General features: G+C 42.3%; 4 protein-coding genes across 11 annotated transcripts; 3 read left to right on the top strand and 1 right to left on the bottom strand.

Annotated features, from left to right (window-relative positions):
• Positions 1-9,794: 9,794 nt before the first annotated feature.
• LOC104370702 (GDNF family receptor alpha-4) lies at positions 9,795-17,453 on the bottom strand. The gene is made up of 8 exons (XM_086621714.1): positions 17,411-17,453; positions 13,614-13,889; positions 12,836-12,928; positions 12,070-12,415; positions 11,882-11,991; positions 11,431-11,565; positions 10,237-10,367; positions 9,795-9,929 (listed from the first exon to the last, which is right to left on the bottom strand). Exons 1-8 carry the CDS (start codon positions 17,451-17,453, stop codon positions 9,795-9,797), a joined length of 1,269 nt encoding a protein of 422 aa, XP_086477840.1.
• Positions 17,454-30,757: 13,304 nt separating this feature from the next.
• Positions 30,758-41,736, top strand: LOC104384527 (C-terminal-binding protein 2). The gene is made up of 9 exons (XM_086621434.1): positions 30,758-30,850; positions 31,530-31,684; positions 31,777-31,921; positions 34,368-34,574; positions 35,186-35,400; positions 36,200-36,330; positions 36,499-36,626; positions 37,183-37,303; positions 38,363-41,736. Exons 1-9 carry the CDS (start codon positions 30,802-30,804, stop codon positions 38,532-38,534), a joined length of 1,323 nt encoding a protein of 440 aa, XP_086477560.1. The 5' UTR covers positions 30,758-30,801; the 3' UTR covers positions 38,535-41,736.
• Positions 41,737-44,118: 2,382 nt separating this feature from the next.
• On the top strand, positions 44,119-117,958 carry KDM3B (lysine demethylase 3B). 5 transcript variants are annotated; one of them, XR_015222616.1, is made up of 26 exons: positions 44,227-44,289; positions 64,387-64,554; positions 67,125-67,238; positions 67,684-67,789; positions 69,301-69,425; positions 70,828-70,896; positions 72,317-72,898; positions 75,346-76,591; positions 76,998-77,199; positions 80,386-80,600; positions 81,659-81,811; positions 84,344-84,451; positions 88,503-88,630; positions 89,276-89,555; positions 90,524-90,539; positions 90,636-90,780; positions 93,741-94,007; positions 101,581-101,752; positions 104,882-104,972; positions 105,060-105,190; positions 108,239-108,358; positions 108,881-109,020; positions 109,357-109,533; positions 110,078-110,212; positions 112,217-116,863; positions 117,911-117,958. XR_015222616.1 is itself a non-coding variant. In XM_086621757.1 (24 exons), the coding sequence occupies exons 1-24, from the start codon at positions 44,119-44,121 to the stop codon at positions 112,295-112,297; spliced, it is 5,238 nt and encodes a 1,745-aa protein (XP_086477883.1). In that variant the 3' UTR covers positions 112,298-116,880. The 5 variants fall into 5 exon arrangements, 1 of the variants encoding a protein (XP_086477883.1); XR_015222615.1 differs by having other exon boundaries at positions 44,119-44,289; positions 90,524-90,780; XR_015222618.1 differs by lacking the exon at positions 72,317-72,898 and having other exon boundaries at positions 44,119-44,289; positions 90,524-90,780.
• Positions 117,959-119,778: 1,820 nt separating this feature from the next.
• Positions 119,779-137,365, top strand: REEP2 (receptor accessory protein 2). Of its 4 annotated transcripts, XM_086621313.1 has the most exons (9): positions 119,899-119,931; positions 120,283-120,355; positions 125,408-125,484; positions 126,612-126,680; positions 126,880-127,000; positions 127,557-127,670; positions 128,019-128,166; positions 128,476-128,633; positions 130,610-137,365. In XM_086621313.1, the coding sequence occupies exons 1-9, from the start codon at positions 119,900-119,902 to the stop codon at positions 130,682-130,684; spliced, it is 867 nt and encodes a 288-aa protein (XP_086477439.1). In that variant the 5' UTR covers position 119,899; the 3' UTR covers positions 130,685-137,365. The 4 variants fall into 4 exon arrangements, with proteins under 4 accessions (XP_086477438.1, XP_086477439.1, XP_086477441.1 ...); XM_086621312.1 differs by lacking the exon at positions 120,283-120,355 and having other exon boundaries at positions 119,779-119,931; XM_086621315.1 differs by lacking the exon at positions 126,612-126,680 and having other exon boundaries at positions 128,494-128,643; positions 130,617-137,365.
• Positions 137,366-142,197: the final 4,832 nt, after the last annotated feature.

The raw sequence follows: 142,197 nt of genomic DNA, 5'->3' as shown, positions 1-142,197 counted from the left end.
TTTCTGGTTGTTATTCAGTGTGGAGGTGGAGAGGTCAACTAGGACAGCTTTTAAATTGTACTAATAACGAAATATGTGCCCAAGTATTGGTGAAAGAGGGCAGAAGTGAATTTTCTAGGCTGCAGGTTCTATTTCACTGGCAAAGAGAGTCAGGAAACTGTTTAACACCTGGCCTACACTTTTTAAGTCCTATTGATTCCTAGTTATGCTGTTAGACATATATTGAGTAATTAATTTTACTTGAAGCAATGCAACCAGTCCTGATTTAATTCTTGATCCATCACTTTTGATTTGCCAGAGACTTGTACTTAGTGTTGTCACCTTCTGTTAGTAGAAAGTCTGTACATATTGTAGTAGCAATGATGATGTATTCTGCTAGGTCATAGCATTGCTTTTGCATAATCTGGTTTCTTTCCAGCCAGTAGCTGTGAGCAGCAAACAGAGGAATGAGGAAATAGCACAATCCAGAAAATAGAGGAATAGTAAACAATTTTTTAGTGTGGCAAAAGGTTAATGTGACCAAGTCCCAAAAGGCAGGTTTATAAACAATTTTAAAAGAAAGATAATTGGCAAGGAGATGAGCAGTACCCAAAATTAGATAGGGTGCTTGAGATCCGTGGTCATCGAAGGGATCTAATGAAGCTGAAGGAGTAAGCAACATGATTCCGGATGGAATTTGGTCTTGGCAGATTTTAGAGAATACATACAAGAAGGAATGATTTGAATACTCTTGCTTATGGAGCTCTATGTTGCTTCTAACCACTTAAAAAGAGCCAGGAATCACTGTGGCCAAGACAATAAAGACTTCTGCTCAATGAGCAATAGTAGTGGTTAGAAGAGAAATATCCATCTTCAGATTTTTGGGTTAAAACATCCTGTCTCTGAGGCTGGGTCCCATCTCTGGGGTCCCATCTCTGAGGCTTCTAAACAGCTAGGCTCACTAAGTCTGCTTTGCCTTTCTCTTATTAACTGTTCTATTTGGGGGTGAAGAGAAAAAGCAAATGGGACATCAGTATTAAATCACAAATGGAACAAGCTAGAGAAAGTGCCTGAGTTGGGATTTCCATCTTTGTGGTCCTGGCTGACACGGGGCAGACCAGCGTACTGAATCCTGGAGCCAACTTGCAGCAGTTGGCACTGAGCAATTGGGAAGAAAAGAGTCTCACGGAGAATCCGTGCAGTCTCCTGTTAGACAGAAAGCCCAGCCTCTGCTGGGGATGAGGACAGTTGGGTAGAGATGTCACTGATGCCTAAAAGGAGCACGTCAGAGTAATTGATGCAAATCCAGTGTTCAGTTTGACTTTTCTCCAAAACTCATTACTCTGTATTTCACATGTAGAGGGAGGGATCTTTTCATTCCGCTCTCCTCCCTCAAGCATCTGGCTTTATTCAAGGGCCAGGAACAGAAGAAATACAAGAGAAGTGTTTTAGTGGAATGGAGTTTTGATCTATTCTTTCAGGAAGCTTTGTGGCTTTTGCTGAGGAAGTGGCCTGGCGTGCAAGAAAGTTTTGACACATTAAAGGCACTTCACTTGATGCTGCTTCTACCTAAGTGGAGCCTGTACTTGAGGAATACTGAAGATTAGCCATACCCTGTTGCAGAAGGTTTTAACCTTTGACAGAACGTGTTCCTTGCTTAGCTGATTTCTGTGATAGCAGATGTGGTATGGATTGAGCTTAGTTTGAAAAGTTAGGTTTGTATTTTTTTACAACATATCAGATTATATGAACTTTATTTATCTCAAAGGCAGAAGTGAATTATTAGATTAGCAAGTGTGCAGAGCATTTTTACTTGTGTCTGTGTGGCGTTACTGATTGAGGACACAATCAGAACTAAAAAGACATTTGAAGAAGAAAAATTGTTTCAGTCTTTAAACAGGGTGTTAGACTAAGTCTTTGAAATGTTATGCCTTAACATAGACAACTGGATTCTGAATTGAAAACTTCATGCTTGAAAAGATGAATTAAAATCACAGACTCAGGTGGATGCCTGAGTAATACTATGCTATCATGAATAATAGCAGGATTTCTGGTGAGATCTGCTAACTAAACTGAGATCGATCAAAAATTAATAATAATCTAGTAAATTGATCAACTCATCTTTTCCCTTTCTTTACCATTTTATTGTGCCTGATTCAGTAGATCAAAGATGTAACTCAGTGATGCTTGAGAACAGAGGCCAACCTTGAGCTTCTAGTGTTAGCATTTCAGCCCTGTAAAGGGAATGTATGTCCTCTATGTAGTATGAATAAAACAGCTGAGATTATACTTCCAACTTTTTAGTAAATTCCTTCATGACAAGTGTCTCTGGCTAAGGGTCTTTCTGTCTTGAAAATATATCTAAAACTTGTGTTTGCACTGTGATTTGCTGTTCCATATTAGTTCAATTTGAACTGTGATTTGTAATTGCATATTAAGAATGAAGCGTTCAGTGCACTATAGATGGGCTTCTGATGTGATACCACTGCAGCTCCAATCTGGATTTAGACTAGCAGTCAGTTGTGTAGTGTATTTGAGGACTTGGACTACTTGTGCATTAAAAATTTTGCACAAGGCTGGATTGAAATTGAGAAAAAAAAAAAAAAGATGGGAAATCTCTTAACTAATTTCTACTAGAACTGTCATAAAAGATGCATATGCTCTGGTTTGGAATGAGGAGAGTGAAATCCAAAGAGCTTGAGGCTGGAAGAATTAGCTGCTAATCTCACATTTCTACAAAAAGACTGAGCAATTCTTGTTTTATAGCCCTGAAAACATAATGGAGCCCTGGGGATCACTGACACAACAAGCTTCTGAGAGCCACTAGCACTTAGCAAAATTGACTTCAGTTAATCAAAAAACTCTTTAGGGAGTGGGGGGGGAAAAAAAGGCTGCTGGTTTGGAAAGCTGCAAAATACGTAACTGTGTGTAGATGGTTAAAGAAATTTCAGTTCCTTGCAGTGGGACTCAATGACCTGTATGTAATGCCAGTATCTAGTGGGCAAACTTAAATAGAAGGAAAAGTAATTTAAGTGCTAGATTGGTGGGGGAAAAAAGTGAAAGGGAGGACAGTAAGTGGCACTTTGCTCGCCCTTTATTAAAACATTTGTTGACTGAGTTGTGTATGAATCTGTAAGCACATAAGAGACTACAGCAGGCATAGATGCAAAGAAAACAGAATTACCCAGCGCACATGATCTGGAATGTTAACATGCACCATTATAAAGAAACATTTGTCATTATTCTGACTTGTGCCATTTTCCTGTAGTCCTAGGTAAAAGGAAGCACTGAATTATAACTGATACCCCACAGTTCTTGTAAGTTCTTCATGTTTTTTTGAAGAGTCTGTGGTGAAATCTCAGAGGCAAGATTCTAAACTAGCATGTAGGTTTGAAGTCAGCTTGGTTTTAATAGTGTCCTTTTCTTAGGAGAAAACACATTTTATTATGTTCTGCTTTTAACCGTTGAGTGCTAGATGTTTTAACAGAAATCTGGAAGGGAATCACCCTTTCTATAGGCCATTGGAATGCATGATGTCAGAACAAAGCCATAATAACTAAAATCGGACAAATATTGCAGAAAACAATTTCAAAAAGTTTCCATTTGCTTTGTTTAGGGACTTAAGACTGAAAGGAACCTCCTGTGTCATCAGGTCCAATCTCCTGTTATCGAAGTCACAAGTTCATACATATAATCTGTCACATGTAATACTTGTTCTTTCTGAAAACAAATGTGTTATGATTTCTATGTCTAACAATAACAGAATAAATGTTTCTGTTTCCTTGGAGTTTAAACTAGTCACTTGTGGATGCGAGGGGAATTTTTCTGCAACAGCAATTCCAGCGTTATAATACAGATTGCAGCTTTTTCTTGCTGAATATGTCACTGTAAAACAAAATTTTAATTTTGGCTCTCTGTTGCAACACAGATGTTCCCATGTAATGTTCCTCTCTCTGACCAAATGCCAAAAAGTTAGGAGTAGGAATGGACACAGTTTACAAGAAGCATCATTATGGGCAAACACTTCTGTTTTCCTTACCTGAGCAGTATACTGGAAGGAGGAAGATGGGAATATAAAGATCAAAAGCTTTAGTTTAGTTTTGGATGTCAGTGCGGAATCCTGGATGGTTTTGGCAGGAGAAAGAAAACTGAAGTCTCATGCAACTGTTTTATTCTCGCGCTGTCGTCAAGGGAATGATATATGCAACAGAGTCTGTGTGTGTGTTGTGTAACGAAAGTGGAATAAAAATTGCTAGATACATAGTTCTAGTCGCTCTAATTCTGTTTAGTGCTTTTCTATAATTTTGCTCTTTATTGTATCTCAGAGGTTGCTGAGATATAATTCAGTTGAAGACTACTTTACTAATTAATTTTAATTCAGTCAGATAATCAGTAGAACATTTCTCAGTCTTTTTATCTACACACAGAGATACCTGTAATCTTCTCCATGTTCTCAAGCTCACTGGCAATTCTTTTTGCTAAGTGCTTCTAGAGGCTGCAGTCTACATCTCTTAGCTCTTCAAGCATCTCATGGTGTGAACTCAGTGATTCTGGCCGCACAATAAAACAAAGGCGAAGATGATTTTCTCTCCATCAGGATAAGCTATTTGAATGTTGCTTAGTAAATTTTGTCATCTGCTGGGAGGAGGGGAAGAACAGCTGAATCTCATGCCTTACAGGAAAACAGGTGGGACCAATGAGAAGAAAGATGAGCCAAAAGTCACGCAATTATTTTGTGATAGCTTAATGGCTGCCTTGTTCTGCCCGAAGGTAAAGACATAGTTATCAGTGCCATTTATCAGGTACACCGTTTTAGTATAAACTTGTTTAAAACAGGGTAGAGGCCCTTTTTCATCTTAATTAGACATTAACCCATTGATTCCAAGTGGGCCTTCATTTTCTAATTATTTAGTACATAATATAATGTCATTAAACATCTTTGAGTGGACAGGATTGCTCTAAAAGCTTTAGCTCCAGAGCTCTAATATTAGGCTTTTGGCATTCATCCCTGTGTGTGAAAAGCAGTCAGTTTGTTTACCAGGAATTTAGATTCACATTACTGGGGGAATTAGCAGTGAGCTATTAGTCTGATTCGAGCACTTAACAATTGCTGATCATCTCCTCCTAGCCTGGGGATAATGGAGGTGATCAGCTGTAAATGGAAAGTATGTGGGGCTATTTTCATGAAGGCATTTGGAGAAAGTGCTGCATCCTCTGACCTCTGCTAACCCTGGGGTTTGCAAGAAACCCAAACAGCAAGTCCCTTCCTGGAGGAGAGCTAATCACCTATAAGAAGAGCTTCCATTAGAGACTCAACTAGGCTCAGCCTCAGCCCACCCTCCGTCAACTGAAAAAAGGTTCAGCCACAAAGTCCCTGAGGTAGAAGTGATGAGCTTCTGATCGTGTTTACCAGTGTCTCTTTCCAAGGGGGAAGCAGCTGTAGAATAGCAGCTGGGTTTGATTCCGTAGCAGTGCTGAATGATCCTGTTGTGCTCAGCGGTGCCGATTGGCTTCCTGCTTCTCCACCGTGTTCTGCAGAAGCTTTGTCTGGTTCCTGGACACCTCAAAGATTACTTTGAAAGTTTTCCATGTTCTTGTGTGAAGTCGCCTACCATTATAGCAAATGGAGCGACTGATGATTTTTAGGATGTATTGAAAAAGATACTTTCGTTCTTTATAGGTGCTAAACCTGCAGTGTTGTCTTGTCAACTGGAAGTTACCTTTTATTGTCAGCAGGTTTTAAGAGGTATGCAGGGATCTGCAGCCAGGAATCACTGTTTGAAGTAAAGCTTAGTTTTTCCTCATCTGCAATACATATTGTGCCTCCCTTTAAAAGGAAAACTGCAGTCACTTGATTCTTACTGAAACATACGTGTTTGTTGGAGGCAGTGGGAATGATTTCAATGAGCCAAGGAGACAATAATTTTGGACTTCTAAATTCAAGGCTTGTCTCTGGCATTACCTTGCTTATGACTTCGGGCAAGAAAGATGTGTTGCTTCTCTCACTTGTCACACAAGAAACATCTCACACACTGACTGAGCTCCCTGCTGGAGGACTCTATGAATGCCCTTTGTAAACGCTACATTAGACCATGTTAAGGGATCTAAAGCTATGTCACAGTTGTAGAAGCAGTGTCTGAAGTACCTGACAGTGAGTGACATCTAAAAGTTAAGATTGCTTTGTAAGAGATTCTGTCTAACTCTGTTCTTTAAGTTTCTTTACCATAATGCCTCCAGCAGTAGGAGACAAGGAGCATAGATTCTGTTACAGGAGAAGGAAGGCAGGAGATTTCTAGAGTTGCGAGATAAATTTTATTACTGAGATATGACGTTATTTTACACTTTAAAAAATAAACTACATTACAACAATTAGAATGTTCTATCCTTTTATATGCTTACTGAGAGCTCAATGTTAAGACTGTCAGGGTAGAGAATTTCTATTAGATTAATTTTGTGTTTAGACCAAAGGTACTCACAGGATATTGTATTCCAGTTTCTGGGGAACAGAAGCTGAGAGGTGTTGTGAATTGCCCTGTGTATAGTTAATAAGAACTGTTCTGAATGGATTTAGGTAACTGTGCCAGTCTTTCAACATCGGTGGTACCAACAGAACTGAACTGATACTGATATTGGCATGATATTTCTTAGTAGTAGTTATACTTGTGCATGTATTCTGTGTAATTGAGTAACTGTGATATTTGGAGATCAGGTGTTACAAAAGTCCAAGTGAAAATGGGTTTTTACTCTTAGCAATGTGAGTACTTGTGAATGCAGGTGTATTTAGAGGTGAATTTTGTTTGCAGTCATTGATGAACAAGCCTAAGAGGCAGCCACATATTTAAAGGTGCATATGTACATGCAAAAGGGACACAGGACACTTGGAGAAAAAACCAAACTGACATGTTTTGCTTTAATTTCAGCCTGAAGCAGGATTGGTCTAAGTGTCAAGCACTTTCCTTTGTAATTCAGGACACCACAGGAGGCTGCAATTGCAATCAATAACCTTCTTAATAGGGGTAAGAGGCTAAAGGTCCACAGTGCCATGAATATGAACAAGAAAATGCTAATACCTTTTTCCATATCAACCTGTCTTAGAGGCTAAAATGGGGAAAGAGGAAAGATCATAGTGCAGATGAGTAGAAGATGAATGCAGTATGCTGTGTATGTATGGTACAGGTGGCTTAGGGAAATCTACTCCATTGTTCTCACAAATACTCTCACTGATTTGTGGAATATTGGAAAGAACAACGTTTTCTTCTTCCCTATCACTCTCCACTAAATTCTGAAGATGACAGACACTGTTACACTACAGTCAAGAGTCTTGACATGTTTCTAGTCCCATCATATGGCGGATGGTCTAATGTAGATATTAAAATATTGGAACATGGACTCTGTTTTCGTTAAAGAATGGTAGAAAACAAGTGGAAACAGTGCTGTCTCTTGATCTAAATAGCCATATTTCAGTAGGTAATTGGAAATACCAGTAATTGTACTCCTTTTAACTAAGAGGACATATTTGTTTCTACTGCATGGAAGTAAGGTGTTGCTTCTCCGTGCGACAGAGGACCTGGTTCTGCTCCATGCAGTGATTTCCTTGCCCTACCTGCCCAGGAAGCAGAGAAGGCTGGAATTTGAAATGGAAGCATTACCAGTGCAGGAGGATAACTACTCTGATACATGTGACAATATAAGATTCAGTAATAAGGTGCCTGATAGTGACTGGGAACCACAGCATATTACCTAGCTGGTGTCTTCCTGGCAACAGATAAAACAGAATGTAAAAAGTACCCACCTGTTCTACATCTATTCAGGACTGTAATATTGTTTGGCTGTGTATAATATTCCGATCTGTTTCATCTCACAGGATGAGCAAGGAGCACTGTATGTGCGTGTGGAGAAGCTGCCTTGAGCTGAGCTTCTAGCTATCCTGAAAGCAGGGGCTGGCTGATGAGGCAACTCTTGCACACAATTGATTGTGGACTATTAACCCATGCTCAGAAATCAATATTCACTTAACACTACTTTTTAACAGGCAAATGCAGTACAAAATAACAGCAGTTACACAGTGCACACGTTTACGCTCAGAATAAACAGGTCATGACACACAGCTTGGCAGAGGAGGAGGAGATTTGGACAGGCAGTGTGGAAGGGGACAGTGACAATGTCAGTATGCGGAGACAAGGTAGTTGCAGCTCCAAGATTTTTGCAACTGAACGTTGCTTCGATAAGCTATATATGTTCTCTAAGCATTACTAAGGTTTGTCTTGAGGCCGGGCAAGGTCATCCTCTGCTAGATAAATTTCCTGGGTTTGAGCACAGAAATCCATCTTAACCCAAAAAAACCAAGTCTGTTGCTAGCTGTGATAATGGATGATATGTATATGTTGCAAGGGGCAAAACAGAAAGGAGCAAGAATATAAACTGTAGCATAGTGTCCTTGATCTGGGATGGTATTTTTCATATACTTAACAGATTTGAAAAAGGAACAGAATGTAATTCAGAACTGGTGTTTACCAGAGACTTCATGTGTATGTTTATCGAGCTTTACTTGCGGCCCACCTTGGCACACGGACTTCTAGTCTTTAGGATGGTATGCTGTACTCCACGCCTTGACAGGCTTGACGAGTGGACCTGTATGAACTTCATGAAGTTCAACAAGGCCAAATGCAATGTCCTGCAACTAGGTTGGGACAATCCCTATTATCAATACAGACCAGGGGATGAATGGATCGAGGGCAGCCTTGCAGAAAAGGACTGGGGGATACTGGTGGATGAAAACTTGGACGTGAGCTGATAACATGTGCTTGCAGTCCAGAAAGCCATATCATCTCTTGGACTGCATAAAAAGCAGCATGGCCAGCAGGTCAAGAGAAGTGATTCTCCCACTCTACTCTACTCTATCCCACCCTACTCCACTCCAGCTGGAGTCCTGTATCCAGCTTTGGGGTGCCCAGTACAAGATAGACATGGACCCGTTGAACCAGGTCCAGAGGTGGGCAATGAAAATGATGAGAGGGCTGGAACACCTCTCCTATGAAGAAAGGCTGAGACAGATGGCATGGTTCAGCCTAGAAAAGGCTCCAGTGAGACTTTATTGTGGCCTTTCAGTATATAAAGGGGGATCATAAGACAGATACTTTTTACCAAGGCCTGTAGTGACAGGACAAGGAGCAATGGTTTTAAACTGAAAGAAGGTAGGTTTAGATTGGACATAAGGAAGAAATTTTTTATGATGAAAGTGGCGAGACACTGGAACAGATTGCCCAGAGAAGTGGATGCCCTCTCCCTGGAAGTGTTCAAGGCCACGTTGGATGAGGATTTGAGCAACCTGATCTAGTGAAAGATGTCTCTGTCAATGGCAGGGAGGTTGCACTAGACGATCTTTAAAGGTCCCTTCCAATCTCTTCTATTCTATGATTGTATGCCTGAGAAAGGGCTCCAGAAGAGGGGTGGTAGGACACACTGTGTCAGATCGCTCCCTGCAGTCAGAAACCAAACCCTGTACAAGTTCTGACAGAACTCAGACCTTTGTTTTAAAATGTTGTGCTGGAATATTAGCCTGACTCTTACTCAAAATGCTAACATGGCAGAAGCAATGGTGGGTACCATATCTGCAGAGCTCAGTGCAAACTGATGGGAGGAAAGTGGGTTGCAAGTTGCGGGGAGGTTTTCAGTGACTGTTGTTCTGGGTTAAGGCTGCTACATTCCTCTTTTCTGGAAGCCTTCTGTTTCCCAAAGGTAAATCAGTAGTGGGAGGTGCCTGGATATGGAATAGCATTAATATTGCAGGAAGGAAAGATGCTATTCATGCCAAGTTAATGTGGGCTCAGCAACAGGGGCAGGAACAGAGCCAGAGATGGCCAGGAAGTAGCAGCTGCAGAATATACAGAGGAGGCCATGGGCATACTGCTGTGCTCAGACATGTCTCGCTGTGTCTTCCCTTCAGCCACCTAGGAAATGAAAAGCAGGAATGAATCCCAGTTAGACATATTTATGCCCAAACGTCTGGCTGCAGAGCCACCAGTCCTGAGCACTAATGTGAGACTATAGGAAACTCCTGTGGCCAGGCAGCACGGTCTCCTATTTCTGCTTGTCTGTGGAAGGAATAGCTTGAGGTAAAGTTGGTCCAAGGTTCTGCATGCATGTGGCATCCCTCACTTTGTCCAAAATCATGCATTTCCAGATCTAAGGTTTTTTGACTACTGTCTCTAGGCCACTTGGCTCGGTGATTTGTGAGGGCAACAAAGCAATGCATACCTGGGACATTTCTGAAGCAAGAGATGCACTGGCACTGTCTCCTTGGAAGCTTAGGGAAGATGAATAAATTAAGTCTTCCTGTCTTTCTAGAGCTGTCTGCTTCAGGTGCATTTGAGACCAAATGGTCTTTTCTGCAAACAGAAGTAAAGCAAGAGTCTTACTGTGCTTTTCTTGTGCACACCTTGAGTCCAGCGAACAGAAGTCTAAGGAAGCTATTTTAGGAAATGTACTCACAAGCTATATAGTTTTGATTTAGAAAATAACATATTCTCTGTGCAGTGAATGGCCTGTTAGTTTGTGGGTTTACTTGTAAGGTTGAGCAAACTGCAAAGCCAATTTGCACTGTACTTGAGGACTTTTGGGCCACTCTGGGACTTTCCCAGCTATTTTGTAAGGGGCAGGTATCTAGTATCTCAGATGGGATGTTTAGGTTGTAGGTGTATCTATAGCACTGAGTGTAAGGCTTTTTTGTGCAGCAGGAGGTAGGTTTAAATATTAGTCATTTATCTAATGATGCTGGTTTCCTTGGTATCCTTTGGAAGCTTTTAGAAACATAAAATATTTAAATCTTACTAAGGTCAGTTGCTAAATGCAAGGGAAAGAAAAGAGATTTAGGATCACATAGTTGCACGTAACGGGATTTTTGTAAAAGCTGTGCTGCTGAATCTAGTAACAGGGGTTGTGTCAGGAGCTACTTAGCTTTACCAAGTAAGTGAGGGCCAAGGGTGAGCATAGGAGAGGAGGGGGAGGAGGGGATCCCAAACCCCATAATCCTGGTGCACTGATGTGGTTATTTAGCAACCTACGGATACAGCATGTCTGGCCTCCCCTTGTGATTTCTTTTTTGCAACCCCTTCATTTGAATGTTGTTTGGAAATAGCTTCATGGTGTTTGAGATGAATAGAAGTGTTGCCAAAAGATAAAGAAACGCTTCTGAGAGCAGAGCCAGGCTGGTCCCATAGGTTGTGTAGAAGATCATGGACACACTGCAGAAGAAAACACAACTATACTATTTGGTGTCCCTGGCCATGGCAGGGAGGTTGGAACTAGATGATCTTGGAGGTCCCTTCCAACCCAAACCATTCCATGATTCTATATGCAAGAGCAATGCAATATAGGATCTTGAAATCAACAGGATTTGAATTTCTCTGTGCTGAGCTGTTTCTCTTACTCTCTGATATGATTGATGCTTACCAAGGCATTTGTTGCTCTCGAACATGCCAAGTATCTGGTCACACTTCTCCTTCTGGTTGCCGCTGCTCTCACATGTACACCACAGCGAGACCTCGATGCTGGAGTTACTGATGTAGTTGGGTGTCATGGGCGTGCCTGTCCCAAATCCCCAGAAACTGGAATCAGGATTTACTTCACCAAATGAAAGAAACGTCATGAGTCCTGTTATACTAAAGGGAATGCTGCCCTGGAGGCAGAAGCCTTCCATTGTGATAGGTAAGTATGTTACTCAGGGGAGGTCAGGAGCCCCTGCCAGGTGACTGAGGCATCAATTAGTCTAAGGCATATTCATTGGTATACTGAGCACTGTCTGCTGCACAAGAGCAGGATGGTCCTTCACAGCATCAGAGCGTGCCTGCAAGGTTGTGGCCTGAAAGCATCCACCTTGTATGTTCCTGTGGATTTAACTTACCAATCATCCCCATGTAAGCCTGCAGGCATGCAGCATGGTTGTGCTGAGAGCAACCATCTGGAGACATGTCTGCAGGTTGACAGTTTTGCTGGAAGTCAGCCAGTCGGGATCTGTAGGAAGGAAAATGAGACTATCAGTGTCTATGCTGTTCTCTTCTCCTGGCTAATGCCTGCTGCTGCCAGACCTACTTGCAGATATGGTCTTCTAAGCAGGAGTCCAGAAGCCAGAGGCAATTTGGTTTGGTGTTATACTGGAAGGAACAATCAGGAACAATAGTCTTCCGCCGTCGTTCTCCACAAAGTTCATCTTGACATGGACAGAATAGGATCCTTTTGGTGAAATCCTCGGGGACTTTCTCAAAGAAATTCCTTAGCCCTCTGTGGCATTTGCGACGATCACACATGTCCTCGCTTCCTGCTCCCTTGGTGCAGATAGAGGCATAGTCTGTGCGCAGGCGAACACACTTCTTGCTCAGATTACAGACATGAGTTGCTTTCAGGCATGGATTTGTTGCATCTCCTGCTAACTGCGAGCCTATAAAGTCCAAAGAAACCCACAAACAATGAAGCAAGTCTCCAGAAGAGATTCTGTGTGGAAGTAGGGGTAGCCCTTACTTGACTGTCAGATTGGGAACATCAAAATGAACAAAGCAAGTTAGTCCTGCTATGTGCCTGTAGTATGACAGTTACACTAGTTACAAAATCATATTTTTTAATTGTTTCATGTTAGGGTGTTTGTTTCAGACAATGCATCATTGTGGATTATTCTCCGTTCCATGGGCCTGGATCTGTGGTTTTATTTACACTTGGTAGGGGAGACAAATTCAGGCAAGTATCCAGAGCAGGCGTTCCTCTGATTAAAGGCCCCATTACCTCAAATTGTTCTTAATAATTTTCAGCCCCTGAAAAGATAAAGGAGGGCAGCATCATATCATGTAACCATTGCAATCCTTACCTGATAACAGAGCTGCCAGTTTATTATAATCTGTCTTCCAGTGTTCTTCATTTGCTGGATTCTCATAGGGAGAGGTCTCCAAATTGAAATAACCTAGGCAAGATACAAGATATTTTATGCAGTGGATAAATGCTTTTTTTAATTTATTTTTTTCTTATTTGTGCCTGGCTGTTTCCTCAGGCTGGACTTCAGAGATGCTCTGTCTTGCTCAAGCCAAATGCCAAGAATGGTTCTGTGGAGATGCAGAGGTATTACTGTGTAAAAACAGCATAACTTTTTGTCATCAGATTTCCTCTGGCTGGAATTTGGTCTGTGTTGTCATTTGGTTTTTTTCAGCCTCAGTACTAGTAAGGAGATGGGCAGCACAGGTGGTCTCTAGTGGGAGGCCAAGTGGAAGCATCCCACTAAAGCCAGAAAGAAGGAGCATGCTCAAGGAGGCCATTACAGTGTGTGTCATAATCACGTCTGCTTTCAGTGATGGACAGACGTGACTGTTTTGAGGTGATTTTCACATCAGTCTCCCCTCACAGCACTAAATCTAACTGTCTCAGAGTAGCTGCCTTTGTTTCTTAGGGTCCCTGGTGTATTTGAAGGGCCAGTCCCAGCCCACATCAGTTTTCTCTGCTTGTCAAACAGCAGTAATGACTCCTCTTCACTAAGAGATGTGGTTCCAAAGTGACACCTGCAGTGTTGGGAAGTGGCCTTTTGCAGTTGTTTTCAGATGGGGGCAGGGGTGAGCCTTACTAGTACCTTGTAAATTCATATTATTTCATCTTACCATCTGTCACACTGGAGTGAACAGTCCAGAAAATGCGTAAGCAGTGCTCCTGTCTCTTCATGCGCCGGTGACACTTGCAGTGCAGCAAAGAGCTGTTTCCGAGGTCTAGCTCTGCATTCAGGCATCTGACCCTGCTATCATGGTCCAGTGGAAGGAAACGAGTCTTAGCAAGGGCACAGTTTTCCAGGACCCTGTAGGTGGCATTGCAGGTAGAGTCCAAGAGGCACAGCTGTTCTGCTGCTATGCAGTCACTCCTTGGCAGAGCCAGGAGGTCTCCTGGTCAAGTAGGGAAAAGATTGTTAGGATTACAATCACGATGAATGCCACACAAGCACCTTGTCATTGTTCTGTAGGCATCCTGTATTCAGTAAGGGCTCCTCTCAAGAGGCAGAACTGGATGGGGTCTTTTGGCTGGACAGGGTGCTGGGCCATCTTGTCTAGACCGTACTTTTGCCAGGAAAGGTTGGACCAGATGATCCTTGAGGTCCCTTCCAACCTGGTGTTCTATGATTCTGTGATATGGAGTAGTAAGGAACAAGAACTGTCTCCATTTAGAAATAAAAGGATGAGCATTAACGTAGGCAAGAGGGAACAAAAGGTTAAAGAAAAGTCTCAAAAATAATTTTAATAAAACCTTTTTTATCACCCTTAACTCTTTCAACTTGTCCAGGATCAGGGATGGCTATGTATTTTATGGAGTAGCAAATCCCTGTGGAAACCTTGGCCTTGCTGAGGCCTCCTTTAAGAAGCTCTTATATCTGGGTGATGAAAACTGCAGTGCAATAAGCACATGGTAACACCATACTGTGCTGTGAGTCAGTGCTGCTGCCATTGCTGAAGTTCATACTGGACATTCAGAGATGTACTGAGAAAGCCATTTGTAAGGTGTAAAAGCAACTACTTTACTGAGCTTTGAAACTTATGGATGTGTATTTTTTGCATAATAGAAGAAATCCTTAACATAAGAGGCAAGTAATTTCATATAGAAGTGCTGATATGCAATCAATTTAAGTATATAGAACCCATTCCCTGAAATCTCTGCCAAAAATGCTGGGATGCAGGCTTGGCTTGTCAGCTTTCATCTGTTGGTTGATTGTGAACTCTGACTATCTCTGTGTGTGTATATTTGTGTTACACATGCATTGGTTATATATATACATACACGCACCACCTTATGTGGAAGTGTTAAATAATCTCAATTTAACAATATAGTCTTTAAAACCAGACTTTTTTTTTCCAGCTTCTTAGATTTTTGTATGGACTGTTGTCTCCTAAGGGTAACTCTGGGGTGATACCTAGCATTGTGTTGTCACAGGTAAGTGAATTCAGTCCGTAATCTTTCTTCATTTCTGTAGTGTAGGAATCTGTGTTTGCAGTACAAGTGCAATGAAGACCTGGAACAAAACTGTTTGCGAATAAAATTTATATATAGGGTAGTATGGTTCTTCCCTTCAGGACAATATTGTTTGGCTGGTTTTAGGAAATAACTGTGCCAAGCCTTACACTACCTTTAATGTTCTTTGGGTACCTGATATTACCTATCAGTCTCTTGTTCATCAGGTGCAGTAGTACTATTTCAGTCTGCCTTCACTACAGATGAGAGAAAAGTCTTGGTACAACTCCTATTACCTGGTGTACCGTCTTCTCCATCTAATTTGTTCTCTCACTTCCTTCACTTTTGCTGGCTTCATCAGTTTATTTGCTAGAAGCAGTAGGCTGCATAAATCTATGCCGCTCTGCTGCTCAAACTTTTGACTTTTCGTACTGCCCAGTGATACTATCTAGGTGTCTCTGTCTCACTTGTAAAAATTTCTTTGCTTTTCTAGCAACTTACTGTACTTTGTTGTTCATCTCGCTGTTAGGTAGAGACTGTATGACTCTGTAAGCTCCCTGAAAAACAAACCTCTCATCAGAAATACTTTGTACCTAGCACAGTGGGTTTTGGTTAGGCATTACACCTAGTGATTACCCCTAGAATTCACAACCTTAGTGAACATTCCAAGCATGATTACATCCTATAAGGTTGCAGTCAGTGCAGCCTTCCAATAGAAAATCAGTCCATTCTCTCCAGTAGCTTTTGGAATGCTAAACTGAGAGAACTGATCTACTCCACCATCTCCCCCAGTATCCCATCTCCAACAGTGGCTTGCAACAGCTGTTGTAGGAAGTTCGTAAAAGGACAAGATGTACTTTCCTAGCCTTAAGAATATTGCCTAGCATGCACCTGAGCTTCAAATGACATTTTAAAAACTTTAAAGTGATACGGTAATTGCCAGGGTAGAGCAGAGCTGGGCATAAGTGGATGGTCTGTGTTTCTACCACAGGCCTGTACCAGATGCTTCAGGTGAACCTGCTGTAAACCTAAAATTTAAAACAGTCCTCCTCTACAGACATCATTTAGTAGCTATGTGTTCTCTTAAGCCCTAATACTTGACATTCTTTCATTTTTTAAAACTTTGTCTTAGTATTCCAAATAATAACGTGAAAGAATGAGAAGGCTAATTCTTTCCTAGACTTATGGTCTTGGTTGCAGAACATGTTAAAGATACATGTGTAGAGAAGTCCCTTCTGTAGTTTAAAAAACCAAAAAAGTTAAAAGGTAATAATTCATTCACAGATTATGATTATTTATACCTTAGAAAAAAAGGGATAGGTAATACAATACCCATTTATTCTCCCTTTTCACTCCACACCTTGTCATATATATATATATTTTATTTTGCTGCCCCTGGTGCACGATGCTATCAATAGAGAATACGATTGCAGAAGGGAAACCTTTCTTTATTAAGCAGTTATCAAAGAAGCATTAGTATTTGGACAAGGAAAATTGTGGGAAATCTATTGTATTCATGTGGCTGCAAGTTCTGCTGAGGTCTCAGTGCAATAGCCCATTTTTATCACAGTCATTGTCATATTCAGCAGCTGCAGCTTTTTCGGAATGTAGAGCACTGCCATCCCATAGCCAGGGTCTAGGAATGCTTCAGAGCAGTTTTGAAATTTCTGTATTTCTAGTCACATCAGCCATGAAGGCTGCACAAGAGATGAACTGGAAAGAGGAATAGTTTCTCTCCTTCTTGTGACTTAGCAGTAGTAGAAGGCAGAGTAGAACAAACAGCTGCATCTCTGCAGGAGCTCCTTGGATTGGTCTTTGCAAACTAAGCCTCATCTCGGAAAACTATCAGCCTGAAGCATTTCAGAGGGGGAATGCATGGAAGGTGGGTATCAAAACAGGCTCTCAGCAAAGTCAGTGTCAGCGAGGTGCAGCAAGGATCTGTCAGACAGGTCCAGCCAGAGCAGATGCTCGCTTTGTGCCTCGCCTGCCGCGTCCAGGGATCAGCCCCCGGCACCTGCCCCTCCTCGCGCCTCGGGACGAGCCTTTCCCCTCCCCGGCGCGTCCCTCCGGTTCGGTCCCAGCCGTTTGCAATTCACGTTTCGGGTGGCAGCAGCCTTTCCTGGGCTGGAAAACGGGCTCCCCCTGCCGCGTGCGCCCCCCGCCGCTCGCGGCAGCCGGAGCCGGTGGCCGGAGAAGGGAGGGACGGGCAGCGGACCGGAGCCCCGAGCTCGGGACGTGCCGCGGGCCCGCGCAGCACCCGGGAGCGCCGGCCGCCCTAACGCCGCGACCCCGGCGCCGCCTCTGCCGCCTGCAGCCGCCCCGCCGCGGGCACAGGACGCGGACCCCGCTCGCCGGGAGAGGAACGAGGGACGCGCCCGGCCCGGCCCTGCCCCGCCGCACTCCCCGGCCCGCCCCGAGCCCGGCGCCCGCCCCGTCCGCCACCTCGCGCTCCGGGCGGTGTTACCGGCTCGCGAAAGGAGCAGCCCCAGGAGCAGGGCCAGCCCCATGCTGGCGCCCGGCGCCGGCGGTCGGTCGCTCCCTCCCAGCACTGGGGCCGCAGCGCACATGCTGCGCGCAGCCCGCCGGCGTGGGAGCGGCCGCCGCCCCGCCCCGCCTCGGCCCGGCCCGGCCCCGACCGGCCCGCCCCGCCGAGGTGCGGGCGGCGAGTGCCGCCCCCCCACCCGGCCCGCCCCCGGGACCCGGCTCGGGGGCGCGGTGCCCGCCGAGCGCTCGGCCTCGGCGCGTCCGCCCGCGGGGTCGCAGCTACGCCGAGAGCCGCGGCGGGCCGGTGGCGGGGCGGAGGTCGGGCAGCGGGGCAGCCCGCTGCGGCTGTGCCCGAGCGTCTGGGGGGGCTGCTGCGCCCCGCGGGGCCGGCAGTGCGGGGACGCGCTTCTCGGGCGGGGTTTGCAAGGACGTTTCAAAAGGGGCGGTTTTGAAAGGGGTTGTGGAAGACTTGTTTATTGATTCGTAGTACGTCCTGACACTGAGGGCAAAGCTGTGATTGCTCAGCGAGGAGCGACCACAGGGGTGAACTTTGGTAAAAGAAAGTCTTAAACACAGGGAGTGTTCTTGGAGGGGGCAGATACTGACTGGCCTTTGAATAAATTTAGAATAAAGCACTCTTGGTGCTTCTTTGGTCTGCAGGAGGGATGAGTGAGCTTCTGACTCCTTCCTATTGGCTTTGTTGTGAAGGGTCTTATTTCAGTATCTTACCTGGTGCTCTGCCTTGATTGACCTATTTGTTTGTATCCACACTAAGGATGGCGTTTCTGAGAGTCTACCTGGCATTTACACAGCTCTGCTTCTTTTTGAACAGATCCTCCTTTTTCGTTTGCATCTCAAGGTCAAATGAACCAATGAAAAACCAACAAAAAAGCAACAGTCCAACATGTGCATGTCAAACATTAGTATATGAAAATGAGGCAAACCTTTTGCAGGTCGATTTTTTGCACAAGTAGAGACCTACCCCATCTGCCCGAAAAGCCCAACTGAAAGGATAATAATTGTGCAAACACATTAAGTATTCACAATCCAGTGCAATGGTACCGTCCTCTCATTGGGTGTTGAAAAGATTAACCCTGCTTACTGCAGCGAGCTGCTGCGAGAGAATTCTTCTGAATGTGAACAAGTTGCCCACTGACACTGGACTCTTACTGCATGCTTAAGGAGGACAGAAAAATCATTCTTGATATGGCTTGAAGTCTAATCAAAGTCTAATAGTCGGAGGAGTTTAAGGAAAATGGTGGATGGGATGGAGCCCCTTTAACTTTGTAGAGAATTATTTAGAGTTGCTATTCAGGAGGAGGAAACAGCAGTTAGACTGAAGAAAAACTATGAGCAAAAAGGTTTACTTGTAATGATGACATATGAAAAAACAAGAAGTGTCTTGGTCCTGTGAACTTCTCTATGCTTTTGTGAGAAATAATAGTAATAAACAAGGGGATCTGAAAGTTTTTAATCAGGATCCAAATTAAAACTGTGGCACGGTAACTCATTACTATGACTGGAATATTAATACAGTGATGTGCAGCTTGTGAGGAATACCAGGCAGAAGAAGGAGAGATGTTGCCTTCTATGTCATAGATTTGTATACTTGCTTTGAGACTATAGAAGGATCTTTTCTAAGGAATTTGAGTGAGTGTTAAAAGGGAAGAAAACTGGGCACTACTGTTTATGTTCCAGGCTGCCTGGCAGTAAAACTAAGCAGAATCATCCAGTGCACAGCAGTGGGAGGTTATAGCTGCCCAGGCATCCCTCATTACAGGAGTACCGGTGGTACAGGAAGTTTGTGAAAAATGTTACTGACTTTCTTGGTACAGAAGATGATGACAACCACAGGAGGGGAAGCTCTGCTAGACCTGATTGTAGCTGACAGGTATAGATTTTTGAGAATACAAATGTAAAGGGCAATTTGGATGGTAGTGGTTGTCAGTCTGTGATCCTTAGTCTGTTGTTTCTATTTTGCTGCTTTTATGCTTCTCCAAAGCAAAGATAGATTTCAGTAAACTCACTGAATTGATAGCCAACATCTCACAGGAGAAAAGCCTGGAGAAAGGAACACTGTGTGTGTGCCTTGAGAAAGGAAAGAATATGAACAATTAATCTTAACTTCAAGCTCTAGGAAAATTCTGGAACGCGTTAACAATCTGTTAGCATGTGGAAAATAACAGACTTGCTCTTTGTCTCGCAGATAGATTTGACAACGACCAATACAATTTATTCTAAAACGGGGTAACAACTTTTGTGGGTAAAGAAGAAAAAGAAGAGATTATATGTACTGGAGATCTTTAAGAACAGATCTAGACAGTTCAGTATGACAGAATAGTTTAGAGGATCTTTCAAGTTCCTTTCCAGACTGTGGAACTTTTTCTGATTCTGTGATTATAAATCTTCACCTAAAGCCCACTGAAATGATTCACTAACTCAGCTTTGAATTATGCTCTGCAGCAGATAGAAAAGGAAAGGGAAAATTCTTTCTTCCATGTTAAAGCTGAACTCTGTAGCAGTGTTTTCAAGTTGCCTTGGTGTCGTGGGTTAGGCCACTCCAGCAACCAAGCCCTACACAGTCGCTCACTCCCCCACCCCCAGGGATGAGGGAGAGAATCAAAGAAGAAAAAGAAAAGAGACCTGAGGGTTGAGATAAGAACAATTTACTACTACCACTACCAATATATTTATGTACGGATATGTACAAGGATAAATATATACAAACGAGAGATGTACGGTGTAATTGCTCACCACCCCTTGACCAAGGCCCGTCTCGTCCCGAAGCTGCAATCCCAAAACAGATAAAACCCGAAACCGCAATCCCGGATGAATGGGAGGCCCCGAGACAGAGAGAAAGGACTCTGAGAGTCTGAAAGTGAGAGTCCCAAAAGGGCAAAAAGCCCTGCTTTCCGGCTGACCCTCAGTTTTATACTGGGCATGACGCTGCATGATATGGAATACTAATTGGCCAGTTTGGCCCTCAATCTTAAGTTCTAGTACAAATCATAAGGAGAGTTGTAGACTCCCTGTCCTGGCCATGCTCCCCCCCTATCCTGTTGTGCTCCTGCACACTGGCAAGAACCCGGCAAGCTGAAAAGTCCTTGAGACCTCAGTGCCAACTACAAACATCAGTGTGTTACCAACATTCTTCTCAGAGCGAGCCTCTGAGTAAAACCAAAACACGAAGCTCTTCTAGAAGAGCTGACTCTGTCCCAGCTAAAACCAGGACACTTGAAAAGTGGCCAAGTAGAGGAGCTTAATGTCTGGTGAAGAGTGGGCCAATTCACTACCCATCACAGAATCACACAGAATCACAGAATGTCAGGGATTGGAAGGGACCTCAAAGGATCATCTAGTCCAATCCCCGTGCCAGAGCAGGACCACCTAGATTAGATCACACAAGAACGTGTCCGGGTGGGTTTTGAACATCTCCATAGAAGGAGACTCCACAACCTCTCTGGGAAGCCCCAATAGTCAGCACAGCCTATGACCGCAGTGAAATGGTCCCTTTCTCGATTTTTGCATACTTGTATGTATCTTTGCCTGGGACCATGACGTGCAAGGTTATTTGGTTATTCTTCCCTCCCTGCACACATGCAGAGCAGCACTGTTACCACGTTACAGGTCTCAAGAGAGTTGGATAATTACAAATCTCTCACAACCAGAGCTTTCATCACTCTTTCCATTTGAAATTGTATAGGCTAACTCTGACCTATGGGAGTCATCTTACCAGTGTAATGTATAATATCCCAGGAATCAGTCTCTCTAATTTCATGAAAGGTCCAGGCCTTTGACCTTCTCAAAAAGCTGCAGAAGCAGTGATAAACTCTCATCTGATCTCCTCAGCTTTTAGTACCAGTTCCATAGTTTGTGTTATCTTTGTTGCTTTTTGCAGGTTCATGCAGGTCCTAGCTGATTTGGGGTTAGTGATGACATCAGGTCCTGTGATGAAATAGATATGTGACTAAGGCTCATAGTAAGTAAATTCTTGTCAAATCTTTGCCAGTATTTTGCTTTACTCAAAATTGAAGCGTTAACCTTGTGCATCAAGATTGCACGGGGATTAAACACATGCAAAAATTTGACACCTTGTTCCTTCTTTTCTTGTCCTGGCAGATTTGTCCATAGCATCTTGTCAATACCTACTGCAGTAAGCACCATTCTGTTCATAACTAAGCAGTACCTGGGCAGTGTATTGTCACTTAAGTACTTAAACACACTCACTTAAACACAAGCTCCTAAGACCTGTTACCATTTACACATGGGAACTCGAAGCAGAGTTGCCCAAACTCATCAAGGAAGTCAATTTGCATGCTAATTCTTTGAGTCCAGAGCTATGCAGTCACATTCATGTGGTCACACTCTTTTCCTAGAGTCCGAAGAGAGTTTGCTCCTCAGCATCTGGTTGGAGGGTGTCATCCCTGCACATCTACAGGTGATGGGCTTTCGCTTCAAAAGAGCTAAAGGAAACATTCAGTAAAGCAGTGTGTTGTGGTCAAGTAGGCAGAACCAGAGTCAATGTTATTACAGACCTGCAGTTCCTTTCTACTGAAGCCCACGAAGATAGAACTTGTGCTCTGACTCTGGAGTGATCTTCCTCTGCTTTTATTCCCTGAAGTAAACCCTGCTTTGCCTGATGCGCATCGAGATTGAAGAGGACAGCTGTGTGCAAGGTAATCGGGCATCAGGTTTGCATTGCCTATTTCATCATTCTTTCATCCTCATGAAGGTTGTCTTGTTTTGAGTGTTACACTGAGAACCATCAGCCAAAGAGAGCAACTGCTTTTACAGCAGTCGTAGGAACACTCTCTCCATCTTGGTGTACTACAGGCAGCATGACCAGGATACCTTTGTACGTTTCCTCCCCTCACTACCCCTCCTTCTCCCCAGAATGCTGAGTTACTTTGCTTTTCATTTTTGTTTTGTCATTCATGAGTCTGGATCCTCTGGTCCTTGCAGTGCAGATTACAATCCAACTGCTTCTAATGAAAAATATTAGCATAAAACCTCACATTCTTGAAATTCATTGGAGCCATTGCAGTTCATCTTCCTTCATAGGCTGAAAGCAGTACAAAGACTTGATACAGTGTATGAAAGCTTTTCCTCCAACACATTAAGAACTCATTCAGCAGGTTTGGACACATGGCAGGCCACCTCTGTGTTACGTCTTACCGCATGACTGTGTATGAGGTGCACACAGGACCCTCTGTGAAACAAAGAATCCGTTCACCATTCTGGTGCTGTTTCCTCATTAGGTGTTGCTCTCTTTGGTGGCATGAGGATCCCTACAGTATCTCCAGGAGGATAGTTGCAGTTTCCTCTTCTGTTCAAATCAACAGCAATGGACAGTCCTTCCCGTTACTGGGAAACCCTTTTGAACAAATCAACAGCACAAATCATTAGTTTCCCTCTGAAATGACTGCATCTCAATGTATTAAAGCAAGTAGCAGTTCCAGTGTGTTGCAGGTCTGAACTGCAGGTCTGTAATAACATTCCAGTTGCCAATGTGCTAGGCATTTCTTTGTATCTGTGACTGCCACAGCCAGTGAAGAGTGGGTTTGATCAAGCATTTTCGTGCAGTATGTGCTGAGTCACTTAGTCGTGCCTTATTTTGTGTGGTACTAATCTCATGAAGTTTATAGTTCTGCTGCTTTTTTTCAGGATTTGATCACAACCCTTCTTGAGTCAAAACCAGAGCATGGTTTTGCATGCAAGAAGATGCTGAGGCTCTGACCGCTGAGCCTGGGTCGTTTGTAAGAAGTACTGTCAGAGTACTACTGCTGGAGGCAGCACAGAGGAGGGCTGTGCAAACACTTCTCTGCCTGGGCTAATATTTACAGCACCACAGTCTGCTCTTTACAGGGCTAGAGACAGACACCAGACACTCACAGCTCATATTAACACCTGTACACTACAGAAATATTAACCTAATGCAAACAGCCCAGCAGAAGTTAATGTCTATATTCATAGAAAACCAAATAAAAACCTCTTTCATTTCCTAGCATGAGTGCTAGTGCACTAAACAGCTCTGGCTGCTCATTGCCAAAGAAGGTTCAGGGGTTTGACATCCATAGCAGCTATCCACAGTTTTCTGCTTCAGTACCTGTGGTATTTGGCCACTTCTGCCTCAGATAGTTTTATTATTTTGTTCCTGTGAATAAAGCATTCAAAGCTGCTTTTGTATTTTAGCCTCAGTGTGGCCCACAGCAGGAAGATCAGAGACATTTAGATGTCTGTCTGGATAGGTACAAAGTCATGGAGCTTAATGGATACGCTATATCTTTAGTGAGAATAACTGTCTGTAAGTAATCCTACAGAAAAAAGGAAGTAGCAATTTACAATGATAATAATTTAGGGTGAGCAATTGACATGCTGAACAACACAGCTTCAATCCAGAGTGACTTTGAGACATGAGGACTGGGTCAACAGGCACCTTGTAAAGTTTAGGAAGGCAAGTGGAGTTCTGTAACACAGCAGAGTGACCCCATGCATCTGTTCTGGCTGGGGACTGACTGGCTGAGGAGCAGCCCTACTGAAAGGACATGGAAGTTGCCATGGATACCAGTAAGAGCTGATCTTGAATAAGACAACCCACACACCATACTGTATTAGCAAGAACGTGGCCAAAAACTGAAGGAAGTTATTCCTGTCTACTCAGCTGGTGTGGCCACACCTGGACTGCCGTGTGCGGTTCCCTACCCCTGAAGTTCAAGAGGGATGTGGAGGAACTAGAGAGGGTCCAGTGGAGGTCTACCAAGATGGTAGCATGTGACCTATAAAGAGGTTGACAGAGATGGCCTTGTTTGCTTGGCAAAGAGGAGTTTCAAAGGTGATCTATTATCAGCCTACAGCTACCCGAAGGTGAGTGGCAAAGGCAACAAAACCAAACTCATGTTGGCAATGGCAGGTGATAGAAGAGGTAATGATGGCCACAATTTGTAGCTTGGGTTGTTCAGGCTGGATACTATTAAATGATTCTTTGCTAAAAGAAGGAGCTCCTTAGAACAGTACTGCTCTACTACCTTAAGTCTAAATTTTTCCAGAGACAGGAACATAGAAAAAGTAGCTTTAATAATGCCTTACATTTTGATTCAAAGACATTTAAGTGATGCACTGTGAGCCCATTGTTCTGATCCACGTATATCCATGATGCATACCGTCAGAGCAACTACTTGCTCTCCTTGTCTCAAGTGAAGCTAAAGTAGCATGCAGGACAGTGGAATCTGGCAGTGACAAGACAGATACAGGTATGAGAGGAATCAAGTTACAGAACACATATTAGATTACTTCCCCTTGATTCAGTAGCAGCCCTACAGCTGCTTTCTGCAGTGAAGTGGACTGGGTTTCCATTCATTCAAGCCAGGAGACAGAGGAGTCTAAGGCACAGTAGGCAGTAAAGATCAGTGATCCCACCCTGCTGCCACCTTCACTACCTTTCAGTGCTGTGGAAGACGGAACCAGAGGCAACAGGCTCCAGCTGCTTGCAGTAGGTTTTTATTTTAATCACTCCTGTACATTTTCTCCTCTTTGTTTGTAAAAGAGATGGCACATGGCAGGGCAGCAGTGCAGGGGCTGTTTACTTTACATCTTATCAGCAGCTTTAGGTGCTTTAGAGACTACCAGGAAAGACCCAGGTACAAGCCGCTCCCACACGGCAGGACTTTGGACCACAACATAGAGCTGCTGTGTCCAGATGGACGAAGCTTTCTCTACTAGTTCTGCCCCTGGCAACAAGGTTTCTAGGATTTCTTTGTCCTCTCTTCCCTCCTATTCCTCCTGTTCTTTTTAAGCATCCAACAAAGTACTTGCCTTAAGCGCCATCAGTAAGATAGCGTTGGCAGTCCAGAAGGATACCTCACTGCACTCAAGACAGGTTTTAACTGAGATTTTTATACAGAGGTGGAGGTCTGTCAGCATGAATGAAAGTTAGTAAAAAGTAAAAAAAAAAAACGTAAAATATGGCTCCGTGTGCAATACGCAATGTGCTCCAGAACACTAACATGGTTTGGCTAATTGCTGAGAAGGTAAGCCTTACCTCTCAGATTTTGCGTGCAAGCCAAATGGGTAAAGCTGTCCTTTTTTTTTTTTTTTTTCTTAGTAGCAATATATAGACACTGTTGTGGTGGTGGTTTATTTTAACTAAGCCATGCTGAAGGGAAGCTGTGCCAATAGCTGAGGCACCATTGCAGGTATGCTCATGCACCTCTTTTACCCCAATGATCTAGATAATTTGTAATAAAATAGAATATGTTCTAGCTAGATCTCCAGGGCCCTGCTCAGTGGTAGGTCGTATGGTTGGGGAGGCACGATAGCTGGGAGTAACACAAAGGAGTACAGCACCATCTCTTCTTGATGAACACACACACACAGGGGCTACCGTACCGGAGTCTGTAGCCCACCTAATGCCCTGGGGTGAAAAAAAAAATCCCCTCATGCAGGTCTAAGAAGGGTCAGGAACTTAGATATTCTGTAGGGCTCTGCAGTCTGTTTGTGCCATCTCTCAAGGGAGACCTGTCCTAATCCCCTTTTCCTAGGAGTGAGATGCGCTGGAAAAGCAGTTGGCTGCACCAGGTTGAGGCTGTGGTCCCTGTGGTGCTGCAGCAGTGCCACCTCGTGCAGCAGAGCCGCATCTGCAGTCCATGGGAAGGGACTCCACGCCAGGAGCAGGTGGCTGCACATGAAAAAGCCTTGACTCTGTAGGAAAAGCCCCTACTGGAACAGTCTGATGGGTGAGGACTGGACTCCACGGGATGGACTCATGTTGAAGACGTTCGTGGAGGACTGTCTCCCATGAGGTGGGACGCTACGCTGGAGCAGGGAAAGAGTGTAAGGAGTCCTTCGAGGAGGAAAGAGCAGAAGAAACATGATGTGACGAACTGACCTGCAACTGCCATTCCTCATTCTCCTGCGCCACTGGGGAGAGAAGCTAGAGCTGCGAAGAAAGGAGGGGTGGGAGAAAGGTGTTTTTAAGAGTGAGTGAACGGCTGCATGGTGCTTAGTTGCCACCTGAGGCTAAACCACGACACCTTGAGTGTGCAGTTCTGGGCCCCACAATTCGATTCCCTAGCTTGACTACAATATCACATGAAGCAGCTTCAGAAGGCTCACTAGAGTCAAGACAGGTGATCTTTTCTGCTTCCCCCTTATCTATAAGGGCTGTTACTTTGAAAGAGAAAGTAGTTTAATTCTTGGCAAACTGTCTTGGAGGTAAGTAGTAGTCTTATTCATTTTCACAAACAATTTGTATGCACCAGATGATTATTTTTTAGATTACAGGCGAATTCATTGGTTCATAATCCTTAGCCTGTCTTCCTGTCTCTTTCTACATAGGCAGGTTTGGGCCTGAAAAATACTCCTGGTATCTGACTCACCCGCCATGAATCTGTCATTATTTCAACCAGTTCATGAAATATCTTGAGATATTTAAGGGTCATCAGACCCAGTGAGCCTGAAAATACCCCATTTTTCTAAGCACTTTCTATGCTTTTGTTAAACATTGCTAAGCATTCTTACCTTGTTATTAACCACCCTAGTCATCAGCTCACAGTTCCCATTATCACCACGTTGCCTTTTGCTCACCAAGCCCCTACGCACAGCAGGAGAAAGGCACACAGATTTGTTCAAACGTACAGTGGTATATCTGAACAGAATTGAAGAAAAGGCCCATGTTAAAGTAGATCAATTGTAAGGACTTCAGATCAGGTACAAGGAATGTTTGTATAATAAGTGGCTTGAATTTGTTCTCCTATCAATTGTACAGCACTTGCTTAGTGATTTTACTTCCGCTGCACTTGTCCTAATTTATGTAGTGGATTCACAGGGTGAGTAACTTTTTCTCCCTTACCTGAACTGATCTTAAAGTTAACAGATTCTAGGATGTGGTACAGGATCTGTTTAGTTGATTAAGGTTTTTCTCTACATTGGTTAGGAAGGAGGGCAAAAATAACTTATGATTTTGAGGCTTTTAGAGAGGTAAAGCTGGCTCTTGTGTTGATCCTGGCTGTAGTCAGCAAACATGTATGTTGTCTTATGTGGTTGTCAGGCACAGCAAAGGATGTATCTCTTTTCATCAGACTCTCCCAGAGACTCCATGGAGTTTGCAGAGAACACAGTAAACAGTAAGAGCTGCAAGGGAGGCAGGGGCAGACACTGTACGCAGTGCTGACCATGCTGATCCTGTGGATTTAAATTATCTTATTTTCTGAATTTATTCTTGCTTGTGCTTGCTGAGCTTTTCTGAGGAAAGGTATGTGATCTGGGATTTGTGGAAGGTACAGTCATGACATGTGAAGATGGGTCCCTGGGCATTAGAGGATGATGTGGGAGGAGGATGTAAAAAGGGCTATATTTTGCTATACTGTTTCTATGAGCAGAAGAAGTTGGCATGACAGTGCCCAGAATTGCCCAGAGCAGAGGAGGCAAATGAATGATGGATATATATGATATAGTAGTTATCCTTGTTAATTTTCTTCCCCAACTCCATCATGGAGCGACTTGAGAAGACTGCTCTTCCACAGGGGGCTATGGTGACAATTGACATGGCATGCCTCACTGCTTAGGGTTTTTGGAGCTGGCCATCACTACTGTATGGGTTGGTGCAAGGGTTTTTGTCCTTCCTTGTGGTGACTGTTTCTTTCCGTAGCCTTTCCCTGATCACCCAGATGTGGCTTGTGATGGCAGTTACACCAGCCCACAACTGTTACTTTGTCTGGATGGATTTCACCTGTCGTACCCACATCAGTCTCTTCCCACCCCCAACTCTTCTGTGGTGGTTTTTGGTGGTGGTGGTGGTTTTGTGTTTTTTTTTTTTTTACTGGTTTAAATAATTGTCAGAGATGAGGTCAATACAAACATGGAATGGACTTGATCAGAAGACATTTTGTAAAGCGAGTGTGTAAGTTTATGGAGTAAGGAGAAATGCTCAGACCCTTTTCTGGCTTTAGGAAGCACAAGATTGAGACTTTCCTCGTTTGGTCTTTTCTTGTTTTGTTTTAACATATGTCTGGTCTTAACTCTCCTTGTCCCAGCATGCATGATTTTGGCTTTTCTGTGGCATCAAACTTAGCAGCTGGACTATTTGCTATGTGACAGTTCTTGAAGGTGGCTCCTGTTGTCCCACAGCACAGATATGTATATCAGTCGCTGTCATCTCTGTTGCCCATATCCAGAACTGCAGCTTTCCCGTATTTGTTCAGCTGAAGGTTTGGTCATATTAGTAGGCAAAAAAGATCTTTTTTTCAGCGTGTTGCTGAAATAGGCTTCTTTAAGGATGGTGCAGCAGCAAGGCCTTGTGAATCATGGATATGCTGCGCTTCAGTTTGCTGCATTCAGTCTTGTATACACACTCAGTAAGTATCTTTGTGCTCAGTTTCTTTTTTGAGGCAAAAACGGTAGTGAAGGAGTGATTGCATCTCCTCTTTCACCTCCTAACTCTAAGTGGCATATATTAACGCTCTGCTAAGGAAAAAGCCAGTAAGTTTTAGATATCCAGATGTACACTAGAGTGAGGAAGGCTTGTCAGGTCTGTGTCCTCACTCCTGAGGCTTGCTTTCTTAGTGTAATGCCCTTTGCTGACCCACCTAACTCACAATGACTGCATCCTTTTTCACTTCGTCAGAAGGAAACTGTCTCTGTTTAGGTCAATCTGCGCAAAAAAGACAGATTCTGGCACCCATATCTAGAAATAACCAGCTCCAGCCCTCTGTGGGCCTTGGGTAACGGTAGTAATGGAAATTGCTGTGAGGATACCTGGTGAGTTAGAAAATTAGCCTGCTTTGTGATATTGTGCAGCTCGTTCACACATGAAGCATGAACGATTGTGGTGATTAAGGGAGCTGATCCGTGTCATCAGTCAGCACACACTTGAGGTCAAACCTTCCTCCAGGAAAGGCAGTCTGCATGATGCACTCGGTGACAAGGTAAGTGCAGGATATTACTAGATGGGATGCAGAGATGCTGGAGAGGGTGTTGTAATGCTGATCCACTCACAGGGCCATGGGACAAGTGTGCCACAAAGGTGGCAAGACAGAAGTTATGCTGCTTTGAATGGCTCCCTGTTTTGTCTCATGCAGAGAGCTTCCTGGGAAGACCTGAAGCCATATCCCAGCATTCACCTTCCAGGCAACGCAGGCCTTTGTAACCACCCTTCCTGGTTGACTCCTTGCATCTAAGACGCTGCTCTCTGAATGGCAAACTTGCATCTCAAACATCTGCTGAGGACTCTTTTACTTTGGAGAAGACTTTAATTCTGTTTCCAAGAGGTGCTGCAGAGGTAGAGCAGAATCAGGCATAAAAAGCCTGTGTTCTCAGCTTTGGCTAGGCCTTCAGTGTCTCTTTTTTGCATGCACAAGGCAGTAATGAACAGTCCTTCCTTCTTTAGCCTGGGCCTATGCTGGAAATTCCTTGTCATTGAGCTTCTGAGAACTGGAGACATATTGGACCTTTACGGACTGCACTGCTGCTTCTCATCATTGCTTTTCATTCCTGCCCAAGAGAGTTCATGTGGCTCCACGCCAGAAGTGCTGAGATACCAGCGACCTCAAGGAGCACACGAGAACACATCACAGGCCCCCACTCTACTTATGCACGATGACCCACTGAGGTGGTGGTGGAGGGCTACAGGGGCAGAAGCCACAGGGCAGGCTGGCTGTGCTTTCTGTGCTCTCAGGAAGGTACAGGAAATCACGTAGTTTCTCCCACTTCTGTGAGCGTTCTGGTTGTCTGCGAGGAGCTTCGGGGTTGAAGACCACCGTGACAACGTCCCTCGCGCTGGGGCTCCGGGCGGCGTCTCTGCAGCAGCAGCTCTCTGCGGGGCCGGCGGTCAGCCCCCGCCGCTGCGCCGCTCTCGGCAGGCCCGAACGCGAGCCCGGCTCGGTGCCGCGGAGGCTGCGCAGGGGGCAGGGGCGGGGCGGGGCGGGGCGGCCGCCGCCCTCGGAACGGCTCCGCGCTCCTTTGCGCCCCGGCGGCCCTCGGGAGTAGGGCGGCTTCCCTGCTGGGCCCGTAGCCTGGCGGGCCGCCACGCCGGTTGCCGGCCCGCAGGCGCACGCCGCTCCCGCAGGACCCGCGCGGCGCGGAGCTGGTTAGAACCGAGGAGAACCAGGGCTCCGAGAGGTCCCGGAGCGGCGGCGCCTGGCGCGCCCCTGTCCCGCCTCGCCCGGCCGTGCCGGCGGCGGCCGCCGGGCCTCGCTCGCCGCCTCACCGCAAAGGTTTGTGGGGCGCGCGGCGGCGGGCGCGGGCCGGAAGCGAGCGGTGCCCCGAGCTGCGGCGCCGCTGTGGCGGCGGGGCCGCGGCGCTTCCGCTTCCTCCCGGGAGCCGGCGGCGGGTGACGGGTGTCCCTCCGCAGCGCTGCGGGACGGGACGGCGCGGCCCATGGACCGGCACAAAGTGAAGCGGCAGCGGCTGGACCGGATCTGCGAAGGTGAGGCGGGGCGGGCGCCCCTCGGTAGCGGCGGCGCCGCGTGGGGCCCTGCCCGGCAGCGGCCCGGCCCCGGCGGCGTGCGCTCGTGCGGCGAGGGCCGGCCCGGCTCAGCTGCGGGGCCCACCGGCCGGCGGCCAGCAGACCGGCCGGCAGCTTGCCCGCGCCCCGCCGCCCGCGGGCGGGCCTCCCCCGGCGCCTGTGCAGCGCGCTGCCCGCGGCCCTGCTGCTGGGCGGGCGGCCGTGCCCCCTCCTGCTGGACAAGGGCGTCTGCCGGGGGCTGTCAGCGGCCCGGGCGCGTAGGAGTTCTTGTGCTCACTGAAGGAGGAAACAGGCCGGGCACCTTGGCGTGCTGGGGGGGTCACGTTAATGGGAGTAGGTCTGAAGTGGCTCTTTAGCTTCAGGAGCCTAGAGTGAGGCGGTGTACTTCCGAGTACATCACCTCTATTATCTCACTATTGATAAGACGTGTTTTATTTTTCTTTACGTAGTGGTGGCAGAGTTTTTTGCTTTCTAGTTTCATTTCCTTGTGTTTGTTGTTTTTTTTTTTTTCTTTTTACTTTGACTAATTCCTTCCTAAACACTATAGAACTCTAGCAGAACTAGTGGCTCGTTAGACTAGCAAATGAGGGTTCCAGAATTCTTGTCTTCCGTGTAATCACTCCTGCTGCTTTCTTAATAGGCATACGGCCTCCTATTGTGAATGGCCCAATGCCAGCACGACCACTGGTTGCACTCCTGGATGGACGAGACTGCACTGTGGAGATGCCCATCTTGAAGGATGTTGCTACAGTGGCATTTTGTGATGCTCAGTCAACTCAGGAAATCCATGAAAAGGTGGGCAAGAAAATGTGCAAGTATTCGGACGTAGAGCTCTGCCTCTTAGGGTAACCAAAGCAGAGAGTGATTTGGATTGGTTTTTGTTGTAGGTGCTGAATGAGGCAGTAGGAGCTCTGATGTATCACACCATTACCCTTTCTCGTCAGGATCTGGAGAAATTCAAAGCCCTCCGGGTCATTGTGCGTATTGGCAGTGGCTATGACAATGTCGACATCAAATCCGCTGCAGAATTAGGTATGATGACACTGTTAGGGCTCTGTTGCAATCAGAACTGAATGTGAAGTGGAACACTGCACATGTTTTTCTGTTTTATAGCTGAGTACATTTAACATCTTTTATGTAAAAAGATTTGGAACTACTTAGTATCAGGCATCTTTAGGAAGCTGACCAATATTGGAGCTGGTAGGTGGCTTGAAAGAAAGATTCTCAGTTCTCACATTGCTCTGCCATAGATATCAACGTATTTGCGATTGCTTGGGATTCAGAAATCTGAATATGGTGTCTAGATGACTTCTGGTGAGGTGGCTGTGGGTTGTTTATGGTGAAAGAATTGAGCAAACTGATGTCTGAAAGCAACCTGCAAAGGCTCACGCAGGATAAACACTATAAATGCTTGATAAGTGAGTTTTCCTGTTATTTTTTTGTATGCAGGTAGGTTCTGATTCAACACTTTATTATTGATCCCTTTAGAGCCCTAGGCATGCGAAGAGTCTCTGGATCAAGTGACAAAAAGCTGCTATTTATTAAACATATGGCAATGAGACTTTTGGACCTTGTAGTCTCTAGGTGAGGTGGATCATCTAAGTACCCTGTCCCTTCCTTTTTATGTTTGTGTCAGTGACTTGAAACCTTGCTTAATCTAATGCAGATCAGATGAAGTTTAAATCAAATGCAAGTATTTATACATAAAATTTAAATAGACATTACAATTTCCAGATCTGTAAGAACAGGTGACTTGCAAATAAATGAAGAGTGCATATTTGTCTAGTGCTTGAATTAGGTCTAAAGAGTCTTCTCATCTGAATGATTCAACTGAATAGTTGGAAGAGTTCCTGGCAGGGTCTTTGGCTCTCATCTAGCCATTACGTTTTTGGGCTGAGTTTGGAATCTAATCTATAGGGTTCTCTACTTAAAGTCGCCATCCATATCTTTGATTCATTTGGATTAAAAGCTTTCCCTCTCCCCCCACTCCACACTCATTAACCCAAGGAGAAACAGGTCAAAATTCTTTTACCATCACACTGCTGCTTGCTGCTTTTGCTTTGGAGTGATAGTATGATGACCCTTATGCATAGCCAGATTTGCTTTCTCATGGACAATTAATGATTATTTTCATGCTTAGCCAGGCCCTTTAATTCATTCTGAGGTAAGATACTATTCCTTGTGTGTTCTGAATCTTCAAACCACACCAAATGACTGTTGTGTGGTTTTGTGTTTTCTTACGTTTAGGCATACCATTGCATGTAAACACAAATTTGTGTCTAGCTGCATAAGAAATGAATGCACATGGCTTGTCTAAAGTTGAACGAGATGGTAACCACTGGGATTAAAAGAAGTTAGGTTTCCCTGCCTCCCCTCCTCATGTTCTCCTAGTTGTCTGTGTGCCATTGTGGCACGATTGCAAAGGAGTTGATAGAGAAGAGGAATCAGATACCTGGGATTGTGTGTGGCCATTGCTCTCCTAGTTCTCTTGGAAGAGTGTGGTCTGAGTTTAGTCAAATGTCTCCTCTGTGATGGGCTTACGAAAGAGTGATGCTGAATTTTATGTGCCTTTAACCATTGCCTAGATTTTATTCCTAGTTTTTAGACAGGTGGTGGACTTTTGAGGAGCAAGTTTCCTTGCTTTGGCAAGTGGCTAGGGTTATGTTTGGGAAGAGACTATTTCTTTATCTAGTTATTTTTATTCCTTAGCTCGTTTGTTGAATGAAGGATAGCAGCAGTGAAGTCCTCTGCCGCCACCTCCCCTCCCCTTTTTTATCTTTTTGGTTTTTTAGTAGCAGATTTTTTGTTCCCTCTTTCCCTTTCCTAACAGTAATTTGTGTTTCCAGGACTTTAACAGTGTTTGCATTAGTAATTTACTTGATAGTTCTAACCATGGGTTTTATGGACCCTTGTGGTTGTATGTTATTCTAGAGTGGAAGTGTTATGTGTTGTTATTTTTGAGTGTAACTTCAAATGGATTTAGAGAGGCTTCTGTGGCTTCTCTCTGTGTTTAATAAGTTACTTATTGTCACTCCTGGGGAAGCTGATGCTTGCAGTGAGCATCTGGACTGGGAGGCATGAAAGAGCTCAACCATCTGCCTTAATTCTTCTACAGTCTGCCAGTTAATCTGTCAGGAGTATCTCTGGGATGAGTGCGTCTTTTTGGATGCAGATCTTCTAAAACAGTCAGTTTCTTGCATCAGTTGTATGGCCCAGTTTTCTCATTTCAGCTGCTTTATTTTTCTGCTGAGTGTGTCAATCAAATGGATATTTATGAGGAAGGAACAGTGTTTCCTTGGGGTTAAAAAGCTGGCTGGTCGCATCTACGTTGGTGTTAGAATGAACTTCTGAAATGAATCTTGTGTTTCTTGGTGGTAGTTCTGGAGCACTGAATTATCTTTCAGCACTTATGCCTGAAGAGTTCTATGTTGGTTTAACGTGATGCTAAAAATCTTATATGACCTTTATGGCTTTGTAGGCATTGCAGTTTGCAACATCCCTTCCTCCTCAGTAGAGGAGACTGCTGACTCCACCCTCTGCCACATCTTGAACCTCTATCGCCGTGTTACTTGGCTACATCAGGCTATGCGGGAAGGGAGTCGAGCCTCAAGTGTAGAACAGATTCGAGAGGTGGCTGGAGGCGCTGTGCGTATCCGTGGGGAGACTTTGGGCATCATTGGACTAGGTAAGTGATGAGAATTGTTAGATTGAAAAGTGAACTGTGAAAGTTTTTGGGAACTAAGAGTCACAGACTGAAAAAAAAATTATAATTTTACAGCTGTTCATTGTGAAACACACTGACTCAGAAGGAATGCTAGTGCCCTATTCTGTGATGCTGGATATCTTCAAGAGTTGGGTGTATGTCATGGGATTGGGGATTTTTTTCGAATTCAAATGGCTAGAGGAATTGGAACATTCAGACAGCTCTTCTCGGTGGCTGTTCCCCTGTGTGCTAGGCTCTGTAGCAAAGCCACCTGAAAGCTACCCATTCCTTCTCCGAGTTCTTGTAATCAGATTATTACCACCTCTGACTCAGGGTCCAGGTTTGATTTGAAAAGCAATGCTCCTTCTAGGCCAAGCTCTGGCTGTTGCATGGGGAAGGACTAGAATCAGCCATATGGGATCAGCACTGAATTACCTCCTCTGGATCCCTGTGGCAATCCTAGAGGTTTCCAGGACTGCAGTATCTTGAGCCCTGTCAGTAAACTCCAGTGTAGGCTCCCAGTCAACCCCAGTATCTTGTCTTTAAAGTTTGTTTTACCTTTCCTTGATGATTGTGGGTTTTCTTTTGTGAAGGCCGAGTTGGACAGGCAGTGGCTCTGCGAGCCAAGTCCTTTGGCTTCAACGTGATTTTCTATGACCCCTATCTGCCGGATGGAGTGGAGCGATCCTTGGGTTTACAACGAGTAGGAACCCTGCAGGATCTACTAATGCACAGCGATTGCATCACATTGCACTGCAGCCTGAATGAACATAACCATCACCTCATCAATGACTTCACTATTAAACAGGTGCAGCAGGAGCTTGATTTCCCCCACAGAGCACTGTGGAAATGAATGCAAACAGAAACTGCTGCTTTCACAGAGGCTGAGAGCGTGTGAATCCTGCTGCCTCTGTCGTGTGCCTCCTGCTGCCTTTGGAGGCTGGGAGCGTGTGGATTCGGGTGCCTGTGCTTTGTGCTGTATAGAATTTCGTGTTAAGAGAAGAACAAGATTGGCTCTTTTTGCCAAATAATTTCAGTTATAAAGAATGTTTTAGGTGATTCAATAATTTCAAATTACCTTTAAAATGCATAATTGACTGTGCTGATTAGAGCCAGATGTGATGTGGCTGGGACTGTATAAGTTTCTTTACACAGCTCTGCCAAAGCCTCTCTGCCCAAGCCCACTGCAAAGTCAGTCTCGGGCTCTACTCCACTAGTCTGTGAATGCTTTTCAGTGCTTTCGTGAGAGACATCTGGACGTTGTAGTCCAGTTTTGTATAGCGGCTCTTCGAGCCAAGTCCTTACTTGATTCATGTCCTGTTTTCTTTTTTAATGTAGTAGGATGAATATGGAGTGCAAAACTTGAGATTTCCACTTTTGCCCTTGTTGTCTCGTGCTTTTGTTTGTTCATTTGTAAAGCAAATTTTTCAAGCATCGCTTGCAGGCATTTCCCCTGTGGTTAGCTTTGCAGTGAGAGCACTCCTAGTTCTTCCAGGCCTCATCTAATCACTGCAGGCTCCTGCTTATTTCCAGTAGACTTCCCAAGATTCACTTAGCTTCCATGAAAAGTCTCATTCTCAACCCACTTAATATTTTTCTTCTTCCAGATGCGACAGGGCTGCTTCTTAGTGAACACAGCCCGGGGAGGGCTGGTAGATGAGAAAGCCTTAGCGCAAGCCTTGAAGGAGGGGAGGATCAGAGGAACAGCATTGGACGTACATGAGTCTGAGCCTTTCAGGTAACGTTGCACCTGCATGCCTTCTACTATCCTGTGACTCAGCTATGCTGGATTATTCTTTTGGTTTTCTGGTATTTCAGTTACAGTGATTCCCGAGAGGACAGATGGCATTATCACTTCTGGAGAGAAAACACTTTTTTTTTTTTTTCCCCCCTCCCCCCACCACAGCTTTGCTCAGGGGCCCTTAAAGGATGCACCCAATGTGATCTGCACACCTCACACTGCCTGGTACAGTGAGCAGGCCTCCATTGAATCCAGAGAAGATGCCGCTAAAGAGATCCGCAGAGCTATTACAGGTAATGAGGAAGATTGTGTGCTCTGCAGCTGCTGCTGAATTAGTACTCTTTTGTTAGTTCACTGTGAGGATTATGCTGATTGTTCTGAAAACTTAGAATCAGTAACCAGTTTCTGGAACTGGAGTGTAAGTTGGTAATTGTCTCTTTGCCTTCTGAGAATCTTGTAACTAATGCTGGAGTGCCACTTTCCCTCCCTGGGAAAGCCGTGTACCTAGTACGTCTTCCAAATCCTTTGCAATAAGTCCTTTGACAGTTACACTGTACTCTTTTGTTCTGGAGTAGTACATATTGTCTCTTGGGGAAGGTGAGGCTTGGCAATTGCAGTCTGTGGCCAATAATTTCCACAAGATAACAAAAGTGGGAAGGAAGGATCAGTTTCTTGTCTTCTCCAGAGACCAGTTATTCAGAGGAGAATCTCCCCTACCCAGGGTTATCCTGTGGAGGTAGATGGAAAAGATGTTGTGTGTTTCCTTCCTACTTTCCTTTGTAAATGCTTCAGGGGATAAGCCCGTCCTGCTTGTGTCCTGGTGTTTTATCATTCTTGGCGCTCTTGCAGGTCACATACCTGATGCTTTGAGGAACTGCGTTAATAAGGAGTACTTGCTGTTAGCAGCTCAGTGGTCCAGTATTGATCCTGCAACTGTCCACCCAGAACTCAACGGAGCTGCAGCTTACAGGTGAGATGTGTAGGTTGTCCAACTTTCTGCTTTCAAGCATGTCTTACTGCTGAAGTAGGCCAACATCCCTCTTTGGGTTGGAGAACTGCTTGTACCTGCGAGCAGGTATGTTTCATATACTCTGTAGGTGAGCTCTTTCCAGAAACTTAACAGTAGTGCTTCTGAAGCTGTACTAAGATTTAACATTTACTTCGTCATATTTAGTTGCAGCTGCATACTCATTAATTTTTCCAAATCTTGCAAGACCTGCTGAAGAGATACCTTGATATACGAACGCCTACTGGGTGCCTGAAAAGAGGTCTGGATCTTAACGTTTAGAAGTTGCGCATATCATTAGGGCTGTATAAACGAAGCACAGTTCTGATCTGTAGCCCAAATATGGACTACTAAAGAGACATTGTCCAGTGGATTTGGGCATTGGCCTAAACAGGGTGTATTTCAGTTTGTCTGTTACAGAGCTGCCAAATGATTGTGGGCAGGCTGCTTCCCTTCTGTTTTTCTCCTATCTGCGAAGTAGGAAATATACTCTCTTCCCTTCTCTGAGGTCTACAGAGGTTTGGATGTATTTACGGAGAAGGCACAGGGAGTCAGAATGGAAGTAATGGAAGAATGGTTCATTAGCAATTCATGAGTATCAGTCTTGGTTTTCATATTATGTCTAGCTGTTTTATTAGTTCAGCTCCTTGCTTTTTCTGTCTTAGAGCCCAGTGAAGGATAACTGGCAGATTGCACTCCTCCTGCTGATGGAGAGGGAGTTTCCAGCCCTTCAGGGTACCTTCATGCAGTGCCTCACACTGTTTTCCACTGGAGATAAACTTTATACCTGTTTTCCAGATGTATATGACCTGAGACTATCTGCCTGCCTGAGAACAGGTGTCATTTGGTATTACGATGTAACTGCTACTGTCCAGCTCTGGTGACATTTCCTGTCTTCTATCTCAGAGCATTTCTATTGGAAGGAGGGATTTGTGTTCAGCAGGTGCTTGAGGGCACGGCTTCTTTCCCCTTGCATAACTCTGTTGGACAAGCTTGTAATTTCTGTGTTTCTATTGGTTTCAGGTTTCCTCCAGGAGTAGTGGGAGTAGCCACTCCTGGGCTACCAGAACCACCAGTAGTGGAAGGGATTGTAGCTCATGGGATCCCTTCTGTTTCTCACTCTGCACCGCGTACCCCTTCCCCAGGAGAGACCAGCAAACTGGATGCAGACAGAGAGATTCCTGCTGACCAATAGCAGCATCTTTCTCGCCTCTCCTCTGGCAGCAGAAAAAAGGAGGAGGATATCTCCTCCTAGGACCTTCTTTAACACCCTAGAGAGACTGTTTCCTGTTCATACAGGACAGGAGAATGCATTTCATTACTGGCAAACTTTAGCTCTTGCCTTTATTTTGTAACCCTTTAGTTTTAATCTCTCAATGATTCTTTATCCTTCTCTGGGGCACGGCAGCAGTGACCTTGCCTCCCCTCGGAAATACTTGGTTTAACCAATGATTTTTCCCATGTATCTGCCTCCATTGTCTGTGACAGGGAACTGTTCTTGTGCACTTGAAAATAGAAGTCTAGCTGCCTGATAAGGGATGGCCCTCAGTGTTCCTAACACCAGACTTCAGTGCACACTTTTCAGTTGTGACTTGTAGCTTAAATTTAATTTGGGTGAACCTCTCTTAATTGTAGCCATGGGGAATATTAGAAAAATATTAGTCAATTGGATAAGTTGTGACTTATGTCTTTATTATGCCCTTGGTAGAATGCAGCCTAGGCCCAGCTCTGTGTGTTACTTCGCTTGTTTTAATTAAGGTTTTCTGTGAGAACAGATGTAGCACAGGCTTTGCTAGTTCTTGGCCATAAAAAATGTTGTCAGTGCAGTACTAGGTCTGAAGTTAGAAGTAACAATCTCAAAACCAGCCTTGTAGATCCCTTGAAAGGGATTAAAATGTTATGAGATGTGTTCTGGTGGCCACTGTGTTTGTGAGGCTTCAGAATAGTTCACCCTGGAGTCTGTAGCTCAGGAGAAGGCAAGAGAACACAGAAATGGGTAAAACTTGCACTGGGAGACAGCAAGTAGCAATGACTTGCAGCTGCAGTTGCTGGTTGCTCACACCCATGTACCTCACAGTCTAATGGCGGTGTTTGTCCACAAGTTTGTGTTACAGACTTTTTTTTTTTGGCATAACTGCATCAACTATAAGTAACATACCAGTACTAGTGACACTCATATCTGTGCTGATGGAGAAGGCAGCTTTTAACAGTTGACCAAATTACTCTACTTCAGTTCTGCTAGCATGTACTGCATCTCCAGTAGTGAGCAGGGCAAGACAGTGGTTTTTTACATGGTAAAAACCTTTGTGATACTAAAGGAGAAAGAACACTCTTAGCTTGTCACCTGAAGCCAAGGCAGGATTGTTGCTCTCAAGTCTTTTCCCATTTCCCAAATGATTGAATGTAACTTCTTTGAGGGGTATGGAGTCTTCAGCAGAAGAGGTTCCATAGGAGAAGATTTTCCTTAGTTCCAAATCTTTCTTTAATTTCATCTTGTTCCACTTTAGTTATAGCCTTTTGATGCACAAGATGTAACAATTCCCGATTGATTTGTTCATGTCGTGGGTATATTAAAGTAGGTGCTATATGGGAGGCGTGCCCTGCGTGTGGGTTTGTCCTCCTCCCTTGATATTTCCCTCTGTTGTGTGTCTGTTCATCTTCCAGACTGGAAATACACCTTGACGTGTGGACAAAATCCGCTGTTTAGGCTGTTTACAGTTTTAGAAGCTGAGGAAAGCTTTCAGAGTCAGTTAAGTTTTCAGATTTTTTCCTGGTTTTAAATTTTTCTGCAATACTGCCTTCATATAATGGCTTACTACTGATACAGTGAAGTGATTCATTCCTTTCTTCTCCACTCCCCCCACCAGCAATTCCAGAAAGGAAAATAAGTAAGAAGTAAATTTCAGGTGTTTTCGTACAGATTTTACACTTTAACTGTTTAGCTTTAGTGAGATGATATTAGTTCTCTAGCGCTGAGTGTCTTTTTTGTTAAGGTATTTGTCTCGGTGAAGGTTATTAGCTTCTGTGTTTTCATGGATGATGCTGATTCTACTTAAAATTCATATACCTCCTCACCTGCTCAGGTTTAGCAGATCAGACTGGGACTAGTGGTAGGCACAAATTTCTAACAAAAGCCTAGAGCTTAGAAGCACTTTGATTGCAGCTGTACCTAAAACAACCAGCAGCACTTTCCTGAGTTCTCTAATCTCTAGGAAATCTGTATTTTACAAACTACTAGCTCAGAAAGCTGCTCTGACAGGCAGATGGGGAAAAGTTTTCAGGGACTGAGTACTCATCTTTTATCTATTACCACATTAAGGAAGCAGGCTGTCAACAACTACTCTTCCCTTATTTGCTGCTGAAAATTCCTGCCTTGCTTACAGGTTCAGGTCTGAGATTATTTTGTAGTAAGGGGCTTCTAGCTGTGAGGTTTGTGAATATAGAGGATCAGAGTACATCGGCCTTGTCTCTTCCAGAGCACAATGCAAATAGATTTTTTTTTTTTTTAAAGATGCAGCAATTTTTAATTTTTTTTTTTCTTCTAACTGCAAGTATCCCTACAGACCAGTCAGATAACTGAGCAGAGGAAGAGTAGAAAGATCTCATTTGGGGGACGCTTGAGTTTCTCGATTCTTATTTTTGGTGCCTGGATATACTGATGACTAATAAGCGTAGGAATTAAACAATTGATGTCATAAGAAATATTTCCAGTTACGGGTACTGAGGAGTTGAAGCTGACAGCATGGATAGTCGCTGTGTTCTATCCAACACTATGTAGGCTTGTGACTGGATATGAAGGCAATTTTCCCCTTGATTAAAGCCACAGCAGAAAATTTTGAGGTAAAAATGAACCCTTATCATGACCTCAAAGAAGAACTCTCTTTGTGCTTATAGGATTACTCTGCTCATATGCCATTTGTACCTCTGCTTGTAGACTGAACCTATGATCACCAGACGAAGGCTGTTTTGAACAGATAGCTCAAAGAAAAATCTACCACTGTTAAAGTACCCTGTGGTCTTCTCCATCCCCTGAGTGCCAAGTCCTTTGTTAGCACTCTCTCCTGTGTGATACACTGACTTGCAGCTCCCCCTCCCAAGCTTAGTGCAGTAGATAGAAGTGGAAGGATTTTTATTTTTTTAAAAAAATGCCTTCCTTCAGAACTAGCACAGAGCTTTAATCCCAAAGAACAGAAGTCTGCCAGGGTGAGGCAGGAGTGCCCTAGCTGCACTAATCTGCTTACAGGAGGTGCTCACACTGTCCCAAGGTACATTCTGTTTGTCAGGGTCACTGCTGCTGACCAGCTTTTTTATAGAGGACTCAGAGTTTGAGAAATATATTTTTGTAGACAATGACTAAACTGTGAAACATTGAAATAAAGCATGTAAACAAAAACTTACAGCACTGTCCTCTGTACAGATGTTTTTCTCACTTCAGTTCTCTCCTGACTCATTAGAAAATGTTTGAGTACTTGGTTATATTTTAATAAAGTTCTCCAAAGAACATGGCTGCTGTCTATGGAAGGGGTGGCCTTAGATACAATATTGAAAGGGAGGATTGAAAACCTGTACAGGTAAGTGTCTGCATCAGTCCCATTTTTCTCAAATTAGGTAAGTTGGCTCTTACACGCAGTCATTGCCTGGATCAGCCACTCTGGCAAACGACTTCCTTTGGATGCTAGAGCACTGACCATCAATCAAGGCTGTGAAGGTGGCAGGCTGGAGAAGAAGCCATCTTCAGTGGTTAAGGGACAGCTTTTGATGTGCTTCCTTATGTGACTTCTCCCAAGTTGAATTTGTGGTAACTGGTTTTGCAGCCTTTTAAGAGTATAGTTTAAATATATGTGTGTAAACAGCAGTAGCTGTCTTCGCCCTTTTACAGTAAAATAGTATTTGAAATTAAACCACAAAATTAGCCCATGAAACTAATTTTTCTAACGTAATAGTGCAACTTAATTAGCATAGAAAAGTGCTTAGGTATTTCATAAATTGAAGTTAATTCATGTTACCTGTGTTGATCATTAATGAAAGTTGGGAAACCCTTTCAGATTTTTGGTGGACTAATACTGCTAGTTGTCTAGCTGCTGCTGTGTGCCTTTGGAGTATCCAGCACCATGCTGAGATCGGATATGGGAAACGCTTGCGTGCTTTATCATGGCAATTTCAGTCTTGGAGCTGGTGGAATGGGAAGGTGACAGAGGACTGCTTGGAATCTTTCACATGGTGGTACTATTTCGAATATGGAGCTGATGATCTTACTGTTTCAGTAAAGAAACTTAAGACATGACAACAAAGCCTGGTCTTCGAAGAATGTAGTACTGATCGTGGATTTACCATGGCAACCACGTAGACACAAGACATAATGCTCTGCTACCCTTCAGTAATGTTTCATGTAGGTATTGACTCCTGTACTTTTTTTTTTCAAAAAAAAAGTTAGTAAACTGTGGCCATGTAATAAGTAAAAGCTCACAGATGCTGTACAGCAGAGGAGGATAGAGCAGAGTTCTGATGCTGCTAATGTTTGTTCTTAAGTTCTATGTAGTTGTTCAAAATACCCAAAGCAGACCCTGCTTCCAAAAAAAGGTCTTTTGAACCTTCTCTTGATGGTAATAATCTCTTAGAATCTGTTCAGTATTTTATCTGCGTGCCACATTAGCACTAAAATCATACCATAAAAGTACAGATAACAGGATGAAATGATGAGATACGCTTCTGAGGACAGGCACATTGTACAAACTGGTATTGAGAATCACCTTACCCAGTTCCCACTATAGTAAATTGCATCCCTCTAACCACAAACTAACAAAGATGAAATGTTGTCATCTACTTAAAATAACCTGGCACAGACATTTTGAATAAATGAAAGTGAACGCAAGCAACTTGCCTTTGCTTGCTGCTACTTCAGTGTCAAACGCGACTCTCTCTCAGGGTGAGGAAACCTTACACGTACAAGAAGAAAACTACCTGTTTGCACAAGAACATCCTTGTTCTGGTATGGAGTATAGCGTCTGTTTTGTTTTCCAGTTTCTGTTATTGCTACTGTCTTCACTGCACAAGCAGAGAGAGAGGGAAAGTTGCATCTCCTTTCTCTTAACAGTTTAGGGATTCGGAAGTATTTTGGGGTTGATCCAAGTATGTTGAAAAGGAGCAGGTTTAGGGTATTTACTATCCTACATGAGAGCTGTTCAAATGTTTTGGCTAATGATGACAGCTGCATCCCATTAACGTAAGGATTTTGTATCTTAATCGCCCCTAACGTCTCCTCAAAGCTGCCTCGTGCGAGGCCGAGCCCCGAGGCGCGCTTGGATCCCGCATCTCGGGCTGTCTGGTACCGGTTTGTGTGTGCGTGTAGCTCGACGTTTAGGTGAAAGCTCCTACTGGCATTAGTCCTGCGATAACGCTACTTCTGGTGTTGAGCTCGGCGTTACGGAGAGGCCCTGCCGCGGGAAGGCCGCCCGCTGCAGTTCCTGCCCGCTGACGGGCTGCCCGGCCCTGCCGGCGGCCCCTCAGCTGCGCGACTGCCGAGCTGCCCTCCGCGGGCTCGCGGCCGCCGGGCCCGCCGCTGCCGAGCCCCGGGACAGCGCCCGGCTCGGCGGCGCGAGGCGGGGCGTTGTGGGGCGGCGGAAGGGCGGGGCAAGAGACGCGAGCGCGGCGCATGCCGGGAGCGGGGCGGGCGGCGCTCGGAGGCCCAGCGCGGGGCAGTCGCTTGCTCGGTGTCTCGGGGCGTCGGCGGCCACCGGTGGGCTCGAGCCGGCGGTGGAGGAGGCTCCTGCCCGTTGGGGATGGCGGACGCGGCGGCCTCCCCCGTGGGGAAGCGGCTCCTGCTGCTGCTGGCGGCGGGGCCGGGCGAGGGCGAGGCGGTGGGGCCGGATCCGGGGCCTGCGCTGCCCTCCCGGGCCTGGCGGAGCGGCACGGTGCGGGCCATGAGTGGAGCGGTGCCCCAGGACCTGGCGGTGAGGCCCCGGCGGCGGGAGGGGCTGGGCGGCGGGGAGCCGCGGGCGGGGACGCTGCGGGTCGGGCCGCCCGCGTGGGCCGCGGCCTCCCGCCGCCGGCGCGGGCCGCTGCCGGGAGGGCTGCGGCGCAGCGGAGCTGGGGCTGTGGGGCCGCTGCCCGCGGCGGGTCGCGGCAGCGCTGTGCTGGCGGCCTGCGGCCTCCCTGGAGCGCGCTGCCCGGCGCGCCCCGCTGGGCCTGCCGGGACGCGCGGCGGGCCGAGGAGCGGCGGGCCCGGCCTGCGGCGAGCGCGGTTGCGGAGCGGCCCTGCGAGCTGCCGGGGCGGAGAGGGACCGGCAGCCTCAGGAGCGGTGGTTGGAAGTAACTGACGTGGGAAACAAATGCGTCTGGGACGTGTGCGTTTTCTGATGCTGATACGTCCGTATGTGACTTCTAAATACTTTTTAAATTTTTTTTCCTTCCCCGGGAATTCTTGATCAGCTTAAATGATGCTCCTTGTTTGAAGGCGTAATTTTGAGCGGGGATTATCAATTCATTCTGTCCTAGATTCTGTAGGAATTTGTGCTTCGTGTAACGCGTTTAAACACTCTTTAGCGCTTGTTTGGTTTATTTCTCGTATAGCTCAGTGGGTCGCTTGGGTGAAGATCTTAAAAAGAGCTCTGAAAAGATATCTGTGCTGTTCCTCTTTGCACGTGTCAGTTCTGCAAGTATTCGCTGTAAGTGATGGCATGCTTCTGAGAACTCCGGCTGTTAAAATGACCCATGTTAACGGGAATGAGGTTCTGTGTTTGTGAAGAGTTTTGAAGAATTTTTTGTTGTTATGATAAGTTCTTGGGGCTTCTTTGCACAGTTCCAACTTTGCGAAGTTTTCTTGACTTCCTACAATAATGCTGCTTTCTTTGGCCTTGTTTTACAACTGCAGCTAGGACTATCAGTAGGAAGTAGTATGCTGGCTTTAGCCTTGCAAGCCCAGGCGGCTTGGCAAGCTATGTGCGCAGCTGAGGGCTGTGGTGATACACTTTAGCTGCTCCCTTATTTGTTTGAGGAGGAGGGGAAAAAAAACCAACCCATGCAGAAAGGGGATCATCAAAAGGAAAATGGGACAAGTGTTTGAGGCTCTCGGAAACGGGAAAATGCGTTGGGGCAAACTAAAACCTTGTCTGGAGAACTGCTCTTGTAGCAGGTTTCATTTGATGTATCATCAGTCCCCTTGCATTATGGAATCATCTGTTACAAATATGAGTATGATGTAAAGAATTTTTGGTGTGCACCTGATCATATTGCTGTTTTGGTGGCAGGACTGATGGAGCATTGTTCTTTCTTTTTTTTTGGTGGGGGGCAGGGGGAAATCTCTGTCCAATAAAAGGTAGTCACTTGTTTCCTGGTTAGTCGTTGCTGTCCAACCATGTGATACCTGTTAGACTCTCCTGGCAAAGTAAAAATCAACTTTTGTGCTTGATGCTCTTTGGGTTACTCAAGTCTGTGCTTTCTCATGGTATCCTGTAAGGATGGTTTCGCTTACTAGCCCATAGTCTGATGTTAGGCTTTTAGAAATAGAAAACTGCAGTTGAATAGCTACACCTTTCCAAGGCAGAAAACTTAGGAATAGACAGAGAGTATAGAACTTTAAACGTTTCAGAAAGCAGCTGAAATTGTTGGTTTGTTTGTGCTTGTTTTTTTTTCTCATATTGGAATTTTAGGAAACTACTACTTTTTCTGATGGGATAAAGCCTCTGAAAAGGTTTTTCTTTTTGCCGTGCATAAATTTGTTTATAGAGAGTATCTCTTAAATGTTGTTACTTTGAGAAAATATGGAATAATCTAATTATGGTTAGTCCACAAAAAATAAATAAAATGGTCAGTCCTGGTTGTGCCATCTTCAGAGCACCTATAAGAAATCCTGGAGAAAAACTACTGCTATTGGAAAGCAGCTTTGCTTCTTCTAACTAGAAACAGATCTTACCCTTTTTCTCAAAACATCTATTAGAACAGAATCATAAAAGACCTGTCACGCTTTAGCTCAGTGTTGTCCTAATGTAAAAGGACATGTTACATGTTAATGGCAATATAGCTCAACGTGTCTATGCGGGACAGTACTGCTTTTGCTTATGTGGAAAACAAAAGTCTGTGAGATTTCAAGTTCAATGCACAGACAAGCTATACAAATACTGTGGAAGTTATGAGGCCTAGGACACAAGGTGTTTTGAATAGAACTGTTTTGGAATAATCCACGTATGCTTCTTATGATAGAGAAGGAGTTGGTTCCCCCCCTGCCTTTATGGATAGTAAGTTATGTCTCATACAAGTTTTTTTTATGTCTGAGTTTTTATCTATTTCCTATAATAACCTGCACATGTAATTGAATGTATTCTAAAGACACTTTCACTTGTACCTGATATGTAGATTTTACAGCTTAACAAAAACATGTAGTAATCTAAAGTATCTTATTCGTAAGGCATTTCACTGAATAAAAGTGATACTTAGAAATGATCTGAATTGTGGAATAAGCTTAATTTACTTTGGAAGTATCAGAGCTGTTGGAGTTAACTATAAATATCAGGGTATTTCAACTAGTTTTTTTAAGTAGGTCACATGGAAAAATAGTAGCTTTCTGTCTGGAGACTGTATGTAGTAGATGAGGCATGCTGAAACCCTACATGTGCTCTCAAGCAGTTTTTGCTTGCTACTTCAAAGCCATCTTGGTAGTAGAGAAGAATGTGGGAAAATGTGCTCATGCTGTTTGGGACAGGGTGTGTGGAGTTTTTGCCAGCTGTGCATATGTGTCTGCTGCAGAATTTCTGTTCTCTCGGACTGGGACTGAATTGGGGAGTTTGTAGAGGCTTCAGATATGGAAAGAGGAGTTTTCAGACAGTGTGTTGAAGCTGGGACTCAGTGGAAGTGGTGGGAAAGTTCACAACAAGCTGAGGTTGTATGAGTCTGGGATATCCAGATTGCTTTATGTGCCACTGTACTTCTCTTCATTTCCTTCTGTCCTGCAGAGGGGATCCTATTCCTGAATCATTCTTCCTGTCAGCGAGACACTTGCAGACATTTGCATATTGAAAGAGTATGAGGGGAATGGACCACAGAAACGATCTAGGCTTTGTCTTACTCCCTGAGTAATGTCTCCTGTTGCTTCTGTTGAAGGCAGAATACTGGGCTGGATGGATGTTGGTAAGATCAGTAAGGCGTATCTTTAATGCTTCTTGTTATAAAAGAGATGTTCAAGAGCAAACAGGATTTTGAACACTTTTTCAAATAAATTTTTGCTTGCTTTGCAAGTAAAATACAGTTCTTTGAAGGAGAGCTGACTACAGAAGTAGTGGATGTGAATTTTTCTCCGCTTGCTCTGTGATGCTTTATTGGTGGCCTAAGTACAAAGTACGGTGAATGCTTGTTATGCCACAGGTTTTTTTCTGATAGCCTTTTTGTCTTCCTGTGTGTGAAAGATAGACATCCACACTGAAAAATTTGCATTCCTATGGTGAGCAGTGTCTTCTGTGGCTCCACTAATTACTTTTCTCGCTGCTTAATAGGGTCATGAGGGATTCTGTAACCATTTATACTACTGAAATGCAAGGACCAGGGATGATATGAGGGGGATTGAATACCTCTGCGTTTGTAGCTTATGTAAGTATAAGTTTACATGATTTATTAGAAAAAAAAAAAAAGTCTTGGCTTCTTTTGCAGTGTAACTGCAGTAGAGGAAACTTGGTGTGAATTGCAAAATTCTCAAAAGGATCTTTGTAGATCTGAAGTGGTTATCGAGTTATAGATGAGGAATAGGGTGGAGACTCGAGCTAATGAGTCTTGTGCCGTCTCTGGTGTCCTATGCTCACTAAATAGTAAGAGGCAGAGCAGATGGTGGCTGTGGAAGGAAGTAGTAGGGCTGATCTCGGCAGTGGTGTTATCAGGGCTGGCAGTGGGACTGGGAGGTGAAGGGCTGTTCCTCCAAAATACAGACTATGGAGAAGTAACAATAATGAAATTTTATGTGGCCATGTACAAGAGAGGATTAATAGCCTGCATCGTTTGGTTAAACCCTTTGCAGAGCTGTCCTTATACAGCACTGATTCCATGTCCACTGAGTACCTTCTGACCCTACTGTCTTCCGTGTTTCTATTAACCAAGACATTCCAAGTTCCTATCTTTTTTTTCCTCTCCTTTTCTCTGTTTGAGGATACTTGTTATAATTTCTTGACACCTGGTAGCAACTGCTGTATGTATGCAGGTGTTACAGTTGAACTGCTTTATTCCTGGGGATTATGGAAATTCCCCCTTTGAACATTCACTGTTCCTGCATGGCATTTATGAAGTGTTTGTGATATTTTAGGAAGTGTCACGCTGTTGAACGTGTGCTATGCTGATCTGTGTGTGTGCAGTAATTTCAATACATTTTAAAACTATTAGATTTGCACAAAATATGTTTGAGGAAGTCTAGGTAGAAATATGGAAGCTCTAGATTGGGAAGGTAAGCTTCTAAGACAGAGAAATGCTGCCTTTAATGCAGCATGAGTAAAATACTCAGCAGTCTGAGTATTTTACTTTTGTGTCAGGGAAAGAACAGCTGTACTGGACAAGCTCAAAGGTCCACCTAGTCGTCCCCCCTGCCTTCTCCTGTCTTACACTTGTCATATGTGGGTGTCCCGACACAGCTGTGGAAGGAACCAAAGCTGTCGAGCTTTGCACCGATAGGCTACCAGGTGGGAGTTTTCTGAAACGATGCTTAGCTGAAAATCACACGCAGCATGACTGCTATTTATTTGCACCAGTGAAGGGCTAGAAAATAAGTTTTTGCTCATCTGATAGCGGATGTTCTGTAGAGACTTGTTCACTGACTTGTTAATATTGGATTGACTTTGGAGGGTTGGTCTCTTCCTCCTTCTGCATGGTGTTTGTTGTAGCAGAACCAAAGATTTCAGATTCCCCAATTCAGACTTAGTGAACCATGGTTATCTGATTTAGGAAAATTGCTGCTCAAACGGGCTTACTACTTAAAATGTGTATTCAAGGAAACTCTTACTAGAGTTAACTCATCTTCTTTATCTTTAGTGGTAATTGGATTTACAAGTTTTATGAAATGTGATATGAAAAACTGTAGTGTTCTTGCATGTTAAATTCATAGGAGTATTCAGATCCAGCTTTTACAAGTGAAAGCTGGAAAGTTACTGTGTACTGGCAAAGTCTATCTGCAGGAAACTCCTTGTAAGTGTTTCCGTTTGCACATCAAACTACCGTTGAAGAAGTTGAACATTCCCAGTACAGGCAGAAGAGATTTAGAGATTTCATCAAAATTATTAGGGAAAAAAGACTAGAAAAGTAAAATACCCTTTGGCAAGACCTCAGATTTTTTTTTTTTTTTACCATCATTGTCAAAACATAGAATGTTTTTCCTTTGGCATTTTATTTTCTTGGGTGGACAGTGTTGACATAGTATATACAGGGCTTGCTTTTTACCAAAAAAAAAAGCCATAAGCTGGTAAAGTAGAAGCCATATGGTTTGTGGTCTGTTTGGTGAATAGGTAGTCACTTCATTTAGCCAAATTTTTAGTTATGGTTACAGAAAGCAGTAGACTCAGTAAGAGCCGTTCAAATAGGGTAAAAATTAGCCAGTTGAGTACTAGTATATGCAATCATAATTTAGATCCCTGTCTTGACCCATTTGTCAGTATGTTTTTCTCTAAGGCACTTTTATGTGTCACCCGTCAAATAAAAATGAAAGACTGAATCATGCATTTGTTAACGACAGTAGTTCAGCACTGTGACTGGTACTGAACTGGTAAGGGTTTTGAGCTACAGGTTGGCAGCTGGGAGTCCATTTTGTCATTCAAATGATTGCAGAAAGTCAGGTTTCTGCAACAGCCGTGCTGGGATGTTTTCTCTGTTTTCAGTGTTTTCCGTGGAGATATTAGAAGTTCGAAAGGTTTCTTTTGTTTGTTTGTTTATGCTTCTAGGTGTGACTGCAGGGCAGTGCCTGATGCAGGAATTCCTCTGGAATACTAGCAGCTGCATACTTTTTTCTGTCAGGTTTCAAATGGAAGACTGATTATTTTGTAGGAGGTGAAAACTCATGGACTTGTGGATGTGGAGCAACTTGTACTTGAAATGCAAGTGATTATTACAAAGCTGTTTGGGGTTTTTGTCTTGAGTTATTACTGTGTTACATCTCTGCTTTCATGGCATTCCATTTCCTGAACATTTTGGATGAAAAAGGTAGGCCGGTGTTTTAATTGAGCAACTGCTTCAAGAAATCTATTTTGTAGCTTTACCTTCTTAAGGTACTAGGCATTCTTTTTTTCTTTTTTTTTTTTTTTTTACTGTAACAAAACAATCTTCTGCATGTAGTGTGTGTATATATATTTTCCTTGGGCAAGTTGTGTTTGCTGAGTAGCTGTTTTCTTTTGGCTGGTCTTGTTCTGTGCTTCAGAGAATTCCTTGATTATTAATTATACTGACAGTTCTTTTTTTTCCTTCGAGGTCTGTCTTGTGATTGTTCCTGCTTCTAGGGTTTTTCCATGCACATATTTTGACTTCTCCATGTTGTCACCATGTACTTGAGGTTTTTACAGACCTCCCACTTTTTTTGCTCATACAGTAACTTACCTCGATAGTGTTGGAGTCCTCTCTAAGTAGCCTTAATGCTTCCAGTTTCAACTGCTGATTACAGAACCATATAAAAACTCAGTTTTATCTCCGCATGGTTGTTGTCCTGAGGTCACTGTGCTTGTGACTCCAGTTACTTGCGCAATGCTTCGTGCTTTCCCTGTGAAGCCACCCATGTCTCGAGTCTAAAAATTTTGGCTACCTCCATTTGATTAGACGCTCTGTTTTATCAAGGCATCCAACGTTGCAAGCAGTGGTAGCTTTATTTTCTTCTGTAGTTTCTATGTGTGTTTTATTTTGAAACTGTTCTTGTTGCAAGCTTATCTGTAGTTGGAAAAAATCTTCCTACTTCTGTCTTGTATCACTGATTAACTGATCATGTTCTTCTGAGGTAGTGCTGCTTGGTAGTGACTGCCTTGTTGCCAATACTCGTTGTTGGAAGTTCCTTTTTAGTATCTAACCTAAACTAGATGGTGATGCTCCATTTGCAAAACACTAAGGTGGGGAGGTTTTCTTGTATAGTCAAGTTTTCTTTGCAGCTTTTGTATGCTTAGCAGACCTTTTGCCATCTTTCTGAATTTCCTTCAAAAAGCCATGGTTTTGTTAATGTCCACCTTGTTCATTTTGACATAAATAACTGTATTCAGACATTGGTTTCATTTGTTAGAGTTGGTGTCATGATTCAGCCTGGCTGGCAACTAAACACCACACAGCCGCTCGCTTACCCTCCCACACCCCCAGGGAGTGAGGAAGAGAATTAAAGGGGGAAAGGGAAGGAAACTTGTGGGTTGAGATAAGAACAATTTAATAATAAGAATATATTAATATATATAATGATACTAATATATACAAACAAATGATACACAGTGCGGTGACCAACGCCTGTACTGTCCTGGTAAATGATTCTGAAACGGAAACACCACAATCCTGGATCAGTGAGAGGCCCATAAAGAGAACGAGAGCAAGATAGCACTCCGAGAGTCCCAAGAGTGAGAGCCCCCAGACGTGCAAGAACCCTTCTTTCCAGTCACCCTTGTCTATATACTGGGCATGATGCTGCATGATACGGAATGCTTCACTGGCTAATGTAGCCCTCAGTACGAAGTTGAAGTTCAAATTATAAGGGGAGCTGTGGACCCTTTGTTCCAGCTATGCTCCCCCCAGCCTATTGTGCTCTTGTGCACTGACAAAACCAGTGCAAGCTGAAAAGTCCTTGAGGTTTCAGTGCCAACTATAAACATCAGTGCGCTATCGACATTCTTCTCATAGCTAAAACCAAAACACAAAGCTCTTCTAGCTGCTAAAAAGAGAAACTAACTGTGTCCCAGTGGAAACCAGGACAGCTGCTTAGTATGCTAAATGACATCGAGGGGGGTGGTTCTGGAGAGAGGCTGACAATTTCCTACACGTTGTTCTAAGGAATAGCATAATTTTCTGCTTAAGAATAACTTTGGTTTCTTACTTGCAGATTGTTGAGAATGTGACATTAAGCTCCAGGTTAAAGCTTTTCTTTGAAATTAGGTTTCTTTTAGCTATAGTCATGTGGTCTGTCGTCTAAGAACCTAAAATACATTTTTTACTTTACCCAATTTAATCTAGAAAACTCAGCAAAAAAGAGATGTACTACTAGTTTATCACTAATATTTTTCAAGGAAGATTCCAAACTTGGAAAGCAAAGTAAAAAGAGTGAGGCAAACCAGAATTAGCAATTGGAATAGCAAGTTTTCAGAGACTGTGATTGTAAGAACTTTCAAAAGCTCCTCAGATTCTTTTCTGGTCTACAAAAGACACTGTTAGGCTTGGGGCCAGGAATTTGATGCTTTTTATGCCAGCTTTATCATGACAGTATTAATTATGTTGCAATAATAATCCAACTGCTCCAATACTTGCCATTTTAAAACAAATAATTTTCATCCTGCTTTTACCATTCCCCTTAGACATTGTAAATCTCAGCCTTTTCATTTTCACTGCAGTGCCATTTCACACTTTGGATACTCAAGTTCAGGTTAGATGCATTAAAAGAGGGCCCTTCACATCATATGTAAGCCATGTAGTTAAAACTTTATTTCACTTTTAACTCCTTCCATTTATTGCCATTCTTTTTTTTTGCAGCCCCTCCCCGAGCCCTCACCTGAAACTTATTCTAATATTTGGCAAACCATTGGTATTGTCTTAATAGACTAATAGTTACCAGGTTCTTTCTTTCTTATTTTTAAATACAGGTGCTGTATTTGCCACTTGCCAATTATACAGGTACCAATTTTAAATTGTTTAAAATAATCTGAGTATCAAACCTGCAATTTAAGGTGTTGCTTTTCCTTCAGAGTTCTGAACTGGAAGTCCTCATCCTTTTCTTCCTGATAATTGGGTTGTAGAATACTTGGGATTAGGAACAGCCTACTTAAATTTCTAGGTGATTTCTTTTGCAAAACAGAAGATATCATCATCTCTACAGTCCAAATATCTGCAGAAAGAAACAGTAGTCAAAAAAGATTGTATTGCTATTGTTTTACTGAAATTGTTTTTTATGATACTTTGATTGGGATCCTGGCAGACAACAGGTAAAGGTGCATTTTAGAAGAAAGAGCAACAAAAAGCACAATATTTGACAAAAATACATACATATTTCCAAAACAAATTTATTTTTTGAAACTCAAACTTTCCAATAGCTCAAGTATTTAAGTTACTAATAGCAGAGAAAATTCAGAACTGTTAATTTTAGTATAAATTAAGGAAAAAAGGTGTCACTTCTTAAGGATAGGCCTGGAGAGTGGTGAATGAGTTCTTAGTGTACAAAATGGGCAGGTGCTGCTTCAAAAGGCAGTGTGTCTCTGGCTGCGCAGCAAGGAGGTCTCTGATGGCAGGAAGTTTCTGTAGGAATGCAAACATTTTCTGAAATAAAGTTCCTCTTAAAAAGCAAAGCATCGAGATTAACATTAGCTCTGCCTGCTGTAAAATTGACCACAATTACTGGATTCATTTCAGAGTGTGAGGGATGTTACATAACGGGCTTGAAATACAGCTTGCATAGCAGTACTGTGTCTAATGTGCGTGGCATTTCAGTGTTTGATGATAGACTCATGTTGGCCATGCAGCCACAGGGCTACGAGGTTACTGTTAGATCCCAGATTTGACTTGGATTGCATTTGTGATCCAGGAGAGGTACCTGGCATAGTCACTTTCTTGTTTGACATAAGCAGAAACTGTCCCAGTCAGCTCATATCTGGAAATGTTCAGCTGCTTGACAGTTGTTGTGAGTCTTACTGGTTAAAGTGGAAGAAAGCAGTGCAGCATGTGGGAGAGAGAATAGTCCAGTACTTTATGTTCCTGCTCTTAATGTGTAAGAAGAAACTTGTTGATGAAGATCTCAGTGTCAGTGTGATGTTATTATTAAGTCAATATAATAGGTAGCTACGATTGAAAAGAAAGCAGTAATTGCCCTGCGTATGTCTTGTGCATGGTGCTTCATTGGACCCTTAAGCAGACAGCGTGGGGGAAGATTGCAGGGAATTAACAGTTCCTTGTGTGTGATTAGTTTCTAGGCCACATGTTCCCTAAATGTACATACCACGTAGTCAGCTGGGTTGCTTGTTCAGGGGGAAACAATGGGACTGTGTAGTGACAGTGGTGAGACAATGTCCTGGTGTTTTCAGTAACAGCAAGCTGCTAGAGTGAGATTTCAGCTTCATCTAAGCTGATCTAAGGGGTTTTACCCATCTAAATTTCTAAAACACGTTAACTGCATAAAGACTACAAAGAATCTTCAGCATTTTCTCAAAGTGCTGTTTTGAAAGTAACATCTTAAAGATACTTTGCATACATAATTATAAATGCATGTATGTGTTACTTGCTGTGTATCTGGAGAATAAAGCACTATGCTACTTGAAGACTTTTTGAATGTTGAATTTTGGACAACTACTTCGCTTCAACTAATGATCTAGTTTGCATGGGGGCTAAATCTCACAGGGAGGGGCAGAAGTCTTGAGGCCACCCTCAATCTGCCTTTTGCATTTGGATTGTATTAAGTGGAGTCATGTGAGTTCCAGGCTCAATGTAAATCTGCTTGTACTTCACCTCCTGTTGTAAACAAAGTTGTACATCAGTTTTGAGTAGTGTCTTGTTACAAGTATGAGGTAGCATGGATTGACCAAACTAGATTGCTGTCACATTCATACCTGTGATAATTAAGGTTGTGGACTGTCTCTGTGACAGGCAGGACTGATCGTACAGGGCTCAGCGTTGCTCTTTGTTGGAACAGGAGCCTGGCAGTTGCAGTGTGCTCTAAAATGACTGTAAACTGAAGTTGGTGCAGAATGGGGTAGGGCCTTTCTGAAGCTGAGGCTTCATCCCTTGCATTTTGTGGTTTGTATGCAGTTTTCAGCACTGATTTTGATCGGTGATATTCACATTACTTGACATTTTCCTCCATATGTGTGGCCAATGTTAGGGTCGTTAGTGATACTCAAGCTGGAAATGCTCTAATACTGGAAGAAATGGGATACTGACAGAGTGCTGTGGTGAATTTTGTTTTGGCACCTTGTCATTTTTTCTTTACTACCTACTTAACCCAGCTCATCTAAATACATAGCCTTTTGACGACATAAAAAGATACTGGAAGACCAGTATTTTCAGGAATGGTTTTCTCTACTTTTTTTTCTGAAGTGTGTTTTGTGGTTTCTTGATTGGTTGATTGGTTTTGGTTTTGATTTGTTTGTTGTTTTGTTTGTGGTTTTTTGGTGGTTTTAAATTTATTTTTAAAGAGCTTATTAAACCAGGTCCTGCCTGGAACTGTCTGGGGTTTAAAGATAATTACAGAATTTAACTTTGATGTTCTTATTTTGCAGTTGCTCCTGATTTCCCTCTATAATTCTGTTACTTACTAATCTTGAAATGTTTCTTTCCTCCTTTGTTAAACTAAAGTAAAAAAACCCCAAATACAACAAATATAAAAATACAAACAAGCACCCCTTCCCCCCACCCCAAACAATCAGAAAGGGAAACTTTATCCTCATTATGTTAAACAAACAGGGTAAACAAACTTGTATTTTTCAGATACACTATATTTGGGTACTTTAAGATCTAAATTTTACTGCAGAGTTTACCACGTAGTACTGTGGTATCAGGCCGTTGTTCAGGCTTCAGATGTAATAATCGTATTGCCAGGCAAGAGGGATTTAAGTTCTAGGAAGCTATTTTGATTCAGTAGTTGTTTGAAATGACTATACAACAAATTATTTCTGTATTGGCCCCAAAAACTTGCTTGTATAGTGTTCCGGAAAGGTGTCCAACATTGATTTGATTCTCCATATCATATTGTGTTCTGTCACTTTTTACTCTTATTCGTATCAGTGATCACCTTTGAACAATAATTACACACCCCCCACATCTCTCTTTGTCTTTCCATGCTGTTGCATCAAACCATCATTAGTTCTACCAGTGCCATTCCTCACGTGTTTCTGTAGCCTCTTTTTTTTATCTTCCCTATATAAAGGTCTTTACAGTGTCCCTGCATAGTCTCTTCATTGCTATTCTATTCTTGCAATCTGTCATTCAAGAAAATTCTCTTACCCAAATATTTCTAGTTGAATCTTAATCCCAATATTGTCTCAACTCTATAGTGGACAGATCAAATAGGATTATTTATTCTCTTTTTGGTAGGTCTTTCAAGAAGAATGTGTTATTAATTCCTCTTTCAATCTTTCTTTTTCTTGATAAAGCAACCTAATTTAACCACTCTGAAATTTGCATTTGATTGTTCTTGTTTGCTTTTGTCTGCTATCTCCTGTTTTTCTGACCCAAACTGGTCATAAGTATTTTAGCAGAGGACTTACTGAGGCTGAATAGAAACACAATCACTTCAGGTGTATTGTGCACTATACACCTGTTTATGTATGTGTCTATCCTTTTTTGAAACAGCATGAGATAGCTGAATCTGTACTACCTTGTGATCCATTATGATCTGCTCACTTTTTTTTCTATAAAACTAATACCTGTCCCGTCACTGGTAGCTTCTGCCTTTGTTTAGCACCTTGTGCTTATTTCCATGATTGTGTTGTGCTCTGATCTGAGGCAGTTTCTCTAGTTTGTCAAGATAATTGTGAATTCTGTCTTCAAGTGTACTTGCCAAGCTTCCCAGCATGTGATCTTTCTGCTGAACTTTGTGGTCCTTGGAACTGGCCAAAGAAGTTGCCAAGCCACTATCCATCACATTTGAGAAGTTGTGTCAGTCTGGTGAGGTTCCTACTGAATGGAAAAGGGCAAACATAGCCCCCATCTTTAAAAAGTGAGAAAAAGAAGACCCAGGGAACTACAGGCCAGTCAGTCTCACCTCTGTGCCCGGCAAGATCATGGAGCAGATCCTCCTGATGACTGTGCTAAGGCACATGGAAAATAAGGACGTGATTGGTGACAGCCAACATGGTTTCACTAAGGGCAAATTGTGCCTGACAAATTTGGTGGCCTTCTATGATGAGGTTACAACATTGGTGGATAAGGAAAGAGCAACTGACATGATCTACCTGTATGACACTGTACTGCATGGCATTCTTGTCTCCAAATTAGAGAGACATGGATTTGGTGGATGGGCTGCTTGATGGATAAGGAACTGGCTGGCTGGTTGCACTCGAAGAGTTGCAGTCAACGGCTCGATGTCCAAGCAGAGACCAGTGATGAGTGATGTTCCTCAGGGGTCAGTGTTGGCGACATCTGTTTAACATCTCTGTTGGCAACATGGACAGTGGGATTGAGTGCACCCTCAGCAAGTTTGCTGATGACACCAGGCTGTGTGGTGCTGTGGACACGCTGGAGGGAGGAGATGCTATCCAGAGCGACCTTGACAGGCTGGAGAGGTGGGCCTGCAAGAACCTAATGAATTTCGACAAGGCCAAGTGCAAGGTCCTGCATGTGGGTCGGGGCAATCCCAAGCATAAGTACAGGCTGGCAGAGAATGGATGGAGAGCAGCCCTGAGGAGAAGGATTTGGGAGTACTCGTGGATAAGAAGGTCAACATGAGCCGGCAATGTGCGCTGGCAGCCCAGAAAGCCAACCGTATCCTGGGCTGCATCCAAAGCAGTGTGGCCAGCAGGTCAAGGGAGGTGATTCTGCCCCTCTACTCTGCTCTCGTGAGACCCCACCTGGAATACTGTGTTCAGCTCTGGAGCCTCTGTTGAAGTGAGTCCAGAGGAGGGCCATGAAAATGATCCGAGGTCTGGAGCACCTCTGCTATGCAGACAGGCTGTTCAGCCTGGAGAAGAGAAGGCTCCGGGGTGATCTTATCACAGCCTTCCAGTACTTAAAGGGGGCCTACAGGAAAGCTGGAGGGGGACTTTTTACAAGGGCGTGTAGTGATAGGACAAGGCGCCATGGCTTTAAAGTGAAAGAGAGCAGGTTTAGATTGGATATAAGGAAGAAATTTTTCCCTCAGAGGGTGGTGAGGCACTGGCACAGGTTGCCCAGAGAAGCTGTGGCTGCCCCATCCCTGGCAGTGTTCAAGGCCAGGTTGGATGAGGCTTTGGGCAACCTGGTGTAGTGGAGGGTGTCCCTGCCCATGGCAGGGGGGTTGGAACTGGATGACCTTTGAGGTCCCTTCCAACCCAAACCATTTTGTGATTCAATGACTGTTCTTAAACACTTTCATTTTTGTAACTAGAACAGATTTCTGTGAACACCCTCAGTCAAATGCTTCTGTTTTATCAGAAAATAGTTGATTTTTGTGCTCAGCATATAGACTGTCTTTTCCTGGTGTGAAATGTCTAAACAACGTCACTTTTTTTGGGTGATACAGGCATATCTGCACAAGTTGCATATCTAGTTGCCGTCATTGATACCACTGTTCAAAAGCATTGACATTAACGAAGCACTGTTGCTGCTCTTACCAATGCCTTGTCTGAACTGATTGTGAGCAGAGGTAGAAGGGTCAGCAGAAGATATTGTTGGTAGATGTGACTCTGAAGTGTAAGGCCATTGGTACATTTGAGAGGTAATTTATTCTGATGTAGCCAGGGCTTTAGCATACAGATGTTTCCCTCCTGACTCAGGACTACTCAATTTTCAAATTAAGATGAGAAAAAAAACAGGAAGTTCTCAATAATGCAACTGCTTTGCTTAAGGCTTCTAGGTTTTTCAGTAAGGGTAGAATATTTCTGTTTACCACTTCAAATGTCTAAAGGAACTTTGTTTATTCATTTTCAAGTCTGTCTCATCTGTCCTTACTTTCCTTGCTTTAGGCATCTCTTTCAGGATTCCCTTATTGTTTTCCTCATAGAATCTAAGCATATTGGACATCAGTTCATGAATATGCTGTAGTTATTTGTGCGCCTGCAGCCCAGAAAGCCAGCTGTATCCTGGGCTGCATCAAAAGGAGAGTGGCCAGCAGGTTGAGGGAGGTGATTCTGCCCCTCTACTCTGCTCTCGTGAGACCCCACCTGGAATACTGTGTTCAGCTCTGGAGTCCCCAGCACAAGAAGGACATGGAGCTGCTGGAGTGAGTCCAGAGGAGGCCATGAAGATGATCGGAGGGCTGGAGCATCTCTGCTATGGAGACAGGCTGAGAGAGTTGGGGCTGTTCAGCCTGGAGAAGAGAAGGCTCCGGGGTGATCTTATTGCAGCCTTCCAGTACTTCAAGGGGGCCTACAGGAAAGCTGGAGAGGGACTTTTTACAAGGGCATGTAGTGATAGGACAAGGCGCCATGGCTTTAAACTGAAAGAGGGTGGATGTAGATTAGATATAAGGAAGAAATTCACTTTGAGAGTGGTGAGGCACTGGACCAGGTTGCCCAGAGAAGCTGTGGCTGCCCCATCCCTGGCAGTGTTCCAGTCCAGGTTGGATGAGGCTTTGGGCAACCTGGTGTCGTGGAGGGCCTCCCTGCCCCTGGCAGGGGGGTTGGAACTAGATGATCTTTGAGGTCCCTTCCAACCCTAACCATTCTATGATTTTCTGTAGTAATACGACGTGGTATATGAACAAACATTTGTTGTGCTGCACAGGTCAGCTTCTGCTTCTTGCGCTCCAGTACACATAGTGATTTCTGTTGCAGATTGTGGCAACAGAAACTGAAGAACGTAGTTGTTCATGTTGAGGCTTTCATCGTTTTCATTGCTGTGTGATCTGTTGGAAACTATGGACAATATCATGCTTGTTGCATTCATCTGGAACAGCTGCCCTGCATATCCGTGTGTAGCAAAATACTGTGTTTGGTATTGACTTAAAATTAGTCACACCTTTTTTAATGGTTGTAAATAAAAGTTTGACAGGACTCTAATGCTTATGCTGATTGTACAAAGATGGAAGAAAACTGAATATTGAATGTAAAGTATGTAAAACAAACTTGCCATGACTTCTTTGTTTTGCAGGGGAGAGAGATGATCTTAATATGATAATGTTGTCTTTTCTCTTCTTTTGACGCAGTCCATGGGTCTGGAGTTTTAGAAAGGAAAACTATAAGGTCTGTTTTCTGAGTTAAGTGATGGAATAGAATATTTCATTTGGAAGGGACCTACAACGATTATCTAGTCCAACTGCTGACCACTTCAGGGCTGACTAGAAGTTAAAGCAAATTGTTAATGACACTGTCCAAATGCTTCTTAAACACTGACAGGCATGGGGCATCAACCACCTCCGCAGGAAACCTGTTCCAGGGTGTCACCACCCTCTCGGTAAAGAAATGCTTCCTAATGTCAAGTCTGAACATCCTCTGATGCAACTTTGAACCATTCCCACACAGCCTGTCCCTGGATCCCAGGGAGATCAGCACCTCCCTGTGCATGTCCTCTCCTCAGGAAGCTGCAGAGAGCAATGAGGTTGCCCCTTAGCCTCCTTCTCTGCAAATTAAACAAACCTGGAGTCCTCAGCTGCTGCTCAAACGACATGCCTTCTGACTCCATCACCAGCTTTTTGTTGCCCTTTTCTGGACACATTTGGGTACCTTCACATCATTCTCAAATTGTGGGGTCCAGAACTCCACACAGTACTCAAGGTGAGGCCATGCCAACGCTCAATACAACGGGATAATCCCCTCTTGACCGTCTGGTTTTGCTGTGTTTGATGCACCCCAGGGTGCAGTTTGCCCTCTTGGCTGCCAGGGCACAATGTGGGCTCCTATGGAGCCTGCTGCCAACCAGCACCCCCAGATCCCATCCTGCACAGCTGCTCTCCAGCTGCTCCTCTCCCAGTTTGTGCTTGTATCTGGTGTTCTTCCATCCCTGGTGCAGAATCCACCATTTGTTCTTGTTACGTTTCATGCCATTGGTGATTGCCCACTACTCCAGTCTATCTACATCCCTCTGCAAGGCCTCTTGTCTCTTGAGAGAGTCAGCAGCACCTGCCAATTTGATAGCATCAGCAAAGTTGCTAATGGTGCATTCAACTCCTGCATCCAGATCACTGATAAAAATGTCGAACAACACTGGCACTGGGACTGAGCCCTGAGGAACACTGCTGCTGACCGGTCGCCAGCCAGATGTAGCGCAATTCACTACAACCCCTTGAGCTCTGCCCTCCAGCCGGTTCTTCACCCAGCGCACCGCGAGCTCTTTTAACTCGCAGTTGGACAAACGGTCCAGAAGGATGCTGTGAGGGGCAGTGTCTAAAGCCTTATTAAAATCCAGAAAAACTACATCCACTGCTTTCTCTTTGTCCACTAGGTGGGTGGTTGTGGCATCCAATTATTATTACCCAGCTGGCTTGAATTGAAACTGAATGTAATTAACTAAGGTCAAGACCTTGCCTACAAAAGGCGGGCCATTTCCTCCTGGCTGCGGAAGATGCAATGGCATCCTTGGAGCCACAGCCCAGGCTGGTGAGCAACAACTGGTGACCCTGACGTGATACGTCTGAGAGACCCTGAGGACCGCGACTCCCTCGCTGGAGCCAGAGTAGCCGGAGCGAGAGCCCTTCGGTGAAGAAGGTAAAGCCGCAAGCCCCGACGTGGTATTCACGGGAGGGAAGCGTGCTGGAGTCGGAAGGAATGGACTGGGTCTCTGCTCACTGTAAAGCCTTTACTTTCCTCTCAAAGCAAAAAACTGGTAAAACAAAAAGGGGGAATTGTGGCATCCAATTCTTATTACCCAGCTGGCTTGAATTGAAACTGAATGTAATTAACTAAGGTTGAGATCCTGCCTACAAAAGGCGGGCGTTTCCTCCTGGCTGCGGAAGATGCAATGACATCCTTGGAGCCGCAGCCCAGGCTGGTGAGCAGCAGATGGTCTTGTTGTAGAAGGATATCTGATTAGTTAAACAGCACTTTTCCTTCGTGAACCCGTATTGACTGTGCTTGATGATTGTATTGTTCTTTAAATATCTTCCAATAGCACCCTGTGTGATTTTCGTAATTTTTCCAGGTACTGAGGTTAGACTCACAAGTCTGTAGTTCCCTGGGTCTTTCCTCGTGGCCTTCTTGTAAATTGGAATAACGTTGGCTAGCTTCCAGTCAGTGGGGACCTCCCTAGACTCCCAAGACCTTTGGTAAATGTTTGAGAGGGGTGCTGCTGTAACATAAAATCATGGAATGGTTTGGGTTGGAAGCGACCTCAAAGATCATCGAGTTTCAACCCCCTGCCATGAGCAGAGACAGCCAGATGGCGTTGCTACTGCTTTGTATATGATGAGTGCACAGTATTTGTCAGAATATTTAGTGAGCCTCTTAAACAAATGTGGAATACCCATCTTGAAGTTCATCACAGGCTATTTCTTGTAGTATTTTTCTTCTTTTTTTTTTTCTCTAAACAGAGAGTAATGTGCTAAATTTGCAGAAAAAGTAGAGCTGTTCCATTTCATCAATTAATAATGATTCATAGAAATGTGAGGTGTGCTATAGGTTAAGACTGGAAGAAGTTTTCTTATAGTCTTACTTCATGTGTGTCATAAGATAAATTGACTTAAGTCTTATGTGAAGTAATAAATTAAAAATAAACCTAATAGGTATCCTTATTTATTTGGAACAGAGTGGTAAGCTGCATTTTATTGCTAGTTTGGAATTTGTCTGCCTCTAATGATCCTTATTATCTAGTTCAGGGGGATGCGCTACTGAGAGATCCTGTCTGTGTAGTTACTTATGAAATCTCCCCTCCTTTTAATCAAATTCTTAAATATATTTCAAAAAGGCATTTGTTACAAGTTCAGCATTGTTTTAACAGTCTGTTTTGATAACATTTTTTCATATAACCTTTATGGTAAGAGAATCATCACAACATAACCTCGCTAATACTGTACATATAAACAATTCCATTTTGTTATTCTTACGTGATAGTTCTCTCTTATGTCACATTCTACTGCCAAAGTAGCACAAATATAATATTAAGAAAGGTACAGAACCACTGAAACTGGAAAAGTGTTTGGTCCAATTTCCACTATATTGCTGGAATTTGTTGAATTGAAGGAAGCATATCTTGAAACGTCCAGTTGTCTTTCTCTGCAGGGCAGCTTAAGCAGTAAGAGTTGTTAAGCTTAAGCAGGAGAGTTGTTTCACGTTCTCTTCCTCTCCCCTTGGAGTTTGAGCTTTCGGGTCTGGGGGGAGGAGCGGGGAAGAGGAGTGTATGAGTGGTCTCTAATACCTTTTTTAATAAGGATTACTGGTAAAGCAGAGAGCTGTCTGCCTCCAGTTAGTGCTCTGTTACCCCCAATCATCTTGTAATTATTACAAAACTGTGATTTGACTGGCCAGCTTAAGGTGTTACTTAACTGATTAGGAATTTCTTGCCATTCATGTGACATATTTGATTATATTTGTGTGGTGTGTAAGTTCTGTAGATGAAAGATTGGAATGTGACTGTGTTTTAACGTTTAACGGTTGTTAGGATGTGGAATGAGACTTGTAACCCATGTTCCTGTTCTTGCCATGTAATTTCATATGACTTTAATGTTTATCCTTTGTGATAGAAAAAAAAATCCACAGGATGATATCTCAGAGCAGTGGTTTAAAATTGTAGCATGGTTTATGTTGTCACACTTGTAAATAAGGTAATGAAAAATCTAGTGAGTAGCTATTTCTGGGTAATATCATGCCATCCAAAATATTCACATTTGGTTCAGAGAGTTTAATAATGTACAAGGCAACACAAAACTTCTGATTTAGAGTGGATTTCAGAAACACAAGCTTTCCTGGCCAAAGGATTTAATTTTGTAAATGTTGTTAACCGTACTGATACAGCCTATCTGTTGAAGTGCCAAGTAAAAGTGTCTGAATCTGCTAAAAAATCCCAATGTGAAAGAGGCTTGCATTGGGTCATCAGTTGTATTTTGGAATGAACAATTTTCACATCTTTAATTTTGTATGGGGGAATGCAGCATTTGGAGCTAGTGATGTGTGTTTGGGGTTAAATCATTTTTCATAGGTTAGTAATTGCTGTGAATTCTCAGTCTTATAATTACAATACTTATCATGATGTTTCTGACTAAAGCTGCTGTTGCCTTATCCATAGGGATTGTAGTAAGCTATTTTTTTGTATTTGGTGTCTGAAAAGAGCCGCAATGCCTTCTAAATTAATTTTTTTTTAAATAGATCTTTGTGGAATTTGATGGCTGTAACTGGAAGCAACATGCCTGGGTGAAAGTCCATGCTGAAGAAGTTATAGTGTTGTTGCTGGAAGGATCATTGGTTTGGGCACCTCGAAATGATCCAGTTATGCTCCAGGGGACTCGAGTCTCACTGGCACAGTGGCCTGCACTGGTGAGTATTTGACCAAAGGTCTCATATCCTCAGAGGTTTGCATCAATTCTACTGTGAAACGTAAGGCTTGGATATTGTACAGGGCACCGTTATGCAGGTTCCAAAAATTGCTTGGGAATGGATTTCTTAAAATGGTAAATAGGAAAGCAGGTAACTGGAAGTTACAGTGCCTTTGGAAAGGCATCTGAGAGGCAGTATGCTTCCAGTTCCCGCCCCAGAAATTGAAAGCTGTTACCTCACAGAAATGAGAGATTGTTTACCAGTGGGTCTCTAAAGAAATGTGGTGCATATCTGAAAAGATAATTTTTCCCTGTTGTAGAACTCTGAGTGTGTTAGGCTTTTCTGAATTGTGAGAATAAGCCTTTTGGTCTTACTCTATTGACTCTAAAGCTCTGTATGATGAAGGTTGCTCCATCCGTATTCCTGAAGGTGCTTTGGGGAAGAGTATAGAATGTGGGCTGTGCCTGACCTATAAGTCAGAAGTTAGGCACTCCTAATCTAAACTAAAAATTTGATTTCAGTGGTGTTGTCAGCATTAACTGAAAGTAGTAGTCAGTTAATGATATAGTAGTCAGTAGTCCAAGGGCAATGAAAAGAGACTTCAGGGCCCTGGGGTAGTTGGTAAGGTTATTTTTAACTCTCTCCTTCCAGTTGCAGGCAGCAACATTGGAAGAAACAGATGTGCCCAGTCTATTAATACGTGGCTCTGTGGCTCGTGTCACTGCCACAGTTTTTGGTTTTTGGATAATGGGATGGCCTACACAGCACCAGGCTTGCTGGCACTGGATGAGATTCACCTTTCTCAAAGGGAGATGAGGGTCTTTGCACATCAGCTAGTGGGGCTCATTGACAGGGCTTTAAACTAGACTTGAAGGGGGAGGGGGGATAATATTGGGCTTGGTCAAGACAAGCTGAGAGCACCTGAAGAACAGCAGAAAGGAATTCCAGCGACTCCAGCTGGTGAGTCAGCTTCATCAGGAACCCAAATTAAATGCCTCTATGCAAATGCATGGAGCATGGGGAATAAAGAATAGTTAGAGATATGCACACACCTGCGTATCTATATGGTCTTATTGGCATCACGGAGACATGGTGAGATGAATCCTGTGACTGGATGTTGGAATGGAAGGATACAGGCTCTTTAGGAAGGACCGGCAGGGGAGATGAGGAGGAGGAGGTGTCACTCTCTATGTCAATGACCAGCTGGAGTCCATGGAGCTGCGCCTGGGTATGGATGAGGAGCTGACTGAGAGCTCATGGGTCACGATGAAAGGGAAGGCAGGGACAGGGGACATTATAGTGGGGTTCTACACTGGCTACATGCCACCTGACCAGGAAGACTGAGTGGATGAGGCCCTTTATAGGCAGATGGGAGCAGCCTCACGTTCATGAGCCCTGGTCCTCATGGGGGACTTCAACCACTCCAATATCTGTTGGAGATACAACACAGCAGGACATAGGAATCCAGAGGTTCCTGGAATGTGTGGATGGTGACTTCCTTCCCTGAGCGATAGAGGAACCAACGAGGAGAGGTACGACACTGGACCTTGTTCTCACCAAGGAGGAGCTGGTGAGGAATGTGGAGCTCAAGGGCAGCCTTGACTGTGGTGACCATGAAATGGTGGAGTTCAAGATCCTTAGGGCAGTGAGGAGGGAGCAGAGCAAGCTTGCTACCCTGGACTTCAGGAGAGCAGACTTTGGCCTCTTCAGGGGTCTGCGTGGTGAAGTACCATGGCATAAAGCCCTGGAAGGAAAAGGGGCCCAAGAAAGCTGGTTAATATTCAAGGATCACCTCCTCCAAGCTCAGGACCGGTGCATCCCAACAAAGAGGAAGTCGGGCAAAAGCACCAGGAGGCCTGCATGGGTGAACAAGGAGCTCCTGGACAAACTCAAGCACAAAAGGGAAGCCTCTAGAGGGTGGAAGCAAGGACAGGTAGCCTGAGAGGAATACAGAGAAATTGTTCGAGCAACTAGGAATCAGGTTAGGAAAGCCAAAGACCTGACTGAATTAAATACGGCCAGGGACATCATCCTGCAGCTTTAATAGCAATAGTTTACCTGTTACGAACTTCAGTTTTGCACAAAACACTGGCAAAAAACCTCCCCTTTATTAATATACCTATAAATTACTTACACCTGACTTCATATAGGAATAAAAATGCTCCTTTCAGGAGGCTTATACCTGAAATATGTAGGGTAGTTTGAACCACTAACCAAAGCTTGGTTTGTGGTTTTTGGTTTTTGGTTTTTTAACCTGAGCATCAAAAGGTGCTTACCTATGAAAAAGCAGATACCACAAAAGGTGTTTTTGGTTCCGCTTTAAATTCTAATGAAGAAGTAGAGCCAATTTTCTGTAATTCCTTATTGTAATAGATCACTTTTGCAAGAATTATTAGCTTAGACATAATGAGTAGCAATTTGCATTAAAACTCAGACACTGGGTAGTGCAAGTTGAGAAATGAAAGGTTTTATTTGTGATACTTAAATACCATGTGAAAACAACTACTGTTGGTCTGTATGTGTGCTCAGTCGACTATTATATAACTTTTCTTTTTCGTTGTTCCTCACAGACCTTTACTCCTCTAGTAGATAAGCTGGGTTTAGGCTCTGTGGTCCCAGTGGAGTTTCTTCTGGACAGACATTTACGTTTCCTGTCTGATGCTGGTGGATTACGTTTGTTTCAGGTATTTGAACTGTGTTCAATTAAAGTGCAAATTTAACTTTGTGCTGTGATTGTCAGTTTAACTTTTTTTTTTTTGCTGTTCCACTTCCATATTCTAGTCTTCCCCCTTTCACTGTCCTGTCATATATTTGCGTTTTTTTCCCTGCTTTTCCAGGTGCTTACACTAACCTCCATCTGCATTTGAAAAGTCCTGCTTCTTATCTGTATTGGTCAGTCAGAGAGCTGGCTGTCAAGCATTGTTTAGCTGATAATTGCAATGGAAGTTTTGCAGCAGCTTTTCATAGCTAGTCCTTTTTTTTCCTCCTGGCATGTTCAGCAATGCTTTTCTTAATTTTACTTTTTTTGGGGTTTCTCAGTCTCTGAGAGCAGTCCAAGAAGAGCTGTCCCTTAAAAACTAATTATTTATTTGCTTAAAAGACTATGTTAAAACTGTTTGTTGTTGGCAGATGGGAACAGAGAGTCAAAATCAGATTCTGCAGGAACAGTCTTCACTAAGAGAATCTGTCAATGCATTGATCAGTGACCAGAAGCTTCAGGAGATATTTAGTAGAGGTGAGACTGTGGTTTTTCTTTCTCAGAGCTAAGTTATTATGGAACAGTTAGGCTATGCTGGGATTTGTGAAGGAGAATAGTAATAGTATCTGTTACTGCTTGATTTGGAAGGTCATTTTTCTGTATTGTTTTGCAAGTTCTTTACAAAGAAGCATTATTTTGTCACAGATACAGGTAAACAGTTGCTGAGATACAACCAGAAATACATACTAGGAATGAAAACTGAAGATGTAGTTAAAGTAGGAACACATATTATTGATAACATCTGTGTATTTTACAGCTTCCCTTTTTTAAGTTTTAGTTTTGAATTCTTAAAATTTTGGTCCTACTCTATGGTTCCATTCTGCAAATTTAGAAGTGAAGTTACTCTGTAGTTGATCTTTAAAAAATTTCTTTTGTTGTGTCAAATTGAAATTTTGACATTTTGATAACTAATACACGGATTGTTTAAGTTGAAAATATGGTGTAGCCATGGTCGCTCACCATAGTGTTAATACTTTAACTGTTGTCTGGATTGTGTATTAGGATTAAGCCTGATTGCAGCTTTTGTTGACAGATTGGGGTCTTCTAGTTCCAAGTGCTGAAATGATTTTCTATCCAGAGTTTGGGTTTATGGGCCAAGTGGCCATCCTAGAGGTAGGCCACTGTATTACATTTGAAGGACATGTAATTCTTAATGGAGATTTAGTGCCTTTTCGTTAAATAAAATGTTTATTGATAAAAATGCTATGAGGACAATACTTCTTACCTGAGCAGGTAGCTTCAGAATTGTCCAGTTTGAAGCCGTCTTCTGAAGCGCCTGGTCCTGGTTGTATCAGATACAGGCCATTGGATCATGTGGATTTTGATGATTTAATATTAACTAAGTTTTATTTGTCTGGACTCTAGGGTAGGAGGAAAGGTCTGCGTGCTGGTGTGGTGAGTGAGGGCAGGGTCGAAGGAAACCTTTCTGTAGATGATCCATTATCTATGTCAGAGAACTAAGACTAATTGATTTAGAGACGTTGGATATTTGTGCAATTATATTAAATTTTCCACAGTGACAAATACATGTTTCTATTCTGAACTGCATGCAGTTTGTGGGATTTGATGCATCTGGACTGAGTCAGAATGCTATGACTGTCTACTAGACTGATGCTTCATAATTACTGACTTGTAGGTTAAAAAGGAAAAGAGTTTAGGTAGCAAGGAGCCCCTGTCTGGCTTGATTTTGTCAAAAGAGTGAGATTATTTTGATATTTAGGGTTTTTTTTAGCTTGTAAATTGTATTAATTTTGTCTTTACAATAGAGTTACAGCAATGAGGCCTTATTGACTTTTTACAGTGGAATGCTTGGCTTATGCAGGATTTGCAGCAGAAGCCCTGGCATTTTAATTTCTTTCCACCTGAAAGATGCACCTCAGGCCTTAATTATGTGCACAGAACTTTTTTTTTTTTTAAATTATATGACTCTTAATTAAGAGTGGCACAAAGTTCGTCTGGAAAATGTGAGCAAAGTCCTTTTTTTCTAGGTCCTTACAGTGTCCAAGGCCAAAGAGTTAAGGTTTACCAACCAGAGGATGAAAATAGCTGGCTCTGTGGTGTTGTGAGCCATCAAGACCCAATAACTCGTCTTATGGAGGTGTCTGTGACTGAGGTAAAAATATCAAGCACTGCTTTAGTATTCCTAAAATACCATTCCTCAATGTCTCGTGGAGAATGACAGCTTCCCCAAAACCTGTACTTTTGGTTCTTTGTTTTTTTTCCCTTTAAAAGATGAGAAATGATCCGTGTTGCAATTTGCAGAATTTTTTTTTTGTTTTGTTCTGTTATGATGACTTTCCACTATAAATGATGATACACAGCCTACATCTATAAAAGAAGCTATACAAATTTCTGTAGCAGTGTGTGCTATATGGAAAAACATTGGAAGTGGCTTTCTGGATGGGAGAGTGTGCTCGTGTACAGAAAGCTACCTTCTGAGTCTGTTATGCTGTGGTCTTCCTATGCCTTCTCTGTTTCTATCTGACAGGCTGTACAAGTGCTTTGAAACAAGTGTAACACAGAAGATGAAGTCTTAATCTAAGCAAAATTGATGTGTTTTAGCTTAGGTTGCTTACTTTTGCCCTGTTCCTATCAGTAAACCTAGTAAGTGTTGTCAACAGCACAGAAGATATGTGCACTGCTAGAGTTACCTGGTTTGTGTTACAGGCTTCTGTGCGGTCTGACAACCAGCAGCCTGCTCCTAATGGCTTCCTTTTTCGGGAGCAACTAGGAACAGGTCGTGGTGCTGTGTGTGAATTACTGCAGCAGCAGCACTTCTCTTGTTTTTTTGGGTCCTGTCCCATGCCCCCCGCCCCCATAGCTTTTTCCGTGTACAGTAAAATACCTGCATAGAATGAATGCACTGGACGTGCCCAGTAAGTCCTGTGTACACGTGCAGTAATCCTGCACTCTGATTACTACATCAATTGCTGGTGCACAGGGAAAAAGTATGCTATGTATGGTAAATAAGTGTAGTACTTTGGAGAGGCATTGAAATTAAAGAGTATATGCTTTCAGCAAATACATGCCAGGAAGCACCCAACTTAACTGTGTATTTACTGTGAAATGAAAGGGTAACCTCCAAGCACAGTCAGAGACTGGGTTTTCATTGCTCCTTTTGGGAAGACACTGATGAGGATAGTTAGCATAAATTGGTGTGATTCCTTCCAGTAGTCTTTTCTACGTCTAGCAGAGTGAATGTGCAGAAGGCTAGAACAATACTAAATCAAGTTTAAGAAGAGCTGTGTTTAATGCAATGAATGCCTCTAGAGATGCTCAGTAGAACACATAATACAAGGAAACAGTGATAGGAATCAAATCTGAAAGTTTTTGAAATAGAGAAGGCTGTAGTATTACTAAGGAAGTGAGATAGAAAGAAAAGGCTAATGGGAGAGGGACTGCAGAGTAACCCTGTGTTTAAGGTCTCTTATGTTGATCCTATATACTCTGAATTAAAAACTAACCTCTTCTTTTCTTCCTCCGACCCCCTCGATATTAATCTGCATAAAAAATAGAGTGGTGAAATAAAGTCGGTGGATCCTCGACTGGTTCATGTGGTGATGGATAACACTTCTCCAAGCGAGGTACTACAACAGTTCAAGTCTTGTATATACAGTGTGAAACTTGCTCTGGGGTCCCTAACACAAGAAGGACATGGAGCTGTTGGAACGAATCCAGAGGAGGGCCACAAAAATGATCCGAGGGCTGGAGCACCTCTCCTATGAAGACAGGCTGAGAGAGTTGGGGTTGTTCAGCCTGGAGAAGAGAAGGCTCCGGGGTGATCTTATAGCAGCCTTCCAGTACCTGAAGGGGCCTACAAGAAAGCTGGAGCAGGACTTTTTGCAAGGGTGTGTAGTGATAGGACAAGGGGTAATGGCTTTAAACTGAAAGAGGGGAGATTTCAATTAGATCTAAGGAAGAAATTTCTTACAATGAGGGTGGTGAAGCACTGGACCAGGTTGCCCAGAGAAGCTGTGGCTGCCCCATCCCTGGCAGTGTTCCAGGCCAGGTTGGATGAGGCTTTGAGCAACCTGGTGTAGTGGAGGGTGTCCCTGCCCATGGCGGGGGGTTGGAACTAGATGATCCTTAAGGTCCCTTCCAACCCTAATCATTCTATGAAACTTGGTAAAGATTTAGATGTAAAACATCTAAAACGTGGAAACAACTGAAAACTGATGCTGTGTTCACTGTGGGCTTTTGATAATGTAATTGGAAGAGGAAAATGTTCTTTACCACTTAGAGATGGGCATAGCTTTCCTTAATCTATTTTCTTTTCTTTCAGGCTGTTTTACTAAGTTCAGCATGGATTTGGGGGAGGGAGTGTCAATAAAAATGATTGTTGTGCTCCATTTTAAAGGGTAGTGCTCTGATAAAGAATGTCTCTGTGCTCATTGCCTTTTTCTAATGGGATCACTCTGTGCTTCTTCACAGACCTTTTTTGGCATTTCTAAAAGTTACCATCTGGCTTCTCTAAAGCAGGCTTGTATGCTTGTGGCATTTCATTTCTTCAGTTGAGAGATTCCGTGATAACTTTTGAACCTGTGTTTCTTTACACTAGTCTAAAGGGCAAGCTATCTCCTGTAGTTAAATATTGTAGGCTGTGAGTAGTGGACAAAAAGTGTGGCCTTCAAAAGAACTGTGGGGATTAGACTTGTAGCAAAACTTAGTGTGCAAATAGTTTTCATACATTAGCAAGAACTATGTTGGAGTATGGCTGTGTTGTATGTTTCCCCAAATCTGCCATGATGTGGTATATTCTACAGCAAATTAGCTCAGCTAAAAATCTGATTGTACTATCCTAGTACAAAAAATACAAGACTGCACTTATTCTCGTGTTCTTTGTTCGCATAGTATCTTTCCTTAGATGTCTCAATTTGATGTTAAAAGAAGTGTTCCTAAGCTTAAGAGCAGTGTAACGTATTCTTTGTTCTAATAGAAAAATATTCTTTGAACAGATGTTCCTGATGGTTCTGTTTAGTGATTGCATGATTTTGTGTATTATAGGGAGGGGGCCTAAAAGCAACTAAATCATCAAAAGGGAAAAAGAAGAAAGACAGTCTGGAGGGAAAAGATGGACGGAGGAGGAAAAGTGCTTCAGATTCTGGGTGTGATCCTGCAACAAAGAAGCTAAAGGAGAGGGGTGAGGTAGATAGCAATGGTAGTAGTGATGGAGGTGAGGCAAGCAGAGGTTCTTGGAAAGGAGGCTCCAGTAGTGAAACAGGACTGGATCCCAGGGCCAAGCAGTTGCCTTCATTCATTCCTCAGATTAATCGCAATATTCGCTTCGCCACTTACACCAAAGAGAATGGCCGAACACTAGTAGTCCAAGATGAGCCAGTTGGTGGTGACACACAGTTGCCATTCACTCCATTTGCCTCTGTGGCTGGACAAGCATTACTAGTTGGATCTGGATGTAAAGAGACAGGAAAATCACTGGAACTGGTTGGCCAAGGCACAGTGACTTCTGCAACTGCAGTTACTACAACTGCTTTGACGCCAACAACTGTGAGAATCTCTGATACCAGTTTGCCAGCTGTTACTGGACAGGAGAAATTGAAAACAGGCCGATCACAAGCCCAGGGAGAGGTGAGTAGCTCACAATCCAGCATATTCAAGAAAGACACATTTGCAACAGGTGTTGTGCAACATATCCCTCTTACAAAGTGTGCCCGTGGAATTGAGAAAACTGCTTTTTCTCTGATTAATTCCTCCCCTCCCAAAGGAAACCTTTGTATTATATGATCTAAGAAAGCACTCAAAAGAAAATGAAGATATTTGGTGGAGTTGTGAGAGATGACTTTTTAGTGCTCTATTCAGCCTTATTCTGAGAAATGCAGCCTTAAAGTCACTTTAAGCACTGCACTTAATATGATCAATTTTGTTATCATATGGAAGATAACCTACTTAACATCTCTTGCCTTTATATAAATGAGTATGCATGAAAATATGCACTGAGTTGAACATTTAAGTTACTAAAAAAATACACCTTCAAAACCAGAAAAACAATGAGGCTACACTTAAAGGACCTTTTATAGATGCCCAACTTGTCTCTTATAGCTATGATAACCACCATAGAAGAAAAATGAGCTAGTTGCATCATGCACTATCTAGAGTTGGAAAACAAATAATTAAAAAATTTCAGTTGTGTACCTTTAGAATAAACTTTAATAAAGAGCTCAGTGTGGAAGCAGCTTGAAGACCTCTTAGTCGTGTCTTCATTGTCAAGGGGAAAAACAGAAGAGAAACACTGTTAAAAACAAAATAGAAGACTTTTTAAGTAATCAAATGAAGGCTTGTTAAAACAAACACTCCACCTCAGTAAGTACAGCAAAAATTAAGAAACTTGTAGTATGCTGTATAAAAAAAATGAAGAAAACAGGAGATAGGTTAGAGAGTCCAAGAAGATTGCCAGGAGGTTAAATCAATTACTTTCATCCCTGTCTTTTGTGTTAGCTAATGGAATGCGGGGTAAGGTGAGATGTTGACCTTGGAATAAGGATCTTAGATGGCAAGGTGTAAAGGAGAAATAGAATTGTGGAAGACAGGAGTGTTACATAATTAAATTGTTATATAACAATATAACCTGCTCTCTCTTCCACCCCACACCCACACTCCTCCCCCACCAAAAAAAGAAAAAAAAACAGGTGAACAGTGAAAATTGTATCTCTCATCACTGGTATTAAGGAAGAACTTTAATTGTACTGAGAAATTTTGGTACCACCTCTCCTTCCTTCCATCTCCCCAACCCTAAATCACTTGTTTTAAATAATTATTAATAATCTGGCTTCAGAATTTGCAGGTGGACCACTAGTCCATTTCAAACTGTATTTTCCTTGTGGGAGGGAACCTGACAATGTCGTCAGTAAGAGTGTTGTAGATAGTTCACATATGTTATTGCTTCAGACTGTCCACTTTATCATGTCATTTGGTCCTCGAGATTACTTAATAAGATTCATTTGCATTCATATGCTTTTAAAAACTGTAAGAGCTCAGTTTGTGAAAATTACTTTGGCTCTAAAAAGAAATACCTGAAGTTCTTGTGTTTGGAAGAAGTGTCATGGCAGACATTAATATGGTATTAAAGTTTTTACAGCTGGAGGTCGATAATGAGGAACAAGCGAAACATTAGTTTCCAGTGTAGTAGGTGTACAGTGACACTAAAGATGAGTAAGTTGTGTTGCACAGAGGCTGTGATTGTATTTAACATGGTCTTGGAATAAAAGTCGTCATTATTCATGAGTATTCCTCATGAGAAGATTTCTAAGAGGAAGCTTAAGGAAAAGGAATAGAACTGATGAGTTAGTCGCAGAATATAATCGGTTACAGTAGGACCGTATCTCAGTTATGAGTCTAGTGGAAATCTGCAAGTCAGAAAACTTTCTAGTATTTGAAGATCGTAAAAATTAAGCCTGTTGTGCTTAACCTCTATTGAGTAATCCCCTGGAAGGCACCACTTCATAGGCATCTATCCACCTGTCAGCAGGTGTGGCTTGCTGTGACCAGGAACAGTTCGTTCACTAACTGGTAGAGGGCTTTCCTTATTTAACTTTACAAACTAAGTTAATTATTTCAAGGGTGCTGGTTAAGTAGGAGAAGCTTGTCAGGACGATCTTGGGGGAGGATAAAAACCGGAAGATTATTGAAAAGCAGTTTTAATTAAGGTTCTCTTCTTGCTGAGTTGAATTAAAACAATCAACAGCTTAAGTAACTTTTCTGTGAATTGGTTCTTGGTTCACCTTGTCTTGTGTCTGACTTTTGCTCTAAAGTCTGATAAGACATTAAGTGTTCATTTTCTCCAGGTGTCTTTAATGTATGTAGCAGACACTGTTAGCTCATTAGTTTCAATGACTTGTAGGTCGGAAAAACTAGTCTGGCAGAATCTTTAAAGAAGTTTCTTCATTGTAAATAGTTCTGCTGGAAGTTTTTATTGCAGGTGATAAGTAGAATGCTAATTGTACAATTAGATGAACCAAAGTACTACTGAATCAAGCAAGAATCCTTTAATAGGCTAATGCTTTTTGATTTTGTTTCAGAATTCCCGAAATTCACTTTTGACTTCTTCTGGATTTGGAGTCTCTTTCCCAAGTGCTTCTCAGTCCTTGGTATTCGGAGGTGGAAGGAGCCAATCAAATGGAGTGGTGACTTCAGAAAGCAAGCCTTCTGGATTTCCTTTTGGCTGTAGTACTGGACAAGAGGCTCAGAAGGATTCTGATCTGTCCAAGAACTTGTTTTTTCAATGCATGTCCCAAAATTTACCTTCCAGTAACTACTTCACAGTCATTTCAGACAGCTTGACTGAAGATGCCTCTAGTCGGGACTCCTTCAAACAGTGCACAGAGAGTGTGGGTGCTGGGATCTGTAAAGGTAAAATTCTTTCAGTGGACACTAAGCAAGGAGCCCAGTCTGGCAGTTCTATGGAGCGGAAGCTGCCTGTGGAATCTATGCCTACCCTTACTCCAGCCTTTTCACGAAGTCTGTTGAATACTCGCCCCCCAGATAGTCATGAAAACCTATTTTTACAGCCACCAAAGCTATCAAGAGAGGAACCCTCGAACCCTTTCCTGGCATTTGCTGAGAAAGCAGAACTTAGTCCTTTCAGTAGCTTTGCATCTTCATCTCAGACAGGGGTTTCTACTCCCTCTACACCTGTGTGTCATAAGGCCACTTCTGGCTGGCCGGAATCACTCACCTCTACAGACTCTTCTCTAGCTAAGAAGAAAACCTTGTTTATAACAACTGACTCCTCAAAGATGATCTCCAGTACTCCTGGTTCAACAGTTACTGCTGGTGTTCAGAGCCCTTCCACTGTAGGGAATGGCCGTTCCAGCTCACCAACCAGCAACCTGACACAGCCTATTGAGATGCCCACGCTTTCCTCCAGCCCAACGGAAGAAAAACCAGCTGTTGGGCCTGGGCAGCAGGACAATCCTCTTCTGAAAACTTTTTCTAATGTGTTTGGCAGGCATCCACCTGGCTTTTTCTCTTTACAGGCAGAGTTTCCACAGGAGAACAAACCCCCTTTTGAAGCTGTGAAAAGGTTCTCTCTAGATGAGCGGAGCTTGACATCCAAACAGGACTCAGATTCCAGTACCAATAGTGACCTGTCAGATTTGAGTGACTCTGAAGACCAGTTGCAGGCCAAGGCTTGTATGAAGGGAATCCCAGACCACTTGATGGCAAAGCTAGGAGCCAATGCAGAGCGCAATGCAGAATTGCTGCTGGGGAAAGGAAAAGGGAAGCAAGCCCCAAAGGGCCGGCCTCGCACAGCTCCCCTAAAAGGTGATGACTTGAATGCAGGGTGTCTGGGAAGCAAAAGGAGGTGGGTTACTGGGATATGTCCTGTGTGATGAGCTGGGTGAACTAACCACAGGTGTAAACCTCATTTATGCTCAGTAGGCAACACACAGGATATTTACAAGTCTAAAGCTTAATGCTTCTTGTATTCGAATTAACATATTCACTTTGAGAAATAATTAAGCATGTATTTGTCAGGACAAAAGTGTGGTATGCTGCAGACTTGAACAGCCTTATTGGTTTTGCATGGGTATGAGCATAGAGATATTTGAAAATATGTTTATCAGGGCATTAATTATTAATAATAATAATTCAATATGTTAAAATTATTATTATTATTTTGCTGTTGCAGTTAACTAATGGATTTTTACCTCTGTTTTGCTTCACTCAGTTGGTCAGTCTGTGCTGAAAGATATGAGTAAAGTGAGGAAGCTGAAGCAGTCAGGTGAGCCTTTTCTCCAGGATGGCTCTTGCATCAATGTCGCTCCGCATCTGCACAAGTGCCGGGAGTGCCGTCTGGAGCGGTACCGCAAATTTAAGGAGCAAGAGCAGGATGACTCAACTGTGGCATGTCGCTTCTTCCATTTCCGGAGGTGCTCAAATTTTTCCTTCCTTCATATGTAGTCTATGTGCAGAGCTTGGACCAAGTCCAAGCACAAAGTAGTTATATTTTACTTATTTAATGTGCTTGGGTACAATAATGAAGACTTTGAGTGTCTTGCATTTCCCTGCGTCACCTGACTGGAATTCTCTCACTGGGATGGGAAGAGCTGCTGTTGGAACGTACAGCTATATGATACTAAGTGACCGTCCAGGTCCAGCCTCAGGAGATTGAATTGGCTTTATTGGGTAGAATTTTGCTGTTGGGTAGCAGTTTGTATGTAACAACTGTTCTCTCCTTCTTTCATAAGGAGTTCAGAACGGAGATAAAATTTTAATTCAGTCAACAAGTAAACTAAACATGAGGCTAATGTTCGTCTAGGTTTTGTTGAGTACAGAACTGATTTTTAGGAGTAGAACATTGCCTGTGTTTTCTCTCTTTGTTGCGTACACGTCTTACAGTTCTTTGGCCCGTCATGCTTCTCTTCATCTTCTTTAACTGCCTGTTCTGTCAAGTGCTATACGTCTTTTTCCAAAAAGATGTTTGTTCACTTTCACTTTATCCTTTATATGCCAGAAGTTTTGGTCTGTGCCACCCATCCAGTAAGGATTATAGCTGCCTCTCTTCCTGAACCTGTTAAAAATTAATCTAGCATTGATATTAAAGACAAGATTGACTTTGCTGGAAAGTTAAGTTACCTTTAATATTAGAAGGAGATGTTCAGGGTTCTGTAACTTACATTGTTATTGTAACTTACATTGTTAAGGACATCAAGGGCAACAAGAAAAACTTCTATAGATATGTCAGTGATAAAAAGAAATCTAGGGAAAATGTAGGCCCTCTCCAGAAGGAAACGGGGGACCTGGCTACCTGGGATATGGAGAAGGCTGAGGTTCTCAATGATTTCTTTGCCTCAGTCTTCACTGGCAAGAGCTCCAGCTGCACAGCTCAAACCACAGAAGGCAAAGGCAGGGACTGGGAGAATGAAGAACCGCCCACTGTAGGAGATGATCAGGTTCGAGACCATCTAAAGAACCTGAAGGTGGACAAGTCCATGGGACCTGATGAGGTGCATCCGCGGGTCCTGAGGGAGCTGGCAGATGAAGTTGCTAAGCCACTATCCATCATATTTCAGAAGTCATGGCAATCTGCTCAAGTTCCCACTGGCTGAAAAAGGGGAAACATAGCCCCATTTTTAAAAAGTGAAAAAAAGAAGACCCAGGGAGCTACAGTCCAGTCAGTCTCACCTCTGTGCCCGGCAAGATCATGGAGCAGATCCTCCTGCTGACTATGCTAAGGCACATGGAAAATGAGGTGATTGGTGACAGCCAGCATGGTTTCACTAAGGGCAAATTGTGCCTGACTAATTTGGCGGCCTTCTATGATGAGGTTACAGCATTGATGGATAGGGGAAGAGCAACTGACGTCGTCTACCTGGACTTATCCAAAGCATTTGATACTGTCCCACATGACATCCTTGTCTCTAAACTGGAAAGACATGGTTTTGATGGATGGATCACTCGGTGGATAAGGAATTGGCTGGATGGTCGCACTCAAAGAGTTGTGGTCAACGGCTCAATGTCCAAGTGGAGGCCAGTGACGAGTGGTGTTCCTCAGGGGTCAGTACTGGGGCCAGTGCTATTTAACATCTTTGTTGGTGACATGGACAGTGGGATCGAGTGCACCCTCAGCAAGTTTGCAGATGACACCAAGTTGTGTGGTGCTGTGGACACGCTGGAGGGAAGGGATGCCATCCAGAGGGACCTTGACAGGCTGGAGAGGTGGGCCTGTGAGAACCTCATGAAGTTCAACAAGGTCAAGTGCAAGGTCCTGCACGTGGGTCGGGGCAATCCCAAGCACAAGTACAGGCTGGGCGGAGAATGGATTGAGAGCAGCCCTGAGGAGAAGGACTTGGGAGTACTCGTGGATAAGAAGGTCAACATGAGCCGGCAATGTGCGCTGGCAGCCCAGAAAGCCAACCGTATCCTGGGCTGCATCCAAAGGAGCGTGGCCAGCAGGTCAAAGGAGGTGATTCTGTCCCTCTACTCAGCTCTTGTGAGACCCCACCTGGAATACTGTGTTCAGCTCTGGAGTCCCCAGCACAAGAAGGACATGGAGCTGCTGGAGCGGGTCCAGAGGAGGCCACGAAGATGATTGGAGGGCTGGAGCATCTCTGCTATGGAGACAGGCTGAGAGAGTTGGAGCGGTTCAGCCTGGAGAAGAGAAGGCTCCGGGGTGATTTTATCGCAGCCTTCCAGTACTTAAAGGGGGCCTACAGGAAAGCTGGAGAGGGACTTTTTCAAAGAGTATGTATTGATAGGACGAGGGGCAATGGCTTTAAACTGAAAGAGGGCAGACGTAGATTAGATATAAGGAAGAAATTTTTCCCTCAGAGGGTGGTGAGGCACTGGCACAGGTTGCCCAGAGAAGCTGTGGCTGCCCCATCCCTGGCAGTGTTCAAGGCCAGGTTGGATGGGGCTTTGGGCAACCTGGTGTAGTGGAGGGTGTCCCTGCCCATGGCAGGGGGGTTGGAACTAGATGATCTTTGAGGTCCCTTCCAACCCTAACCGTTCTATGATTGTTATACCTTTTACCACACAAAGACTAGGAGGATCAACAGCTACTGATAAAACAGTTGTGACTCGTCTCTGTGGAGAACAGTGGCAAGAATAGTAGGTACAATAAGGATTTTTTGCATGTCTTGCAATGTGAACTGTTAGAACAGTTGCCAAGTGCCGGTGTCCCTAGCCAGAACTGAAATACTAGTTTCTCAAAAGTTGGAAAATAACCTTCTCCTGAGATAAAACAGAATGAGAGTCATGCACAATTTTACAAGCAGCATCATGCAGCAGCCCAGATAGATAAATTGAATTTTGTCATCTCTTTCTATTAATAGTATAGAGAAATGTGACTTACCAAGCTGTAGCGATTTCCTGTATGTGGAATTTCCCAGCAACTCTTACTGGGACCTGAGGATTCATTCTAGTGGGTTTTGCAGCTATTGTCTTATTCTCTGTGTTGTTTGGATTTGCATAATAATTGTACTGGCTGTAGAGTATAGCTCTCTAGCTCTAGCCTTTTTTCCCCTTTCTGGATTTATGTTCTGACATAGGTGGCATCATAAGTTAATTAAAGATGATTGAGCAGCTTCTCAATTACTGTGTCCTGTTTTCTGCAGGCTGATATTTACTCGGAAAGGTATTCTACGAGTGGAGGGTTTCTTGAACCCACAACAGAGTGACCCTGATGCTATGAGCCTATGGATTCCTTCCTCCTCCCCTGCAGAGGGGATTGATCTGGAAACTTCCAAATATATCCTGGCCAATGTTGGGGATCAGTTCTGCCAACTTGTTATGTCAGAGAAGGAGGCCATGATGATGGTGGAGCCACATCGTAAGCTGGGCTTTTGACGTGTTTTTTATCCATCTTCTCTGTGTAATGTGTGTACAATGCAGTGGAATAGAGTTGAAAGTGTAATATAATTTCTTGTTAAAATGCTTCTCCTTTTCTTCCAAAGAAAAGGCTATATTCACTTCTTAGGAGTGTGTGCAATTGTGGGACCAGCATTTGGGAGTTTTCTTTTGGATCAGTGCAACATTACTATGAAGGAAGCTAGCCGTAACTTTCCCAGGCATAATTAAATCATTTTTCAGTAAATAAATGCAGAAATCAGCTGACTCATGCCCCTAAGAAAATAGGAATAAGTCCAGAACACTTATCACACTGACCAGCTATGCTTTAATGATCAGCTTTTCTTACATATTCCTACCCTGTTGTGCTCCAGGGATGTCACATAAAAGCTCAGGGTTTTGTCGGGAAGGAGCATCGTCTCCGTTCAGCCTGCTCAGCTGAGCAACTAGTTGACAGCGTTGCCACTACACGAGGAGTGGGTTTAGACAAAATTTTCTAAAGGAAGCCAGTTCAGCCTATCACACAGGCAGTTCTATCTGATTTTTCCCTTTAGCTTCTGTTATGTTCAAGGGCAGCCATTTGGAGAGGACTTCCACATTCCTCAGTGAATGTGTTGGTTTACAATCCAAAGAGTTGGCAGGCATCCGATTAGTAAAACTAAATAAGCATTCTTTATAGTTTTAAAAGTTAACGTTATTTGTTTGTAAAACTAGCAGGAGTTTTATAATTGTGCTGTAAGTTCCGTAAGTGCTCCTTGAAATTCAGTTACTACAGAGCTCTAAGGTGCTCCATTTCCTTGTAGCGTGTGCATTTTGCGACTTGACCTTACCTGCTCTTAGAAATGGGGATTTTAATAGTGTGACAAGACGAGCAACTCAAAGAATGCGTACCTGGATGTAAAAAGTGTGCGTTTCTATATTCTGCCCTCAAGTCATGTTTCTGTGAATTGTTTCTGTATCTGTTTCTGTGGTAGTCTCAAATTAGGTGGGAGAAATGCAAAATGTCAAAGCAATAATTCCTAGTGTTCCTTCTCTTTATAGAGAAAGTGGCATGGAAGCGAGCAGTACGTGGCGTGAGGGAGATGTGCGATGTATGTGAGACAACACTCTTCAATATTCATTGGGTTTGTCGCAAGTGTGGTTTTGGCGTCTGTCTGGACTGTTATCGGCTGAGGAAGAATCGTCCACGTAGTGGTGAGTACTGGGGTTTTTTTGCCCCACTGTAATCTTTGAACTGACTGGCTTTCCATGGGGATAGTTTCTGGGAAGTTGCTGAAGGTTTTGTGGGAGACGTCGTGAGTATCAGCTTGGGAGGCCAAAGGTTTGAAATTTTGGCACTACTGCCTTGTATGCTGTTCCATTCTTCGTTTCCTTAGATACTTGTGTTTTATCTATTTGGTTAGAACTTGTGTATTAAAATCATAACATCAGCAGGCATAGGCTGTGTACTGAGACAGACTACTGTATAGTTCCATCTTTTCCTGAGAGAGTATGAAAGAAAAATTAAGTAATATCTTAACAGTTTAGAAGCATCACAAGATGAACTAGTAAGGAGACATTGCAGAGAACTCCTTTCTGTAACAAGGAGTTAGACTGGAAAGTTTTCTTCTTTTTTTGATTCCATGACACACTAGGGTTTGTAGTTCAGCAAAAAGTTCAGTAAGTTCAGTTTCTAACAAATAGAGACACACTGTGTTTACAAAAAGTAAATAGCTGGTTGTTTTTTCGTGTATTGTACTATATTGAGACCGCTTTGGTAGCATGGGTGCTGACAATGGACAAAGTATAACATGAAATGACAGTTACATTATTATATGGAGCAGATGTACAAAATACTGGATGCTGATGTGTGAATATTCATTATGATAAAGGTGCTAGAGAACACTGAATGAATTATAGAAGCAATCGGTTTTTAAAAATAGATAAAAAGTCAGCTATTTTTAGATCATTGTTGTAGGTTAACCCCAGTAGGCAGCTAAGCACCATGCAGCCATTTGCCCACTCCCCTATGGCAATGGGACTGAGGAAAGAGGAAAGGAATAGTGAAAGGAAGAAAACTTGTGGGTCAAGATAAAAATTGTTTAATAAGTGAAGGAGAAATAGAGAAAAGGAAAACAAAACAGAGCAAGTGATGCAAAGGCAATCATCGCCTCTCACGGGTAGATCGTTGTCCAGCAATTTCCCATGCATAAGATAGCTAGCCTCCTTAAACTCCTTCCTCTCTGTTTTTGTTGCCGAGCGTGATGTTGTATGGCATGGAACATCCCATTGCTTAGTTTGGGTCATCTGCCTGGTGGTGTTCCATCTCAGCCTCTTGTGCACCTTCAATCTATTCACTAGGGGGGATGAGTAGAGTGAGAAACAGAGGAGATCTGGACACTGTGCAAACTTGGTTCAGCAATAGCTAAAACTTTAGTCTGTTTTCAGCATTGTTTTGGTCACAAGTCTAAAACACAGCACCACATGAGCTTCTATGAATAAAATTAACTCCATCCTAGCCAGACCCAGTATACCAACGAAGCCTATGAAATTACTGCCAGAATACACCAGCAGAGAGCATAACAATCTTTAAGATGTGGTTAACCAGGGTGCAGTGGAAATAGTTGAAAGTAAGTAGAATACAGTTTCTTTCGTCTGGCACTGTACACGTTTGGAAGAAGTATTTGGGACTGAATATGTCACTGACAGAATATGGTATAAAGATGTCTGTGATTCAAGGGAAATAGTTTCTTAACCCCTTTTCTTCTCACATCAAGGAAATGAATGATAACCTTACCGTGCCAGGTTAAAATAAGGAAATGTCCTGGGCTTATGGGAAGTTTTTACTCACTGGTGTACAAAGGAGGGTCAGCATTGGAAAGACTGATATTTTACAATGTCAAATAATAGTGAGGCGTGTGTATACGTATATATTGCATATCAGTGATGTCTTCCTGAAAACAGTATTATAATCGTTAATTATTAATCAAGTCTGAAATTTTCAAACGCACCAAAATGTAGAACCAAGACATTATTTAAATATAGTTACGTGCCTCAAGAGACTTCTGAAGTTTGTGCTGTAGAAACAACCTGTGCATACACCAGGTCTAAAGGACTGTGAAATGAAGTTTTATATGATCCATCTCATATTCTGCTCCACTCAACCTTCTCCTCCACCTTCCTTTTTAAAGGAAGAGAATGGCATGCAGCTTATGGAGTTACATATTTGTAGGCCAAACTTGGTTTAAAATCTGAAGCATTATAAATTTGTCAGGCTTCTTTTCAAACTATTAATTTGCTACTTGTTAGCTTTGTAAGTAGATATACTGACGGGAGAGCTTAGTTTCCTCTTCCTGGAACTGATATGCAGATACTTTTTGTTGAAAACGTTTGGGAGATGATGACAAGAAAAGATAGAATTACTCTATAACTTAGGAAAGCATAATGAGAACAAGACTATGATATTCCAAAATGAGGCTAGAAGCCAAGATTTTTAGGTGATCGAAAATAACAAGCTACTAGAGATGAAGGGAAAATGGCTGTGGTGGTTTTATAATCTGAAGAGGCAAAGAAGTTACTGTAGATCTTGTCATAATGGTTTGTATTTACAGTTTATTTCTGAGACTAGCAGGTTAATCTCCTCCACTGTAAAGAAGCTAAAGAAACAATTTTGATGAAGAAACCTTCTATATTATAATGTTTTAGAGACCTTTGTACAAAATTTTACTTTTTTTGTGTCTATTCCAGAGACAGAGGAGATTGGTGATGAGGAAGTGTTCTCATGGCTGAAGTGTGCCAAGGGTCAGTCTCACGAACCAGAGAATCTTATGCCAACACAGATCATTCCTGGCACAGGTAATGCTTGAAACTTGAAAGGAAAAATTCCAAATTTTTTTCTCAATTTTGAGCAAGCAAGTGGAAAACATATTAAGATGGCTGGTGTTCTAGCTGTTACCTTTTCTAGCGTGGATTTAGAGGAGACTTCCACTTGGTACAGCAGAAGGGTTGAAGGGAAGGTAACCTAAGCAAGATCAAACTGTGGGTTTGAAGTGAACACTCTTCTTATGCTAGCTGTCACTTCTTGTGATCAGCTGGTTTTAGTTGTATCAGTAAATTTGATTAACTTGCAAGAAAGATCTTGTATGTTGAGGGAGGGCAAGTAAATGGTCAGTGCTGAACATTTACTTGACTGTTTACATAACTGGTCCTAAAAATCATGGAATCATAGAATGGTTTGGATTGGAAGGATCCTTTGAAGTTCTAGTCCAACCCCCTTGCCCTGGGCAGGGACATATTTCACTAGGTCAGGTTGCTCAAAGCTCCATCCCACCTGACACTGAACACTTCCATGACTGGGACATCCACAACTTCTCTGGGCAACTTGTTCCAGTGTCTCCCCACCCTCACCGAAAAAAACATCTTCCTTATGTCCCATCTAAACCTGCCGCCTTTCAGTTTAAAACCATTGCTCCTTGTCCTGTCACTACAGGCCCTAGTGAAAAATGTCTTTCTCGTGATCCTCCTTTATATACTGAAAGGCCACAGTAAGGTCTCCCAGGAGCCTTCTCTCCTCCAGGCTGAACCATGCCATCTGTCTCAGCCTTCCTTCATAGGAGAGGTGTTCCAGCCCTCTCATTCTTGTGGCCCTCCTCCAGACCCCCTCTAACAGGTCCGTGTCTGTCTTGTACTGGGCACCCCAGAGGTGGACACTGGACTGTAGGTAGGGTGGGGTAGAGTAGAGTAGCTTGGGATTATCACCTGTCTTGACTTGCTGGCCACGCTTCTTTTTATGCAGCCCAGGAGATGATACGGCTTTCTGGGCTGCAAGTGCACATTGCTGGCTCATATCTAATTTTTCATCTACCTGTATCTCCAAGTCCTTTTCTACAGGGCTGCTGTCAATCTGTTCATCCTCCAGTCTGTATTGATATTAGGCATTGTCCTAGCCCAGGTGTAGGATCTTGTACCTGACCTTGTTGAACTTGATAAGGTTCATGTGGGCCCACTGCTCAGGCCTGTCAAGGTCCTTCTGGGTGGCATCGCTTCCTTCTAGCACATCAGCTGCTAGACAAAACTCAGCTTGGTGTCATCTGCAGGCTTGCTGAGGATGCACTCAATTCCGCTGTCTTATATTTTTAATAAAGATACTGAAGAGTCCTGATATGGACCCCTGAGGGACACCACCTGTTACTGATCTCCATTTGGGCATAAAGCCATTGATTGCAACTCTCTGGACGCATCCATCTAGCTGGTTCCTTATCCATTGAATAGTCTGTCCATCAAACACATATCTCTCCAACTTAGTGGCAAGAATGTTGGCGGGGTCGGGGGGGGGGGGGACGCGGCATATTGAACTTCTTACAGAAGTCTAGGTAGATGGCATCTGTTGCTCTTCCCTTGTCCAACGATGCAGTCACTCCATTGAAGAAAGCCACTAGTTAGTAAGGCATGATTTACGCTTAATGAAGCTGTGTTGGCATCTCTGTCTTCCGTATGTTTTGATATGTCTTCCAGGAGAATCTGCTCTGGTGTTACTGGGTACTATGGTGAGACTGACTGCTTGGTAGTTCCCATGGGACTGTCCTTTTACTCTTTTTAAAAATGGGCATGATGTTTCCTTTTTTCCAGTCACTGGGACTTCACTTGACTGCCAGGACTTTTCAAATATGATGGAGAGTGACTTGGCAGCTACATCAGCCAATTACCTCAGGATCTTGGATGCATCTCGTCAGGTCCCATGGACTTGTGTATATTCAAGTTCCTCAGGTGTTGTTGAAACTGACACTGATGCAGCCCTACCTCAAGTACTGTGTGAAGTTTTGGGCGCCTCAATACACGAAGGACATCAAGCTATTAGAGTGTGCCCAGAGGAGGGTGTCCAAGATGGTGAAAGGTCTCGAGGACAAGACTTAGGAGGAGCGGCTGAGGTCACTTGGTTTGTTCAGCTTGGAGAAGAGAAGGCTGAGGGTGACCTTATCGCAGTCTACAACTTCTTCAGGGGGGCAGCAGAGGGGGAGGTGCTGATCTCCTCTCTCTGGTGACCAGTGGTAGAACACAAGGAAATGGAATGAAGCTGCACTGGGAGAAGTTCACATTGAACATAAGGAAAAGGTTCTGCACTGAGAGGGTGGCTGGTCACTGGAACAGGCTCCCCAAGGAAGTGGTGATGGCACCAAGCCTGTCAGAGTTCAAGGAGCGTCTGGACTATGCTCTTCGTCATATGGTTTAGTTTTAGCTGGTCCTGAGATGACCACAGAGTTGGATGTCATGATCCCTATGGGTCCCTTCCAACTTGACGTGTTCCGTGATTCTATGATTCTCCTATGATGGGGAGAACTTCATTCTCCTAGACCCTGCTTTGAGATTCAGGGGCTTGAGAGAAATGAGAAGAGAAGATAGCATTGAAAACTGAGGGGAGAAAAATCATGCTCTCTTAAAATTTGGTGTCCTGTCTCTACTGTTCACCTGATCCATATCCCTCAAGATTGTGAGTTCCAGCAGAGCATGATCAATGCAGCCTAGGCTGCCACTAATCTTGACAATCTCTAATTAGTTCTTCTGTGTTGGTGAGCAGTTGATCGGGATCAGATCCTGTGAGCATGTTGCTTCCTGTAGTTGAAGTAAGAACACTTGGTCAACAGGCTCCCCTTGGTCAAGTGGCCTGTAGTAAACATCAACAGTGAGGTTTCCTTTGTTGGCTTAGCCCTTAATTTTCCCCCATAAAATTTCAACCTGTTTTTCAGACAGCTCTGTGCAGTGAATCCATGCTTTTACATGGAGAGCAAGCCCCCGCAGTGCTCCAGTTGTGTGGTTCGTCCCATCACGTTTCAGCAATAGCAATTAGATCGTAGTTTTCTAGTTGCACAATGACTTCTAGCTCCTCCTGCTTGTTACCCATGCTGCGTGTATTGGTATATAGAAGTGCATCAGCTGGGCTATCAACCTTGTCACCTCTTCAGAGGAACATGCCCAAATTCCTTTGAGGCATTTCACAGATGTTTCCCTGTTGGTTCCTAATAAATTGGCAGTGCCTGGCCCTTCTCTGTTGCTCAAATCTCCATCCACTTCCCCCACTAAATCTAATTTAAAGCTCTCCATATACATCTGGTCAACTTGTTGGCAAAGACTCTCTTGCCCTGCTTGGGCAGGTGAATTCCATCAGCTCCCAAGAGACCCAGCTTCTCAAATGTAGATTTGTGATCATAGAAGCCAAAACCTTGAATATGGCATTGTTGACGCAACCAGGTGTTCACCTGTTCAGTTCATCACCTCCTTCCTCTTACTGGGAGGATAGAGAACACTGCCTGTGCCCGATCCTCTTAACCTGGCTCCAAGGGGTATAGTGATAAGACAAGGGGTAATGGCTTTAAGCTGAAAGAGGATAGATTTTGATTAGATATAAGGAAGAAATTTTTTATATTGAGGGTGGCGAGCACTGAAACAAGTTGCCCAGAGAAGTTGTGGATGCCCCATCCCTGGAAGTGTTCAAGGCCAGGTTGGCAACCTGGTGTAGTGGAAAGTGTCCCTGTCCATGGCAGGGGGGTTGGAACTGGATGATCTTTGAGATCCCTTCCAACCCAAACCATTCTGTGATTCTATATAGTCTCTTTTCATGGTTCTGAGTTACCTCGTTGCAGTATCGTTGGACCCTACATGGAATAGTAGGAGCGGGTGATAATCTGTGGAGTTTGTCAGGCTTGACAGCCTCTCAGTGGCATTGCAAAGCTAGCGTTAGCACAATTTTCCACACTATTCAGAGACAAGTGTCTTGTTACAGCATGTTATCTTAAGGATTCTTAGCAGTAATAATAGAAAAACCCTCACCCCTCTGAATATGTATTATGGTTAAGGCCTTGTTTTTTGATTTCTTTACACATGATATTAAAAGTTTTAACTTTGTTTTCAGCGCTTTACAATATTGGAGACATGGTTCATGCAGCACGAGGCAAATGGGGTATTAAAGCGAATTGTCCATGTATTAACCGGCAGAACAAATCGGTGTTGAGACCGGCTGTCACTAATGGAATATCACAGGTATGTAATTTTAGGCTGAAATTACCTTGTTTGACATTACATTTTTAAGATCTATTAGAATGTTAAATCCTTTAGATTAATCTATTGTGAAACATAAACTTTATTTTTTCCATATGTATTCTAAGTGATTTAGCTTAGGAGAAATCTTGGATGTTTTTCAGGGATGTGTACTGCAACTGTTTTGTTACCCAGTGGATATTTGGGCTAATACTCTTATGTACAAGTTGGGTAGGAAGCCATTCATACTGATTATGTATCTTAAGACAAACTACTATGAGTAACTTGCAACATGCATTTATTTTGTTACAGTTCCTGAATGTTTTGCTGGATCTAGAGCAGTTCTGTTCACTGTTTACACAAAAAGTCCTCCTGTTTAGAAAAAAAAAATTAAAAATCTAAAAGCTTGAGCTTATGTTAAAAGATAACATGGTAGGAATTCCCAACACAATGCAAGTTCTTATGTACAGAGAAGGAGCTCCTGTACTCTGCTGCTACATAAGCATAAAGGAACTCTACTGTGCGCTTAAAGCAAACGAACAAACAAAATCAACAAACTAAACCCAATGTATTGGATAATTAAAATGTCTCCTAAGATGAACTCCTCCCTTGTTCAACACTTAACAGTTTTTAAAATTTCTTTTCCAGCTTCCAACTGTAAATCCTAGTGCATCAGTCTCTGGAAGCGAGAGCACCTTTTCCACTGGAACAGGGACTGCAGGAGTGGGGCAACTAGAAATAGACAATGTTCCAAAATCTGAAGCAACTGACAGTAGAATAGAAGAATCTGCAAAAACAGAGACATTACCAACAAATAACACTGGTGAAATAAAGACTAACAGACCACTTTGTCCAGAAACAACTCCATCGTCAGCCTTACACTGGCTTGCAGATTTAGCAACGCAAAAAGCAAAAGAAGAAACAAAAGGTGAGCAGAAGATATGCCCTCTGGCATTTATTCGAATTAAATAAATAGAAATCATAGCGTACTGCTTGGTTGCTCTTCTTTATGAGAGTGCCTGGCCCTAAATAGAAAAGAACACAATAATTTTTCTTCTTTTGCTTAGGAATACACAAAGCTGGAAAGATGGTGATACAGCTGAAGATAAAAATACTGTCTTGTTATCCCAGTTTATTTCAGTGCTAGTTCTTGTATTTATTTTCGAAGTAATAAACAGCTGCTATCCTGATGTAAAATGATAGTAATTAATTTCAGATGCATCTTTGTCACTTTATAACTGTTGGAGTAAATAAAGCCAATTGGTGTGCTATGTGAAGAGTGCGTTTCCAAAGAGTTGAGAGAGTAGAGTCTACTTGGAGGGTCAGATGAAAGCTTAGAACTTGTTTAATTCTCAATAGTTTGAGAGTGATTCTCAGTATGAAATGATTGTTTACAGAATACACCTCCTGGTTGTCAGAGGTAGCATGACTAACACAGGACTTATTCCTGTCCATATGTCTAGCAGGAATTACTTCATATGTCAGTGTTAAATCTTCATCACTCTTTCACTGGTTTTGCAGAATTTAGCCACTAATATTTTGACTACAGTTAAAATCTGAAATATTTCATGTTGAAACATTGATTCAGAAAGTCAAGGAAATGTTTTTTGATTGAGTCTATTACAGAGTTGTAGTTTCTTGTGTATCAGATGCTTTCAGGTCAGATCCAAAACCTTAAGTAACAGAATATTAGGGGTAAAACATCAGAACTACATGATGTCTTTTGATTCTCTTTGAGGTGCCTCATTAACTATTGCAGTGATAAATTACCACAAGATTCTGTCAATATCATATTTAATGCAAGAGCAAATAATTTCAGAGAATTTTGTGATCATTTGAACTTTGCTGGTTTTTCTTTTCTTTTTTTTTTTTCCAATGTTGCTTTTTATCTTGCAGAATCAGGATCACTGAGGTCAGTGCTTAATAAAGAATCCCATTCACCCTTTGGATTGGATTCCTTCAACTCCAGTACAAAGGTTTCCCCACTAACCCCAAAGCTTTTTAATAGCCTCTTGTTGGGCCCAGTGACATCTAGCAACAAAGCTGAAGGCTCCAGCCTCAGAGATCTGCTACACACAGGACCAGGAAAGCTTCCTCAGGTCCCATTAGACACAGGAATCCCCTTTCCTCCGGTCTTTTCTGCAGCTTCTACGGTAAATTTTGTATTCCTTCAATGATATCTGTTCTAGAATAGATAGAATTTAATGATCATCTAACAGTTTTAATTTAAACGTTTTTATAATATCTTAAATGTTGAAACAAATGCACCAAAACTCACCACCCCACAAAGCTGTAGAGAATTTCGATGCTAATTGTTAGTTTGTGATTTGGTTTACTACTGCTATGTAGAAGCTATTCCTTGCAAGGGACGAAAAAAGTGAGTTAAATATAGCCTCTAAATAGTTTAATTGATAATCAGTGTCCCTATAAAAGCTCACTTTCAGCTCCACATCTTTAAATATTGCAAGAGCATACCACAGAAAAGACAAAAACCTATGAGCAAACCAGTTCCTCAAAAAAAAATGATGTATACTTGAAAGGAATTTAAGATAGAATACTAATTTAAGAATTTTAGATGTAGATGCTTATTCTGGAATAAGGATACTTTGTTTCTCTTTAATCTGTTTTGGAGGAAATAACCTTAAAAAAAACCCTAAACAAATCAATGATATTTGAAATGGTTGAAAGCATTTAGTTTAAGAGAAGGATAGATTCTGTAGAATTTAATCAAGACTTAGCTCTTCTTGGAGAATACTTTCTCCGAAAGCTTAGGCAGATGGAGTGAGGAAGATGATTAAATGCCTTGTCTCGTAGCAGAATTTTTTTTTTCCTCCATGTCAGGCTGGAAGGATGGAACCTTAATAATAGTTGATGTTGTTTTGGATTTGGTAGAGGGAACTGTACAGGGCTGTATGGGAGAACATGTCGCTGCTACAGGAAAGTAAATCCGATAATACTTCCCCCTCGCCCTGCGCCCTCTCATCGCTGAGTACAGGCAAAGAAATTATGATCACTTGGTTTAAAGCAATTTATTCCTTCAAGGCTTGAGAGGGCCTTTCTCAACTTGTATCTCTGTCCCTGCAACTTTACGCATTGAATCAGATCTGTTCTCTAATGTCTTTTTTCACTTTCTTGACTCTGGTTGTCAGTGTCATTTAGATTTGAAAGAACTTGTGGGAACTTTGGTCCAACCCCCCACTTGAATGCCTGGATGCTTAATATAGAATGTATATGAACAAAACATACCTGAGAAACAACAGTTGTTTTGGTCAAATTGAGAGGAATAATAGATTGCTGCTCGTGAAGAGAATCATCTTGGTGTTTCTGGAGCGTTGACATCTGTTTTGAAGAGTAGTTAGCATTTACTGTAACAGCTAAACTGCATGTTATCTATTTCGTGGCCTCTAGAGAGTTAGCGTAAAGGTACATTTTTTAGACTGTTGTAAGTGGATGATGTTATGACCTCGTCTTAGTTGCGTAAGACAGGCTGTAGAAAACTAATGTAATCCCAAGCAGCAATCCCAAGGCTGGGATCTGACTAGCAGGGGTGTAACTCTTGTAAACAGAGCCCAGCAAGCTGGACGTGAGTCAGCATTGTGCCCTTGCAGCTGTGGAGGCAAACTGTCCTGGGCTGCATCCAGAATCATACAGCTGGAGCACACCAAGGAACGTGATTATTCCACTCAGCACTTGTTAGGCCACACCTCGAACGCTATTTCCAGTTTTGGTCTCCCCAGTTGAAGAATGACAGTGGAAAAATTGGAGGGGGTCCAGTGGAGGGTCATGAAGAATGATTAAAACATTGGAGAGCTTGACAAATGAAGAAAGGTTGAAGAAACCGGTTCTCTTAATCCTAAAGAAGAGAATGCTTTGGGGATCTGATCAATCTTATAATATCTAAAAGGTAGTTGTCGAGAATATGAAGGTGCTCCTTTTATGAGGATGCATGGTAACAGAGTCAAGTTGCTTCAGGGGAAATTCTATCTGGACATAAAAAAAATTCTTACGTTACAGTCAAGCAGTGAAATACGCAGCGCAGAGAAGTGGTGTAATCTCCTTCCCTGAGAAGTTAAAGTTTGGCTTGACCCAGCCCAGTGTAACTTAACCTGATTTCAACAGAAAGTTATACCAGATCTATAGATCTGCCTTCTGACGTAGTCTCTTCTATAATTCCATGAATATTTTTTACTGAATTAATATCTTCAGTTATGAATAGTGTTTTAGATTGTTAGCTCTGCATATGGTAAATTTTCTATTGAACTTTAGTTTTAAAGAAGATAGCAAAATTGTTCCAGTAATAGTTTTTCACTGTTACCATTCACTCAACTTCCAGTCCCTGTTGGGTTTTTTTTGGTTAGAATGAGAAACTCTTTGCTAGCAGGAATCTGTCACACCCCTGCCTCCTCCCATAGATGTCTTGTGAATAATGATGCAGTTAGTGTTTATCTTTTGTTGAGTATATGAAATATATTTAGTGTCTTAAGTATCTTGCTATAGGCACTTTTTTTAAAAAAAAAAGTTAAGAGCACAATTTAAGACTGTGTCATTAAGCTCTTCTGAATTTTAAACATCATCCCTTGAGGAGTTCTGAATGTTGCTTGAGGAGTATGGACACCACAGCCAGAGAGGCTGTCTACTAATGGTTCTGTTAACATTATTGATACATGAAGCACTTTCTCCTGTCAGTGCTTAACTTAATGTTCCCATATTCATCAGCTTACCTGTGCTAGAGTTGAATTCACTTTCTTAGTATTAGAATGAGGAAAATAGGGAAATGGAGTTGAGATATTAATGAAGTTATGAAAAACATGAACCATTTTTACCATTAAAGTAGCAGAGTTTAGATCACTTAAGCTTTCTATTCCATGATTGTTTACTGTAATATTTTTCTAGATAGTCTGTAGCAGGTTATTTTAAGTTTTACTATTATAAAACAAGGGCATAGCTGTTTCAGTTCTTACTGGATACATATGGGTCTCTGAGCTGATTTGTTTACTGTTGCTAGTTTTTCTCATAGCAAGATGTCTGTCACTAAAGTCTGAGTGAGAGCAGATATGCATTGATATGTGTGTTGTTGCAACACTAAACTTACCTCTGAAATTACGTCTTCTAGGGGGCCAAAGGTAAAGCCAGCTTGCCTAACTTCTTAGACCATATCATTGCTTCTGTGGTGGAAAATAAGAAGACGTCTGATGCTGCAAAACGAGCTAGTAATTTAGCTGACACACAGAGAGAGGTGAAGGAAATGGTAATGGGTTTAAATGTGCTGGATCCGCATACTTCCCACTCTTGGCTGTGTGATGGTAGACTGCTTTGCCTTCATGATCCTAGCAACAAAAACAACTGGAAGATCTTCAGGGAGTGCTGGAAACAAGGCCAGGTGGGTGATGACAATTAGCCAGCCCTTACTGCTTATAAGTATCCTGAAATTTTAACCTGTACCTTGATTATTGACAAGTCCATTCAAACTTTGGCCAATTGCTCCTAAGTGAATGGGATGAATGAAGATTTCAACTGTAACACTATAAACAGGGGACACAGCAGCCCTGTCCACTCCATGCTGTACTGACTCAAGCCCATGTGCCCTTGCACATTGAACTTTTCTCAGCTTACTGGTATGAGGGTGTTTGCTGTGACAGCCTGTGATGTGGTTTGTGCTGAACCTGCTCTGTTACAGCCCAGTAGTGAATCCGCTGTGATTTCCTGCATGCGTCCTAGCATCTACCCCCAACTTGATGTTGTACAGTCTCAGGAAAAGGTCCATTCCTTCCACCTGTAGCATGTACAAGAATAAAAGTGCTGCATGCAGTAATTTCTGCTGAATTTCTGATTACGTTTTTTGGGTGTACTTGATGCAGTGTCTCATCCTGAGCCTACAGCCTGTGAGAAGCCAAGTATTGTTTTGAACTCAGCATCTCATGTATTGCACACTCTCCTGGATTGTCTGAGGGTCATCAGCCGGTTAGGCCTTCAGTCAAGAGACTGGACTTTAGACGTGCTGCCAGCATAGCCAGTTTTTCAGATATCAATCCAGAGTGCTACAGCTTAGACTTCTCCAGAGAGTCATAAAGATTGGCCTGGTCAGACAAGCTGAATCTTAAAAAATGGGTGAGTAGCTGCTCCTGCAGAGGAAGTGCACCCATAGTTCTAACAGAATATGATGTGTGTGTTCAAACTGTGTTCTTGGCACTTGGTTCTGCAGCTACCTCTGACACCGCTGCCTTCACTGACTACTCAGAAATGAGACCATTGGTGGTAGACAGCTATGTCCTTTATCATCTTCTCTGGAGAAGTCCTTGTTGTCAGCTGTTCTGTTGTTATTGTGCTAATGCTCTTGGCATTCACATTCCAAACTTATTTGTGGTTGCTCACACAACACGTGGACTGCTGAGCTGTGGTGGAGGAACAGATAAGGCTGCATGTTCCTCTTCTGACATTCAGGATCCATTCCTTCCAGAAGTAGAATACTTTTCAATTAAGTTTAGAGTGTCCCATGGGACTGCGTGTTCTTTGGTTCCCCTGGGCACAAGCGTATTTAGCACATAGCCGTGAGAACTGCCGAGAGGATTGTGGCGCCACCGACCACGGAGTTACCAGTTCCTTCTTCTGACTCCCCCAGCCAGCTCCTAATAGGTGGAAGAGGCTACTGTGCAGCACACTCTTGCTTGTCTGACTAGAAACTTAGCTTGCTGATATTATTGCCAGATTTCCCCCTAATTGCAGTTATCTTCCAAAGAAGTGTGGCCAGCAGGTTGAAGGAGGTGATTCTGCCCCTCTACTGGGCTCTCGTGAGACCCCTCCTGTAGTACTGCATTCAGCTCTGGGACCCCCAACAGAAGAAGGACATGGAGCTGTTGGAGCGGGTCCAGAGGAGGCCACGAAGATGATCCGAGGGCTGGAGCACCTCTGCTATGGAGACAGGTTGAGAGAGTTGGGGTTGTCCAGCCTGGAGAAGAGAAGGCTCCGGGGTGATCTTATTGCAGCCTTCCAGTACCTAAAGGGGGGAATACAGGAAAGCTGGAGAAGGAATTTTTACAGGGACGTGTAGTGACAGGACAAGGGGCAATGGCTTTAAACCGATTTTTCTCAACCCACTGAGTCAGCAAATAATATTGTCTCTCTGAGAGGATCCAAAATATTTTGGGAGCTATTTATAAAAGACATGCTTGTCAGTTGCTCTGCAAATGAAGCTGGTTAATCACCAGCTGCAAGATGCTGCACTTGGCTGTGGGGTTCTTGACTGTTAATGAATCCTGAGAGTCTCCTTATGGAGTCTAGAGATGTGATTAGCAATCTTCTGTCAGGTGTGTAGCTTGCAGTGTGCATCACCTTCCAAGCTGGTGCATGCTCTGAGGTTCTGACCACAATTGTCATGCTCATTTACTACTTGTGACCCTCTATTTTTGGCTTCACTCCAAGATGTGTCATTGATGCTTTTGGCTGACTTTATAGTTCATAGGACTCCTTGTATAGCAACAGGCTAAGTGAGTCCCTTGCTCATTCAAGAATTTACCAGTGGTGTTGCACTCACTTGAGTTTACTGCTGAAACGTGCAAAGCAATCTAACTGAACCTCTGTCATTCCTGTGCAAGAGAGAGCATGTGGCCAGGCTGGTATTGCTGTCTTGACAAGACTATTCTAAACAGAATGTCTTCAAGCAAGAGATCCTCTCAAAAAACTCTTCTCTGTCACAGTTCTCCCTTGACTGACATCCTCCTGTACATCCCAGCTGCACCTTTAAAAGTGAAGTCAAAGAACATTAATTCCACCATCATCCTCCAAATCATCTTTCCATTCTCATTTTGTGGGCTGGAAAAGGTTAGTTGGAAAAAATCTCTTAGCTACGCTTCCCAGCACAATAAACGCACACTAGGCACTAGATCTGAGCCATATGAAGATCTTGGCCATGATAGCATCCCAAATTGTTAAAAGAGAAAATTCCTTTCCCTGTAACAAATGGATAATGAATGGCATTCTTTTAGCATCATGCAGAAAGAGCAACATTTTTCCACTCCTTTGTCTTAAAAATTGTCAGAAATAAGTGGAACTCTGTCTTATCCCAGAATTTACTGGGATACTGTGGGATTATTTCTTTACAGAGCTGTTCTTCGAAAGTGTTTTGCTCTCCTGAACGTGGTTGTTGCTCGTCTGGGAATACTGTCAGGATTCTCATCCTATAGCAACCTGTTATTGTCTGAGCTTTCATGCTAGGCTTTCTCTTTTTTCAGATACTGAAGATTCGGGGTGGTGTTGGAGGTTTCTATTTGTTTTCTCCCTGTAGCGTGAGAGCAGATCTGGCAGGAAATGTCTACCAACCAAGCTGCTATCCTTTTCTCTTGCAATCTAGCTATGTTCTTCACTAGAGAGAGCATTTTCTTTATTCCATGAGGAATTCTCTGCTTAATAGCTGCAAGGGTTCTACTAGGTTAAGTAGAATTTTTTTTTTTTGAATTGTTGTGTTCAAATGGTCAAGTGAATACAGCAGGGATTGAAATTTGTCATCATTTTCCTGGACTAAAGACGACTAGTTTATCCATCAGCTTAAAATCTACCTGGCAGCTGTTTCCACCCATCTTGTGAAAGGTATTGTCATTTTATTCCTCATCCGTGATCCTTAGGTTTTTGTAGAATATGATTAAAACCTTTCCATTGCCTTAACGTTACAATTCCTGCTGGGATCAGGGAATATATTTAAACTGGGATCACTGTGTCTATTCTGTCATCTTAGGGAGGTTTGCTGCTTGTCAGGGCCTCAAATTTGGGACATAGTGGAAAGATTGCCAAAGCTTGTCTATCGCTCAGACATTTAACACTCTGCTGCTCTTCTGTATTGGCACGAACGATGCTACTGGGGAGACCTGGACATTATGAATAGAGTGACTGTATGGCTCTGGGAGTAGTGTTCAAGGCCATGGAGCCCAGGTGGTTTTCTTAATCCTGCCAGTGAGAGGTAGAGGGGTGGACCAATTCTGCCTGCCAACCATTGTGTTTGTGCAGCTGGTTTCAACAACAGGGTTTTGGGTTTTATGGTTGTGGGAACCTCTATGAGGATTGAGGGCTGTTTGGAAGAGATGGCATCCATCTAAGTGGAGCAAAAGCATCTTTGCCAACAGGTTGGCCAAGCTGATTAGGAGAGCTATAAGCCAGGAACGACAAGGGAGGGAAAGTATGATCAGTGATCAAGAAAGGAATTAGTTGATTGGATTGGCAAGCAAGCAATGCACATCAGTAAGGAACTGTGTACATCACAGCATTGTAAGGAAAGCTCTCATACCATTTCTGGGAAATTAGGGTGACCAGGTGGTTTTCTGAAGTGCCTGTACACTAATGCATACAGCACAAGGAACAAAGAGGAGAAATTAGTGTGCAGTTGCACGGCCACAATCTCATTGGTATGATGACAGAGAAGTGGTGGGACAGCTCATGCAACTATGGTATGGCAAGGGGTAGGTACAGGCTGTTCGGGAAGGACAGTTAGAAATTACAGGCCAGGAGGGTGAGGAGGCAGCATTGCTGTTTGTGAGGGCGCAGCTGGAATGCATGAAACTGCATAGGAATGGATGATGAGCCATTTGAGAGCTTATGGGCCAGGATTAGTGAGCAGACTAACGTTGGCAATGTTGTGGAGAATATCTGCTACGGACCAGCTCATCAAAAAGTGATGAGATGCCTTCTTCAGACAACTGGAGGAAGCCCTATGTTCATGTTTCCTGGGCCTCGGGGCCACCCTGATATCTGCTGGAGGAACAACACAACAGATGACAAGGACTCCTGGAGTTTTCTGAAGTGCATTGATGACAACGTTCTGACACAGCTGATCAAGGAGCCAACTAGGAAAGGGTGCTCTGCTGGACCTCATGCTTACACAGAAGGAAGAACTGGATGTTAACATGAAGGTATGGGGCAGCTTTGGCTTCAGTGACTATCAAATGGCGGGGTTCAGCTCAAGAGCCTGAGAGGATGGAGCAAAGCAAAAAAGCAAGATCGCAATTCTGGCCTTCAGGAGAGTAGACTTTCACCTTTTCAGATTTCTGCTTGGAAGAATCCCAGGGGATATGGTTGTGAAGAGAAGAGAGGCTCAGTAGTGCTGGTTGAGTCATACTTAAGCTGCCTTATAGCCTTCTGTGATGAGACAACTGGCTTGGTGGATCAAGAAAGCCCACTGGATGTTAACTTTAATAAGACTTTTGACACTGTTGTCATGTCATCAGACAAACTCATGAAGTACGGACTAGGTAAGTGGACAGTGTGGTGGATTTAAAACTGACTGAAATGCTATGCTCAGAGGGTTGTGATCACTACCACGATGTCCAGCTGCAGGCCGGTCACTAACATCCTCATTAATGACCTAGATGGGAGAGATTTTATACAACCTCAGCAAGTTTACAGATGATACAAAACTGGGAGGAATGAGTGATACACTGGATGGTTGTGCTGCTATTCAGGGGGACCTGGACAGGCTGGAGAATTGGACCGAGAGGAATGTCGTGATGTTCAGCAAGGGAAAAATGTAAAGTCCTGCACCTCAGGAGGAATAAGACCCCGCAGCCAGCTGGAAAGTAGCTTTGCCTAGAAGGACCTTGGAGTCCTGGTGGACAAGGAGGTGACCGTGAGCCAAGAATGTGTCCTCACAACAAAGGCAGGCAGCGGCATCCTGGGCTGCATTAGGAAGAGCATTGTGAGCAGGTCAAGGGAAGCCTTTTTTTCCTGAAGCTGACAGGAGTGAATTAACAACCTCTTTTGTTTTCTTAAACCTCATTCTCCTGGAGTTGAGGTTTCATTGCTGCCTTCTAGAATGTAAGGGCCATGTTATGTTTTATTTGAAAACCAAGGCCATATCTGTTATCCCCAAAGTTGTTGTTGTTCTTCCGTTCATTTCTGAATGAATGGTTGTCCTCACTTAGTCCCTAAAACGGATACTAGTCCTGTTAGAGGCCATTGGGCAATCCAGGTGAAGCAGTGGTTAGTTACTGGAGTGTTTTTAAGCGTAATGTGCTAATACTAATAGAACATCTAGGGGCATCTCTGCTCCTCAGGGTTGTACTGAGCTCTTTATGTGAATGAACCCAAGATGCACCTTCAGATCACTGTTAATGTATAGAGCTTGGAATTGATTCAAACTTGTATAGATGTACAAACTGTCATTTGAACATAGGTAGCAGTTACTAAACCTAGAGTTCTTCAGGTGGGATAGTCCATGTGCAAATTCACTTCATACCCTCTTTTCCTTTTCTCTCAAGTCTTGTATCTGTCTAGAGATTGCAGGGTGAGAGGAACTGACAAAGTCTTGGCCAGTGTTGGGAGGATTGTCTGGCATACCTTTTCCTAGTATTGTTAGTTTAGCAAATGCCTTGAGCATTTATGGGGAGAGGCCACTCAGGTCTTGGTGTGGAATGTGTATACGTGGTTAGCCTAAACATCTTAAAACCCCTTTTGCAATTGAACAGCCACTTTTCTACTACTTGAGAATTAATGATGATTCATGATTATACATAAAGAATGAGTGAAATAGTTAAAAAATTAATATCAAAATGCGAAAATTTCATATGAGAAGGCTTGACTACAAATGCTGTTTCTAGTGGTAGATGCATTTGTGCTTAAAAAAAGGAGAGATTGTGGGACTCAGCACCCACTGTACTTCCACAGGTGGACTGACTTTGGCTGGTTGCCAGACTCTTACCCACCCACTCTCTTGTTCCCCCTTCTCAACAGGACAGGGAGAAAATAAGGTGGAAAAGTTTGTGGGCCATGATAAAGACAATGAAATCACTTAGTGATTGCTGTCACAGGCAAAACAGATTCAACTTGTGAAAAAGTAATTTAATTTATTGCCATTAAAAGTAGAGTAGGATGGTGTGGAACAAAGACAAAGCTAAAAACACTGTACCACCACCCACTCCTCCTTCTTCCTAAAGGCTCAACTTCACTCCTTCATCCCCAACTCTTCTACCTCCTTGCTCCCTGGAGCAGCAAAGGGGGTGGGATTGAGAGTAATGGGGGTTGCAGTCAGTTCGTAACATTTCATCGCTGTTGCTCCTTTCTCCTCACACTTTTCCCCTTCTCCAATGTGCAGTCCTTCCCACAGGATACCATCCTTCATGAACTGCTCCAGCATGGGCCTTCTCCATGGGCTGCAGTCCTTCAGGAATAGACTGCTTCAGTGTGGGTCCCCCACGGACCACAGTTTCTGCCAGGAAACTTGCTTCTGCATGGGCTTCTCGCCAAGAGCCACAGCTCCTGCCAGGAGCCTGCTACAACGTGGGCTTTCCGTGGACTTGCAGCTTCCTTCGGAGTATCTCCCTCTGCTGCAGTGTGGGGTCCTCCACAGACTGCAGTGTGGATATCTGCTCCACTGTGGTCCTCCACAAGCTGCAGGGGGGCAACCCACTTTCGCTGTGGTCTCTGCCATGGATGGCAAGGGAATCTCTGGAGCTCCTTTTTCACTGACCTTAGTGTCTGCAGAGTTGTTTCTCTCACTTCCTTCCCTGCTCCCTCCCCTTTCCTCCCTCCTCATCCCCAAGCAGCTGTGGAGCACTTTGTTACCCTTTCTTACTATCTCAGAGATGCCACCAGTATCAGTCATGGTCTCAGCTTTGGCCAGCGGTGGGTCTGTTGGAGCTGGGTGGAACCATCTCTGCCTGGCACGGGGCAGCTCCCAGCCTCATCTCGCAGAGCCCACCCCTGCTCTCAGCACCTTACCCTGTGGACCTGACACACTTGCCTTAGGAAGTCTAATACAATACTACTTCTAAGGCAACTGCACATGGCCTGGAACTGAAGTTTGCTTTGACTCTGGTTATTTGTTTGATGCACAAAAACCAGACATGGATGAAAATAGATTTGTGGTGTCATTTGTTTGATGGTAGCCAGGAGTCTCAGCTCTTAAGAAAGTTTGGCTGCATGTGTAAGAAATTTGGTTATGGTGGAGTAAGCATTCATCTTTGTATTCTCAGCCCGTGCTGGTATCTGGTGTCCATAAGAAGTTGAAGTCAGAGCTTTGGAAACCAGAAGCTTTCAGCCTGGAATTTGGAGATCAAGATGTAGATTTGGTGAACTGCAGGAACTGTGCCATAATTTCAGACGTGAAAGTGCGTGACTTCTGGGATGGCTTTGAGATAATATCTAGTAAGTAATATCTATGGCTGACTAGTGTAACTGAGCAGTCTGTCTTGCTACCTTCAACTTCTCCTTTTCCACCTACTTTCTCAAAAAATAAAAAATAGTAATTAAAAAAAAAAATCTGAATAGCTATTAGTCTCATCCGAAGAAGCCAATGCTCCTTAGATGTAGCTCACCCTAGAAAATTCTTTACTGGTGAAGATTAGAGCAGGGCTGCCCAAGAAAACTTTGTCTGTACTAGAGTGTGTTGATGTGTGTTTCTTTAATGTGTCAAAAGATGATCCATTTAATGGGAAACTACTTTTTTTTGGACTTTCCTCAGTGAAATTAATAATCAGTTTACCGTTATTAAGACGGTAAGTGATTTGACTACCCTTACTCTCTTCCAACCTCAACCTTTATTGTAAAACTAAAGGTAACCTGCAGAGCTAAAACATACCGAGGCTTTTGATGCTAAAACTCAGACTTGGAATACATTAACTAAGTAAACTTGACATTGCAAATGGTTTTCATAGTAGATGATCTATGAGTACAAATCCATGTTCGTATGTATTATGAATAGCAATGCTGTATGCATATCTCGTGATAACACATTACTAAATGCTTGAGAAAACCTTCTGTCAAGTGTGGATGTGGAAGCTAGCCAGTTAAAATTCCTGGGGATATAACTGGTCAGATTAAAGAGCTTCTGAAAAGCAGTGTGTGCTATTTTAGATGGTATATACCTAGATCAGAGTGGTCTAATATTTACAGATGTTAGATTTGTAACAAGTCATTGCAACATTGCTGATTTTTAGTGTTGTGTATAAACATTTTCTATATTTCTTGCTATGTACACATAGCAGAAACGGTGCACTGTTGGATGACTTAATGGAATGTTTGTTCAGCAGCAAACAAAATGATAGATTTGTAGACCAAGAATATTCCCTTCCTTAGTCATTTTGCAATCAAAGAGCTCGCAACTTTTAACTTGTTTTTATATGGTTCCAAGTACAGTCTTTTGTATTTTGTACTGTTAAATTCCATACTATTTCTGTTGTTACTCAGAAATAAATGACCTAGAAGGATACAACGGTGTGGTCTTTCTGTGTATTAATGATAATTGGGAAATTCTGCAAACTCTTCACTTTTGTATTAGGGTCATTCATGAAAATAGTAAATTTGTGTGGGTCAAGTTATGTTTGAGAAATGTTATTTGTAGTTTGTCTCCAGACAGATATGCTCCTTTCAGAAAAATCATCTTCTACCTTTCTTCTAGACAATGCCTTTACCACACTTTGTATGAAAAATGTTAGTGACCTAGATTTGAAAACCTAATCACTATTGCTAGTTTCTTTTAAATACATTTTTAGTGTTTTTCAGCCATGTGCAATCCCCAATTTAGAAGAGTATTATTTGCTACCAGTCCAAAGACTTCACACAATAACTCATCTGAAAGCTGTTTGCAAATTATATGATGACTCTGACTTCTCTGCATTACATGAATTTTAGATTTCTCAAATATGTGGCTGGTCTGTCTGTGTGTCCCACGGCCCTGCCCTACACACGAAGTTATGTGTGCTTATTAAGCATTAAGTTATTGAAGAGACACAGAACAGCCACTGAATTTGGAGGTGATATTGAGATAATCCCTTAATTATTCTATGTGACACTTTATTTTAGTTAATTTTAATCTTGTGCTGCTTGCTTTTAATATCTTTGAGTTCTAAGTGGACTTTTGACAGGTCTAATTTTTTTATTTTGACCCTTCTTAGACTTGCTTTTCTTTGCTGCAGATGTTTTCTGGGTTTTGTCTAATTTTATGTGATCTCTCAGATCCATATGTTTTCCTCCAGGTAGCTCTTCACTTTGTCCTTTCTGAATAACGTTCCTACAAGTTCTTCTCCCTGTTTGGAACAAAGATCCTTGAGTTTGAAATCTTGAATATGGAAAGTACTGAAACATCTTTAAATTCAAGTCCTTGAGCTTTTTAGTTCACTTGCCTCTCTGAAATCTGTAGCTCATCAAAAATCATTTTCTTTAAATCAGTCACTTTGGTTTATGTTTCTGCAGATCTTAATTCGATTTCAGTAAAATAATTTTTTTATATTGGGAACTAAGGCTGTCTTCTGTAGCCTGTTGAAACATAACGCAGATGTGATTCACAGGTCTCCAAGTCCTACCTTAGATACGCTCTCTCTTTTGGTGCTGCCAGCAGTTCTGCTACGTCTGGGTAAGATCAGTTGATTTTTGTTTGACTGGCAATCCTTGGTAAGGTAGGAAGTGGTAAAGGGTGTTACTTTCTGGGGAAAAGGGAATGTGAAGGTGTCAGACTGCAGCACATCCTGTTTTCCAACTGATGGCTTCATGTAGCGTTGTGAAGAATCTGGTAGAAGAGTGAACTTTGTTGCTCTAACTGTTATGCTGAGTCTTCTAAGCTGCTGCATGTGCTACTTCTAGATATGCTCTCTTAGCCATTGTAACATCTGAGGCAAAACAGCAGTTGATGCAATCAGTGCTGTCACATCATACATCCACTGTTGCATACGTAATGTCATCTTCCAGTGCTACCAGCTTTCTCTGTTACCAGTCAGGACTTGCATACAACTCTTGAAGTGAAGAACAAATGTTTGAATCGGGCATCCTGCTAATTTGAGTGCCTCCAACAAAGAAGAATTTAAAAAACTAAAGACTGTCTTCCTCAGTAACCACCTGAGATTTAGCTTCTTTGGGTGTGGTGTACCATAGTTTCTTGCTTTGTACTGAGTTTAGGATTGATTTCAGAGCATGAACTAATTACTTTAATTTTTATAGAAGCACCACTCCTCTTGAAATGAAAGATGAAACTCCTTTAGGCTTTGGTAAAAGTAGTAAGGCAGAATGCTTTGGAAAGGCTTGTTTTCAAAGCTGAATAAAAACTATTCTAAAACTTAGCAGCTGTGCAAGATCTGTCAAACTTCTGTCGGTAGTGAGATATATATATATATCTATCTTGTTTCATCGTGCTATGGTAATGCTTGGATGCCCGAAGAAAAACCAGGATCCCGTTTGCTGTGCAACGTAAGAGTCTTGGTACAAAAGACTTGCAGCTTAAACAAGGTAATGAGCTGTGGGAAAAAGATACTACATGAAGAAATCTTAATTTGTTTCTTGCAGAACGACTCAGATCAGATGATGGTCAGCCAATGGTACTAAAGTTAAAGGATTGGCCTCCAGGGGAGGACTTTAGAGATATGATGCCTACAAGGTAAGTAAACCTTAGTATCAATGTCTACAGGACTGCTGTAGGCACTACAGGAGGAAAACATGCCTTTGTTCTCTTTTTGCTCTCTAGGTTTGAGGACTTGATGGAAAATCTTCCTCTTCCTGAATATACCAAGAGGGATGGCAGGCTGAATTTGGCTTCTAGACTACCAAGCTACTTTGTCCGTCCTGACTTGGGTCCCAAAATGTACAATGCCTATGGTATGTGAGAACAGTTCTGCAGATGTTGATTTTTGCGACTCTCTATTAAACTTAGGGCATATGCAAGGCTGTGGCATTAATGAAAACTCAGTGCTTATCCTAGAGCACCCTGTCACCTTTTTTCAATTGGTCCTGCGATCTATTTCCTATGCCAGGCCTCTCTCTGTCACATATGCCCTTTTTTGCCTTGTGGCTTCCAAGAGATGCACATATAAGTTAAGTTTGCAAACAATTATTATTTAATACATATAATAAGCCTAACACTGATACAGGGTTCAAGTTTAAAAAAATAGGCATTTGAGAAATAGGTGTTTGTGAACTTGGGCAAATTGAGCTTATTCAGTATTTAATGGTGTTCAGTGTTTTGGTTTATGTATTATTTGACATGTAAGTTGAGTGAAGAGGGCTGTACTCCAGAAAGCTTATAATGTAATCAAGCAATATATAGAGAGAGTGAGTGCAGCAAGAAGCAAGGTAATCAGTGACAGCAAACTTCTTTGTGCATTGCTAGTTGTTAGCAATGGAAGGAATGAATTAATTTTGTTAGATTTATCTTAAATATCAAAGTTTTCTTTTCGTTTGTAGAGAGAGTGTTGACAGTGTATTTAGCACAGAATGTAACCCTCTACTTTCATCCTTCTTAGATGTATAGATCTTGGTCCAAAGAGAGAAAGTATTAGACTTTGTTTATTTTCAAGTTAAAAAAAAATATTTAGCTAGGTCTGTCTTCAAAACCAGTTTTTTATCTTTTTGCTCTTAGCTGCTTTACAAACAAACTAAAGGGTGGACCTAGATATAAAACCAGTAATTCTGACTATAGTGAATATGAGTAACTTTGCTGGTGTATTAAACGTATTTTGGTTGTAAATATATGGCTTTATTTTCTGAGTATGTGGTGGAAAAAAGTTCTCAATACTGAGGTAAAGTCTTCCAGGTGCTTAGCATTTTAAAGCATTAAGATAGAAAAATCGTGACTGAAGCTTGATTATTAAAGTGATATTCAGTTACCTAAATAAAAGGACTGTTTACAGAAGTTAACCGTGAAGATGTCTTAATCCCTTCAACAGATTTTATGTGTAAAGGACCCTTAAATATTGACTAATTTTTACATTTAAATACCTGTTGTGATTTAGCCCAGCTGGCAACTAAATGCTGCACAGCCACTTATGCAACCTCCCCCACCCCTGGGGAATGGGGAAGAGAATTAAAGGGGAAAAGGGAAGACGACTCATGGTTTGAGATAAGAACAATTTAATAATAATAAAATAAAGATAATAATGATAATATATGAATATATATGTATAATGATACTAATATATACAAACAAGTGATGCACAGTGTAATTGCTCATCACCCAGTGACCAATGCCTGCCTGGTCCTAGTAAACTATTCTGAAACAGGTAAGTCCTGACACCGTAATCCTGGATGAGCGACAGGCCTGAAAAAGACAATGAGAGCGAGAGCAGTCTGATAGTGAGAGCTCCCAGATGTGCAAGAACCCTTCTTCCTGGTCAACCCTCGTCTATATACTGGGCATGATGCTGCATGATACAGAATGCTCCTTTGATCAGTTTGGCCCACAATCTTAAATCTAAGTTTAAATCATAAAAGGAGTTGAGGACCCTTTGTCCTGGCTGTGCTCCCCCCTCATCCTGTTGTGCTCCTGCACGCTGGCAAAACATGAGAAGCTGAATAGTCCTTGAGACCTCAGTGCCAACTATAAACATCAGTGCGCTGTCAGTGTTCTCATAACTAGCCCCAGACTAAAACCAAAACACAGAGCTCTTCTAGCTGCTAAAAAGAACTAACTCTGTCCCAGTCAAAACCAGGATAATATTTGAATTAACATAAGACGTGCTGTTGATGTTGTATTTGTATTTCACAGCATACTCTGTGTGACTTGGACGACTGTCAAATAATTAAGGAAAGAATGACGCTTCTTAAATTATATCCTGCTGCATCTAGCGAAGCACAGTTTTGGGATGGAGGTTGTAAGGGCCCTTACTTGCGGTCAATAATTAACCTATCTTTTATGAATTTGTCTGGCTTGTTTTTTGAACCTATATATTATTTTTATCCATGTTTGCCTTTCAGTTGTGCTTTCTTAAAAGTTCATGTTACAAACGTTCTAAATTAGCTACTGTTTCTTTTCTGTTATGATAGGTACTGTACAGTGAGTTGAGTTCCTGTCCTCAGAAGCTTCTATTTTGAGTAGAAAAGAGATAAATGTGATGGTGATCCTAAAACATAACCAGTAGTCTTGTGGGTCATACTTACGTTAGTGTTTGCTGATACAAAGATTTTTTTAGTCTTTTAATTTTTTTGTGCATGTTACTTGCTAGAAGAGATGGTAAAGCAAAAGTAGGGAGAGAGAGTGCTATTGAAGGGTCAGAGGAAGAGAGGATAATGTGTTATATAAGAAGGTGAAAAACATTTGAAATCTTTCTCCATTACTCATAGCCACTTGAGAGGGCTAAGATCATCCAGTGTATAAAGGTATAAGCACTTGAGAGTCTGCAGGTGTTTTTCCTTGATTGTAATCTGAATTGTTAATGATGAGTTGGACAAAACTGCTGTGAATTCAACTGATCACATGGATTTTACAGCTGAGTATGAGGAAATAATGAACTGCTGGAGGCTTATACTTGTAACAGCCTAATGACTTGTTGCACACAGTATGATGCAAATGCCATTTAGAGCAGTCGGGTTTTCTCTTGTACCTCCAAGCAAAGGAAAACTGTGCTAAAGAATGCCTACTAACTTTGTATTATGAAAGCTAAGTTCTGTGCTACAGACTGTATAAATGGCCCTCAGAGAGGCAAAATTGTAAAGTAAAAGTTCAGGCTTTGTTTTTAAATGCTTGTTTTCTCATGAGTTGAGTGAACTATATTTGCTACTTCTAGTTTCTGTGAAATAAAAATAAAACCCTTTGACAGTGGTTTCTGTGCTCATTGCTGTGTACAGTTAGCATTCTAGAAAGATCTTTCAGGCAGGTTATTTCTTTAAGAGCTTAAATAGAATTTTATTTTTTTTTACACTCTATTATAGGCTTAATTACTGCAGAAGACAGACGAGTTGGTACCACAAACCTGCACTTGGATGTTTCTGATGCTGTTAATGTCATGGTGTATGTTGGGATTCCCATTGGGGAAGGGACCCATGATGATGGTAACGTTTGAGGAAAGCTGTTTTCTGTCCTTAAAAAATCAATTGTATGTGTGAGAAATAAGATTGTACCATTTATTGTTTAAGCTTGTCATATCTATGAGATATAACCCAAATATACTAGGCAGTTTGCTACTTGTATTTAAAAGCGCAGCACATATTTAAAAGTGCAGTAGTGCTTCACTGGTTCCCAACTGTGGAAGCAGCAGAGTTCTGCTAGAAATTAAATACCTCCCTGAAGAAAGGAGGAGAAAGGGTGGTAAGTTACTCTTTCTTGTCCTTGTATTTGAATGATTGTAGTCAGTTCAGTTTGAATTCATAACTGAGCTTTGTTATTAGCATTCAATTGACACGTTCCTGAATTTTGTTAAGATTAAGCTTGATGTGCTTAGAAAGGGCACTGTATGATGCAGCAGTTGCAGTAGCACTGTGACTGGATTTAGGGGCTCAAAATGCTCCTTCCTCTTCTATATGTCAAAAGTCAGCTTTGTAATCATATCGCTTTTATGTGGATTCCCCTTTCAGAGGTTCTGAAAACAATTGACGAGGGAGATGCTGATGATGTAACAAAGCAGCGAATCCACGAAGGAAGAGAGAAGCCTGGAGCATTGTGGCACATCTATGCTGCCAAGGATGCTGAAAAGATACGGGAACTTCTTCGGAAGGTATGTTGGTTACAAAGGAGGCTTGAGCCTACAGGATTCCTTGACTAGCTTGCTTACAACAGCTAAATGATATAAATTGCTGTCAACATCAAGTGCATAAGTATTCTAATGCTACCTTTGAGGACATTAATAGTTATTATGTTCCCAGATTTTCAACCTGGTCTAGAATTTTCATACTAATGCACGTTACTAGTTAAGATCTAAATGAGCCAAATAAAAGTAATGTCCTACTTTGAAATAGTGTTTGTTGTATTTTTTAGTAGAGAGCTTTTTGTGAGCCAGCAATATGAAGGTGCTGTGTCATGGTTTCCCCCCCACCCTGTATCTTGGCCCTAGGTTGGAGAAGAACAAGGCCAAGAGAATCCCCCAGATCATGACCCCATTCATGACCAAAGTTGGTACTTGGACCAGACCTTACGTAAGCGACTCTATGATGAGTATGGTGTACAAGGCTGGGCCATAGTGCAGTTCCTTGGAGATGCTGTGTTCATTCCTGCAGGTGCTCCCCATCAGGTAAGTGTGCCAACTCTAGGCCATATTGACAAATGGAACTGAATTTGAGGCACAACAGAACTGTGACTTCAAAAAAAAATGTTAGTTAATATTGCTGGCTTAGGTTGCGTTTTCTATGTAAGCAGTTCTTACAGGAACTATTTGAATTGGATCTTGGATTTTAGTAAAAATTATATAAATACCTGAATGATGTGTTCAGTACTGGAATTAAGAAAAATAAAATTAGGGTGAATGGTGAGAAAACATTTCGATGTAGTGAAACTTCAGCTAAGGGAAGAGAATTCTAAAAAAGTCTGGAGAACAGTAGAGAACTTGCTTTAGGGAACACTAGTGTGTGCTGGAGAATAGGGAATGTGTGAGATGTCGTATATTTTGTTCTGTTTTTACCATTAGACACAATTCTGTTTGAGATCAAATAGGATTTCGTTCCTGTTTCTGATAAGTAAATGTGGAAGAACCTAACATATGTGGTGGTAGGGTTTTTTGGGTTTTGTATGGTTCACTCAATTTTGATGTATCTGTCATTTGATATGGGTATTTTTAGGTCCATAATTTGTACAGCTGCATTAAAGTGGCAGAGGATTTTGTATCTCCAGAACATGTGAAGCACTGCTTCCGACTGACCCAGGAGTTCAGGCACCTGTCTAATACTCATACAAACCATGAGGATAAACTGCAGGTAACTGTTCTTTGACTGTAGTCGCTAAGGTATATCCCATGCTTTGCCAGCTTCGTTCAGTACAAGAAATGTGTGGCTAATTATTTAAGAAAAAAATAACAACTTTCCGCAACTTCAGAGGTTCTCATTTAATAGATACTTAAGAAGTAATTAATCCATCTATGTCTACATTATTATGTAAACAAAAATTAGTAATAAACTCTCCCGCTATTGGACTAGTGCATGTGTCAGTATTAATAAGCTTTTAAATGGCTGAATGCTGAATGACAGTGAAGCACAGCAGGAAAAAAAAAAAAATCAAAAAGGAAAAAGCAGCTATATATCTGAAGATAGATGTTTATTTGACCAAGGACACTTGTATTTGTTTCTTTATTGCCTAAAGAAAAAATGCTCTGAAAGTGAAGGCTTGCTGATTTGAATCAGTGATATGGTTTAGTGATGGACTTGGCAGAGTTAGGTTTACAGTTGAACTTGATCTTAAAGCTCTTTTCCAACCTAAATGATTCTGTAATTCTAAATTAGTCCCAAACAGGAAAATATAATGTGCTTTGGTTTGAAGAAATGTGACTGCTTAAACTAATAGTTATGAACAGAACATACTATGTGCTGAAGTAGTATTATCGCATATGAGACAGTAAGTTCTATAGACAGCAGACCACAGGAGACCTTTTTTGATTTCACCTAGGTATGCTTCTGAAGAGGTAGTATCTGTTTAGTTTGCAAATTTTTTATTAGTTTGCAGCACTTTTTATGTATTGGTAATCTCATGCATGTGAAATGAAGGATGGTGGAGATGTGCAGAATGGCTGTGCTTGTAAAAGTGAGTTCTTGATATATAGCCATTCTCCAGTCGGTCTCGCAAGAATGTCGTAACTTATGTTAATTCTCTCAAACAATTCAGTGAAAAATTGCTGTAAATTTCTATATGGATTTGCACAGGATTTTAAAGGAAAGCAGAAGTAGGATTAACTCTCATTGTGGGGATCCAGTTTCTAACACTGTACCTCTTCAGCTGGTACAGTGTTAAAACTGGTACAGTTTAAAAAGTTAACTGGTTTAAAGTTACAGTTTACAGTTAACTGGTACAGTTTAAAAAAAAAAAAAGTAACTGCTGGCAAAGTGAAACTCAATACTCCTGTGAAAAGAAATACTGGTTGTATTTGTGTCTTACAGCCAAACTTTACCATTTTTCTTTGTCATTTTTCATGTATGTTTTTATAGTATTTTAATATAAACATATATATATATAAAAATATAAATATAAAAAATACACAGACACAATAACTGTCACATAAATGATACCAAAGACTGAGATCATATGTACATCAGGAAAAAAATATGGTGCTTGACAGTGAGTTGAGCAAGTGCAATTAAGCTAGAAGTGAAACTGAATTCAAATAAACTTAGATCAGAATAATCAGAAATGAGATAGAGCTTTGACTGTTAAATAGCTAAACATGGAACAGATTGCTGTGAGTACATGTGGCTTTTTCATCTCTGATCTTTCATGCCTTTCTGGAAGATGCACAAGTTAGAAGTATTTCTTGCCTCCGTACAAATACAAGAGGATGATTTGTTGCATTGTCTCAATTTACATAGGATTAAACCATATGATTTTCTTGCTCCTTTGGGGTTCGATTCATGTGAATCTGTAAGTGACTCGGATCACAAGGACTTTTTCAAAATAAACTTACATGCGTGACTTGATAGCGTACTTCCTCATAGCTCTCACAAAAGGGAGACTTTTATCTTAAAACAACATAAGTAAATATATCTTGCTGGATGACCAGAAAATGAGTTAATAAATCAGTGCAGATGTCTAAAATACTTGTCATCGAACCATGACAGTTAAAATTTGTGCTGTTGATATCTTGAAGCAGTGATAGTACATACCTTGTATATACTTGGCAACCATTACAAATAGCTGTCAAAGTTGATTGCACAGGTATATAAGACTCTCCTTGTTATCCTGTAGAAGTTCATTTATCTTTTTTTCTGTTACAGGTGAAGAACATTATCTACCATGCAGTGAAAGATGCTGTTGGCACACTGAAAGCTCATGAATCCAAACTAGCTAGATCGTAGGAACTGCTAATTCCAAATGCCCTGTGAAGTAAGCCTTTTGCTCACAGTATATACAGGGACTGCACATGACTGCCTCTGCAGGAGCAGAGGCTTCTCACTAAGATCTGGTGTGGTCAGTACTGCACACACTCTTCAGCCACTGTTTTCTACGCTGCCTCAACACTGACGGTCTAATGGAAGGTCGCACTGTTACAAGCAGAATTCCAGATTCTAACGAAAGGTGCCATGTCCCTTTCCTGTGGCCTTTTTGCAAAGTGGAAGAACATGGAAACCACTTGGTGTTCCTGCATATTATGATTAGAAATGGTATAAAGAGTGTGGATGTTTTTTTTCCTCATGCCTAGTTAGTCTCAACAAAGTTAGAAGGGATGTGCTGGAGGTGGGTTGTCCTACTGCAGACCTAGTTGATAGCTGCTGAAAGAGTGTGACCAACAGTAGCCCAGCTGCAGAAATTTAAGCAAACTTCCCATGTGAGATACAGGCCAAGGAAAAGAATAAAGCTATTCTCTGCACTCCCCTTCTTGTAGCCGTTTCTCTATACACTGTAGAGTTTCAGAAATAAAGGGAGAACCCACTTTTTTTCCCCAGGAGACTCCAGAAATAGGAGAATTGTGTATTTAGTGAAAAACTAGGTTTGTAGTGAAACAGTTAATATTTCATGAAAGTAGATATTTTTAGTATTTTTGAAGTACCACAACTGTTCCTGGATTTTCAAGGAAAGGCGCGTTACGTTTAGTCTTCCTTTCAATAAAATCAAGGAGTGATTTCTAGAAAGCAGTCCAAAATAGCACAAAAACAGCCAAAGGAGAGTGAATAGAAATTGACACCCCACCTCCCTTGCCCGTATTCCTCATTCATCTTCCTCCCTCTCCCTACGCCACCCTGCTTCCTCAGAATGAGAAGTAAAAAGGAGTATAAACTCTGTTCTCATGTGGAGATGTTGTACATCTCTTCCTGCACTGGTGACTGCAGGCAATAGTTCACCCACTACCAGTGCTAGCTAAAAACATCTATCCTTTCCAAAGTGAAGGAAAAGTTAACTTTCAGTGTCAACTTTGTCCAGAACTATTTTAAGTAAAATGTTCCTGCTTGATAGAACTGTATTCAGAATTTACTAATGTCAGCATTGATGCAATGGATTTCATTTTCTGGGTACATGGGGAAATGTATCTACCTTATCTCCAGCTGTACTGTAGTGCCACTCGCAGGCCTGTTAATATGTTCACGGTTATTTCATTTTTTTTAAAAATAAAAGTCATTTACTGTAAGAGACTAGGCAGTTTCTTTCAGACTTGTACACTGATCTTCCTGCTTTGAGTTTGTCTCAGCTTCTGCCTCTGGTAGTGTAGGCTACCTGTTAATTTCTTGCCCTGTATCTGACCAGAAGGCTTGAGTGTTTTATGCCTGGGGTCCCACATACGTGCTGGGAGCATACCAAGCTATCTGCAGATCCTTGATTCCCAGAGATAGTCTGGTAGAGGATCTGTTGTGTCATAAACAACTCTTGTGCTGTGCTCCCCACCTCTTACTATTTTTGTAACAGGCTGGAGTTCAGAGCTGCCCTCTCCACTGGAGATGTGGATGGGGTGGTGAAGGTTCCTTGGTTTCTGATCTTGGAGGTTGTGACAGCAGCAGCAGTTTGGTTCGCTGGCATGTGGCATGCTGGCAGCTTCTCAGGTTGGTTACTGGGTGCAAGTAGTTCACTCCTGGGCTTTTGCTGCCTTCATACCCTTGCAGCTATCCTGTGAATATGGGCTAATTCAGTCTGCTACAGGTGAAAACGATTATCCCAGACCCATGAACCGTATGCTGTGTATATCAGCAATTAGAATTAGATAAAGATCAAAAAGACAAAGACTTTGCGATGTATAATGCAAGAGCTTCAGTCACTTTCAATGCAGTGATCCACACCAGAGTTCTGCATCTCATGCTGAACCTTTGTTTGGTTTCAATCTCTCAGACGTTGTTTCTGTCTCTCGAATTTCCTCTTTTGTTAATCATACAGTCAACCTAAGGCAATATTCAGCCAAAATCAGAGGAATGATTTGCACAAAAATTTCACATTAATATTAAGAAATATGTAGCAATCCAGATTTTTGACCAGATGAGGACAGAAAGAATTCGTAAATTGATCTGGCAAATCAGTTCCAGTAAATTATATTTGAAAACTTTTATCCTTTATCTGGATTGTATGCTTCAAGAGATAGAGACTACCCCTTCTTTTGGCAAGTTTTTCCAAGTAGGTAATTTTTTTTTATACAGAGCACAAATTAGCATTTATGTAGATTCAGAATTCACTTATCGATTCTTGCTTATTTTCCACTACGAGAAGGTCTTCAGTTGATTAAAAGCTGTAATTGTCAGCTCTTAGAATTCTGTTCAACTGGTTAAAATATAGCTGTTACTGTACAGCAATTTCAGAATTTCTGAAATAGAATTTTCATGTATTGTGTATCTGCAAACATGCAGGTTTTTATTTATTAATACTAATCAGATACAGAAATATATATAGATCATATATAACATTCATGTATTTGTGGATGTATATATTATACATTACATGTATTATGTATTACATTTTATATATGTATATATATAAAACCAAGACAACTGCAGGGGTTTGTTTTGGCTTTGTTTTCTTTCAAATATGCTTAGCTTTATATGGTCAGGGATATTTTATGGTACTGGTAATTAGGCTCTGAAGCTCACTGCAAGTCTATGATGTTGATGCTGGAAGTAATTGTATTTAGAGCTTTTACTACATCCTTTGACAGAGTTGCAAGATTTAATTATGCTGTGTTTGAAAGTATGTACCTTCGTTAGCTTAGTTATTTAACTGGGCTTCAGAGCTTTTTTTCCCCCAAGAAGTGTTTGTCCTCTGTTTACCCCTTTGACCATTTTTATCACATCATAGTCCTTTTATGTGCTATTTCACTCTCCCAATGCATCTGTTTTCCAAGATGAAGGGTTTTGGACGAGAATCTTTGCATAGAACCTGCTCACGGTTCTTGTTGACTTTCTTGTGCCTGCTTTTTGTTCTGCTACCCCATTTCTGAGGGAAGATGATCCAAGCTACGTGCAGGGTTATAAAGTTTGTTCACCATGCATTTCTGTGGTGAGATAATGGTGTTCATTATTTATTTCTGAAACGTTCCTGTTGCTGCATTTCTTATTAGTGGTAAGCACTGAGATTTCCAGTAGTGATGACTGTGCTGTCTTTCCTGAGCAGCGACAGCTCATCTGGGGCCTGTCACATACACATTTGTACGTGTATGGTTAGGGCACTCTCAAGTGCATGTGTTAGGATTCTGTTTTAACAGGGTTTGTGTGAAGGGCCAGTACAAGCACTCACCTTCCAGTACCCACCAGAACCCACTAGTTCTATCATACTTCATATAGAGCTTATAGCAAAAGTAGCCAGCCGAAGTGATTATAAAATTGTTTTAAGATGTACAGTCGGTAGTTTTTATCACAGTATTTTCTAGTTACAAATTTTAAGGGGCAGCTGGTATGTTACCTGGAATGTAAGCAGAGTAAAGGAGACATAAATTAGAAATTTTTTGAGCAGAGGGAAAATAAAAACTTCAGTTGCATGTCTTAAAATTTAGTTTGCTGCAGTCATGACATTTGTTCTACTGAATGCTGTGTTGCTGTTACTGAATGGAACTGCACAAGACAGTGGGCATGCACCATTTTTTAATACTGGCTTTAAGTTCTGGCTGTCTTTTAGCCAATGTCCTGTGGAACTACAGACAAGTGGAAGCAGGAATTCAGGATTATATGGCTGTTGATCTGCCCAAGTGAATTTGGATTGCTTTCACAATACTGAAGCTTGGTGTGTGCTCAACCATGCAAAGGCATACTCCGCACTGTCATTCAGCAGTTTCACAGAGCCTTCAACAAAGGACACATTCATCTTTTTCTCTCAGTCTCAAATGAAGAGGAAGCAATAACGTCCCCTGTCTGAAGATTTCATGTAATTTCAACCCAACAACTCTTTCCTTTTCTTTGATACTGATGAAAAATGTAACAGTCTGCAAGGGTTAATTTTACAACACTTAATATTTTTTTTATTTATAAACTGTACTCTGAAGCAACTGAACTTGGCAACATAAACACGGGAAAAATTAAATACTTAATACGTCAAAGGTTGTGATCCATTTGTTGTTCCTCTGAAAGATTCTGAGACAGCCTCTTGTAGAACCTGAGGATGTGGAATCAGAATTGGAGCAGAGGAGTTAGATGTCAAGCAGTAATTTACCTGCAATACAAACAAGATGGAAGAAGTTCCCAGGCATGGATATTCTTTAAGATTATTGCTTCTATGTACATACGACTTCCCTCTTCCTCCTCACTTCTGATAGCCCTTTGAGAGCTCTCTGAGCTTCTACAGTTAAGAGATATTGGTTGAAGTCTTTGACACATGCTAGTGACTTACTCATGCATCAATTGTATCTTGTGTAAGTATTGCTTTGGTGGAAAAGGAGTGTGAAACTACGCAGCATGTGAGTGAAGCATAGCATGGAAGCATCTGTGGACAATGCATCTTACAGGCTCTGGTTACTGGTAAGTAATCTTATCTTCTGATTGTCAACCTCAGTGTTTTCCCAAACTTAGCCCCTGTCTATCCGGGCTGCATAGAGCTGCTTGTGGTCATTCTCTCCCAAAGCATCTCAGAATCTGAACCTGGCTCACAGCTTCCTTTCTTCTCAATTGGTAGTGTCTTTAACCTTTTGAAAAGGAGCTGCAAGCTCCCACTAAGCATTTGAAAAATAACCTGGCAGAACTCATCTTACTTTTCTCTCTCACCTCTCTCATTCCCCTGCCTTATAAGAGCTTTTTATTTTATCTCTCTGCCTCTATATAGGCTAATGTGAAAATGGTAAAGTGAGTTTCAAGAGCTAGATACAAGAAAATACATCTGCTTCCCCTAGGAAGGTCTTTTCTAACTAAACAGCTTTCAATCACAAAGCAAAACAGGTAAAGAAGGGAAGTGTTCTCAGAATAATTTCCAATTCTAGGGCCTTACTTCCCACCATGTCAGTTTATACTGTCAGCTCGCACTTGTTCTGTGTTTCCTTTATCCCTTTCAGTGTTTGATACTCTTTCATTACAATCTACACCTTTAAGCTGCAGAGGGTGGGTTCCCATTGTGTTTTTCCATTTCACCTTTCTTCCTAAGACCCTTTTTTATTCTGCTAAACTTTTCCAGACGCAGCCTTCAGCCCTGACTGCTGTTCCTCTTCGTTACAGCAGCTTCTGTTTGAACCTCAGCTTCAGTGGGATCTCTGGATCTGATCTGGCATTGTTCTAAATGTAGCTTTGCTTAAGCTGCTTTACTCAAGGAGCAGTTAGTTTGATTCCCATGCCTTATTGTTTAGGCCAAAATAGATTGATAGGTACTCGATCACCTATTTTAACCATTCGTAGAGCAGAAATTGAGTTATTTCAGCAGTAGCATATCTGCTAGCAAAATATACAGCCTTAATTTGAAAACAGTCAAATTGCTTTCCTGGGTAGGTCTTAACATTTTAATTACACGGAGCTATACAATATTACTAATAATAAAAAGAATACTACTAATAAATCATTCTATTTTATTGTGACCTGCAGCTGGCTTTCTCAAAAATAGCCCTTCAGTACCAGTAGTTTCTCCTTGTGGGAAGGTAAGTTAATGAATTAATTTCTCATTTTTTTTTTATGATATGGAAAGAAATGGAGCTACTTATTGCTAACTGTAAATTGCTATCTTAAAATACCTTTCCTGAAGTTGCTCCAAAGCTCAGCGTGCTGCTTAACAATGAGCTGCCACTTAAGATGTTCTCCAGACCACCTGCTCTATTGATGTTCGTATTCTGTTGTTCTTATCACTATGTAGTTCTAATGCACTGTAAATTTTCATACTACTCCTTGGCACATTAAGGAGTTTAAAACACTAAGGCACGTTTTATTTAGGTGCCACATATCCATCCTGAAGTTATTTAGCACTCCCGCACTCTTCATACATTGTGCTCGTCAGGTCTCTGAATTTTCTCTCTTCTATTTGCATCTTCCACTCACTTGAATATGAACATATTATTCAAGTACCAGAGCTGTTGCCATGCTGATCTCTGATATGAAACTTGCAGTTAGAATTAGAACTATTTTGGTAAAGGTTGTGCACGTTTGTGTTACTTGGATGTGTGAGAGCAGATTCCTTTTATTCTGTTTGTAGGTCAGTTATGCCATCAATGGTGCACAAATTGTGCAGTCCCTTATGCAATTATTTTGTAGCCATTCATATCGAAAAGCAGACTGACAAAACGTTCTTTGTCACTGTCTGTAGAGACATTTGTGCTTTCAACTCTTATGTGTAATGGAAAGTTGCTAGGGTTTTGCATTTTTTCATCATTGCTCATTATACTAAAGTTTGTGCATTCATGAAAAAATTCTTCCTTAGCAGCTCTTTGTTTTTGCTCTGATTCTTTCTTTGGTCTCTTTCCTTTTCATAAAGGCTATTTGGCAAGTAATGAGACTTTGCCATAGTGCCTTCCTTCAGGGTTTTTTTTGGTTAGCTGAAGAACCACCATAGTTTTCTAGCAAATAATTTGTTTTCTTAATTAAAAAATGTCTTATGTAATAGTCATTTCAGTGTGATTCAGAGATCAGCATCCTGGGCCTGATGAATCCTTGATTGTAATGCATACATACCTATAGGCTACTTGGAGGGGCCAAAGGGGGCCCACTAATTAACTCTGGCATTGACTGAGGAGTAGGATTCTCTTAACAGTATTCCTTGCTTAGTTGTTGAAATATAACAATGTCTGGTACTTTGGTATGCTTAAGCATACACGTTCCCACCCTACAATAAGGATATTTTCCTTTCATTTTCCCTGCTGTTCAGCCTTGTCTGCGTAGTTGAGCAATCAGCTCAAGTTTGTAAGAACAAGAGCACTGGACAACACTAAATTGTCCTGGGAGCAACCAATAACAGCCTTGATCCCTTTGGTTTGATAACCCCGACCTCTTTTTCAATGGGTTAACTTTGTTTTCCATCTGGTTTGGGGTGAAACTGGGAGCCATCAGGCTTTGAAATGCTTTTAAACTGATCTGTTTGTTTGCAGCATTTAATCGCTGTCGTCTTGAACTCCCTAGAGGAGGCAGCTTTATGGAAGATGGCTTCTTCCGTGGTCTCCGTTACTGTCTCCCGGAGTATCCGTGATCTTAATTCAGCGCTTTCTCTTCTCTAATTTTCTTACATTGCGCATGTGACTTTCCTGCCGTCCTTCCCCTTTCCCGCCGCACTGCTGTCAACCTCCTCTCCCCCGGGGGGCAGCGGCGGGGCCCACTGGCGGGGTCCCGTCCCCCGGGGCGTGCCGCTCCGACGGGGGCCCCGCCTCGGTGCGGGCGAGCACGGGAGCCGCCCCTGCGCCGCCGCCGGGCGCTTCCCGTGTGCGGGGCTGGTCGCCCGAGCCGGGGGCTCCGCAGCGGTGCAGGGCGGGATGCTCGGGGCGCGCCGCAGCCCGTTCCCTCCGCCGCGTCGGCTCCTCCCCGTGAGGCGCCGGGGCGGGGCTGCGCCTGCTGCAGGAACCGGCCCTGCCAGAGCCGCCGCGCGCCGCCGCCATGGTGTCCTGGATCATCTCCCGCCTCGTGGTGTGAGTGCGGGCGGCCGGGGCGGAGGGACGCGCGGGGCACCTTCCTCGGCAGGGGCCCCCCGGCGTGCCCCGGGGGCTGCGGCCGCCGCCCGGAGCAGCGGTGCCGCCGGTTCCGCCCCGCGGGACCCCGCGCCTCCGGAGGGGCGGCCGGGAGGCGGGTGCTGTTCCGCAGGCGGCTGCGGCCGCGGCCCGGCGGCCCAAGGGCGGTGCCGCGGTGGGGGCGGCCGAGCCGCGCCTGAGGCGGTCGCGGGGGACCGTCGTGCCGCCGGGAAGCAGCGCGCGGCGGCGGGGGCCGAGGCAGTGGGCAGTACGGGGCGCCGCGGAGCGCTGAGGGGTCTGTTCTTCTCGCAGGCTGATCTTCGGCACCCTCTACCCCGCGTACTCCTCCTACAAGGCCGTGAAGACGAAAAACGTGAAGGAATATGTGAGTGTGGGTTCGTCGCGGCCGCCGCTCGAGCCCCCTGGCCTGTCCCCGAGGCGAGGGCTCTCCGGCTCCGCGGGGCCGTCGGTCAGCCCGGCCGCCTGAGCAGCAGCCCGGCGGCTCGGGAGAAGCTGCCGAGGAAGGGCGCTTACTGAAACGGGAGGTTTCAAACCGTAAACGTGGGCTGTTTTTTCTCAGGAGATGCAGAGTGAGGAAAGCAGAGGAAACGCTGCAGTCTGGAAGCATCTGAAAGTCCAGGACAAGTTCTTTCCTCTAACTTTATCTTTACTCTCTGTCCTAAATTTTACTGCTTTTGTTTTCTTCCAAAAGGCTGAGTAATTTTGCTTGGTTTGTGTCTTCCTATCAACCTTGCTTATAACCAGTGTTTTCTGTTGGTGAAGACTTCATGTTCCTTCCTTCTGGAATTGTTTCCCCTTCACTGTCCAAACCGTTGTTACAATTACGGTATTTAAAACACTAAATGCTTTTTAGTGATGTGATGTGTCACCTTACAGAAGGGATGTTCTAAGTTGATCAGTGGAGACGAGCTATTTGGCTTATGGGTGCAGTGAGTTTCTGTTTATCTAGAGTGAGGAATAACCTGATGGAGAAGAGAGGTAACGTGGATGAGTAGGATATAATTTGTCGCTATGGCTTTGTGGTGCAGTCTGAGACTCTTCATCCAGCTGGCTGTTTGCTCCTTACAAAATAACGCATCAGCAGTAAATGTGGCAGGATATAGTTCTTTTTTGTCGCATGTTGCTTCAGTCCTCTGGAATTGCCTAGAGGATAGATAGAATTCTGATGTGTTGGCTTAAAATTCAGCCCACTGGTTTTTGAAGAATATGCCAGCTGAGGTGAGAGTCTTGCTCATAGTGGACAGCTTTACAAATCACATCATCTGGATGAGGTGGTTTTGGGTTTGTTTTTTTTTTTAATACTGATCTCAGCAGAGAAGTCAAAATGGGAATATTCAGGAGGTGTTGATAACTGATACAGTGTTTTGAGTAAGTATTAGAAATATAATCAAAAATACGATGAGCCTTACTAAACTTTGAAGTAATAACATTAGAAACTGAAAACCAAGCATGAAAGAAACTAAATAATCCCATGATCCTGTGGCTTCATAGTTATTTGTGAAGTTATGTATAAAGTAGTATTGTATTACTGTTGTCTTCTCTGGCCTTTATTTCCTCTTTCCTTCCAGTTGCGTATGACCTGTGTTTGTTGCATGAAATGCATATTTTTTTTACCCAGAATTTTATTCTGGCTTATGAGTGTCTGTCACAGAACAATCGTGTTCCAGTTACAGAATCTTTGTTAACTTCAATGCAGACTCGGTTTTCAGAGTTTTAAATTGTTTTGTTGAGAACTTGAGGGGAAGATAAAACCCCATTGCATGCTTGTTCTGGAGCTGAAAGACCCAGTGAATATGGAGCCTTTGAATTTGTAGGCATTCTTTACAGTAAGCACATGCTTATTTTCCATGGACAGACTAGCTGTTGAGGTACATAAATGCTGTGTTTCCTTGCAGAATGTGAACATTGTATTGATCTGATTTTCTTTTGGTAGATGTTACCTAAATTACTGTAAGACTTCCCTAATCTGATGGTGAAAAAGAAATGAGATACAGTACTTGAGTATCATAAAGTTGTCTGAGCAATAGTATCAGCTAATTACCCAGTTGTAGGCTCTGCTAGGGCTGATGTGGAAAAGTATGGCATTCATTTTGGGGTTTTATTTAATATCTCATTGATACAGGTAGTTCTGGATTGCTGCAGCAGAGAATTTTCTCTTGTTTTTATTTTCAGTGAAAATATTGGAGTTGGTTCAAGAAAATGTATTTGAACTGCTGAAACTGATCTTTTGTACAGATTATTTCTCTTTGAGAGGGCTACATCAGAAATAAAAATTTAGGTGTTGGACTGACATCTGCCTAATTCACTTATCCTTGCAGAGCTTCGTCCTTCTCGACATAAGTGGAAAGACGGGAGAAAAACAGTTTTGTTAAATGCAGGAAAGGGGGCCAGTTTATGTTCAAACTGTTCTTAATGTAAAAATTCGGTGGAAAATGTGAATGCTGTGCTGCCACGTTTTCAAAGCCAGCTGTGTCTATGTACTGCTACTTGCTCATAGTGCTTAAGAACCAACATTGGTGGGGGAGAAAGATCTTACAGGTGTGTCTGTGCTAGAAAGTGTGGTGTACTGAAGACTGAGTTGACACAGACCAAGCTACCCCAAGCAGTCCATCAGTGGCATCAGAGTACAGTGCAAACTTACTGTCCTTCCCCACCATGATATAAATTTATGATGAGACCTTGAGCAACTGTGACAAGCTGCTTCTAGTAGCTCAGACTGTTTTAAAAGTCATTTCTTTCTTTTTATGTGTCATCTTCAGCTTCGGTCAAATCTACAGTTCAATGATGCGTTTGCATTTACTGAATTTATTTAGGTTCTTGGTGCAAGCTGGGGAGACTACGTATGTGCAGTTAGCTGAAGTTGGTGGTCATCAACTTTAGCAGCAAAGACATGACTGCTTTTCAGTGGACTGAAAAAAAATATAGCCTGGTTTGACCCTCAGTTTTTGAAGGTGTTTGTAATATGAGGATTACAAACATCCTAAGGAAAAAAGTTATTCTTTCTCTCTGCTTTCTGCTCTTCTAGTTTCAAGTCATCTGCACTTCAGGGACTTTTAGAGCTGAAAGATGAATCCTTTTAGTTTAGTTAAGAGCGATATTTCTTTTTGTCTTTGGCCGTACTTTGTAGGGTGAAGAGTGGCAGGAGACGACAGAGGGCAAGAGACCTGTGCCTCGTATCAAAGATGTGAACGTGCAGTTTGTTTGAATAGTAACAAAGCAATGTTTTCTGTTCTTCTCAGTTCCTCTTCTAATACTCTTGAGCGTTCAGTTAGCAGAATGAGAAAGTCTACGGTTTCATCAGGCTGTTCTACAGTGACCACTCCTGAGTGGCATGAGCTAATTTATATAACGACAATGGTTTTCACTAAGAAAAAGCAGATACTGCTAAGTTCATTACTACTTCTGCATATTTTGTCATGTTATTATTCACAGCCTTTTCCAGATCTTTCATGAAGATGAGCAGCACAGGTCTCGACACTGATTCCTGTGATCTTCCACTGGTAACTTACCTTGTTGTGAAAAATGGCCATTTATTTTTATCCTTTGATTTCTCTCTTTTAACCAATTGTTAATCCTCAAGAGTCCCTTCCTTTTTACCCTTGACAATTTAGTTTCTGAGTGTTTATGTAGACCTATTGTAGACTTTGTAGAAACTCCATACACCTTGCCTGTAAGGAAAGCACTATAGCAAGAGCTTATGGAAACCTTCTAACAATTCGGCTACGTTTGTGAGATTAATTTTTTTCTACAAAAAACTTATTCCACGTATTTTATATAGATATTATTATTATTATTATTATTATTATTATTATTATTATTATTATTATTATTATTATTATTATTACCTTCATTTTGTCTAATACTGAAGTAAAATTTACTGGTATGTAGCTTCTCTGAAATCTCTTGCCCATTGTTTGTCACCTTTGACTTGTCATTATTCACACAAGAATAATGCTCTTTCTCATACAAGAGCTGATTTATGTTGCTGCATTGAAGAGTTAACCATTTGTTTCATAGAATTGCTTTAGAAGTCAAGTGATTGACTCCTCGCCCTGTCCAAACTGATGATACAAGGAGAGAAAGAAAAAAAAAGGGTACTTTTTGTGGTGGAAAAAATTTCACAAGAAAAGTGGAAATAATTTGGGCTACTATCTTCAAAACCATCCGCTGTGTTAGAGGGGTTGGAGACAGCATAATTTATTGGATTTTTTTAGAAAGTTTTGGACGATCTTTCAAGAACAGATAATCAAATTTTCCAACACTTGTAAGTTTGTGGAAATATCTGCTTTTATAACTTCATTTGCTGTAACAAAGACTGTCACTACACTGTTTGTGTGATTTTAATATATAGATTAATGTGTGGATCTAATATGTGGAAATTCTTTGATTAGTTCTCCTTTCTCAGTCTTGATGACAGTAAGAGTGTTAAGTTGCTTTTAGCAAAGGTGACCTCTTCTTTCCATTTATCTGCTACTTACACTTATTTTTACTTTTTATCAGCATAGAAAACTGACAATTTTCCTTATAAGATAGAAACTTCTGTTGGAAATTTTTGGGTAGCAGTTTTTATAATTCAGCTGATTACTCTTTAGGAATAATTGACCTGTAGCTGAGAGGCTTGTTACTACAACAGCAGAATGTGAGTGTGTGTGTGTTAGAGGGGAACTATTTTATGTTTGTTTTGAAAGAAATACCTGCTGCTTCAGAGAAGGGTGTGAAGAAGTGGGGAGATAGGTAGTAGACATAGAGATGTGCCATAATGGCACAAAGTATACTTTGTAAACTATGCTCAAGACCTTAAACAAGAAGATAAGGTTAATACGGCATGTTCTTTGTCACTCCAGCTTGCTTTTATTCCCGCTTTAAGTACTGGAAGGCTGCTCTAAGGTCTCCCCGGAGCCTTCTCTTCTCCAGGCCAACTCTCTCAGCCTGTCTTCATGGGCGAGGTGCTCCAGCCCTCACAGCATCTTCATGGCCCTTCAGGTTTTTTTTTTCTTCCCAAAACAAATCAAGAAAATATAGGGCTACAGTTGAAACTGAAGTTTTGCATATGTGTATATAAATATTTATTACAATAATCATGATATGTGAAAGGCTGTAACTTCTTAAAGCAAACTGCTTACTCTTTTTAGATAGCTTGAGACTTCAACAGTGTTGCGTTGTGATATTGCCACTGGGCGTGCATTCATCAGTGTGTCTATATGCATTTATATATTTAGAGCACATTAATCCTGCGTGTTTTCCTAAGCTATAATGTACTGTTTGGTGTGTGACCCTCTCCATTACTGATTATATATGTCTTAGTGTTGTTGAATTCACCCTAATGCATGGAGATGATGAGTCATCTTCACTGAGAAGACATTTTGCTTTTTTCTGGGTGCTGACGGATGTCTATTGAGCGACTGTTCTTTTGCAGGTGAAGTGGATGATGTACTGGATTGTGTTTGCCTTTTTCACCACCGCAGAGACACTCACAGACATTGTTCTTTCTTGGTGAGTTTCTTGGTGGCATGAGTTCGTTTTGTTTTGGTTTTGTTGGGTTTTTGTTTGTGTTTTAGAGAGGAGAGGAGTAGTGTTAGGATACTAAGAATAAACTGTCTCTCCTTTAGGAGTTTTCAATCCCTATGAAGAGTCTGCGGGTTTGTAAATATTGTGGGTAGTAGCTGCTGTCTCAACACTTTCATGTCCTATACTTGCAAACAGTTAGGATTAATACACAGTATCTGTAAAGTATCTTCATCCATTTGTAGCATAAAATATTTTTGAGAAGCTGTTAATGTGAACTGGTAAAGTTTGCGAAATGGTGATCTAAAAGAGAGTTAATAAAAGATAGTAGAAGAAAGGGACCTGTTTTGCTTTGGGAGCCTGTTGTGTGGAGAAGCAGATCTGATGCATGTCTGTGCTGAGTGGTGTTTTGCATTATGAAATTCTCTTCCACTCGTGGGGGTGGGATGCAGTGGAGTCAGGGGAAGAAGGTTCTTAATCCTTTCAGTGCTGTGTGACATATTTGGCAACATGGAGGCCTCCAAAAATGACAAATCATCATTACATGTCTTTAGCTGAACCTTTGGAACAGGATATCATCCTCAGTTTCTTCATTGCTTTAGTGTTTGGGCTTTGCATACATCTCTGAAAGAATACTAGTCAAGAGTTGCATCTTTTAAAGAAACATGAAATAGCTACACATGACTTGTGAAAATGCTCAGCAGTTGTGCCTCTTCCTGCATAAACTTTGAAAAGCAAACAAAGATCTAAAAAGTACAAGAGCTTTGGCTTGTTCAGGTACTTAAAGTGGACCGCTGAAAACAGAAGCCTCTTACTACTAATAGAGACAGGAGAAAGTTTCCATTCAATTGTTGCGGTCTCTGCTACTGGTGCTTCCTCTTTTTCATTTACACTGATCCTCCTTTTTTGTTTCTTATCTGAGGAGTACCTACTGGAGGTTTGAGAAACTGAGCCAACAGCCTTAGCAGGAACTTGAGGTTTATTGAGATAAATAGTTGAAAACTTTGGAAAATGAGAGGGGAAACTAATGTAATATTAACGTCTAGTGAACACACTCTGAACAAACTTCAGAATGATGAGAGTAGCTATCAGATTGTAATTTGGTGTGTTTGCAGGGCTAAGAGATGCCCTGTTTATGGAGTTTTCATGGCTATGGATGAAAGACTAAATGAGACCCAAAGAAGGTATGTCCTAGGATTTCAAAGAGGGTTCTGCTATTCTGACCTGATATATCGATTCTGTTGTTTCTGAGCCTCTACCTTGCCTTTGCTCTTTCTGCCTATGCTGCTGTCTACCAGTTATCTCCATCTGTCTCCATGCTGATCTTGATTCTAGTTCTCCAGCTTTCTCTCTCTGTCTTTTTTTCTTCCCTCTTTCTCTCAGGTTTCCCTTTTATTTCGAGCTGAAAATCGCATTTGTGATTTGGCTGCTCTCCCCTTACACCAAGGGCTCCAGTGTCCTCTACAGGAAGTTTGTGCACCCAACGCTCTCCAATAAGGAGAAGGTACTCTCTCGTTGTTAGAAGATACCAATCTCTCTGGGAGCTAACTGACTTCTGATTCAGTTATGCCACAATAAAAACTGAAATGCGTGAATTGTGCTTATGCTGACATTAGTGGATGTAGAATGATTCTATCTCTGATAACAATGTCATACTGCAGCTTACTGAAGATTGTAACGTAGCCAGTAGTTTGCCTAATGCTTAGAAAGCATGTTTGGCTAACCTAGTGTCATGAGCCCATATTGTCAGTAGTTAATCTCTTTGAATCACAATAGGAGCAGCATGTTCTGTAGCCATGCTGTTTTTTCACATTGTCAGTATAAGCAACTGCTTTGTTTTAGTTGTTACAATTTGGAGATAGCATACTTTAAGTAAAAGTTGCATTTGCAAGCTTTCTGTAAGTAGCAGAGAAGCTGCAGTTACGTGATCAATGACAGCTGGTTCTATTAGCCTGGAAAAAAGCACTGATGAGCTTTGGGTTTTTAAGGGTGATGGTGGGGAGACTTTGATCATGTTTGTTATGAGGAGCTAAATGCCATGTTCCACATTGCCTTCCTAGGAAATTGATGAATACATTACTCAGGCTCGTGACAAAAGCTATGAAACCATGATGCGAGTTGGCAAGAGAGGGTTAAACCTTGCTGCCAATGCAGCAGTTACTGCAGCTGCAAAGGTAATGGAACACCTTCTGTAACATTCAGGAATTCCCCAGCAGTTTAGTTTTGTGTGCCAGCAGTTAGTGCTATGGGTCTGTTAGGGATGCTGGTACCTGTTGGCACCAATCTACTTTTCCTTTCCTCCAGTTTGCCTTGCAGTTAATCCCATCCTGTGACTTATGAATGGATTTTGCTTAAACCTCTTCAATGTTGGTCTTGGGAACGTACTTTTCTTTTTCCCTTTTCTGTTTTTTTCAGAGTACCCTAGTGGGGAATAGGGCACCTTTTCTCTTCTGAGTGATCCCATATGAGATGACCTCGGTGATGGTGAAGTGCTCTTGACCCTAATTTTTATGTCCTCTTAGGGCCAGGGAGTTTTGTCTGAGAAGCTACGAAGTTTCAGCATGCAGGATCTCACTCTGATCCGGGATGAGGATACAGTGCATATGCGAAGCCATGAGCCACAGCTGCGCCCTTCTGGTGGGAGTCTTCTTGAAACCATTGAGGATTCAGGTACAGAACACCCCTGCTGGGCCGTTGTATGAGGTCTCATATGGTGAGCCAGGAGGGGAGGAGGGATTCTCTGGACTTTTCATACATTGGGTCTCAGAAGGACTACAGGTTTCCAAATTATCTGGGAGAAGTTGCATTGTCTTCCCTCATCCCTTCCCATCTGCTAACACATCTCTGTACTTTTTGGATTATCCTTCTTAAGGATTGTTGACATCTCACTTTCATGTGGTCCTTCAGGATGGGACATCTTATAGTTCATGTGATTTTTTTTCAGAAGTATTTGCTAAATCTTTCTCTCTTATTCCTTAGCTTCCTGTTACTCCTCAGGAGAGGAGAGCAGTGTGGCACAGAAGTCTAATGGAACCCCATCGGAGACTAGAACAGACCCATCAGATGAAGATGCAGGAGACAAACTTCCCAAACGTACCCAGAGTCTCAAAACGCCTAAGAAGACGATGAAAGCTGAGGTGAGCAGTTGTTTAAATTATTTCCAGCACAGACACTGATTTGTGAGCTTTGTTGGAAAGCTCTGACTTCATATATGGTCTCGGTGCACTTAAAAGCTGTTTATATAAACTTTGTCACACTGAGTCTTTGCTAGTTAAGTCCTACATCAGAGGACTTGCTGTCTGCTTGCTATACTAGTCTCTAGTTTTTTAATTTTTATCGTGCCTGTAAGCCTCTGTCATAAGCCGGGATCCAGCTTTGCTTTCATTCAGGCTTTGTGTCGGAGGGTCAGACATTAGATATTTTTAACGTGTTTTGTTGAGTATATCCTCTCTCCTGTCTGTCACAGTCTGAATATATAATACTACTGTGACGTTTATCCTTGGGACAGCCACTTTCTCCTCATCTAAAACACAATGGCTCTGTACCCTCTTAGGCCTTCCTGGACTTCTGCATATTAGATATGGGGAAAATGTAATTTTTCTCCTCCACACCACTCCCCATCTCCACCCCCCCTGCCCTGCTACCTCCCACCTCAGGGTTTTATCTAGAACCTTGGGTAACTCATCAGGGTTGAGCTGTCCCCTCCATATGACCATGTGATGATCCAAGATATTTACAGCTATTCAGATGGGACGTGAGTTGCCTGTATTGTTATTAAAACAAAGCATACGCAAAAATAAGTGCACTTGTGTCCAAGAGCCATTTTGTAGAATATGCTTTTTGAGGTGCTGTTGTCGAGGTTTTGACTCTAACTCAAACATTTCTTGTAGTTTGATTTATACGTGTTAAATTGCTTCTCCCTTTTTGTGAAGTTGGGGTCCTGTTTGCTTGATTCAACTTAGATTCCTGATTTTATTTTTTATTTTTATTTAAGATAAAGGGTGCTATACGACTGGCCCACATTGTTGAACTTTTCAGGCTAAATATTAAATATTTTGGAGGAAGGTAATTGCTTAGTGTGTCATTTTAAGTCTTATTGGTAACCTGATTTTACAGTGTACAGGACACCTTTGAGTGTGATTAAGTAGTCTTTGTGACAGAATCACAGAATAGTTGAGGTTGGGAGGGACCTCTGGAGATCATCTGGTCCAACCCCACTGCTCAAGCAAGGCCATATAAACCTAATTTCCCAGGACCATGTCCAGGTGGCTTCTGAATATCTCCAAGGATGAACATGTGTGTCTAAAGATGCATTTAAAACCAGCCTGGATCCTTTTTAAATTCCCATGGCTTATTTCTGAGTTGACCGCTCTGCTTTCTTCTCTAGCATATTAGATAGGAGCAGGGAAACAATAGGAACAAAATTTGATTCCAAGCTTCCTAGTGAGGAATTTTTAAAGTGAAATCATGAAAAGACAGTAACGACTCTTCTATGCTTTTTATTGTGAATACAGAAATTCCGATAAAGCCCTTTGCAGGCGTATTGGGTTTTATGCTCAGTCTGTTTGGATCTTTATTCAGGTGTAGGAATTGTAGGAGGCCTTTGACTAAGGTCTCCAAGGTTGCCCGGAAGGACTGAATGCATTGTAGATCATAAACACACTCTTCTTTCCAATGTCTAGAATGAAAGTAAAGTGTGCAAACCAGTTCAAAATGTTTCCACATCTTTCTGAGAATAACACTTGGGATGGCAGTCAAGAAGCAGAAAAGTTATAACAGTGAAGTGTAATGTTAATGCTACCAGCTAGAAATATTGCTATGTCTAATCTTGTGTGGAGACAGCTGACTTCGATTTTATCATCACACTTGTCCTGTTCTAGAATGTCTTCCTCTCTTGGTTGCTATTTGATGGATATGCTCAGAATGATTTTTTTTTTTGTTACACTAACCAAAACCAAATGGGATGGTTAAATAGCCTTTTTGAAACAACGGATGACAACTAATAGGGTCATTGTGTTGTAGTTTTTGTCCTATTTTCATTCTGCATCTTTCTTTTAGACATCTAGGTGTTAAAGTAAACTAACCTAAGATGCCTCTTTTTCTTTCTTCTCAGCTTCCAGTAAGAAGTGTGAAAGCCCGCCCTAAGAAGAAAGCTACAGGCTCTCTTGCTTCTGGCGAGTCATCCTAAGGAGACCTCTACCTCCTCAGCACCTGTCTCTGTCCTGGGATTTGCCTGTCGCTTTTGAAGGGAAACTCCCCAAAGGAAGGGAGCTGAGATTCATGTACATAACAGATACTGCTTTGTAGTGCTCATTCCAAGGCAAGGGGGAGGCTGAGATTCAGAAAATGAAGTAGAGGATACATATCCTCAGGAATTTCCTCCTGTTGGGAGGAGGGAATTCCTCTCTGTTGGAGGGAATGCTGATATGTGTGTACATAGCCTGTTGCTTTGGAATTCCCACTTTATAACCCTAGTTGGGGAGAATCTTTGCTGAAACAACTGACTAGGGTTAGAGACATCCATTGCACAGAAGCTGGAAAAATATTAGACACTGGAGTTCCACAGGGGTGGGTGGCTCCCTAAAATGTCTTATCTTGCTCTGGGTATTCTTCTGCAGCTGTATGTTGTTAAGAAGTGCCCACCATGATTCATCCTCCTTAAGAATGGACCATACCTGTCATGTCCATCCGCTTTGAGAAGGTTACAGAAATGATGTGTGCTGAGTGCTTTTGAACATAAAGGACTAGCTCATGGGAGGAGTATGCTAGATTTCCATTGCTTTTTTTTTTTTTTTCTTTTTTTCTGGAAGGCGAAGGGAGATTATTATAAAACTGAGTAATGAAGAAAACGTGCTGTTATATGCACATGTGATGGAGTAGATACAGGTATCTGTAAGGTTAACGATTGAGAAGGAAAGTTGAGCATCTCTAAGATTTTGACTCTTTTTGAAGCTGCTCAAATTTTATTTCAGGTTCTGTTGTTCACTTTGATTCCTGTGAGAGCACCAAAGTGAGGCAAGTCCCATGCAGTGGGAAAAGTTGGGAGGGAGAGTGTTGCTTTGCCTTTTAGTGGTTGAACTCCGTGTCATCCTGATGCTTGTTACTATGGACAAATTCTTTCATTCTGGCACATGATTGGGGAAAATCTGGTTCAATATAGTCTGCAGGCATACTTGAGAATTTCAGAAGCCCTTCTCTCTCAGCTTTAGGAGGTCCAGTCCTCAGGGCACGAGAACTGATAAATTACTGATGAATCTCACTAATTCCAGGATTCCAATTATGAGGGATAAAAAGCAGGGGGTAGGGCACAATACTGTTGATGAATCAGTCCTCTTGCTTTATCCTACTGCAGCCCTTGTACGAATTTTCTGTCTGACCGTGTGCCATGTTTATCAATGTCCTAAGACTTGAGCAATATGTAACACTTGAGACAGAACTGCATTGAATGTAGAATATGTATTGTGAGATTGAAATTGCAGCGCTGCAGAGAAAATTTGCCTCATGCCAAGCCGTACTGGATTCTAATCTGTTGAGCATTGTTCAGGGGAGATCCCCCATGCAACAAGCCAACAGAGTCAATGGGAATTTGAGATGAGTAGAGTTCCTGCTGTCAAGATCTATAATGGGGGAGCACCATTGTAGACACGGTTGTCTGAATGAATACTTGGTGGTGTTAATATTTACTGAAACAAGTTGTCAAAGGAACCTGGCTCCTCCTTCCCTACTGAAGACCATTCTTAGCTCTAGGTGCAGGCATTTGTGTTTGCCCACATCTTTTGCTGTTGAATTTCTCAAATTACAGTGGATTCTTCACAGAGACCAGTGTATAGAAGCACTTCTGCAAGTAACGTTTCGCAAGTATTTCTGTCCTAAAGAACAGCCCTTCAAAAGTTTGTAAGGTTGAAGATTAGGACTGAATTTTTTTTGTTGTTTCATATTGTCTTGTTGGCAAATTGTTATAAATTGACTAGTTATTTTAGAAAACCAATTAAGTTAATTTTACTTTTATTTGTAGCTTTTAAAAATTGAAGTCTTGACAGACCGTGTCAGAAACTTGAATCTTGTTAGAAATACTTGTCCTAAATTATCCACAAGGCTGTATCCAGAAGCCAGTAGAAAAATCCTTGATTTGTCTGAGTTTTGAGTTTCACAAAAAAAACCCAAGTATTTTCTTCTTTTTTAGCTTGTTAGCAAACATTGTATACGTGTCTCACTAGCACACACAAAGGCATGTTCTGAAGCAGGAATTCTTTGTGTTTCCAAAGGAAGTTCATCTTCCCATGCAAGAGATAAAAATCTTTACTGATTATGTGGAATATTCAGTTGTGAGGAATTGCTGTCCTAGATTTTACTGTACTGAACAAGATAGAACTATTATTCTCTATATACCAAGTATCTCTATGACCACATTTCTTCAAATTTTTTAACTAAAAATTTCTGTAGCAAATTATTTATGTAAATCATTGTGAGGGACTTGATTTGGAAGCCAAGTCTCCCCTTATGCTGATCTGCATGCCCTTTCCTTGTGCATGCATTGCGATGGTCTCAGATTACTCAGTTTTCACACACTGACTTTCCAGAATGTTTTCTAGAATCAGTTTGTTTGTAGAAACTCTTTCTGCTTTGAAGCACAGGAAGATTTTTCTGGAGGCTCAGTTTTGGCGTTTGGATTTACCTTTGTCTTCCTAAGCTAGGTCCTGTGCTAAGTGTATCTTGTACTAGCATTGATGCTCAATTAGGCTGTGGGTAAGTACGGGTCAGTCTTACTCTGACTTTTGTTGTGCAGAGGAGTTAAATGACTTCTGGTTGTAAGAGAGGCCCTGGAGTAGAGTCAGAGACTATTACCTAGTGTGCAGTATGAAGCTGATGATGTCAAGCAGGAGAACTTACCCAGAGCAAGAGCAATGTCTTAGCATGGACACTATTTTCTTCCAGCACAAATGTGACTGCTAGATTGTGTTCTGCTTGATCAAAGCCTCTGCAGATCTGCCACCACCCATGTGACCTCTTAGTGAGTTTCTAGATCCAGTTCTGCATTGGATGACATGGTCTTGCATAGAAGTTCTCTTGTTAATGAAAATGCTGAATGTGCTGTTTTGATAATATGCTTTTATCAGCTGTTTTTCAGTATTTTCAGCAGGAAATGCTGGAATGTAGTTTCTCTTCAGTATCATCTGTGGGCTTCATTGTGCAATTAAGCAAATGGTTAAATCTTCACCTGGCAGTAGAACCCATTGTGTTCAGTAAGTAGTTATACCCCTTTCCTAATATGCTTGGGCACAGAGAGAAACACAGTAAGAGAAAGTGATACCTGAAGTTGGGGGTGGTACATGTGTGTCAAACTTTGTGTGCCTAAAAATTATCCTAAAATACCTGTACCATGAGATACAAAGTGAAGCCATGACTGCCTTCTGGAAAGAAATGTTATCATCTCCATGCTTTGTAATACTATGAGTCAGTGTTGTGCTGCTGGAAAAGAAAATAGTGAAATGTAGTTTCCCTCTGAGAAACTTAATGATTTGCTGCACGAAGGGAAAAAATGTTTTCTTGCTTGGCAGTATCCTCTCTGGTGGATAGGAAATAGGAAAATACAGAGGAGACTACTGTCAGGTTTGAAACCCTACATTTCTACTAAACATCTTAATTGCATACTGCTCTTTATCAAGTTTCTGATTCTCCAGCATTACGTTTCCGAGGCTGGGAGACTGATTTCTTTTAGACTAGATGAACTTGCTTGGTATGTAGAAGGTGTATGGGAGAGAGAGGAATGCTGGTGTTCTTAAAATTGCAAAGCTTGTTCTGGGGAAGCTACACCTTCCCCCATTTTAGTGAACTGAGTTGCATTCGTTGTCCTTTTGCAGTGCAAGGCTTTCTTTTTTCTACATCTCTCTTCGAAGTATGACTCCTTCATAATATACAGCTAAGTCATTTCTACCTTGAAAAGCAAGATTCCTAGAGAACCCTGACTTTCTAGAAATTGTTATTTATTCTTTGCCATCTTAATGAGCAGGAAATATAGTGCCTTAGGAGGAAAGTGGGATAACTATGGAATATTGTGCTGGTTCTTTGATCTGCACATAGCTGTGTATCAAGGAGGCTTGTGTGTTAATTGTGAAGTGTCATTGTATGCTTGAAAGCAGCTGTTGAATTGAGCTGAGTTTTCCTATCTGTCTTCCAAACTTGCCTATAATGCTGGAAAGTGTGGCTTATTGTCTAAGAGAAAAATCTAGGGGAGAAGAAAATTCTTGTCCTCCTTTGTGATGGGGACACTGTATTGTCACATTACTCTTCTACTTGGTAGGGAGATGCTGAATCACATCTCTCTATGTAAGTACTCTCTGGTCATCTTTCTGGTCAGTACTATAGCTTTTCTTGCTTTAGCCACTAAGAATTTTTAATGTACCACCTGGCTAAAGCATCTTGTGGTGCTACTTTGAGTTGCCCTGTAAAGTCAGGTATGTGGAAAACCAGCAAAGTGTTCTGAAGCTATATGAGTTCCTAGAATTGTAGAGTCGTCTGAGTTGGAAGGGACCTCTGGAGGTCATCTGGTTGAACCTCCCTGCTCAATCAGGGCCACCTAGAGCTGGTTGCCCAGGAGTTCCTGTGTGCTATTTCTGGTCTGGAGTCTACTGATTCTAATGTTTAAGAGCTGGTAGGTGCAGAAATGCATATTCTGTATGGGGATGTGCTTCGTTGTTACTGAGGAAAAGGGATTCCTGGTCACCTTTCATCTGGAATTTGGCATTCTTACAAGATGTTGTAAACATAACTCAGTCTTACGTTATTTATAGGTATTGTTCAGAAGCCTGGAGGCTTCAGAAGAGATCTTAAGAGATGTGCAGAGTAACGTGAGAACAATTGGTTTGTACAGTAAATGAAGACAATAAACCTGCATAGCAGCTAAGAACTTGTCTTGTAAGATAGACTTAGAGTGGAAAGTGGGCTGTGTACAGTACAGAGTTGTCCATGAAATACTGCTGACTTTCTGATCCTCAAGCAATACTTAAACTCTGTGCTCTACAGATTAGAGCCTGATTTCTCTTACAGCACTTCTTTCTCTGTGTCTTACCTTTCTAAGCTGGACTTGAGTTACGTGCATTGAGACTCTTGAACCTTTCGTCACTTCAGAACAATAAAGTTTGAATTTTGCCTCAGCAGGCAGCTGATCTGCAGGAAGGACCAGATGAGTATCAAGTATCTCACGTCGCTTTTGTAGTAGATGTGTTATGCTGGGGAAACACCAGCAGCGAGCTCCAGAAGATATGTTCATCTGGGAAATTAGTGCCCCACACCCCCCTCCAAGCTCACGTTTTTGGATGAACCAAATGCTGGACTCTGTTATGCTCATATACACGGCTATCTGTAGAATCTCAAAATTCAATATCAGAATTGCCAGTGCTCGATTTCTGATGAGAACTGGAATCAAAATAATACAGAGCGAAAAGAAACAATGGCAAATTGGTGGGTTTTTTTCTACAATTTTGCAGGTAGATTTAGTTCTTTGCTGCTGCTTTGGCTAGAACCTTTCCATAAACCCCTTGCAAGCAAACCAATACTTCCTTGCTTTGTTTCTCAGCTCCTGTCCTTTCATGACCTCGTTATATTTCCTGTGTTTTCTCCTATTGAGCAAGGGACTACTTTCATTTTACTGCCTGCGGAGACATGAAAAATATTGTCTCTTAGAGCTGAAATTTAGCCTTTTTCCATTATTTAATCCTATGACCTAGAATCATACAGTGACTTGTACAGCAAAGCCTAAGGCTGGATTCCCAGGTGGAATTTGAGCATCTATTGTCTATTGCCAGTTGCACAGTTCGATGCATTTCCCTTATCTTGCAGTGGGTTCTGACTAAAATATGCTTACTGCAGACCCTTTGGACAAGAGCCTTTTGTCTGCATTTAGCCAAATAATGTTAGAAGTAATGTTTGTGGGAAGGCTGCAAAAGCGAGCGAACTCTAAAGTTCTAAAAGATTTGTGGCAGCAGTAGAAACCCATTGCTGTACTGACTTACAAGATGGGGAATTCAGTCATGTTCTTTGCAGCAGGTCAGGGAGGAGAGTCAAGCTGGATGGCAAGCATATACAGTTTTTATATACAAGGGAACTAAGCTTTTATCATAAGTAATGCTTAGTTACTTAAAAGAAAGCAAGGTGAAAATTTTTGGTGACAAAGTTCCTGTTAGCACACTGCTGATCCAAAGGCAGTAAGGCGCAGGAAGGGTTGTGAAATGCTTTTTGTCCAGCAGAGGGTATAAGCATAACATACAGTCACTGAAAGTGAGAGAGCAGGGACTTGTCTGATAACAACTGAATTATGGCAGGTTAAACATCAGTATTTCCTATGTATGAGATTGAAGGCCCTGCTTAAAAAGAGGGTTGAGGGGGGGTAAAGGAACAAACTGGGACTCTAATGGAGAAATATGAAGTAATACTGCAGTTAACCCCTGACTAAAAGGCTATTTAAGCCGCTATTGCTGGGCTTACTAATTGAGCCGCTTTCCATTGGGGCTTGCTGAGACAATAGTGTAAGAGAATAAATGTCCTCAAACCTTTTTGTTGTCCATTCAAACCATTTCCTAGCTGCAGGAAACAGCTCTGTAATTGGCAATGTTTGTGATTTATTCCCCCTGGCTTTTTGCAATTAGTCAGCTTCTGTGTGTTTGTGTACTTCAGTAGTGTGGCCCTAATTTATAGTCTGAGTTTTGTAATATTTCCTGGTGAGTAGTTTATTTCAATTGGATCTATATTCTGTGAAAATAGAAGCAATGTTAATCTAAAAATACAGATGTATCTAATGGTTACTATGGTAATTTGTGACCATGGCAACAGAGAGTGTAGGATTCTGAAAGAACAGACAGGTTCATTCGTTTGGTTTTGGTTTTTTTTTTCAGTCAACAACCTAATTAACGGTGCAAGCATTTCAGGAAAAAAACACTTGACTTTTTTATTTCTTAACCATACAAGATCATATGGGTACAAGGGATTTTGACATTGTCTCATACAAGATTTTTATAGAAAAGCTGATGAAGTACAGGCTGGATGAGCAATTAAGCGAGTAAAATACTGGCTGAATGGCCAGGCCCAGAGCATGGTGATCAGTCCCAGGAAGTCTAATTGGAGGCCAGCAGTTAGCAGCATATCCCGGAGCTCAATAGTGGGTCTAGTCCTGTTTAACATCTTCCTTTATTGAGATGGTTGATGGGGTGGAGTGTACCCTGGGCAAGTCTGCTGATAACACAAAACTGGGAGGAGTGACTGATAAGCCAGAAGGTTGTGCAGGAAGCAGCAAGAGGTATGTAGAGTATCTGACCTTACATCTCAAAATACATGGAAACCCTAATAGGAACATAGTGAGACAGTCAAAGACTTTTTCTGATGTTGGGAAAGAGGAGGTCTTTTATCTGCAACATCATAAATGAAGACTTATGGACTGAAGAAGGGTCCAGGACATAACAGGAGGTTACTCTAGGAAAGAGAAATAGAATTTAGACTAGAGCTGGGGATTCTTTATTGTCAGACTTTGTTCTATTTTTCCATCATATGATCAGAGTCAAATAAACAACATAGTGCTTGCAGGCAACTGCCAAATTTCAACAAGTTGTGGATTGCCCTGACATAGTTGAGACCCCAAGGCCGTGTATTCCATTACAGGAAACACTTAGTAATGATTTAAAGAATTATAAGAAATTCATATATTATTGAGGGAGGTAGGAACGCACTCTCGTGACTTAGCCTTGTATTTAGTGAATGGCCACCTGCCAGCATAGAGCTGGTGTGAAGGCTCTCTACTAGCAGCACTCAATGTCAGTTTCATAAGGAAATATGCTGGATATAAATTTAGCCAAAGCACAGAATTTTCCAAGCTTTCTCTTTTTCTTAGGCCCTATAGGGGAATGTAGCAACTGAATGGAAATTACAGTATTGCTGCTATCGCTTGCTAATTTGAGGTAATGAATATATTGAATTAAATAGAATCTAAACTGCATTTAAAAGCCAATTTTTGTAAAAGCCAGCTGTTGTGACCATGATGTATTTACCGCAGGAATACAGTAACTGATCAGTGGAGCCACTGTGGTGCTCAGAGGCTCTTACCTCAGAAAAGGGAAAACAGAGAAGAGGCCAGCCCAAACTGAATTGGTTCAGCTAGTCCAGTCTCTTGTCTCTGATACTGCTCAGTCTGTTTGATGACCACTGGGCAGTCTGGAATTAACACACTTTTCTTGACACTGTTGCCTTTTTACCCATGCTCTGAAGCACGGTGATGTTAAAGGACTGGGTTACTGTTTTTTTGGGGGAGAGAGAGTTGTCTGAATTCTTTCACTAGTTTTTTGTAGAGTCAATGAAAGTTTGATCACTTGCTGCAGTATGACTTAAATGTAGAAACCCTAAGGCATCCGAATCTCGGGTGTGCTTGCTTTGTTACCTAGACTCTTTCTAGGTATTTTTCTACATTCTCTTTTCTGAAGATCATTAAAGAAAATCGTGTATTATCTCTTCAGTATCTTGCTTTTTTGCTCTCGTTTATTTTCTCCTACATCAAAGGACTGGCTGTTTTTCTTCCGCTTCTCCACAGAGTATGATACAAAAGGTTTTATTGATGCAGATGTGCTTTCATTCCACAGGGTGGCAGCTAGTCCTTATTTCCCTTCTCAGTTATTTTGACATTTCTGCTAGAAGCAGATTTCCTGGCCAAGTTCTCCTCCAAGACATAAAGGTCATGAACCTGTAAATACAGCCCTTCTGGGGAGGTTAAAGAGTATTTGGAAAAGCTTGTTATATTTTGTCTGTTCAGGCTGTGTCAACTTGCTGAAGATTGTAGTAGCTGTCAAGACAAAGCATCGTCCAAGTGCTATTGTTTTATATGGGTCTCTCTTGAAAGTGGTGCTCCAAGCATAGCTGAACACAAATATATGGTGACACCGCTAGACAAAAAATGCTTTGATAGAGGCTTAGTTATTGATGTGGGTGGGGAAAGGAGGTTCTGGAAGTTACTTTGTTCACTTTTACTTCCAGTTTATCTTGACAGATAAATGTCTCCATGTGTCATTAGAATAGGTTTGAGTTGCAGGTATGACTTTTTGTTCTTTGCTGTTGAGTTTACATAGTTTCCTCCCTCCCTCTGCCCCATTTTCTTATCGTTGATGCCTGTGAATATTTTACTTTAAAAGGCTGCTATTTTGTTATCTTCTCAAACTGTGCTCCTAAATTGTTTTAATTTATCTTTGTGTCTGTCTTATGTGTTTAGTCTTCTGCCTTTCCCCACCTTCATTGTTGAATAAAGATGTGAAGATTAATACAGAGTCCTGCTGTTTGTGATGTGAAAATCACAGAAAGTTTTGAGAATCTGGTTTGTCCTCAACACTACCCATTTGTTAACTGAGGGCTTGGATTCATGCCACGAGTGTATTTAAGTGGCCTTTTCTCTCCTGTAGGTACAGATCACTGTAGGATCAGATACTATTACTGTTAACGTATTGAGGAGACCTGCTACTTGCAACTGCAGATAACTTCCAGGGAGGACAGAGGGTGGAAAAAATTTCTATGTGTGAAGTTAGAGAATGGTGAATACCTGTTTCTGAGTGTGTGTGCAGAAGCGTGAATGTTTGGTCAATACTACATAGCTGCTATACCTAGGCATGAAATACTGGATCGGTGAGGAAATCGTTGCAGTCTCGCAGGGCAGGTAGCAAGAACTCAGCTTGCTTACCGAAAAGCCTGTGGTGCAGACAACAGACAGAGAGGGTGTGTGAAATTATGAAGAAGAAAATGGGCTGTGAGAAGAATTTTCTGTGGTTATTGTCAACAGTTGGTCCTCCACAGGCCCTGCTAGTGAGTAAAGCAGGTAGTCAGGGCTAGCAGTGTAGAGAGGAATTCAGCTAGCAGGGTTCTACTGGCTTCTTTCTACTTGGCCTTTTGGATAGTACTGAGGTCTCGAGCTGATGGACTGTGGTCGCCAACTGGAGCTTAGTAACAGCAGTAATGGACTGAGTCTCTGTTTCTGATTGAGTTGAAACCCTTTTTGACTTTGAAATTCAGCCTGGCTTTTTCTTTTTTTCCCCCAAGTATAGTTTTCCTGTGGGACTCTCATGTAGGTGGAGCCTTTCTTTTTTCTCCCCTTGCTGTCAGCTTTTCCTGCCAATGCTATGAATGTCAAACCTGCCAGCCTTCCACCTCTGTGGATGTCCTTGTGAAGGAGGCAGATTTTCTGCTGCTTCTGTTTCAGCGAGCTCAGAGTTGACATTCCCAACCCAGGCAGTCAGAAGCCGAAATGTTTATGTGGTAAATAGAAGGTGTTTGTCTGTGTTTCTGGGCATGTGCAAAAAATATTATGTGGTTATTTTTCTCTCTGTGTATGTCTGTGACATTTCATGTCCTCACTTTTCCCAAAGGACGAGTGTTTATTCATGCGTTGTACACTCAAATATGGTACAACAGCACTTGACCTATGCAGAATGATTACAGGAGCAGTTAATTAATTGCATAGGTTTGGACTTTGAGTTTGCCTGTTTGTTAAAACCTTGACGACTCTTGAATTTCATCCTCTTCTCCTGGGCTATCAAGCTCAAGCGTAAAGTACCACTGAATTCGTGAGTTCTAGGTAATAGGTTAGAGATGACTGGCAAGCAGCTTAGTCTGCTAGCACAGCGATGGAGATAACCCTTTTGGATCCCAGAGATTATTATCTGGTCAGGAGCATTACGGTTTATGATGTTGACTCACTAGAGCTGTCATTATTTAATAATGTGAATAACCGTGGGGCTTTAGAACCATTCTGCGTGTTCGGTAGGAGATCTGTGCAATTCTCATCAGCCTGACTTCCCATGGAATGAGAGTACAATTACCTGTCCTGAGCTGACGTGCTTTTTTTCTACTAGTTGGAGGGGGGAAAGATTTGTGTTCTTCCTAGCATATAGAAACCATTAGAATTGTTTCTAAATAAGTGTTATTTGGCTACGTAAGACAGGGATCAAAATGAAAACAAGGATACAAAGCAGTGAAGTGTCTTGAGTATGGTGTATTTTGTGCGTCTGCCTTTGATTTGGCGTGTGAAACGAGGCCTGGTGTTCTTTCTACTGAACCGCGCTGCAGGCGATTGTCAGGGACATGGTGTTACGTTTCAGAGCCTCTTAGTCCACTGGCTATAAGTAGCAGTATCCAGGGGAACAACAGAGTATCAGTGACGTTCTGTTTTTAGCCTAAAAACGTGTATTAATTGTTACAGTTCATATAATTGTGCACAGCCATTTGGCTTTTTATCTAATCTGTTTTGGTTTGCTTGTGCGTACTTTATGAAAAGCTTTTCTTAAACAGTGTTAAGTGGGTGAAGACCCTTTAGAAATGGATACATGTAAAGAGAAGGATCAGAGATTCTATGAAAGAAATTAAGAATTATTGCAGGGAATATCTGTTTAAACCCTCCAAACAGCTTATGCACATGTTTGTGTATTAGTGAATTACAGGTAAAGGAAGCCAAAACTTCCAGTTCCTTAGCATCAAAGAAAGATTGTCACTCTGAAAGCTGGAACAGCGAAATCTGTGCTAGCTGTGGCAAATAAACACAGCTTTTTCATTAAAACTTTATTCTCTTAATTAGTATAAATTCTTCCGCACACAAGCTAAATAACTGTGATTATACATATCAAAACAGTTTTCCTGATAGACAGTACAGGAGCAATGTGGTTCCAGTAGGAACGGAAACAT

This window comes from Tauraco erythrolophus, chromosome 16, assembly GCF_009769465.1.
Source record: "Tauraco erythrolophus isolate bTauEry1 chromosome 16, bTauEry1.pri, whole genome shotgun sequence".
NCBI classification, from domain to species: domain Eukaryota; kingdom Metazoa; phylum Chordata; class Aves; order Musophagiformes; family Musophagidae; genus Tauraco; species Tauraco erythrolophus.
The sequence above is the reverse complement of the archived record's forward strand: the minus strand, read 5'-3'. Positions and strand labels throughout refer to the sequence as shown.

Bases quoted from the DNA above. Each gene is read 5' to 3' on its own strand.
- LOC104370702 (XM_086621714.1), bottom strand. From the start codon at position 17,453: ATGGGGCTGGCCCTGCTCCTGGGGCTGCTCCTTTCGCGAGCCG. The intron at 12,929-13,613 runs GTAAGATGAAAT...TATCTTGCCTAG, and splicing joins TCACTCCAGTGTGACAGATG to GTTATTTCAATTTGGAGACC. The intron at 9,930-10,236 runs GTATGCATTGCT...TTCATTTCCTAG, and splicing joins TTGCTTCAGAAATGTCCCAG to GTGGCTGAAGGGAAGACACA.
- LOC104384527 (XM_086621434.1), top strand. From the start codon at position 30,802: ATGGACCGGCACAAAGTGAAGCGGCAGCGGCTGGACCGGATCTGCGAA. The intron at 31,922-34,367 runs GTATGATGACAC...ATGGCTTTGTAG, and splicing joins CAAATCCGCTGCAGAATTAG to GCATTGCAGTTTGCAACATC. The intron at 34,575-35,185 runs GTAAGTGATGAG...TCTTTTGTGAAG, and splicing joins TTTGGGCATCATTGGACTAG to GCCGAGTTGGACAGGCAGTG.
- KDM3B (XM_086621757.1), top strand. From the start codon at position 44,119: ATGGCGGACGCGGCGGCCTCCCCCGTGGGGAAGCGGCTCCTGCTGCTG. The intron at 77,200-80,385 runs GTGCTCAAATTT...TGTTTTCTGCAG, and splicing joins CGCTTCTTCCATTTCCGGAG to GCTGATATTTACTCGGAAAG. The intron at 108,359-108,880 runs GTAACGTTTGAG...TTCCCCTTTCAG, and splicing joins GGAAGGGACCCATGATGATG to AGGTTCTGAAAACAATTGAC.
- REEP2 (XM_086621312.1), top strand. From the start codon at position 119,779: ATGCTCGGGGCGCGCCGCAGCCCGTTCCCTCCGCCGCGTCGGCTCCTC. The intron at 119,932-125,407 runs GTGAGTGCGGGC...GTTCTTTTGCAG, and splicing joins ATCATCTCCCGCCTCGTGGT to GTGAAGTGGATGATGTACTG. The intron at 127,001-127,556 runs GTACTCTCTCGT...TTGCCTTCCTAG, and splicing joins CGCTCTCCAATAAGGAGAAG to GAAATTGATGAATACATTAC.